Here is a 144,179-nt window from a genome sequence, read left to right on the forward strand (position 1 = left end):
TGAGATGGGTCTCCTGAATACAGCACACTGATGGGTCTTGACTCTTTATCCAGTTGGTCAGCCTGTGTCTTTTAATTGGGGCATTTAGTCCATTTACATTTAAGGTTCATATTGTTATGTGTAAATTTGATCCTGTCATTAGGATGTTAGCTGGTTATTTTGCCCATTAATTGATGCAGTTTTTTCATAGCATCAATAGTCTTTACCATTTGGCATGTTTTTTGCAGTGGCTGGTACTGGTTGTTCAGGCCTTGTGGTGATAAAATCTCTCAGCATTTGCTTGTCTGTAAAGTATTTTATTTCTCCTTCACTTATGAAGCGTAGTTTGGCTGGGTATGAGATTCTGAGTTGAAAATTCTTCTCTTTAGGAATGTTGAATATTGACTCCCACTCTCTTCTGGCTTGCAGGGTTTCTGTGGAGAGACCTGCAGTTAGTCTGATGGACTTCCCTTTAGACCTTTCTCTCTGGCTGCCCTTAATATTTTTTTCTTCATTTCAACCTTGGTGAATCTGACAATTATGTGTCTTGAGGTTGCTCTTCTCAAGAAGTATCTTTGTGTTTCCTGATTTTGAATGTTGGCCTGCCTTGCTAGGTTAGGGAAATTCTCCTGGATAATATCCTGCAGAGCATTTTCTAACTTGGTTCCATTGTCCCCATCACTTTCCAGTACACCAATCAACCATATATTTGGTCTTTTCATGTAGTCCCATATTTCTTGGAGGCTTTGTTCATTCCTTTTCACTCTTTTTTCTCTAATCTTGTCTTCTTAACTTATTTCATTAATTTAGTCTTCAATCACTGATATCCTTTCTTCCACTTGATCGAATTGGCTATTGAAGCTTGTTCATGAGTCACAAAGTTCTTGTGCTGTGGTTTTCAGCTCCATCAGGTCATTTAAGGTCTTCTTTACACTGTTAATTCTAGTTAGCAATTCATCTAACATTTTTTCAAGGTTTTTAGTTTCCTTGTGATGGGTTCGAACATGCTCGTTTAGCTCGGAGAAGTTTGATATTAATGACCTTCTGAAGCCTACTTCTGTCAACTCATCAAAGTCATTCTCTGTCCAGCTTTGTTCCATTGCTGGTGAGGAGCTGCAATCCTTTGGAGGAGAAGAGGCGCTCCGTTTTTTGGAATTTTCAGCTTTTCTGCTCTGATTTCTCCCCATCTTTGTGGTTTTATCTACCTTTGATCTTTGATTTTGGTGACCTACAGATGGGGTTTTGGTGTGGATGTCCTTTTTGTTGATGTTGATGCTATTCCTTTCTGTTTGTTTGTTTTCCTTCTAACAGTCAGACCCCTGAGCTGCAGGTCTGTTGGAGTTTGCTGGATATCCACTCCAGACCCTGTTTGCCTGGATATCACCAGTGGAGGCTATAGAACAGTAAATATTGCTGCCTGATCCTTCCTCTGGAAGCTTTGTCCCAGAGGGACACCCGCCTGTTTGAGGTGTCTCTTGGCCCCTACTGGGAGGTGTTTCCCAGTCAGGCTACACAGGGGTCAGGGACCCACTTGAGGAGGCAGTCTGTCTGTTCTCAGAGCTTGAATGCCATGCTGAGAGAACCACTGCTCTCTTCAGAGCTGTCAGGGACATTTAAGTCTGCAGAAACTGCTGCTTTTTGTTCTACTATGCCCTGCTCCCAGAGGTGGAATCTATAAAGACCGTAGGCCTTGCTGAGCTGTGCTGGGCTCTGCCCAGTTCATGCTTCCAGGCCACTTTGTTTACAATGTGAGTTACTCAAGCTTCAGCAATGGCAGATGCCCCTACCCCTGTCAAGCTGTAGCATTGCAGGTAGATCTCAGACTGCTGTGCTATCAGTGAGCAAGCCTCCATTGGCATGGGACCCACTGAACCAGGCATGGGAGGGTATCTCCTGGTCTGCTGGTTGCTAAGACTGTGGGAAAAGTGCAGTATTTGGTCAGGAGTATACTGTTTCTCAAGGTACGGTCTGTCATGGCTTCCCTTGGCCGGGAAAGGGAAATCCCCCCCACCCCTTGCACTTCCCAAGTGAGGCATGCCCCGTCCTGCTTCGGCTCACCCTCCGTGGGCTGCACCCACTGTCCAACCAGTCCCAATGCGATGAACCAGGTACCTCAGTTGGAAACGCAGAAATCACCCTCCTTCTGCGTTGATCTCGCTGGGAGCTGCAGACCAGAGCTGTTGCTATTCAGCCATCTTGGAAGGGACCCTTGAGAATTTCAAAATAAGTCTTTTGGAATCCTTACAATGAGAATAAATTGATTACCAGCTGATCAATACAATAGCCTTTTTTAACTTATTAAAAATTAATATCTTTGTGTTAAAAACAAACGTTTTCACTTCCTCTGTCAGTAAATAGCATCATCATCTGTCTAGTGGCCTAAACCAGAGAATCACTTTCCATTTTCTTTATCTTCAACTCATACTGGAGTGTGAGGTTCTGTTGGTTATACCTCCTGGTTATCATTTGGCATTCTTTCTTTCCAATCATGCTGCCTCAGCCTTAGTTCAGAATTATAATATCTGGCCTACTCTGTAGCTGATAGGTCAGTGTGTATACCTGGTAGATATTGTTCTAAACTGCATATATGATCTCAGTGACATCAATGATACAAGTTCACTTAGAGAATAAAGACTAATATTTTCCTTATGATCTGGAAGACCTTTTATATTATGAGCTCTGTCCATTCCCCAGCCCTACTTCCTATCATTCTCATATGACAACATACACTAGAGTTCAATGCACTTTTCATGCCATTTTGGAGAAGTGAAATTTTTTTGAGGTTTCATTTTTGACTCATGAGTTAATAGATGTGTGTTGTCTACTTTTCAGATATTCAGTGATTTTCCAGCTACCTTTCTGTTACTGATTTCTAGTTTAATTCATTGAGTCCTGAGAACATACTTTGCATGGCTTTTATTCTTTTAAATTTGTCAGTGTATGCTTTATGGCCCAGAATGTGGTTTGTTTTGATGCATGTTTCATGTATACCTGAAAACAATGTGTATTTTGACATTGGAAGGAGTATTCTATGAATGTCAAGTAGATCACATTGATAGTGCTATTCAGGTCATCTATATCTTTACTGATTTTCTGCCTGCTTGCTCTATCAATTACTGACAGAGATATGTTGAAGTCTCCAGCTGGAAGAGTAGATTCATCTATTTCTTTTTGCAGTTTTATCTGGTTTTGCTTCTTGTGTTTTTATGCTTTTTTGAAAAGTGCATACACAGGCTTATGTCTTTTTGGAGAATTGATCCCTTAATCATTCTGTACTGTCTCTATTCTGATAATTTTCTTTGTTTCAATGTCTGATTTGTCTGAAAGTAATACAGTTACCCCGAATTTCTTTGGATTGGAGTTAGCATGATATATTTTTCTTCATATCTGTACTTTGAACCCATCTGAATCACTATATTTAAGATATTTCTTATGTTTCTTATAGACAACATGCAGTTGAATCTCAGTTTTTATTTAATCCAATCTGACAATATCTATACCTTATTTTATTAGTTTTAGAGACTTTATTAACTTTTAGAGACATTATTAACTACATTTCACAGTTTATTGTAGGGTCCAATTTTGGGTTGTACATTCTATGAGTTTTGACAAATACATAATGTCGTATATCCACCATCATAGTATCATACAGAATAATTTCAGTGCCCTAAATATCCCCTGTGTTTCATCTATTTGTCTCTCCCCTCTTTCTCCTGTCCATAATGGAACTCCTGACTACTTCCAATCCTTTTATTGTCTCTATAGTTTTGCCTTTTATACAATATCATATAGTTGGAATTATACAGGGTGCAGGCTTTTCAAACTAACATCTTTTACTTAGCAATATGCACTTAAAGTCCTTCTTAAGTTCTTTAAGTTTTTTCATAGCTTGCTAACACATTTATTTTTATCAGCAAATGATATTAAATTTTGTGAATGTACCAGAAGTGTGTAATTGAAATTTGATGTAAAGAAACACATCTTTATTACTTTCGATTTTGGTTAATTATGAATAAAACTGTTATAAACATTTGTATGCAGATTTTTTTTTTAGATCTTTGTTGATTGCTTTCATCATCGTTTTATAGTTTTCATAATACAGATCTTATTGTTAGCTTTATAAATAAGTATTTAATTTTTTTGATGGGTGCTGATGTAAATGCTGTTTTTCATGTCAAATTTCACTTGTTCACTGCTAGTATGCAGGAAAGCAATTGAATTTTGTTTATTAATCTCATTGTCCGGCACCCTTGCTATCATTGCTTATTGGTTCCAGGAAATTTTATTGTTGTTAATTCATTTAGATTTTCTACATAGTCAGTCATGTATCCTAATCTGTACATCTTATTTCCTTTTCTTTTCTTATTGTGTTAGTTAGGATTTCCAGTAAAATGATGAATAAGAATTGTGAGAGGGGATATTCTTGCCTTATTCCCAGTCTTAAAGGGAATGTGCCAGTTTGTCACTATTGGGTGTTATAATAGATGTAGGTTTAAAAAACAAATTTTTAGAACAAGTTGTGGAAGTTCAGCTCCATTTCTAGTTTGTTGGGAGTTTTTATCACGGATAGGAGTGGAATTTTACACATGCTTTTTTCTGCATCTGTTGATGTGATCACATGGTTTTATTCTTTTGTGTGTTGATATGATGAATTATATTTATTTTTTAAATGTTTAAACGCTGTTGAATCAGCCTTATATGCCTGGAGTAGAACATGCAAGATTGTGGCATATAATTCTTTTTGTACATTGTTGAGTTTAATTTGCTAATATTTTATTGAGAAGTTTTGCATCAATATTCATGAAACATTTAAAAATATTTAGTGGCTGCCTTGGAGTTTACAAATATGCAGCTTTAAAAACCTATAGCCTAGGCTGGGCGCATTGGCTCAAGCCTGTAATCCCAGCACTTTGGGAGGCCGAGACAGGCGGATCACGAGGTCAGAAGATCGAGACCATCCTGGCTAACACGGTGAAACCCCGTCTCTACTAAAAATACAAAAAACTAGCTGGGCGAGGTGGAAGGCACCTGTAGTCCCAGCTGCTCAGGAGGCTGAGGCAGGAGAATGGCATGAACCCGGGAGGCGGAGCTTGCAGTGAGCTGAGATCCGGCCACTGCACTCCAGCCTGGGCGACAGAACGAGACTCTATCTCAAAAACAAAAAACAAAAAACAAAAAAAAAAAAACTGTAGCCTAATCCACTTTCAAATAACACTGTACAACTTCACATGTTGTGTAGATACTTTATAAGAAAGTATTCCCAGTTCTTCCTTTCAGTTCCTGTGAACTTGCTGCAATTCGTTTCACCTATCCATATGCTATAATGACCCAATACATTGTTGCTATTATCGCTTTTAACAAACAGTTATCTTTTAGGTCAATTAATAATTAAAAATTTTGTTACATTCATTTATTCTATTCCAAGCTCCTGATCTACATTATTTATGTCCTGCCTAAAGAACGTCTTTTAAAATTTCTTGCAGGGCAGGTCTGCTGTGTATGAATTCCCTTAATGCATGTTTGTCTGAGAAAGGGTTTTTCTCTCTCTCTCTTTTTTTTTTTTAATTCTACTTTATGTTCTAGGGTACATATGCACAATGTGCAAGTTTGTTACATATGTATACATGTGCCATGTTGGTGTGCTGCACCCATTAACTCGTCATTTACATTAGGTATATCTCCTAATGCTATCCTTCCCCCCTACCCCCTCCCCACAATAGGCCCTGTAGGCCCCAGTGTGTGATGTTCCCCTTCCCGAGTCCAAGTGATCTCATTGTTCAATTCCCACCTATGAGTGAGAACAAGCGGTGTTTGATTTTCTGTTCTTGCAATAGTTTGCTGAGAATGATGGTTTCCAGCTGCATCCATGTCCCTACAAAGGACACAAACTCATCCTTTTTTATGGCTGCATAGTATTCCATGCTGTATATGTGCCACATTTTCTTAATCCAGTCTATCACTGATGGACATTTGGGTTGATTCCAAGTCTTTGCAATCTCTCTCTTATATTACCCATGTGGTCTTGCATTTTCATTTTTTCCACTAGTTTCCTTAACCCTTTAATAACAGTTATTTTAAATTCCTTTCTGATAATTCCAACATCTAAGTGAAATCTGATTCTAGTTCTGATTATTAATTTGTCTATTCAGATTGTGTTTTTCTTGCCTTTTGCCATGTCTTGCAATTTTTTTTGGTTGAAATGTTGACATGTACCAGACTATAGGAGCTGAGGTAAACGAGCCGTCAGTATGAGAGTTTATGCTAACCTGGCTAAGAATTGGTCTGGGTTTAATGTTTGTTGTAGGTGTAGGTGCCAGGGGTTTTGATTTCTCTTGTGTTCTCATTTTTATCTCGACTTGACTTTGGTTTCCCTAACTACTCTCCCTCAGAGAAAATCCATGTCTTACTACTCTTTCAGCTGCAACCCATTATTATTATTCTGGGTCCCTGTTGAATAGTACAGTGTTGGGGAAGAGAAATGTTCTATAATCTTCTGGTTATATCTCAGTATTTAGTGGGCCTCGAGACTGTAACCTTCACAAGTGATTTTCAAAGAGTACAGCACCCCAACCCCATCTTCTATCCCTCTACTTCTTTTCCTGCCAGAAACATTTCTTATCTATTTACTTGAAGCTCTGACCCCTGTTGAGTGATTTTTCCCTTAGGTGAGACAGGAGAATGGAAGGGGCTGAATTAGGAGGAATTCCCTCCTCTCATCCTGGATAAAATTCGGGCAAAGCATTTTTAACCTGGAGAACAGGTCTTGATTATGGACTTGTAGAGTAGACTCTGGGCTTATTTCACAACTATTCTCTTCTTTGCCCACCCTCCAACCCACCAGAGCCACAGGAAATTTTACTGGATATTTACTATGAGAAGCTAGTGGGATTCCTGAAAATAAAGCCCATGAAAGTATAAAGATTCCCTCAAGACTGCAGTACCAAGATTTTCACTCCAAAGCTAGTCCACATTCAGCTTCCTGTAATTCATCAAAATTACTATTTTAGTCTTCCTACCAGGTTATGGCTCCAGTGGCTGCTTCCTCAGGTGAGCAAATCTCACCTCTGACTCTCTGGATTCCCCTGTGTCTCCAGATTTGAGGGTGATGATTTGATCTAAGGCCTGAGATTTCTGATGGGTCTAAGAAAAGTCACTGATTTTCAGTTTTCCCAGTTTTTTTTTTTTTTTTTTCTTTTCTGTTATAAGAATGGAAGCAATTAGTTTAAAGCTCTTTACATGTTGAAATCTGATGTCCTGTCATGCCATTTCTACCATTGTGCCTTTGGATATATTTTCTACCTCATCCTATAATGCCATTTCCAAATTACCCTTTAGAACTCACCTCAAGGCTGGGCGTGGTGGCTCATGTCTGTAATCCCAGAACTTTTGGGGGCCGAGGCAGGTGGATCACCTGAGGTCAGGAGTTCGAGACCAGCCTGACCAACATGGCGAAACCCTATCTCTACTAAAAATACAAAATTAACCGGGCATGGTTGTGTGTGCCTGTAATCCCAGCTACTCAGGAGGCTGAGGTAGGAGAATCACTTGAACATAGCAGGTGGAGTTTGCAGTGAGGCGAGATCGCACCACTGTACTCCAGCCTGGGCGACAAAAGCAAACTCCGTCTCAAAAAACAAGCAAGCAAACAAACAAAAAAACTCACCTCAAATATCACCTCAAACAATGGAATATCTTCTATTTGTCTGCCTGCCCTGCAGTCTAAAAAGGTCAATTTTGCTTTCCTGTAGCTTTCAAAATATCTAAAATACTATATTTACTATACTACTTTTTTACTTCTATATATACTTGTATCTTTCCTTGTGACCTGTGTATTTAATTCACCTCTGTGTTTCAAGTGTTTAGGAAACATGCCAATACCCAATGTACTTTCAACAAATAGTTTTTAATAGATAAATTGATAATTACAAGTTATAAGACTTAATTTTGTAAGAATGGAACCAGCCTCTTCATGATTTTTGGTCTAATTAACCATAACCAATATTGTATGAACAAACTTTATTCACTTGGCTATCTGTTTTCCTTTCAGCTTAAACCTTATAGCTATGTAGATAACTGCTGTAGGTTATTGCAAATACTTGCCATAAGGACAACTAAACTTATGTTCCTGCTGTTTCTCCCACCTTAGGTGATAGTCAGCTGTGATTGAAAAATATTGTAAAATGGAAGATTTGATCAACACAAGTAGCTTTGAAAAAGACATGGTATACATTTGTATACACTTACATTGTATACAAATACATTTGTATTTGAAATATGACATTTAATTTTAATATAATTTATAATGAAAGCTGTTTATATTTTATGGTTTTATGTAAGGCTCATTTTAAAATTTATATACATTTCTCCTTAAGTGTAATAAGGGTTCTTTGTGGTAAGGGCTGTATTTTATCCAATCATTCTCTAAAGCACAAAGTAGAGTGACAGGAGGATATTAGACACTTAATGAGTCACTGTATACATGGACATTATCAATTAGCTTAATGTTTGAAATAAATTATTTCTGCTCTTTTTTGAATAGTTGCATAAAAATATTGCTGTAAATGCTAAAATTTAAAACTCTGTTAGATGTCTTTATGTTATGTAGAGAATCTCCTCTGTCCTGCTAATAACTAGCTCTAAGTAGAATGTCAGTTTCTGAACTTGTATTCCAGGAATGTCATCCAGTAACATGAGAGTATGGCATGCTTTATTGTAAAACACTGTGGGTGGATTCCCCATATACATATCTTCTTCTGTATTAAACTTCTTAATTTTTCACAGACAAAAACAGTGCTTTTAGCGTATCTGCCGAAAGTTGACAATTTGAATTATTTATGGATGGTTTAGATCCTGGGGCAATTTCCTGTTTGAATATTTCATGTAATTGACTGTAAATATGAAAGTAGAGAGAATGTTGGGTTGATTTTTCTCAGTCTGAAACAAATCTGCACCTTCCAATTATACAGCTTCCCTTAGGAATATCATGAAAATGAATGGGTTGGATTGCTTCATACAGTGACTGGGCAGTTGAATAATATTTTAAATTTGTATTATTTTTCATGTTTTAATGTCTGATTTTGTTTAGTTCATTTCTAATCTCCAACACTCAGAATTATCTGTCACTCACTCATCTCTATCCAGGAAATTAGCAAGATTGATAACACAGGAAAGATTCATCAATAGTAGAAAGAACTTCCTTCGAGCAACATTTATGATTGACATTTCGGAAACAAGATTATATCAATATGTAAGTCATAATGTTAGAAAATTTTCTGGCAATGAACGATCAAAATAATACAAAGACAAGATACAAATAACCCTGAAGAGGTGAAAAAGCTTATTTGAACATAGAAAACCAAAAGACTAATTTAGGAAGCCTTCAAATCTCCTCTACTTTTGGGTCATAGTGTCAGGCAATACCTCTAATAATAGTAGCAGTTATTTCATTTGAGTGCAGGTGTACTTCCAGTTGTAACCACAGTTGTTTCTTACTCATGACAGTCCAAGTTCACATCCTCTTTCACTTTTTTGGAGGCAGTGCAAGTGAGGGATGTCTTAAGCAGAGTAGAAAACTAAAGCATTATAGTATTTTTGTTTGTTTGTTTTTTAAGTCATAGCCATAGAGTTCTTTACCTGAGTCCCAGGGACCCTCAAGGACCCCAAAAATAGATCAATATTTTAATATAATTGGTTTCCTTTGCCATTTTACTGTCTTATTTATTTAAAAACATTTTTCTGAGATAGGGTCTATAGACTTCTTCAGACTGCCAAAGAGGTTCATTACATACGGAAAAAAAAGCTGTTAGCATATATTAGCGACAAAATTAAAAATCTGTTTTGAATGTCGTGGAAGCAAATAATGTATTAACGTATTTTTCAAATAGAATTGACTAAGCTAATTGTCTACTTTTATCCTGTCAATGCAGTCTTATTTTGTAATGCTCTAGTAGAATATTCAGAAAGCTCCATCAGTAAGAAGCCTTCCATTTACAGGTTACAAGACCACCAATGGAGGCATTTCTGGCATTGTCAATTCTTTTCTAAGTGGGTAATTTGTGGTCAACTATTCCTGAGACTAAGTACCTACCACCACACCAAAATTATGTGTTTGTTTTAAATTGTTGATTGACTTGTCATAGACATATTTGAATCTCCTATTTTAGTGGTCAGTGTAATCACAAACAGATGTTGCAGAGGCAGCTGTTGATAGAGGAACCTATAAAACTCGGGAATATGACACACATTTAACATAAGTTTAGGAAATAGAAGTGGACCTTTTTCATTGTAATATTTCTCCTACTTACCCGTCATTCCCACACATTTCTTTTAGGTAAATTATTTTAGAACTCTGCTAACAGGCAAATCATTTCTTCCAGGGCTAGGCGAATTCATTACTTAACATCACCCTTTGATCATAGCAGTTCGTCTGATTAGCCCTTTTCCTTTAGAAAATTTTTTGTAATCCCAGCACTTTGGGAGGCCGAGGCGGGCGGATCACGAGGTCAGGAGATCGAGACCATCCTGGCTAACACGGTGAAACCCCGTCTCTACTAAAAAAATACAAAAAACTAGCCGGGCGAGGTGGCGGGCGCCTGTAGTCCCAGCTACTCGGGAGGCTGAGGCAGGAGAATGGCGTGAACCCGGGAGGCGGAGCTTGCAGTGAGCTGAGATCCGGCCACTGCACTCCAGCCTGGGCGACAGAACGAGACTCCGTCTCAAAAAAAAAAAAAAAAAAAAAAAAAAAAGAAAATTGGTTTTCAAACTTTGGGCCATCATTTAGTTATAGATTATGAAATCAGTTTAATAAACCATACACAGTATTTCTTTTTACATAGAAGTGCATAAATGGAACATATCAAGTCTATCATATATATTAATGATAAATATTGTTTTTGAAAATGTGTGGGATTTTGTGGTGTATATATGTGTGTGGGGGGTGGAAGGTAGAGTCATATGTATATTTACTACATTGCAATATAAAATGTATTTCTTATTGCAGGCTATTGTCAAATAAGACTTAAATTGATTGCTCTGAAAGTTTTGGAAATGACAAGTAAATTAGTATGGAACTGAGGGAGAGTCAAAAAAATGTTGACTTAGTGTATAGGAAGCTGGGGACATTAGCATCTAATGATTGGCAAAAGTGGTATTGAATATTATCCCTAGTGTTAAATACAATCATTATACTTGATGTTTCTTGACTTGAGTGCTTACCGTCAGCCTGGCTATGTTATAAGAAATGTCCATGGGCTAATGCACTTAACGTTCCCAATGATACTTTTTATGTTATGTAGGTAGTATTGCTATTTCTATTTTACTAATGAGAGAAGAAAGGTACAGATATGCTTAGCAACTCGGCCAACATCTTTTAGCTTAGTGAGTGGCAAATTTGGGAATCAAACCTAGGTTCTCCAACTATGAAGCTTATGCTCTTAACACTATAGTAAATTGCTTCCTGTCTTAAAGGAGATTGAAACATTAAAAAGAAAAGCAAGAATTGACTGCTCCAAATTTATTTTTAGAAAGGACTGTATATAAAACCATCCTCCCCTAAAATAAGTTCCAGACAATACAAGATCAGGGCTTTCAGTACCTAGCCTATTCAATTTTGTAAATGAGTTTTTTTGTGGGTTTTAAAACTAGCTAAAAGGTTAATGAGCTTGATAGAATAGGCTTGTAGACTTGTGAAAGAGCTGTACTGGCTGGCCAGAGAACTGCAAATTTAGCTCCTGTCAAGTTGACATATATTGTACAACTCCGATCTCCTTATGTATTGAATTTTTAAATGACAATACGATTTCAGCACATTTACTCAAATGCTTTTAACTTTCTTCACAAAGGCCACAAACTCTCTGGAAATACAAACAACACTAAAATCACCGTTTCAAATTTCAGGCAGCTGAAAAGGATTCTGCTGCTGATACAGCAACCTGAAGTGAAGAGGAAGCGGTTCAGTTTAATATTTTCCTTAGTATATACCAATACAAACTACGCGTCTATCAACTTTAATGATATATTCCTTGGGGATTGCTAACTAGCAGTCAAGGCAAACCAAGGTGAAGTGACTGGGAGATTTCAGAGCTGATATCTTCAGCCTTGTGGGAGCTCATCTTGTCCATCTCTTGGACATGTGCTCTCTGCATATCAGAAAATACTGTTGATCACATCAGAGCGTTTGTGAATCCAGTGATTTTTCCTTCACCAAATGTTCTACTCTTTTTAGATCTTTGTCAGTGGTGTCACAGTTGAGTGAGCAATTTCTGGCTCCCTGAATTTCCCTTGAGGGCTAAACTGTCAACATCTATGTTCATCATGGAAACCTTAAACTACAGAAAAATAATCTGATTTTAATCATGATTTTATATGTAAAATGGAGCCTCTTTAGAACTTGTAGCTTTCTCAATTTGCCCCTTTGTGAGTTTACTTAATATAATTTGCTAAATGATTGTCAGTCCCCACAATGAAATTTGTATTTTGTTTTGCTTCCTCTCCTCTTCCTTTCCTCTCCTCCTTCCTTCTTTCCTTTCACTTTCATCCCCTCTTTCTTCCTTTTTTTTCAGTATTTTATCCCTTTCAACATTTACTGAAATACTGCTATGTGCTGGACACTGTGGGTGTGACTAGGCATACAGAAACATCCCTTGCCTGTGAGGGGCACACATTGTCCTCTTGCTATTCATTCTAATCGTGAAATATGAAACTTTCTTGTATCATTTTTTTCCAACACCAGTCTTGCCCATATTCTGTCTCCTGTTCTCCCCATGGGCATGGCTGATTTATGCCAAAGTGCTGGGTGCACCTGGTTGGGTTTATCCTGTCTGATACCACTGGAAATAACAAATAGCTAGATTAGGACTTTCCTTTTGCTTCAGAGCAATGAAATCAGATCCAAGTTTAATGGAAGATATAATGAAAAAGAGAGGGAGGGGCTTGGGATTCAGTCCTGTAGGGTGATGCTGAGGAGGCAACATTTCTACTTTTTAACCTATTGTGGTCACTGGTTGGCTGCCCAGTTACCTGAGATTGTAAGTGTCCTAGCAGGAGTAAAAGCGTTGGGTGTATATTTTAAAAATTACGTGTGACTAGTTATGTTGTCCCTTATCATTAGTCGCTCTTATTGCTCTTGTGGTCCATTTTCTATATGGTCATTTAAAATCATCTTTCTAACATAAAAATCTGATTATGCTGTTCCACTATTGTGATGGTTAATACTGAGTGTCAACTTGATTGGATTGAAGGATGCAATATATTGGTCCTGGGTGTGTCTGTGAGGGTGTTGTCAAAGGAGATTAACATTTTAGTCAGTGGGCTGGGAAAGGCAGACCCACCCTTAATCTGGATAGGCAACACCTAATCAGCTGCCAGTGAATATAAAGCAGGCAGAAGAGCATGAAAAAGCTAGACTGGCTTAGCCTCCCAGCCTACATCTTTCGCCTGTGCTGGAAGCTTCATGCCCTCGAACATCAGACTCTAAGTTCTTCAACTTTGGGACTTGGATTGGCTTCCTTTCTCCTCAACTTGCAGGCAGCCTATTGTGGGACTTTGTGATTGTGTGAATGAATACTTCTTAATAAACTCCATATCGATATAGATATATATCCTAATATATATATCTATCCTATTAGTTCTGTCCCTGTAGAGAACCCTGATACAGATTTTGGTACCAGGAGTGGTTCTAGAGAAACAGAATATTAAAGATGGAGTTCTTTCATTGGTTTGGGAGTTTCTGGAGTTGGCTGCTTAATATGATTAGACCTCAAAATGCTAAGGATTCTACTTCTAATAGTATAGAGAACACTGATAGTCCTTGGCCTGAACTGTCTAGAGAGTTAATAAATGCATTTGACATTCCTGATTCACCACTTGTGAGAAGCAAGCAGTTTGGTGACTCTGTACACAGTAACTTTGACCATATGTGGAGAACCAAGGAACAAGATGAAGCTGGTTGGTTGGTTGCTCCTAAGTTCACAAGACAAAGTGATGAAAGAAAATGATCAACTCACAGATTCTAACTCCCAGCTTCAGAAACAGATACTGAGCCTCAAATCTTCTAAGATTGCTCTGAGTCAGAGTCTTATCTCCCGTAAAGAAAGAGCTGAAATTGTGGAAAATCAGATACAAGTTTGTATCATGCAAGTGGCTGACCTGCAATGAAAGGTCCATGTGTAGCCTCGCCAGTTGTCTACTGTTAAAGTGAGGGCATTGATTGGAAAAGAATGGGACCCTGCAACTTGGAATGAGGATATGTGGGAGGACCCTGTTGAAGCTGGGGACACTGAGCTTGTAAACTCTGATGAACCATTCTTGCCTGAAGAAACAGCTTCCACATCCCCAGCAGTGGCAACATCCCCTCCCTGAAGAATGCTGCCATCAGCCTTTCCATCTTTGAGAACATAAGCCCTGTATTGCCTGAGGCAATAGTGATGTCCTCTCCTGAGGCAGTTGCCAGGCAAGATAATGTTGATTCTCCTCGGGAACTGCCCCCAACACCCCTATTTGCTTCTAGATCTATAACTAGACTAAAGTACCAGCAGGCTTCCAGAGGTGAAGTTCAGAGTATAACCCATGAGGAGGTGCCCTACACCCGAAAATAACTACTTGAGTTCTGTAATTTATATAAACAGAAATCTGAACATCAGGCATGGGAATGGATATTAAGGGTGTGGGTTAATGGTGGAAGGGATATAGAGTTGGATCAGACTGAGCTGATTTATTTGGGCTCACTAAGTAGGGATTCTGCATTTAATGTTGCAGCTCAGGGAGTTGGAAAAGGTTCTAATAGTTTATTTGCTTGATTAGCTGAAATATGGATTAAAAGATGGCCCACTGTGAGCAAGCTGGAAATGACTGATCTCCCTTGTTTTAATGTAGAGGAAGGGATCCAAAGGCTTAGGGAGATTGGGATGGTGGAGTGGATTAGTCACTTTAGACCTACTCATCCCAGCTGGGAAGGTCCAGAAAATATACGCCCGACCAATGCTATGTGAAATAGATTTGTGAGGGCAGCACCTGCACCTTTGAAGAGCCCTGTAATTACTCTTCTCTGTATATCAGATCTAACAGTGGGAACTGCAGTCACTTAACTATAAAATTTAAATACAATGGGAATAATTGGATTGCAAGGAGGTAGGGGCCAAGTGGTGGCACTGAACTGTCAAAAGCAAGGTGGTCATAGCTTCCGTAATGGACAGCAGAGGCAATGCAGCAATCAGAATAGTCTGACTCATGCAGAGCTCTGGCATTGGCTAATTAATCACAGTGTTCCTAGAAGTGAAATTGATGGGAAGCCTACTGCATTCCTACTTAATTTATATTAGAAGAAAACTTTCAGGTTGAATGGACAAAAGACTAATTTGAATTATAAAAAACAGAATCATGGCCCTTCAATCAATTTCCAGACTTGAGCCAGTTTCCAGACCCAGAACCCCTAGAATGAAGGGGAGGCTGGATCTCCTTTAGGAAGGGTTCCACTACACTATCAACAATTTATGCTGTTAATCTTTCTCCCATACTTCCCCAAGGAGACTGCTGGCCTTTTTACCAGGGTAACTGCATTGGGGAAAGGGAAATGATCAGACATGTCAGGGACTACTGGACACTCACTCAGAGCTGACGTTGATTCCAGGGGACCCAAAACATCATTCTTGTTCTCCAGTTAAAGTAGAGGCTTATGGAGGTCAGGTAATTAATGGAGTTTTAGCTCAGGTATGCCTTACAGTGGGACCAGGGGGTTCCTGGGCTCATCCTGTGGTCATTTCCCCAGTGCCAGAATACATAATTGGCATAGACTTACTTAGCAGCTGGCAGAACCCTCACATTGGCTTCCTGACTGGTAGGGTAGGGGCTCTCATGGTGGGAAAGGGCGAATGGAAGCCATTAAAACTGCCTCTACCTCGAAAAATAATAACTCAAAAACAATACTGCATCCCTGGAGGGACTGCGGAGATTAGTGCCACCATCAAGGACTTGAAAGACGCAGGGGTGGTGATTCCCACCACATCTGCATTCAACTCTCCTATTTGGCCTGTGCAGAAAACAGATAGATCTTGAAGAATGACAGTGGATCATCATAAGCTTAACCAAGTGGTGACTCCAGTTGCAGCTCCTGTACCAGGTGTGGTTTCATTGCTTGAGCAAATTAACGCATCTCCTGGTACCTGGTATGCAGCCATTGACTTGGAAAATGCCTTTCTCTCCATTCCTGTCCATAAGGCCCACCAGAAGCCTTCAGCTGGCAAAGCCAGCAATATACCTTTACTCTCCTACCTCAGGAGTATATCAGCTCTCAGGCTTTGTGTCATAATCTTATTTGGAGAGAACTTAATTGCTTTTCGCTTCCACAAGATATCACAGTGGTCCATTACATTGATGACATTATGCTGATTGGATCCAGTGAGCAAGAAGTAGCAAACACACTGGACTTATTGGTGAGACATTTGTGTGTCAGAGAATGGGAGATAAATCTGACTAAAATTAAGGGAACTTCTACCTCAGAAAAATTTCTAGGTGTCCAATGGTGTGGGGCCTGTCAAGATATTCCTTTTAAGGTAAAGGGTAAGTTGCTACATTTGGACCCTCCTACAACCAAGAAAGAGGCACAACGCCTAGTGGGTCTGTTTGGATTTTGGAGACAACACATTCTTCATTTAGGTATGTTACTTCAGCCCGTTTATTCAGTGACCCAAAATGCTTCCAGTGGGGTCCAGAAGAGAAGAAGTCTCTGCAACAGGTCCTGGCTGCTGTGCAAGCTGATCTGCCACTTGGGCCATATGACCCAGCAGATCCAATGGTGCTTGAGGTGTTGGTGGCAGATAGGGATGCTGTTTGGAGCTTTTGGCAGACTCCCATAGGTGAATCACAGTGGAGGCTGCTAGGATTTTGGAGCAAGGCCCTGACATCTTCTGCAGATAACTACTCTCCTTTTGAGAGATAGCTCTTTGTCTGGTAATGGGCTTTGGTGGAAACTGAACATTTGACTACGGGTCATCAAGTTGCCGTGCAACCTGAATTGCCTATTATGAACTGGGTGCTTTCTGACCCATCTAGCCATAAAGTGGGATATGCACAGCAGCATTCCATCATCAAGTGGAAGTGGTATATACATGATCGGGCTCAAGCAGGTCCTGAAGGCACAAGGAAGTTACACCACACTTGCCACCCTTCCTTCTCTCCCCCAGCCTGCACCGATGGACTCATAGGGAGTTCCCTAGGATTAGTTGACAGAGGAAGAGAAGACTAGGGTCTGGTTCACAGATGGTTCTGCAGGATATGCAGACACCACCCAAAAGTGGGTAGCTGTAACACTACAGCCTCTTTTTAGGATATCCCTGAAGGACAGCAGTGAAGGGAAATTTTCCCAGTGTGCAGAACTTTGAGCAGTGCCCCTTTCTGTGCACTTTGCACAGAAGGACAATTGGCCAATGTGTGATTATGTACTGATTCATGGCTGTATCAAATGGTTTTGGCTGGATGATCAGGGACTTGGAAGAAGCATGACTGGAAAATTGGTGACAAATTTGGGGAAAAGGTATGTGGATGGACCTCTCTGAATTGTCAAAATCTGTGAAGATATTTGTATCCCATGTAAGTGCTCACAAATGGGTGACCTCAGCAGAGGAGGATTTTAATAATCAAGTGGATAGGATGACCCATTCTGTAAACACCACTCAGCCTCTTTCCCCAGCCACCCTTGTCATAGCCCAGTGGGCTCATGAACAAAGTGGCCATGATAGCAAGGACGGAGGTTACATATGGGCTCAGCAACATGGACTTCCACTCATCAAGGACGAACTGGCTACAGCCACTACTGAGTGTCCAATTTGCCAGCAGCAGAGACCAACACTGAGCCCCTTATATGGCACAATTCCTCAGGGTGATCAGCCAGCTACCTGGTGGCAGGTTGATTATATTGGACCTCTTTCGTCATGGAAAGGGCTAAGGTTTGTTCTCACCGGAATAGACACTTACTGTGGATATGGGTTTGTCTATCCTGTATGCAATGCTTATGCCAAGACTACCATCTATGGACTTATGGAATGCCTTTTTCACTGTCGTGGTATTCCACACAGCATTGCTTCTGACCAAGGCACTCACTTTATGGCTAAAGAATTGTGGCAGTGGGCTCATGCTTATGAAATTCGCTGGTCTTAGCCATGTTTCCTATCATCTGGAAGCAGCTGGATTGATAGAATGGTAGAATGGCCTTTTGAAGTCACAATTACAATGCCAACTAGGTGACAATACTTTGCAGGGCTGGGGCAAAGTTCTCCAAAAGACCATGTATGCTCTGAATCAGCGTCGAATATATGGTACTGTTTCTCCCATAGCCAGGATTCATGGGTCCAGGAATCAAGGAGAGGAAGTGGAAGTGGCACCACTTACCATCACCCGTAGTGATCCACTAGCAAAATTTTTGCTACCTGTTCCTGCAACATTACATTCTGCTGGCCTAAAATATTAGTTCCAGAGGGAGGAATGCTGCCAGGAGACACAACTTCCATTATACTGGAAGTTAAGATTGCCACCTGGACACTTTGGGCTCCTCCTAGCTTTTAAGTCAACAGGCTAAGAAGGAAGTTACAGTGTTGGCTGGGGTGATTGACCCAGACTATCAAAATGAAATCAGTCTAGTACTCCATAACAGAGGTAAGGAAGAATATGCGTGGAATACAGGAGATACATTAGGGTATCTCTTATTATTACCATGCACTGTGATGAAGGTAAATGGGAAACTACAACAGCCCAATCCAGGCAGGACTACAAATGGCCTAGACCCTTCAGGAATGAAGGTTTGGGTCACTCCAACAGGAAAACAACCACAACCTGCCAAGGTGCTTGCTGAAGGCAAAGGGAATACAGAATGGGTAGTAGAAGAAGGTAGTCATCAATACCAGCTACGACCATATGACCAGTTGCAGAAACGAGGACTGTAATTGTCATGAGGGTTTCCTCCTTCTTTTATTAGAAACATGTTTGTGCATGTATACACTTGTACCAAGAAAATATCTTAATTTAATTTCCTTTTTCCTTTATCATGTGACATAAGATTTATTGACTTCATATCAGCATTTAAGTATTGTTAACTTTATGTAATAGCATTTGGGTTGGGGATTGGTGCAATTCTGGTTGTACGAAGGATAGTTGTATTATGTTAGATACAATTATGACCTTATTATTGTCTTTATTTAAAGATTATGTATGACCTCAGGAGATGTGTATGGGTTCAAGTTGACAAGGGGTGAAGTTGTGGTGGTTAATCCTGAGTGTCAACTTCATTGGTTTGAAGGATGCAATGTATTGATCCTGGATGTGTCTGTGAGGGTGTTGCCAAATGAGATTAACATTTGAGTCAGTGGGCTGGGGAAAGGAGACCCACCCTTAATCTGGGTGGGCACCATCTAATCAGTTGCCAGTATGGCCAGAATAAAAAGCAGGTAGAAAAGTGTGAAAAGGCTAGACTGGCTTAGCCTCCCAGTCTCAATTTTTCTCCCATGCTGGATGCTTCCTGCCCTCAAACATCAGACTCCAAGTTCTTCAGCTTTAGGACTTGAATTGGCTTCCTTGCTCCTCAGCTTGAAGATGACCTATTGTGGGACCTTGTGATTATGTGAGTTAATATTACATAATAAACTCCCCTTTATATATCTATCTATCTTGTTAGTTCTGTCTCTCTAGAGAATCCTGAATAATACAACTGTTTAAAACCTTCTTGTGGCATCTGATTGTCTAAATGTAAAGGGCAAAGTTTGCCAGCTTGGTATATTAGGCCACCCATATTGTTACCCTCACAACTTCTCCAGTCTTATATCTTGCTTATTTTCCCCCTTTTCTCATCACATTTTGAATCTATTTATGATTCCATAAAGGTCTCATGTGAATTCATACTTTTATTCCTTTGCACACCTGTTTTCTCTACCTGGAATTCCACTTTTCTCCTCCATTATTTATTCCCTGGAGAAAGCCAATCAGTTCATGAAACTGATGACTTGGCATTATCTCCTCTGAAGATCTTCCCTGAATCTCCAAATTAGAATGAATCATTCATTTTCTATCCTTCTTCTAAATCTTGTATGTATTTCTATTATTGCCTTTCTATATTGCCAGATTATCAATTGTGTATACATTTGTTTTTCTTCTTATACTGAGTTCCTTAAAGGTAAATATCATGTTTATTATGCTTCTATTTCCAGTTGCCTCACCAAATTCTTGAACCATAATAATTAATAAATATTTGCAATTTAGCAATTAATTAATATGGATTTATATATTCTTTCTGTTCAGTTTGTTTATTTTGTTCTAGGAAATGCTTTATTCTCCAAGGAACCTTAATAATATGTTTCATATGCTCCCGTCCTGTGCTAAGTTATCTGTATTCCCTAGGACCCCAATTTGAACTTTAATTTGTATGCTTCCTGGTAGATAGCTTAATGTAAAAATTAGTGTTCTCACTTAACAAATCAAGCGATGTTGGAGTGAAATTTAATTAGGTCAGTGAGCTAATAGTCTACTTTTTATAGAATATCCACATCTTTCAGACATTCCTTCTTATTTACCAAGCTAAGAGTTTTAAATTAACGAAGAAAAAGTCAATGATCAATGTACTTGTTTATGATATTTTCTATTGCTGCTTTGATAACTCAGGAAGTGTTTTTATATGTAAAACCACATTTCATTTTCAAAACTACCCTGTGAATAAAATAGGGCAAATTTTACTTATAGAATTTCTAGTTAAGGAAAAGGTTGCATTCTGGCAGTTAGTTGAGATCTGGGAAAGGCTGGCTGGTCAGTTAGACACATGGTGGCATTTTTTTGCTGGGGAGAATTCTCTACATGTCAGGCTTTAGGTTAAGAATTCTGGTGTTCCCATAAATGAAGAGGAGTATCAAAGTCTCACAGGCAGTCTCACATTTATTAGTTTTTCAATATCTGATCATTGAATCTAGAAGGAATTTTTGAAGTTTAAATAAAAATAAAGTACTACCAGAACAGGGCACTCATATTCTCTAGTTAGTCCACTATCTTTTTGTAGACAAACCTACAGGAGCTTCACAATTACAATCAGAAGGTAGCTTGAAGGGCATTGTTGGATTCAGACAGGCAAAGTATAAATGCCTGCTTCACCCATTTCTTCACAAATAAAGCTGCCATTAGGACAAGAGAGGTGACATCCCTGAAAACTGGCCTACATGATCACGTGATCACTCCACTGTTGATTTCTCCTGTACTGATCATTTTTCAGTTTTATTTTTCAAGGCTATTTTGTTGTTGTTGTTGACAATCTGTATCAGTAAGGGTTTAGCCAGGATATTAGAGGTATTCTGTATATTTTAATAGAAGGATGTTTAAAACAGGGGATTGATTACATAAATGATCACAGAATAGAGAACTGAAGTAGGATACTGAAGTTTCTCAGAGATTAGCACTAGCAGGAAGCAGCTACAACTTCTAGTGTTAGGAGAACACTTGTTTCCAGAATCAGGAAACAAGGGCTATCCTGTGAGAGCCAGAAAGTGTGTTGGGTTTGGCTGTTGGGAGCTGTTACAGAGGGGATCTGTTTATTAAGGAGCCATGGAAGAGATATAGTCATTGCAGAACGATACCACTGGAGGCAAAGAGAATGGAAGAAATACTTTGCCCTCTCCTCTCTTACTTTCAAATAGCCCTCCAGTGCTTCCCAATAACTGGAAGTACTTGGGATCCAGATATCAGAGACGAATCTGAGATGAAACTAGCATTGGCCAGACATTTTCTTTCTTTAGACATGTTCAAAGGTTACATTTCATTAGCAGGCACTTTACATAATTGACTCTATTTAGTATTCTGAACTCTGCAAGTTTGATCAGACTGATAGACCTATCACATTTTAGGGCTTCTATCAAATGAAATTTAAAGGAAATATATGCAAGATTATGGGTCTGTTTCCTTCTCTAGAATGCATGTTCCAGGCCTTGAATAAACACTTTCTCTTTGTTGTTGTTGTTAAGTGTGTGCATAAGTTTGGATCCAAGGAACACCGTGTTTCTAAAATTGACATCTTGTTCATGATAACAGAACGTGGAGCCTTTATTCAAGTTGTGAGAAGAAATCAGAGGAGTATTAGTGGGAGGGCATTTTTTAGTTGTATGAAAAATATAGTTTGTGTGTGTGTGTGTACGCTTTTCTTTTATGTTTTAGTGGGAAGTCAAAAGGATAGCTCATTTATATCTTATTTTTATTTATTTATTTTTTTGAGACAGAGTCCCACTCTGTCGCCCAGTCTGGAGTGCAGTGGCACAATCTTGGCTCACTGCAACCTCTGCCTCCCAGATTAAAGTGGTTCTCCTGCTTCAGCCTCCTGAGTAACTGGGATTACAGGCGCCCGCCACCACGCCCAACTAATTTTTGTATTTTTAGTAGAGATGTGGTTTCACCATGTTGGCAAGGCTGGTCTCAAACTCCTGATCTCAGGTGATCCACCCACCTTGGCCTCTCAAAGGGCTGGGATTACAGGCATGAGCCACTGCGCCTGGCCTTATTTTTGAGGAAAGAAATATCAGTATGCGGGGTGCGGTGGCTCAAGCCTGTAATCCCAGCACTTTGGGAGGCCGAGACGGGCAGATCACGAGGTCAGGAGATTGAGACCATCCTGGCTAACACAGTGAAACCCCGTCTCTACTAAAAAATACAAAAAACTAGCTGGGCGTGGTGGCGGGCGCCTGTAGTCCCAGCTACTCGGGAGGCTGAGGCAGGAGAATGGCGTAAACCCGGGAGGCAGAGCTTGCAGTGAGCTGAGATCCGGCCACTGCACTCCAGCCTGGGCGACAGAGCGAGACTCCGTCTCAAAAAAAAAAAAAAGAAATATCAGTATGCCTTTTCTGATACCTTGTCATTATACTTTGTGGAAAGAAGGATAGAATATTTTAAATTAGAATTGTCCATAATATCCTGGATGTATATAATCACTTTACTTAGAAGGTGAAAGGACTTTGAAGATTGTGTACCAGAGCTTGTGGGAGAGACAAAGGAAGAAACACAGACCCTTGGAACGAGAATCTCTATGGTCAACAGATTGGCTCCTGTGTTTTATAGCCCTCTGTGAGATAAAGTGCTTTTGCCAAAATGTAAATGTACTGGGTCATTAAGAATATCATTTAGTTTGGCTAATATTTTGTATGTAGCAAGACTTTCCCCTGGAAGGAAGCAGCATGAGACTTTCAGTTTAGGGTAAGCTCTTATGTAACGTCATCTCAAGCTATGGGAGGAAGCCAGGGAAGAGCAGCATCTCTGGAGCCAAGGGAAGGCTTGCCTTTTCCCATTTCAGTGAGCTGTAATTGAATGGCTTTTTGTATTTGCGTTGTTAAAACTGTGATCCTTTTGCTTCATTTATTGGTTCTGTTTTCTGTCATAGCTAGAGGACTTCTGTAAGTCCTCTTCCACCTCCAACCTAGGCCAAAATCCACAATTCCTTTAATAATTCCTCCATAATGCTTGGTTTTCAGATCCTTCCTCTTCTTCATCACCATCATTAGAAAGTATAATATTTTAGTAAGGTTGAAATCAAAATGATGAACATATGCCTCTTATAGATTAGCCAGTGCAGAGAATCTGGGACTGTTTTTTTCCTGTACACAGTGCCTCTGTACCACAGTCTGTGGTTTTTTATTTGTTGGTGATCATGTCTCAACTCTTAATGATGTTAAATGTACAGTTAACAAAAACTTCATCCTTTTGTATTTTCTTCACATGAACTAGGCTTAATTTAGATCTTCATCATACGGTGCATTTGTGAGCACTTATTCATTTACCCTTGTTTATAAATGTCACAAAAATTGTGGCAATTATTATTTAGAAAATAAGCTTCTATGTATTTCTGGAAAAGGTTATTTAGCTTTACTGAAATCTCAACTTTCCTTTGTGTAAAATATAAATTATAATATCCATTTTACAAAATGTTTTGAAGAGGAAATAATCTGTGGTTAATAATAATTTCATTTCACAAATTCCCACATGCAATAAATATCTACTATAATTGTTTAATCTGAAATCTGTGTTGCTATTCATTGTGCTACTGAGAAATAAAACAGTCATTCTTGAGGTTTGTGGAACTCAAAGAAGACGTGGGAAATTATTATAAATTTGGAGAATACAGAGCTCTACTTGGAATGGCTAGACAGATGTGGGAATGATAGTTTAGGTAATTCAATAGGAAGTGAGAGCAGGTATAAAAGGTGTTAGGCTACAGTGCCAAGGTAGGTTTGACGACTAGAAATTATTCTAATGTGCTGGAAATATCAAATGTGCATCAGAAGAAATAAGAAAAGTAAGATAGGAATTGAATCATTTTTAGAACTATTTACTCAGACTGTGCAGGGCTTGAAGTGCTAGGCTGAGAAGGTGGATTCTAGTCTGTTTGCAATTAAAGGCTTTAGAGACATTAAATTATTTCAAGGAAGAAGTTACTATGGTTATCTGTATATTTTAATGAAACATAAAGGTCACTAGAACAAGCTTGTGTGAGTATGCCTGGGAGGGCCCATTAGGGCACATTACAGTGTGTTAGGCATTACAGTGAAGTTAGGCAGCCCCATTAGGGCACGTTACAGTGGTCCAGGCAAGTGATACAGAACGCCCACACTAGAGAGGTGATGAAGAGGGCATAAATGGTAAAGTGCTCTGCATTAAAATATGTGTCTTCATCATTAGTATCTATTTCTCCTACTTCAGGAAATTGCTGACTAGAAAACCTTAGGGCTATCCTAAAGGTTCAGAGCTGTGCATTTACTACCTCCTACCAATATTTCTCTCTAACCTAGATCAGTAACGTTTTCTGACATAGTGAATGCAGCTATTAGAAAAAGTTAAATTATAATCAGAGTGTAGTGGGAATTAAGAAAGTAATCTCAACTTAGAATAAAGATAAAGCTGTATTTGGAACATACTCATTTTTTAAATAATCATTTTGTGCTTTTCTAATTTAATACTAAGTAGCTAGATAAGGTTAAATAAGTATAAATGACATTTATGTATGTTATAATTAAAGATGGCTAAATAATATAATTGGTTCTCATTAAGCTTTGAGAGAAACAGAATATAGGTAAAGTAAATGAAGCAAGAATTTAAATTATGTCCTATGGCTTCTGGTATTAAAACTGATAGAAGCCACAAAAATGTTTGTACAATATGACATTAATTAATGTTTATAGCTTTTAAAATCATATCCAAAACTTAAAAAAAAAAAGACCTTCCATGTTGATATGGTTTGGCTGTTGTCCACTCAAATCTCATTTTTGAATTGTACCTCCTATAATCCCCATGTGTAATGGGAGGAACCTCATGAGAGGTAATTGAATCATGGGGGCTGGTTTTTCCTGTGCTGTTCTCGTGATATTGAATAAGTCACACAAGATCTGATGGTTTTATAAAGGGCAGTTCCTCTGTACACGCTCTCTTGCCTACTGCCATGTAAGATGTAACTTTGCTCCTCCTTCACTTTCCACCATGATTGTGAGGCCTACCCAGCTATGTGGAACTGTGAGTCCATTAAACCTTTTTCCTTTATAAACTACCCAGTCTCAGTTATGTCTTTATTAGCAGCGTGGGAACAGACTAGTACATGTGTGTTATGTGTTTTATAGCTTAAAAAACACACCCATGGCTTTTCTCTTTTGATATGCAGAATGATTCTGCCAGGAAGGCACTTATTATTTTGCCAAACAGAAACTTTGAAGAAGTTAGTGAATTTCACAGCTATTTACCAAGTTGGTAAATAACAACCACCAGAATTTGACATTTTTTTCTCATTCTTTTTGTGATATTTTGTGTACTATGCCATACTACCTAAGTTATTATATTGGTCAAGATAGACTAAATTTCAGTGACTCAGAACAAAGAACCTTTATTTTTTATTTAATTTGCTCACATTTGTCCATTGAATGCTACCTAGGGGCTCTGCTTTGTGTTTTTTCAATTCAGAATACTGTATCAATAGAGGAGCACTGCTCTGTGGCAGGACCAGTCATCATGGCAGAGGGAAAAAGAACATGGCAAAGCCTATTTAGACCTTTAAAGCTTCTGCCTTCAGTGACATACAATACTAATGCCTCCATGTCATTGATCAAAGTACATCAAACAGCTACATCTAGTTCAGGTGAACAGGGGTATACAATCCTTCTATTTGTCCAAAGAGAGAGACAGACAAATGAAATATTTGTGAACTTCTGAAATTACAGTTGTTAAAAGTCAAAGCTGAAAAATTAATAAAAATTTAGGGAATTAACATGTTGGTATTTTAAAAAATGCTTACTCTTTATTCAAAGCTTATATATGAAGTATTTCTGTGTATATTTTTTAACGAGCACAATTTCTTGGCAACTCAGTATGGGCATTGCCAAAGTGAAAACTATGTAAGGCTGAACCTCGGAGATGTTCTGTGTAAGTTTTGAAACACTACATAGCTAACACTACATACCTGCTTCATTCTTGGAGAGCCACAGTGTACATTAGCATTTAAAGCACAACTGGGGAAAAATATTACTAAAGAAGCAAAAGGCTAAAAAAATTATATTCCATAAATGGGATGTGATGTTATGTAGTTATTAAATATATATTTTTGAAGAGTTGTCATTGCATTGAAAAATGTTTCTGATTTAAGTCTAAAGTCAATGAAGCCTGATAAATTTCAAAAAGACTACTAAATCCAGTGAAGTTCTAAACTCATTTGAAGGCAACACTTCAAGTATATGTGCACAGTACTCACTGGTATCCTGAAAGCATGGTCCTTTTGGAAAATACTGCTTTGAATTGTTCTTTAATGTCTGCCTTTTCCTTAATATGTCAGCAAGTCCATTCAGAGTTATGTTTTCCTGAGTTTTAGGTGTCAAAGATTAACCTTTTAGGAACTCAGATCCCTCATTTGTAAAATGGGTTTAATAGTTCCTGTGAGGTTTAAAGAAACAATATGTGTAAAGTTCCCACCAGTAGGCATTTAGTTTTGATATTTCTTTCTGCTTTTTCTTTTCTTTTATTTTCTTTTTTTGAGATAGAGTCTCGTTCTGTCACCCAGACTGGAGTGTAGTGGTGCAATCTTGGCTCACTGTAATCTCTGCCTCCTGGGTTCAAGTGATTCTCCTGCCTCACCTTCCCAAGCAGCTGGGACCACAGACTCATGCCACCATGCCCGGCTATTTTTTTTTTTTTTAGTGGAGATGGGGTTTCACCATGTTGGCCAGGCTGGTCTCGAACTCCTGACCTCAGGTGATCCGCCCACCTTGGCCTCACAGAGTGCTGGGATTATAGGCGTGAGCCACCGCACCCAGCCCCTTTCTCTTTTCCACTTACGTATTTGGAAAATTAAATAATATAAAATGATTTTTCGTGTTTATTTAATGAAAATAGCCTGTGTTTCTTAAAGCTAGCCATCAAAACAGTGATAGAATAAGCTGCTACACAGTTTAATTTTGCTTACTACTTGTAGGGAACATTAGAAGCAGAGAACACTGAGCCAACAGACTGTGGAAGTCATGATTCCAGGTATTAGCATGTGTCAAAGAGAGTGAAAGCTAAAGGACTTTTGTCAGCAAAGCTGATGGCCACTTTCTATAATGAAGGCACATTTCCTAAATGGACCTTGAGCAGTTCCCAGAGCAGGCAATCAGAAACATCCAAATTTAACATCGCATTTAGGTTTGCTCCATGCTAGCCTATCTTTCTGGTAACAAGAAAGGAAAATTATTTGTCAGCATAAGGACTGCTTGTTAAAACTCATTTTTAAGTGGATTTCCCTTTAGGACATGTATAATGAAGAAGAGGCTTTTTTTGGGTCTCTGTGAACATTGACCCAAATATTTATAAGAAAGTCAGCCTCCTCAATGGATGCAATGAAGCAAAGTCAAAATAATACAAATAAGTAGAAGATGATGAAAATGTTAGAAAGCAAAAGCTTTTGTGTTGTACAGTTTCCCAGGATGGGGGAATAGGGCTGTAAAACTCTCCTACTCTGGAATCAACTGTGTGTTTCCAGGTTTGGCCCAGATGCAGTTTATTCTGAGATAGAAGAAAGAATGCCTGTTTTCTATTTATGTCATACCTGGGCCATTGAGACCAGGAGGAAGAAGGCTGGTCATGAAACCCATTTAAGGATAGCATTAATCTGCAAACCTGATCCAGGGAGTTCAAATTTAATCTTCTCTTATGCAGTAAATCTTTGATAGTTTGTAAAACTTCCTCACCTTTATGTAGGATAATGTGAAAATGTGGTATGTGGGGGGATTGGCAAGAAAAATTGTTTCTTTTCGAAGCACCCTACTCTTGATTGTCTGTGGACCAGTAGACATAGGGATCTTTTTCTGGCTTTTTGATTTTGTCCATAAATTATCATCAGCAATGGACTTCTATCTGTTTCCACATAAAAGCTTTCTCCTAGCTAGAAATTAGGCATCTTCATCAGTTCTACCAAGTTCAGGGGTGATTTTCAAATGCTAATTATAGGCCTGTTCCCCGGAGCTGAAGGTTCATAGAACCAAATATAGAGTAGACATTATTTCCACTCTGTGTAAAATTGATGAAGAGCATATCATAATATTAATAGCTACAAATGACTAGAAAATGTGAACCTTGTTCTAACATGAAACCCTCCAAGATTAGCACAGAAAGCATAAACCAAGAAATTTAGCATGTGACTTGGTGACCTACAAATTATTGTCCACTCATTTATTGTTTCATTTATTCTGCCATTCATCAGACATGTGCTAAGACCATACCGTGTATGGTCCCAGTACACAGTAGAACACATAGGAGACAGGCTTACTGCAAAATCCACACATTTCGGGACAGGCCGACTTGGATCCACAACCTGAGTAATTCTTATTTTTTTAACCACTCTATGCCTTAGGTTTTCTACATATAAAAGGAAGAAATTAATATGGTGACATGGTTTTATTAGTGAGTTTATTAGTAACATAATATAATTAAAACCATCTAGCTAACAGTAGTATCACACAATACTTGTTAAATCTCTTTGCTTTATAATCAGTCTTTCCTTATAATTCTGAAAATGATGCTGTTATGGCATGGTTCCTGACCTTGAACAACTGAGACCGATGCTAGTCAAAAATACAGACAGCTGTTATTCTGCTCTCTACTTCTATGAGATCAACATTTTTAGATTCCACATATGGTTAGGGAGATTCTGGTCAAAAGATGTGCAATTCTTATTAGAAGGAAAAAATTCAAGAAATATTGTACAAGTTGACAGTAGTTAATAACAACATATTATATTCTTGAAAAATGTTAAGAGAGTAGATCTGAAATGTTCCCACCACAAAATGATAGCTTTGTGAGGTAATATATGCATTAGCTAGATTTAGCTATTCTACTGTATATTACAAAATATCACACTGTACATGATATATACATACAATTTTATCTGCCTGTTTATAAATTATTTTAGAAACTTCATAATACCAACTATAATAAAATGCAGAAAGCCTTTCAAATAGATTACCAGAGGTATTTACTATGAGAACACAAGGATACATGTGTTATATATGATGGTAGTAAACATATCTGTCTCATATAGTTTTAGAATCCCAATGCTTATCAAAGTTTCTGGCACTTAGTGTTTCTTAGTAAATATTACATATATGAGTGAGCCTGCAAGAGGTTGAGATCTACGGCTACATCGTTCCCAATGAGAGAGAAATGATATCTTATAAAAAAGGTGTTGAGGCTGGGAATCTAGGACACAGATTCTGATACCTAGATTCATGTGCAGAAAGTTTGTTAGAGTGGTCTAGGCATTAGCAGGCACAGGGAAAGAAAAGAAGGCAGGATTTGGCAGAGAGAAAAGTTGAGTTGTGAAACATTCATGATGGAAAAATTTGGCCAAATCCACTGGAGCACAGAAGGTAAAATGGATTTTCAGCTTTCCCGAGGACCCTTGCATTGACCAGATATGTAGGCTACCCTTGGGAAGTGGGTACCTTTAGCTGAGGGAAATTCCTGAACAGGGATAACACCTGAGGGCTTGCTAGACGGGCTTCTGAGCCACACAGAAAATGTGCCTTTATTACTGAAATAGTATCTGTGGTTGCAATGCTGTGTCTACTATAGTTCATTCTTCTTCTCCACAAAATATGGTAAGAGCTACTCTAGGATATTGGTATTCCTCTTTTCCTGTAAAAATTATAAAAAGAAGTTTATTGGAATAACTACAGAATCCGTTCCTGCAGCTTAACTTCATAAGTGATATCCTGAAATAATTACCTAAGTGGGTAAATAATTACCTACGCAAATAAGGGAATAGCTCTGCACTTCTAACTGCTTCCAATTTTAGTTCTGGAAAAAAGAAGCTCCAGAGGCAAGGAAATAATAAGGTCCTGGAGAACCTATTGGAGAAAGGGGGAAAAAAACCCAGCAAACAAAATGTAAGTAAATTCGTCAGAATTGTTTGCCACTTGCCTTCATCTACAGTACTCTAGTGCTATGAATCCAATAAAGAGGAGAGGTTCAGGGAGAATGGCATAGTTGAGTGAGGTGACAGAGTATGGTCATGTACCAGCACAATTAGAATGAGAGAATTTAGGTGCCATAACGGTTCCAAAGATTACTTAATCCAACTATTTCTTTTTATACAAGGACAATCAGGCTCAGTGCTGGAACCAGGGACTAGGGCTTTCAATTACTAGCCCAATCTCCATTTCAGTTTCTTATTTTCTTTTTCTTTTTTTTTTTTTTTTGAGACGGAGTCTCGCTCTAGCCCGGGCTGGAGTGCAGTGGCCGGATCTCAGCTCACTGCAAGCTCCGCTTCCCGGGTTTACGCCATTCTCCCGCCTCAGCCTCCCAGGTAGCTGGGACTACAGGCGCCTGCCACCTCGCCCGGCTAGTTTTTTGTATTTTTTAGTAGAAACGGGGTTTCACCGTGTTAGCCAGGATGGTCTCGATCTCCTGACCTCGTGATCCGCCCGTCTCGGCCTCCCAAAGTGCTGGGATTACAGGCTTGAGCCACCGCGCCCGGCCAGTTTCTTATTTTCATGCCTTAGGTGACTTCTTTTTCTTGTCCAAAACCTGGAAAAGAGAGAACTGTTAAATTCTTGGAAAGTTGACTGTGAAATTCATGTTGCAATCAATTTAAGGTTTGGATATTTTTTTCCCTGCATGCACATTAATACCAGACCACAAGGAACTGTGAGATATGATCTGCAGTCATAAATCAAACTGGAAATATTGAGCAAAGGCAGTTTGTGTAGTGAAAATGAATGTATTGGTGGTGCTAAGTACTGACAAAAAGCTCTTTGTCCCCCACCCCCCTTTCCTGCTGAAGCTGAACACTAAAGCATAATAAAAAGTGACCCTTTGAAGCCAGGAATGTTAGCCTTCCCAAACTTGATAAGAATATTTAATTTCTTTATCACCATGCTGAGTTTAAAGAAAGTATAATTCAGACATTAAGAGACCAGGTAAATGACTCCAGAGCTCTTTCTGTTTCTTCGTTACCTGCTAGGATTTTTGGCATAGCATCAAACAGCACTGTACATCCCATCCCAGACACCTGTCTAGGGAATGGACGTTATAAAGAGGCTGCCTTCTGTTCTAATTAGCTGACTGATAAATGAAGACTATCTGGCAATGCCATCTTCATTCTCACACTAAAATTACAGTGTGAACATGCAAAGATAGGCATATGGAGCATACATTTGTATGTTTTTGCAGATCCAGATTCCACTCCTGCTTCTTCTAATATTAGAACTGAATTTCCCTTTGGGGAAATAATATCTTCTCCATTATGTATAGTCTGGGAGATGCTTTCCATTGATGCATTCTGTACAATCCTAGCAAAATGGTAGATGCATAACTCAGGCTTAGCCAAAACTCTCTCCAAGATTTTAATCTTTGGTGTCACGACATAGGACAAAAAAATGAATGGAGTTGATGCATCTAAGAGACTGCCTTATTCTAGCACAAAATCTTCCAATAGAGAGCTCTGTAGTCATAGAAATATTGTATACCTGTGCTGCCTAACGTGGTAGCCACTAGCCACATGTGACTACTGAGAACATGAAATAGAGCTAATGTAACTAAGGAAGTGAATTTTTAATTGTATTTATTCCAGTTAATTAAAGTTAAAGTTGAAATAGCCACAGTTTGATATTGGTTCCTGCTCTGGACAGCACAGCTCTAGCAGAGCTCTCTGAAGAAATCATGCGCTGGCACACGCTACATGGATGTCCGGGGATGCTCTGTTTTTCTTTTTCTTTTTTTTTTTCTCTTCCTGAACCTAGTTCTAGCTATTTCTTTGATTCTGCTAGCTACCGTAACTCAATTTGTTACAATAATTTCCTCCTTTTCCTAGTAGCTACAGTTAATTTTGTTTGACTCTAAATAAAGAACTTGAGAAAACCCATTACTGTAGTCATGTATCAACAATATGTTAAGTATCTATATATGTCAAGGAATATATATGGTAGTCTCTGGGGATAAAACACACATGTATAAGTAAATATCATCCTTACCATTCAGGAGCTGAGACTAATGAAGAAGACAGTAATATAAACAGTTAGTGATAATGCAGTGAGATCAATTAGAACTTTGCAAAGAATTTTAGGATCACAGAGAAGTTTCATTAATACAGTGCTGTAGATTGAATAGTGGTCTCCAAAAAGATATGTCCACCAGTACATGTGACTGTGACCTTATGTGAAAATAGTCTTTGCTGATGGAATTAAGAATATACAGATGATATTACCTTAGACTTTGGGTGGAACTTAGATCCAGTGCTGACTGTTCTTATCAAAGGCACCCAGAAGAACAATACAAAGAGAAGAGGGGATGATCTGTAAAGATGGAGAAAGAGATTGGTCTTATGCTGTCATAATCCAAGTAATGCCAGAAGTCACCAAAAGATGGAAGGGGGGAAAATGTGTTCTCCCCTAGAGACTTTGGGGGAATCATGGCCTGCTGATGCTTTACTTTCAGATTTCTGGCCTCCAGAATTGTAAGGTAATAATTTTGTTTTTAATCAAGAAGTTTATGGTAATTTGTTATGGCAACCTTAGAAATCTAACATAGATAGCAAGATGTTCTAGTCCAGCTCTAGTATTAGAACCCTGCCTCAAACCCAGACATCTGTGTTGTCCTCTGGATAGCTGGCCTAGATTCTGTCTGTTCTTTCAGGGATGCTAGACTGTCCTCCTTCTACCTTCAGCTGTTAAGTAGGGTTCTGTTGCAACATGGGCTGCATCTATCTTATCTTTGGGTATTATCCATTCAACTATAAGCTCCACGAGGGAAGGGATCTTTGTTTAGTTTTTTCCCCACAGTATTTTCAGCACCTAGAAGAGTACACAGCATACACTAAGTTTTAAATAAATATTTAGTTGAATGTATGACTAAATAAATACATAAATGAAGATTATTTCTGCTAAATCTTTCCTTTTGACATTGCCAAACTCCTCTTTCTCCAGCCACATATACTTTTGATATTAGTAATAATCTTGGTAATAATAAAATTCACTCTTCTTCCTGAGTGAATCATATTTAGATTGCTGGTTACTATTTACCTAGAGGGGGCACAGTCATCACATTGACTTGGTCACTCTTACTCCAAATCCAGATGGTTCCTAGATTCTACCACCCCTCTTACCAATTGAAGTATTCTGAAAAGAGTAAGGAAAAAGGCATTTTTGGATTGCATTGAAATAATGACATCTTTGTGAAAACTCAGGATTTTTTTTTGCTATGTTTAAACAGATTGCTTTGATCAATATATTGTCAAACTAACGCCAAATTCATCTTAGGCTTTCTACAGCCTCAAGCATAATCTCAGATTTAAGTTATATCATGCTTTATGCATCGTGTCACAAAATTCATACATTAAATTCCGTACACTCTATTTTAGGAGGAGGTCTTTGGATTCCTATTAGGTCTTTTTGACACTTCTTTAACATATTCTTTTAGAAAGTTTGATTGTCTTTCTTTTTCTCAGCTATAAGGGATTTATGTAACAAGTTGCAATGACTGCTAGAGGTAACAATAAATATCACAGCCTGATATGGAGAGAAGAGGGAGTTACAAAATAAATACACACACAAAAGACAATGCATAACAGAGAGAATCCATTCGAGGAAGGCATAAATTGTTTGACATCCCTCAGTGATCTACAATACATTGTGCTAGTACCATAATTATTAGGGATATATGAATTAAAATCACCGTGAGATATCACCTCACTTGTACCTGTTAGGATGGCAGTCATCAAAAAGTCAAAAGATAACAAATGATGAGAATGTGAATAAAAGGAAACCCTTATACATTGTTGGTGGGAATGTAAATTGGTATAGTCATACATAAAATAATAGGGTGTTTCCTCAAAAAAAAATAGAACTGTGATATAACCCAGCAATCCCACTTCTGGATATTAATCCAAAGGATATGAAATCAGTATGTCAAATGGATATCTGCCTTTCCATGTTCATTGCAGCATTATTAAAAATATGGATATGGATGTGGAATCAACCTAAATGTCTCTCAACAGAAGAATATATTTTAAAATGTGGTACATATATACACAACAGAATACTATTTAGCCTCATAAAAGAAGAAAAACATGTCATTTTTGATGGATGAACTTGAAAGACATCATAGTAAGTGAAATAACCTGGGCACAGAAACAAATGCAGCATGATCTCACTTACATATGTAATCCAAAAAAGTCAATCTTATAAAAGTAGAGAGTAGAGTGGTAGTTAGCAGAGGCTAGTAGGGTAGGGGAATTAAGATGTTGGTCAAATGATACAAAATTTCAGTTAGAAAGGAATAATACATTCAAGAGATCTATTGTACATGTTGGAAACTACAGTTGATGAAAATATATTGTATACCTGATAATAGATAATAGTGTTTTCACCATAAAAATAAGTATGTGAAATAAAACATTTGCCAATTAGCTTGACTTGGCCATTCCACAATGTATACATATATGAAAACATCATGTTGTACACCCTAAATAAATGCAACATTTGTCAATTTAAGGAAAAGGTAATGCACAAAATTTTAGTTAGAAGGAATGAGTTCAAGTGATCTATTTTATAACATGGTGACTACAGGTATATATTGTATTCTTGAAAAGTGCTGAGAGTAGATTTTAGATGTTCTTGCCACAGAAACAACTTTCTGATGTAATGCGTTGCAAAGATTTAGACATTCTACAATGTGTATGTATGTGCAGGTATGTGTGTATAAACATGTTATAGACAATATATACAATTGTTTCTGTCCAATAAAACAAAAAGGTATGGAGGAGTTAAAAAGAAGAATGCCACCAACTCATTAGTTAAAGACAAAATAGTACTTGAAATGGCAAATCTGACTTACGTGGTTGATTCCCTTAAGTGTTCATGCTGGAATAGAATGGGAAGCTTCAACAGCTCCATGACCATCAGCAGGCCTTCCAGGTGTGAAGACTGACAGTTCTGAAGAAGTCAGATTATCATATCACACAAGTATATACTGTGATAGGAGGTCACTATGGGTACACGGGATTATCTCCAACATGATAGATTGATGGGTCTTATTGTGCAGTGCACATTCTCTCTCTCTCTCTCTCTCTCTCTCTCTCTCTCTCTCTCTCTCTCTCTCTCCTCTCTCTCTCTCTCTCTCTCCTCTCTCTCTCTCTCTCTCTCTCTCTCTCTCTCTCTCTCTCTCTCTCTCTCTCATTCACACATGCCCAGAAACATTTAGACTCCTGTCTTTGGGCCATGATGTTTCCAAAGTAAAATACCCCTCTTTATCCTAGCGCAAAGACAGACAGTTTAAGGTTGAATTCTGAAATCATCTGTCCTTGGTTTTGCCCCTTTGGCTCTAATTGTACCTATAGGAACTGTCCTAACTTCTTTCCCTCTCTAGGTCATCCTCTCTTCTATTGAATTCCAGGTATTATTTATAGTCATTCTTTTTAAATACTATGATCTCTCTGAGTCCCATCTAGAAATAAAAGCTCTGATAGCATTGATAATAATTTACCTGAAACATATTTAGTGTCTGCTGAGCACAGTGGCTCATACCTGTAATCCAGCACTTTGGGAGGCTGAGGCAAGAGGATTACCCAGGGCTAGGAGTTCAAGACCAGCCTGGGCAACAAAGAAAGGCTCCCCTGTCTCTACAAAAAATAAATAATAATAATAATAATAATAAGCCAGGCATTGTGTCGAGTGCCTGTAGTCCTAGTTTTTCAGGAGGTTGAGGCAGGAGGATCCCCTGAGCCCAGGACTTCAAGACTGGAGTGAGCTATGATCGTGCCACTATACCCCAGTCAACCAATAGAGGGAGACCCTATCTCTAAAATAAATAAATAAAAAACATATTTAGTCTCTACTCTATAATAACACCCCAAGTATTATTATTTTATAACTAACCATAGATTTATCCCATTAAAGGAACCTCCAACAGCAAGGGGGAAAGTTGAACTTTTGACAAAGATGGAGGATTAAGCCTTAAGGAATTTCATATCATCCAACTGGCTAATAAGAAAACAGAGGTTTGGGGGTTAAGATTGAGGTCTGAGTCTTTAGATGTATTGGATCAGCTAATATTTATGAAGCAAGAACCATGTGTCAGATACTGATACATATCTTAATAATATTGTTTAATCACAGGCGTAATAACTATTGCTACATTACATAATTGCCAACTACCTGCCAGAAGATTTTTGCTCATTTATTGATGTTGCTCAAAGCCATGCAGTCAGTAAGTGCTGAAGATAAGATTTGATCTTCATTTCATTTAGCTCTGTAGTCTGTGTTCTAGTATTTCTTACTCAGTGCTGCCTGACCAAATAGGGTAATTTGGTCTTCCCTTAATTTGTACTTCACACACTATCTCTTTTTGAATTTAGATTATCAAGAATTACACTAAAACTGATTATGTGGATAATAAAAACATTTGACTTTTTAAAAGTGACCTCTTCACTGTACAAATGCTCTTGGGAGGCTTTAAATGTTTATTGGAGTAAAGTACAAGAGGATGTGATTTGAGCCAGGCCCTGGGACAATAGGATGCAGTCGAAGTGCCTAGGAGTGTGTGCATGTGAGAAAGTGGTTGGCTTAATAATGGAAGAAAGAGTCATTGCAAAGAAAGATGAGAGATTCAAGGCAAATCTTTGGTACTTTATAACTTATAGCACTATTTCTCTCCTGCCTTGTGTCTTATCAGAAATATTCCACCAAGAAAACTTGCAGATTCTTGTTCTGGGTTTACTGTAAGCTCTGCCTTTACATTTTCTTTATTCTTTTAACTTTCCTGGTTTCTATGCCTCCTTTAATCAGCTTAGTTGTCTGAGCCTAATGTTTTCATTTTTCTTGCAGTCTTGGAGGCATCCTGCTCAAAACTTTACAAATGGCAATTTTTGAGAGAATAAAATTTTTTGAAGTTAAACTCTTCCAGGGGAAGTATTTTCACAGTGTCTATTTAAAGTGAATAGGCAGTTAATTATCCTAATTATTGTCATGGTGACTGGGGGTAGAGAGAAGATATATGCCACAGAAGATGTTGACCTGGTGAAATGCAGAAGCAAATGGGCAAGGGTCCAAGGGTAGGACCTGGAAGGTTGGTGTTAGCACTAGTGTCAGTTTTATTGAAATCATACCTGGAAAGGGAACAGAATCATGTCTAAAATCTGGTAGCGTTAATTGCATGGAAAACGTGTGGAGCTGGGAAAATAAGAATGAGAACATCTTATTATGTTCTCATTTCACTTTCGGGTAAGTTCTCTTCTGCTAGTTAAAGATTTCAAATATTAAATATTTCTATTCTAAACTATCTTATGTTTCTGGCATTGTTCTAGGCAGTATAGGTGGGATAGTGCTATGGAAGATTTTGAAATAACATCAGGTTTTCTTTAGTGGCACAATTCTCCCCTCATTGGCATTCTCTCCTTATAATAACTTCAAGTGTTTTGATTTTATTGGGTTTCTCTAAACTTTTCTAAGTTACTACTAATAGGAAATTATGTAAACATACCTTTTAAAAGTATTTGTGATTTTAAATGACTCTGCAAGACCAAATGGATCAGTGGGAAGGCTCTAAGCTTTGGAATGAGATAGACATGGGTTTTTGTCTCTGCTTTACTACTTAATATACCGATACTTTTAAATAAGTAATTAATTTTCTCTGATCCTGCTACGGTCTGACTGTTTTTGTCTTTCCAAAATTTATACATTGAAACCTCATTACCAATGTCATGGTATTAGAAGGAGGAACCTTTGGGATTTGATTAGACTTGTGGGCAGAATCCTTATGAATGAAATCAGTGCCTTTATAAAGGAGGCCCTAGAGAGCTACCTTGCCCTTCTACCATGTGAGGACGCAGAGAGAAGGCACCCTCAACGAATCCAAAAGCTGGCTTTCATCAGATACTGAATCTGCCTGGATGTTGGACTTCCTAGGCTCCCGAACTCTGAGACGTAAATTTCTGTTATCTGTAAGCTACCCAGGCTGTGGTATTTTGCGATAGCAGTCTGAATGGAATAAGACAGATCCTAAGCATCTGCACCTGTAAAGTGGAGATAAATACCTTATGGGATGATGTGAATTGTGAAGATTAAATGAAATAATGTATGTACTACACAGAATGCAGAGCACCAAGGGCTCCATAAATAACCTTTGCTGTTGTGCTCTTCTATTTGAATCACTCAAAACAGAGATCCGAATATATTAAAATCACAATCATTTTTTCACATTAATATTCAATGCTTGAATCTCAGGACACAATTTCTGTCCCTGTAGCTAGTAGAGATGGTTGCAAATTTGGCTCAAAGGGAAGAGTAGGCAAAGAGAGAAAAGTAGAAGGATCTTTTTGAGATGCTTACTATAAAATCACGTGTGTCCTTAAGTTTCACTTTGGGGTAAGCTCTCTGCTGCTAGTTAAAGATTTTAAAAATAGAATATTTCCTTTAAATATTATCTTAAAGTTTATCTTGGCAGAGAAAAAACTGGCAACCTCTCGGCATTTTTAATTTTGAAAGCTAAAACTCATGTACTGTACCTAAATTTCAAAATTTAACTCATATTATACCTAAGATGTTTAGGGAGACTGTAGTTTATCAATAACATTATTTTTCTCTCAATAATGATCTATAGTTTATTTGGAAGGAGACTTTTAAGTCATTTCCTGTTTCACATTCATCTATTTTTACAATTTATACAGTCCTTCCAGGTTTTGCTCAGTGTTTCTAGGAAAGAAAGCCTTTCAGATTTTAGTTTGTTCTTACAAGCTTCTTTCCAAGATGGTGGCTGAATATTTGGGAGTAAAATAGTACATGAAATCATGGAGGAAGGTAAGACTTGGAGAACTTGGGAATAATACTGTCTGGTTTCTTCAGTCTTACTCACAATGTCCTCTTTCCTTCCTGGTTGCAGCTTGTCCATCTGGTATCCATGGGTGGAGGGTATAGCTGAAGCTCTTCCATCTCTTCCAAAGCCCACTGACTCAGTTTCACTTCAGTTAAAATTTTGTCTATAAACCCCTCTTAGATCTGGCTGCAGTTCCCTTTCAGCTAAGTGCCAGAAGTTTGAGCCATCTTACCCAAAGACATGTTGGATCACCCTTGGGATCTCTTTTGCAGGTTCCTTAAAGAGACTCTCAGCAATTTATAGACTCTCAGCATAGCATGATCATGATCTGCAGGCTCATGATCATGGACCTCAATGCTGTCTAGTGACTGGCCATCCTGACCCACCAGATTGGCTTTTCTCAGCTGTGTCTGTGAAGCTTTCTTTTTGTATAATTTCAGAAGAAGAGTGGGTATCCTTGGTGCCACTGCAACTTGCATCATGATGCTCCTTGTCTGGGCTAAAGTCTGCAGAAAGGAAATTGGGACCTATGCCTCGATTTTCTCTCCTGCCTTTCTTTCTCTTTCTTCCTCCCACATCCCCGAGGACTCAATTGTGCAGGCTTTTCCTTACATCAAATCTAAACCTCAATCATATTACTGAAACTAAATGATGAGGAATATTTCATCTACTTTACAGGGAGGAGTCCATAATCTGTGTCTTCCTACTTTATCCCTTGATTTCTTAAATGATAACTAAAGGAATGCAGAAATTCTGTTTTCAAAGAAATCTAATTTTCTTGCCTCTTGGCATGCCAAATAAGTCAAGTACTGCCTCTGTATTGCTTGAGAACAATATAATTCATTTAAGTGGAAGGATGAAATGTAGCCATGATAAAAAAGGGCTGCTAAGATGCATTTATAATAGACTTGTAAAAAATTATTTCAATTACCTGTGACTTTATTTTGAAAATCCAATGGCTCTTCCATTTTGTGCAAATTAATTTTGAAAAATTAACCAATCACATATTATATTGGTATATTAATTTTTTACCGTTAATGCGTAATCCATGTGGAACAAGCATTGTAATGAGAAATGTGTCTTTAGCATAGTATCTGTTATGTAGTAGGCCTTGATTAAATATTTGTTGAGAGAATTAATTTATGATAACTTACACTCAAGTTTATATTGGCAAACTACTTTAATGATATATGAAGAGGAAACATTGTAAAACATAGCAACCGCTTTGATAAAAGTTTCCAGAGATTTTCGAACTTTATCTAACAATCTTTTACTATTGGACATTTTTTCATAGCTTCTTTATTTTATCTTTTTTGTCTCCCCATTACTTCTGTTTGGTGGGAGTAACATGCTTTTGGCAGTTACAATAGAATTTGGTGCCTTTTCATTTTCTTTTCACTTAAGCTATTAAACTTTTTCCTGTTTTTGAGTCTTGTTCTGGGATATCTTTTGTTTTCAACCTGCTTCAAGTCTGAATGCAAATAACTGTGCAACCTGACTGCAAGTGTAATGCAGATATCCGCATTATATGAGCAAATCTTGCCCATTACTAACAGAGGCTACACAAGAATTATCTGTACATTACAATCTGCTGCAGCTTCAAAATATCCCAAAGCAAAAATAAGGCAAGTTTGTAGAGTCTAAGTTATAAAAATAAAAAATACCACCACCTGTGAGCACCAAAAATGCTCTTTCTAACACTATTTCTCTTATTGGTTCAAATATCTTTCTTCGAAATTGTATTACTCATTTCAGCCTGAGTTCATATGTGTTAAGTATTCTAAATAACAAAATTAAGTTAGTTTTTCTTGACTCATCAAAATAATTAAACCAGTGTATAGTTACCCTGGCTGTCTAATTTAAACAAATGAAAGAACGAATTAAGTCATTTATTTATTCCATAAATTGTTATTTAATGCCTAATATTTGCCACATAGTTCTCTAGGTAGAAGAGATACAAAAATGAACAAAACAACCAGCAAGCAGTCTCTGCCCTTATGGAGCATGTATTATACTGGAGACAGGCACACATTAAACAAACAAGTGTGTTATATACAATCAAATTATTAAATATTTACTGAATATACCCACATCCCAATATTTGCAAAATACAATGAGACTTACAAATTAACATATCCAGTCTTTTCTATTGAAACTTGAAGTCTCCCTTAAGAGCTAAATTTGGGAGGGCGGAGCAAGATGGCCGAATAGGAACAGCTCCAGTCTCCAACTCCCAGCGCGAGCGACACAGAAGACCGGTGATTTCTGCGTTTTCAACTGAGGTACTGGGGTCATCTCTCTAGGGAGTGCCGGACAATCGGTGCTGGTCAGCTGCTGCAGGGCGAGGCATCGCCTCACCTGGAAGCGCAAGGGGGAAGGGAATCCCTTTTCCTAGCCAGGGGAACTGAGACACACAACACCTGGAAAATCGGGTAACTCCCACCCCAATACTGCGCTTTAAGGAAACAGGCACACCAGGAGAATATATCCCACACCTGGCCGGGAGGGTCCCACGCCCACGGAGCCTCCCTCACTGCTAACACAGCCCTCTGCGGCGATCTATCCGCAAGGCAGCAGCGAGGCTGGGGGAGGGGCGCCCGCCATTGCTGAGGCTTAAGTAGGTAAACAAAGCCGCTGGGAAGCTCGAACTGGGTGGAGCTCACAGCAGCTCAAGGAAGCCTGCCTGTCTCTGTAGACTCTACCTCTGCGGACAGCGCACAGCTGCAGTCCAACAGGGGAAAGAGCGGGGGCCAGTGCAGATGCGAACGACTCTGTCTGACAGCTTTGGGGAGAGCCGTGGATGGATCTCCTAACGTGGAGGTTGAGATCTGAGAACGGACAGACTGCCTGCTCAGGTGGGTCCCTGACCCCTGAGTAGCCTAGATGGGAGTCATCCCCCACTAGGGGCAGTCTGACACCCCACACCTCACAGGGTGGAGTCACCCCTGAGAGGAAACTTCCAAAGAAAGAATCAGACAGGTACACTCACTGTTCAGCAATATTCTATCTTCGGCAACCTCTGCTGCTGATACGCAGGCAAACAGGGTCTGGAGTGGACCTCAAGCAATCTCCAACAGACCAACAGACAGTCCTTCTGACTGTCAGACGGAAAACTATCAAACAGGAAGGACACCTATACCAAAACCCCATCAGTACGTCACCATCATCAAAGACCAGAGACAGATAAAACCACAAAGATGGGGAAGAAGCAGGGCAGAAAAGCTGGAAATTCAAAAAATAAGAGCGCATCTCCCCCTGCAAAGGAGCGCAGCCCATCGCCAGCAACGGATCAAAGCTGGTCAGAGAATGACTTTGACGAGATGAGAGAAGAAGGCTTCAGTCCATCAAACCTCTCAGAGCTAAAGGAGGAATTACGTACCCAGCGCAAAGAAACTAAAAGTCTTGAAAAAAAAGTGGAAGAATTGACAGCTAGACTAATTAATGCAGGGAGGATCATAAACGAAATGACAGAGATGAAAACCATGACACGAGAAATACGTGACAAATGCACAAGCTTCAGTAACCAACCCGATCAACTGGAAGAAAGAGTATCAGCGATTGAGGATCAAATGAATGAAATGAAGCGAGAAGAGAAACCAAAAGAAAAAAGAAGAAAAAGAAATGAACAAAGCCTGCAAGAAGGATGGGATTATGTAAAAAGACCAAATCTACGTCTGATTGGGGTGCCTGAAAGTGAGGGGGAAAATGGAACCAAGTTGGAAAACACTGTTCAGGATATCATCCAGGAGAACTTCCCCAACCTAGTAGGGCAGGCCAACATTCAAATTCAGGAAATACAGAGAACACAACAAAGATACTCCTCCAGAAGAGCAACTCCAAGACACATAATTGCCAGATTCACCAAAGTTGAAATGAAGGAAAAAATCTTAAGGGCAGCCAGAGAGAAAGGTCGGGTTACCCACAAAGGGAAGCCCATCAGAATAACAGCAGATCTCTCGGCAGAAACTCTACAAGCCAGAAGAGAGTGGGGGCCAATATTCAACGTTCTTAAAGAAAAGAATTTTAAACCCAGAATTTCATATCCAGCCAAACTAAGCTTCATCAGTGAAGGAGAAATAAAATCCTTTACAGATAAGCAAATGCTTAGAGATTTTGTCACCACCAGACCTGCCTTACAAGAGACCCTGAAGGAAGCCCTAAACATGGAAAGGAGCAACCGGTACCAGCCATTGCAAAAACATGCCAAAATGTAAAGACCATCGAGGCTAGGAAGAAACTGCATCAACTAACGAGCAAAATAACCAGTTAATATCATAATGACAGGATCAAGTTCACACATAACAATATTAACCTTAAATGTCAATGGACTAAATGCTCCAATTAAAAGACACAGACTGGCAAACTGGATAAAGAGTCAAGACCCATGAGTCTGCTGTATTCAGGAGACCCATCTCACATGCAGAGACATACATAGGCTCAAAATAAAGAGATGGAGGAAGATCTACCAAGCAAATGGAGAACAAAAAAAAGCAGGAGTTGCAATCCTAGTCTCTGATCAAACAGACTTTAAACCATCAAAGATCAAAAGAGACAAAGAAGGCCATTACATAATGATAAAGGGATCAATTCAACAGGAAGAGCTAACTCTCCTAAATATCTATGCACCCAATACAGGAGCACCCAGATTCATAAAGCAAGTCCTTAGAGACCTACAAAGAGACTTAGACTCCCATACAATAATAATGGGAGACTTCAACACTCCACTGTCAACATTAGACAGATCAACGAGACAGAAAGTTAACAAGGATATCCAGGAATTGAACTCATCTCTGCACCAAGTAGACCTAAAAGACATCTATAGAACTCTCCACCCCAAATCAACAGAATATACATTCTTCTCAGCACCACATCGCACTTATTCAAAAATTGACCACATAATTGGAAGTAAAGCACTCCTCAGCAAATGTACAAGAACAGAAATTATAACAAACTGCTGCTATAAAGACACATGCACACGTATGTTTATTGCGGCACTATTCACAATAGCAAAGACTTGGAATCAACCCAAATGTCCATCTGTGACAGACTGGATTAAGAAAATGTGGCACATATACACCATGGAATACTATGCGCCATCAAAAAGGATGAGTTTGCGTCCTTTGTAGGGACATGGATGCAGCTGGAAACCATCATTCTTAGCAAACTATCACAAGAAGAGAAAACCAAACACCGCATGTTCTCACTCATAGGTGGGAACTGAACAATGAGATCACATGGACTCGGGAAGGGGAACATCACACACTGGGGCCTATCATGGGGAGGGGGGAGGAGGGAGGGATTGCATTGGGGAGTTATACATGATATAAACGTCATGCACATGTACCCTAGAACTTAAAGTATAATAAAAAATAAATAAATAAATAAATAAATAAAAAAATAAAAATAAAAGAGCTAAATTTGAAACTATTTTTTTTTTTTGCCATTTTTTTTTTATTATTATACTTTAAGTTCTAGGGTACATGTGCATAACGTGCAGGTTTGTTACATATGTATTCTTGTGCCATGTTGGTGTGCTGCACGCATCAACTCGTCAGCACCCATCAATTCGTCATTTATATCAGGTATAACTCCCAATGCAATCCCTCCCCCCTCCCCCCGCCATGATAGGCCCCGATGTGTGATGTTCCCCTTCCCGAGTCCAAGTGATCTCATTGTTCAGTTCCCACCTATGAGTGAGAACATGCGGTGTTTGGCTTTCTGTTCTTGCGATAGTTTGCTAAGAATGATGGTTTCCAGCTGCATCCATGTCCCTACAATGACGCAAACTCATCCTTTTTTATGACTGCATAATATTCCATGGTGTATATGTGCCACATTTTCTTAATCCAGTCTGTCACAGATGGACATTTGGGTTGATTCCAAGTCTTTGCTCTTGTGAATAGTGCCGCAATAAACATACGTGTGCATGTGTCTTTATAGCAGCATTATTTATAATCCTTTGGGTATATACCCAGTAGTGGGATGGCTGGGTCATATGGTACATCTAGTTCTAGATCCTTGAGGAATCGCCATACTGTTTTCCATAATGGTTGAACTAGTTTACAATCCCACCAACAGAGTAAAAGTGTTCCTATTTCTCCACATCCTCTCCAACACCTGTTGTTTCCTGACTTTTTAATTATTGCCATTCTAACTGGTGGGAGATGGTATCTCATTGTGGTTTTGATTTGCATCTCTCTGATGGCCAGTGATGATGAGCATTTTTTCATGTGTCTGTTGGCTGTATGAATGTCTTCTTTTGAGAAATGTCTGTTCATATCCTTTGCCCACTTTTTGATGGGGTTGTTTGTTTTTTTCTTGTATATTTGTTTGAGTTCTTTGTAGATTCTGGATATTAGCCCTTTGTCAGATGAGTAGGTTGCAAACATTTTCTCCCATTCTGTAGGTTGCCTGCTCACTCTGATGGTAGTTTTTTTGCTGTGCAGAAGCTCTTTAGTTTAATTAGATCCCATTTGTCAATTTTGGCTTTTGTTGCCATTGCTTTTGGTGTTTTAGACATGAAGTCCTTGCCCATGCCTATGTCCTGAATGGTACTACCTAGGTTTTTCTAGGGTTTTTATGGTATTAGGTCTAACATTTAAGTCTCTAATCCATCTTGAATTAATTTTCGTATGAGGAGTAAGGAAAGGATCCAGTTTCAGCTTTCTACTTATGGCTAGCCAATTTTCCCAGCACCATTTATTAAATAGGGACTCCTTTCCCCATTTCTTGTTTCTCTCAGGTTTGTCAAAGATCAGATGGCTGTAGATGTGTGGTATTATTTCTAAGGACTCTGTTCTGTTCCATTGGTCTATATCTCTGTTTTGGTACCAGTACCATGCTGTTTTGGTTACGGTAGCCTTGTAGTATAGTTTGAAGTCAGGTAGCGTGATGCCTCCAGCTTTGTTCTTATGACTTAGGATTGTCTTGGCAATGCGGGCTCATTTTTGGTTCCATATGAACTTCAAAGCAGTTTTTTCCAATTCTGTGAAGAAAGTCATTGGTAGCTTGATGGGGATGGCATTGAATCTATAAATAACCTTGGGCAGTATGGCCATTTTCACGATATTGATTCTTCCTATCCATGAGCATGGTATGTTCTTCCATTTGTTAGTGTCCTCTTTGATTTCACTGAGCAGTGGTTTGTAGTTCTCCTTGAAGAGGTCCTTTACATCCCTTGTAAGTTGGATTCCTAGGTATTTTATTCTCTTTGAAGCAATTGTGAATGGAAGTTCATTCCTGATTTGGCTCTCTGCTTGTCTGTTACTGGTGTATAAGAATGCTTGTGATTTTTGCACATTAATTGTGTATCCTGAGACTTTGCTGAAGTTGCTTATCAGCAAGAGGAGATTTTGGGCTGAGACAATGGGGTTTTCTAAATATACAATCATGTCATCTGCAAACAGGGACAATTTGACTTCTTCTTTTCCTAACTGGATACCCTGGATTTCTTTCTCTTGCCTGATTGCCCTAGCCAGAACTTCCAAGACTATGTTGAATAGGAGTGGTGAGAGAGGGCATCCCTGTCTTGTGCCAGTTTTCAAAGGGAATTTTTCCAGTTTTTGCCCATTCAGTATGATACTGGCTGTGGGTTTGTCATGAATAGCTCTTATCATTTTGAGGTACGTTCCATCAATACCGAATTTATTGAGCGTTTTCAGCATGAAGGGCTGTTGAATTTTTTCAAAGGCCTTTTCTGCATCTATTGAGATAATCATGTGGTTCTTGCCTTTGGTTCTGTTTATATGCTGGATTACATTTATTGATTTGCGAATGTTGAACCAGCCTTGCATCCCAGGGATGAAGCCCACTTGATCATGGTGGATAAGCTTTTTGATGTGCTGCTGAATCCGGTTTGCCAGTATTTTATTGAGGATTTTTGCATCGATGTTCATCAGGGATATTGGTCTAAAATTCTCTTTTTTTGTTGTGTCTCTGCCAGGCTTTGGTATCAGGATGATGTTGGCCTCATAAAACGAGTTAGGAAGGATTCCCTCTTTTTCAATTGATTGGAATAGTTTCAGAAGGAATGGTACCAGCTCCTCCTTGTATTTCTGGTAGAATTCAGCTGTGAATCCATCTGTTCCTGGACTTTTTTTGGTTGGTAGGCTACTAATTATTGCCTCAATTTCAGAGCCTGCTATTGGTCTATTCAGGGATTCCACTTCTTCCTGGTTTAGTCTTGGAAAAGTGTAAGTGTCCAGAAAATTATCCATTTCTTCTAGATTTTCTAGTTGATTTGCATAGAGGTGTTTTCAGTATTCTCTGATGGTAGTTTGTATTTCTGTGGGGTCCGTGGTGATATCCCCTTTATCAGTTTTTATTGCGTCTATTTGATTCTTCTCTCTTTTCTTCTTTATTAGTCTTGCTAGCGGTCTGTCAATTTTGTTGATCTTTTCAAAAAACCAACTCCTGGATTCATTGATTTTTTGGAGGGTTTTTTGTGTCTCTATCTCCTTCAGTTCTGCTCTGATCTTAGTTATTTCTTCTCTTCTGCAAGCTTTTGAATGTGTTTGCTCTTGCCTCTCTAGTTCTTTTAATTGTGATGTTAGGGTGTCAAATTTAGATCGTTCCAGCTTTCTCTTGTGGGCATTTAGTGCAATAAATTTCCCTCTACACACTGCTTTAAATGTGTCCCAGAGATTCTGGTATGTTGTATCTTCGTTCTCATTGGTTTCAAAGAACATCTTTATTTCTGCCTTCATTTTGTTATGTACCCAGTAGCCATTCAGGAGCAGGTTGTTCAGTTTCCATGTAGTTGAGCGGTTTTGATTGAGTTTCTTAGTCCTGAGTTCTAGTTTGATTGCACTGTGGTCTGAGAGACAGTTTGTTATAATTTCTGTTCTTTTACATTTGCTAAGGAGTGCTTTACTTCCAATTATGTCGTCAATTTTGGAATAAGTGTGATATGGTGCTGAGAAGAATGTATATTCTGTTGATTTCGGGTAGAGAGTTCTATAGATGTCTATTAGGTCCGCTTGGTGCAGAGATGAGTTCAATTCCTGGATATCCTTGTTAACTTTCTGTCTCGTTGATCTGTCTAATGTTGACAGTGGAGTGTTGAAGTCTCCCATGATTATTTTATGGGAGTCTAAGTCTCTTTGTAAGTCTCTAAGGACTTGCTTTATGAATTTGGGTGTTCCTGTATTGGGTGCCTATATATTTAGGAGAGTTAGCTCTTCCTGTTGAATTGATCCCTTTACCATTATGTAATGGACTTCTTTGTCTCTTTTGATTTTTGATGGTTTAAAGTCTATTTTATCAGAGACTAAGATTGCAACCCCTGCTTTTTTTTGTTCTCCATTTGCTTGGTAGATCTTCCTCCATCCCTTTATTTTGAGCCTATGTATGTCTCTGCATGTGAGATGGGTCTCCTGAATACAGCAAACTGATGCATCTTGACTCTGTATCCAGTTTGCCATTCTGTGTCTTTTAATTGGAGCATTTAGTCCATTAACATTTAAGTTTAATATTGTGATATGTGAACTTGATCCTGCCATTATGATATTGACTGGTTACTTTGCTCGTTAGTTGATGCAGTTTCTTTCTAGCCTCGATGGTCTTTACATTGTGGCATGTTTTTGCAATGGCTGGTACCTGTTGTTCTTTTCCATGTTTAGGGCTTCCTTCAGGGTCTCTTGTAAGGCAGGCCTGGTGGTGACATAATCTCTAAGCATTTGCTTATCTGTAAAGGATTTTATTTCTCCTTCACTGATGAAACTTAGTTTGGCTGGATATGAAATTCTGGGTTTAAAATTCTTTTCTTTAAGAACGTTGAATATTGGCCCCCACTCTCTTCTGGCTTGTAGAGTTTCTGCTGAGAGATCTGCTGTTAGTGTGATGGGCTTCCCTTTTTGGGTAACCTGACCTTTCTCTCTGGCTGCCCTTAAGATTTTTTCCTTCATTTCAACTTTGGTGAATCTGGCAATTATGTGTCTTGGAGTTGCTCTTCTGGAGGAGTATCTTTGTTGTGTTCTCTGTATTTCCTGAATTTGAATGTTGGCCTGCCCTACTAGGTTGGGAAAGTTCTCCTGGATGATATCCTGAACAGTGTTTTCCAACTTGGTTCCATTTTCCCCCTCACTTTCAGGCACCCCAATCAGACGTAGATTTGGTCTTTTTACATAATCCCATACTTCTTGCAGGCTTTGTTCATTTCTTTTTCTTCTTTTTTCTTTTGGTTTCTCTTCTCGCTTCATTTCATTCATTTGATCCTCAATCGCTGATACTCTTTCTTCCAGTTGATCGGGTTGGTTACTGAAGCTTGTGGATTTGTCACGTATTTCTCGTGTCATGGTTTTCATTTCTGTCATTTCATTTATGACCTTCTCTGCATTAATTATTCTAGCTATCAATTCTTCCACTCTTTTTTCAAGATTTTTAGTTTCTTTGCGCTGGGTACGTAATTCCTCCTTTAGCTCTGAGAGGTTTGATGGACTGAAGCCTTCTTCTCTCATTTCGTCAAAGTCATTCTCTGACCAGCTTTGATCCGTTGCTGGCGATGGGCTGCGCTCCTTTGCAGGGGGAGATGCGCTCTTATTTCTTGAATTTCCAGCTTTTCTGTCCTGCTTTTTCCCCATCTTCCTGGTTTTATCTGCCTCTGGTCTTTGATGATGGTGACGTACTGATGGGGTTTTGGTGTGGGTGTCCTTCTGTTTGTTAGTTTTCCTTCTAATAGTCAGGACCCTCATCTGTAGGTCTGTTGGAGATTGCTTGAGGTCCACTCCAGACGCTGTTTGCCTGGGTATCAGCAGCAGAGTTTGCAGAAGATAGAATATTGCTGAACAGCGAGTGTACCTGTCTGATTCTTACTTTGGAAGCTTCCTCTCAGGGGTGTACTCCACCCTGTGAGGTGTGGGGTGTCAGACTGCCCCTAGTGGGGGATGTCTCCCAGTTAGGCTACTCAGGGGTCAGGGACCCACTTGAGTAGGCAGTCTGTCTGTTCTCAGATCTCAACCTCCGTGTTGGGAGATCCACTGCTCTCTTCAAAGCTGTCAGACAGAGTCGTTCGCATCTGCACAGGCCTCTGCTGCTTCCCCTTTTGTTGTTTAGCTGTGCCCTGTCCCCAGAGGTGGAGTCTACAGAGACAGGCAGGTTTCCTTGAGCTGCTGTGAGCTCCACCCAGTTCGAGCTTCCCAGCGGCTTTGTTTACCTACTTAAGCCTCAGCAATGGTGGTCGCCCCTCCCCCAGCCCCGCTGCTGCCTTGCGGTTAGATCACAGACTGCTGTGTTAGCAATGAGGGAGGCTCCGTGGCCGTGGGGCCCTCCCAGCCAGGTGTGGGTATAATCTCCTGCTGTGCCCATTTGCTTAAAGCACAGTATTGGGATGGGAATTACCCGATTTTCCAAGTGTTGTGTGTCTCAGTTCCCCTGGCTAGGAAAAGGGATTCCCTTCCCCCTTGCGCTTCCCATGTGAGGCAATGCCTCGCCCTGCTTCAGCTCTCGCTGGTCGGGCTGCAGCAGCTGACCAGCACCAATTGTCCGGCACTCCCCAGTGAGATGACCCCAGTACCTCAGTTGAAAATGCAGAAATCACTGGTCTTCTGTGTTGCTCACGCTGGGAGTTGGAGACTGGAGCTGTTCCTATTCAGCCATCTTGCTCCGCCCCTAAATTTGAAACTATTAAAGAACTAAGACAATTTGTAACATTTGTGAAAAATATATAGCTATATGAAACAATAGCATAGTCACGTGAATATTTAATAATTATAATTATAGTGAATATTATAATGCCACCTTAATTTATCACAACTATTCACATTATTTGGCCATTTGTGTTAACACAAGCTCAATAAGGTTGGTGGGACACACGTGATTATTCCTGTTTGTAGGAAGACTCTGAGACACAGAGGGGTAAAGCAACTTGCTTGTGTTTCATGATTTATAATTAAGAGCTTGAAGCAAGGTGCTGGACTCATACTCAGTATTTAGGGAAGATAAAAGAAGAAAATGTGTACCAAAAGGACTGGCAGTGACACTGCACAGCTGGAAAGTAGCAGAATACTAAAAGAGGTCTCAAGATCTCTTCTCACATCAAATCACATTATTCTTTTTTAAGAAATATCATTCCCATTACGTACTCTTCAAGTTTTATGGAGCAGTTTTTCACTCATCCAAAGCGGAACTATTTTTGGAGGGCAGCTTTCTATTTCTGCAAATCTGATTTATCTTTGAAACTTATTTTCTGCCTCTCTTAGTTTTTATCCTACCTTCAACCTATTATGTCTAAAACAAGCTCATTGTCTTTCTTCAAGAATATGTTATTTAAGGGTATGTTTATAGACATCATTATTCTCCCGATTGCTGAGGCTGAAAACTTGGTAACCATCCTTGTCATCTCTCTCTTTTATATTTTCCATTTGCCAAGAGCAGCTGGTCACCATCTTTTGCATTTGCTAGTTGATTTCCATTCCCACTGCTCCAAGGCTAAAGCGGAATCTCATTACTTTATGTGTGGATAACTTTAATAATATCATAGTTAATTTTATCCACCCTTTTAGTTCATCATACAAAGTCAGACATCTGTTTTATTCTACGTAAAATTATTGTCAACCAAAAGTGATAAAGGATAAGGAAAGGCTGTCAATGTGTCAATGGAATTTTTAATTGCATTTTACATTTGACATAAGAACAGGTGTTTCATTTTTCTTGTTCAATACTTTATCCCCAAGTTCTGAAACAATGTTGTGATGGACAGACAAGATTGCTGTCTTGTATCATTATACTTATACTTGTTTGGCCAAGTGATCCCTGACTCATGGTATTTCAATGTCCTCCCCTTGATTGTGGATAGGACCTATGACTTGCTTCTAACCAACAGAAGATGGGCAAGGTGATGGAATGTTATTTCCATGACTACATTATGGAAGGTTTTCACTTTAATCTTGCTAGCCGACTCTCTACTGACTCTCCCATGCTGGCTGTAGTGAAACAAGCTGCCTTATGAAGAGACCCACAGGGTAAGAAAATAGTAGTGATCACTGACTGACAGCCAGCAAGTTGTCAAGGATTTCACCTGACAGCTTACAAAGAAAGATGTGAACCCTGCTCAAGGCCACATGAACTTCCAAGTAGATCCTCCCTCAGTCAAGCCTTAGATGAGATTCCAGTTCTGGTCAGTGCTTTGAATGCAGTCTTGGGAGAGACACTGAAGCAGAGGACTGAATTAAGCCATGCTGGGATTACTGATCCACAGAAATTGTGAGATAATAAATGTGTGTGGCTTAAAGCTGATAAGTCTTTGGTTATTTTTTACTAAGTAATAGATAATGCATACACCTTGCATTTATTTGGTGGTGAATAAATATTTGTCAATTGAATAAGTGAATGGAATATTCTCTTTGTAGTTTTACAGGTTAACATTATACATATGCATTTAAAATATGTTCTAAAAAAGAAAAACAACACATAACACTTAAGAAAGCTAAATTTATTTTAAGACCCAAATCTTCAGTCTAAAGAAGTTTTCTCTAGTGTTGAGTAGTTTTATGGCAAATGAGGTAGTATCAGTTTTTGCTTTTGAGTTTTGGTTGTTGTTTGATGGCTGAAATATCTAACATCATTTAAAGTGTTTAATTAAATGTGTGATCTAGACTTTCACACAATGGTTAATTAAGCCTATGTCTGTAGACATAAACTGAACACTCCTTTTATTTTCTCAAAGACTTTGAAGTTTCAAAGTGATTTTTTGCCATAATTCTTGAGGAGGATGCTTAATTAAATTTGTATTGTTTTCAAATATCCTTCCTACCAGCAGCACATTTTACCATAGTGCTGAACATGAAGAGAGAATATACATTATACATTGAAATGTTGCAAATATACATTAAATATTAAATTCTATAGATGTTACCTCACTTGCAAAGACTAATGTCAGAAGAGTAACCTTAATGTTTCGTATCTCCTATCAGATATTTAAAAATCATAATTATCTTAGGAAGAAAAAAGTTTCAATAAGCTTAACATCTATGATATATGATGGCATATGAGGAACACATACTTTTTATTATAAATTTTAAAAGAAAAACATCAGGAGGCAATATGATAACCAACATGGAAGTGGTAGTTATTGTGTTTGCATAAGCTATTCCTGAAAATTTTGAAATTGATTTAAATGTTTACTCCTATGATAGTCAATTTCTTGGTTGCTTCTTTATTTAACCTAACTCATTTTCAGACCATCTCACTCCACCAGAAACCTCATCTTTCCATTTTACCATTATAGTGATTGAGTTTAGAACTGATCACATCAAACAGAAAACAATCTTGAATTAATTAAGTATGCCTTAATATTTAAAAAGAAATAAATGGATGAGAGTATATTTAACCACAGACGTCGCTAAAAAAGTAATTCCCAGTGGAAACCCTAATTTTGGAACATAATTTTTAAAAAAGTTGGACAGTATGGTATATTTAACAGAATAAAAATGGAAAATTTAAAGCTCTATGTGGGTAACCACTTTAAAGGAGAACACATAAAACAAATAAAAATTAGAAATTCAAATTTCAATCCAAGAAGTTGTTGGAGTTCTTTTTATCCTGTTTGATCAAATAAGGCAGAGATGATACTTGGGGAGAGTTCCTGTTTAAAAAAAATTAGCCTCAACTGCAGTATATTGTAGATAGTGTGAATCATATTGTCAACAAAGGGAATTGCATTTGATACCTAGTGACTAGGATGAATTTCAGGAATTAAAAGGATGTTTAGAAACTGGGACAGTTAGAGGAGAGATATAAGAATCTAGGTCATCCCTAGTTGTTAGTCTTTGCTATCTTTACTGAGACATTGGGTGAGTTTCTAAGTCAATCTCTGTGTTTATCATTTTAAAATTGTTATTTTAATATTAAGAAATATTTTTAAATGATTTAGAAATTTAGAATAAATAATATTCATTGGAAAGAACATCAGCTGGGCGTGGTGGCTCAGCCTGTAATCCCAGCACTTTGGGAGGCTGAGGTGGGTGGATCACCTGGGATCAGAAGTTCAAGACCAGCCTGACCAACATGGTGAAACCCCATCTCTACTAAAAATACAAAAATTAGCTGAGCATGGCGGCGCATGTCTGTAGTCCCAGCTACTTGGGAGGCTGAGGTGGGAGGATCACTTGAACCCAGGAGTCGGAGGTTACAGTGAGCTGAGATCATGCCACTGCATTCCATCCTGGGTGAGAGAGACTCTATCTCAAAAGGAAAAGAAAAAAAAAAGGAAGACCATCTAACATACCTGTATTCCCAGCCCAGCCTTGATCTCAACTCTAAGATAAATCGTGGAAACATATGAATTTTAGTTTGTAGTTTAAATGATTAGACAGGCTGAGATCTCATAAAAATCCTTGGGAAAACTAGGCTAGAGGATGTATCAATTTCTAGTAGAATCATAATATATATAGAAATGCTTCTTCAATATAATTCCTTTGTACAGTGCTGAAAAAGTTTCCAAATGTTCATGATTAAATGAAAGAAATAAAAATGTAATCATTTATTTTTTTTTTCACAAGGCCAAATTTATTAAAGGAATAGACTTCATTCTGTAATTATGTCCATCTTAAGTACTAGATGCTATGTGATCTGTACCACATGAGATAATTAATGTTTCTACACAGCAATATACAAAGTTTGGAATTCTAGGTCTGTTTAAACAAAAAATCTAAAAATCTTGGCACTTTAGCTCTGTTACTTCACTGGGCATCTCTTAGGAGTATCAGCCTTATCCTGCTGTTGTCGGATCTCTGAGATTGGTGGGAGTGGCCTTTGACAAGTCTTGGGCATGGAAGAGCAACAATTTTATAAATATAACAAGTTCTAGCATGCTTCTGTGGTTGCCACTGCCCAGACTGATTATTAAGCAGTTTCTTGCCTTTCTGTTCCCAATGTTAGTTCAGCTGGGACCTCTCATTTCTTAACAAATTTGATTTCTTAGCTCCTGGATAAAATAATATTCATAGTCTTTTTTTTAGCAAATTACATTTATTTACTTAGAGTTTGTTCATTCTCAGCTGGTCTACATTTGTTGAAGATCTCTCACTATACTTTCAAGTGAAACCGGATACTTCCTTACAAAACACATCTACCCAACCTCAATAAAAGCATACTTACTAGTTTTGTGATTTGTTTTCAAAGGTGTTACATTATTATTGCCTTTTATATAAAAAGATAAATCCAGATATAGAATATTGCCTTTGAGTTGCTTTGTTAGTAGAGGGAATGAGTTGAAATGAACTATGGAATTATAGAACTAGAAAGGATTTAGATTGCTCAATCAAATCCCTTTGTTTGTTTAGATAGAAAAACTTCTGGTGGCCCAAATTAATGTGGTAAAAGAATCAGAGTGGCATAAACACCAATACCCAAATTAGAGCCCAAATTCTCCTGTTGCTTAATCTTTAGCCTTTTCTATGCTCTTACCCAACATTCTCGTGACTGTGCTTATTACCTTTACTATGACTCATTAAAAAAAATACACATTGGAGTACGTCTTACTTTGTTAGGCATCCCTGGGTACAAAGATATATATCATCTATATTTATATCTATATCTTGATATGTGTGTGTGTGTGTGTGTGTGTGTGTAATGATTCCTCCTCTCAAACAGAAACATACTGAGATCCATGCAAGGGAGACTTCCTGCCTGGGCCCTACTCTTTACATGGCACTGGTTTGGATTTCCTCCAGCCATTCTCATCTCCACAGAAACCTGAACATCACTTTTTGACCATTTGCTTGTTAACTGGAAGTCTTGAATTTTCTTCCTTAACTTAGGGCCTGTATGAACTTCTTCACTGAATATGTCTTCCTGAGTGTAGAGTCCACCTTTCGTATAAAGAACCCCAAATTGAGGGATGATTAAGAAGTAGTTGATAGTGAATATTGTGGGTGGAGCTTGGCTGAGTAGGCTGGAGATTCTACATGCATGCATGCTAAGAATCTCACTCTGTGAAACAGTACTGTGGGTGTGAAGAGAATGTAGCAAGCAAGGATCTAGGGGCTGGATATCTCTCATGGTACCATTTTCAAGCAGAGTGAGAAAATCAAGAATTATAAACTTGTACCTGAATTAGCTGGGCATTAAAACATACATTCACCAAGGCAAAAGGGTGGAATTGACTGCACAAAATAGTTTGCCAGTTCAATTTATAAATTTTAAATATTGAGAAATATAGTATGAGGTTCAATTTGTCCTCTTATATTGAGCCCACAAGGATTAGGAGAGGGATGTTCTCCTGGAGATTTGTCTTTGGTTATAAAACTTGCACAAATTCAATTTCATCTTCTTGATTGAAGTTGTGTCTATGACTTTCATATTATTAGGAGAATTTAAAAGGATAGCCTCTTTCAGACTTTTGAGAAATCATAGAGTTGTTTGGTACCTCTGGAAATGCCCCCAGGCAATTCAGTGGGAATATTCCTCTTCTAAAATGATAAACAGGTCTAAAGGAATTATAATAATAATCTGATTGGAAAAACAACAATAAAATACAGGTTATGTTAGTCTTAATCTATGTGCTAAAAATCATGCCCAGAATCTAATTATAGGGTGGCAAAGCTACGAAGGAATACTGAGTTCACAGGATCAACAAGTCTCATGTATTTAATTCAAAGCCCTGACTATAATAAATAAGGATCCTCAAAACTGAATTGGAGACATTTGTAAAAGCAAGCTTGAGATTCTGTAATACCCAAATTCTCCTGAACACTCAAGGCCATTATATATAGTCCCTTTGCTATAGATCAGCCTGCACTTGCCTGGAAACCCTGTTTGACCTCAACCCTGAAAAGTATGACATGTATTCCTTTTGACATTTGCTCCTACAAATCCTCATTCATTTTTGGACAATTTCCAGGGATAAGTTTATCAGTATAGGCTTAGCAGAGAAATAAGTTTCCTATTCTTTGAGAAAGCATCATATCAATCAAATGAATGCCATGATCTAGCTATATGCATTGTCAGGAACCCAAAGAACCGGTGTATAAGTAAATCTTGAAGGTGTTAGACCTAGGAAGCATCTTATTAGACTGGACAATAATCTTTATCGATGGTCCTAACCCATCAGTCAGAGCTCAATGTCCTGGCAAGCAAGTGACCCTAATGGTTTGCTGTGACAAATTTTGAAGCTTAGGTATGACGATTATCTAAAATAAATTAGGTATAGAACTCAGGCAAATATAAGAGGTTTCAGAGAGGTGAGAAAATCCAAATAAACTTCCTTGGAAAGATCAGAAAATCCACTAGCTGACGGGCTTCTCCGAAGCTTCTAAAGAGCACACTTTCTCCTGCAAGGTAATAGGGAACACACTGGTCAGCAGTCGGGAGAGAGGCAGTAGCGTATTTGAGAAGATTGAATTTGGTTATTATCTGCAGGTCAGGAGGGTGGGAAATCATGTCATCAAACTAGATTCCTTAGTATGAATGGGGATGATGGATTATAGGAATTCAGAAACCAGGTGGTAGCACTCCCTTGTCACATGTAAGGGAAATGGAATTACCATAATTGGCATCAAGGCCAGAATGGCAATCAGGATGCCTGAGCCATAGGAATCTGTGAAACAAGCTAAGAGATTATGATAGTTTTAAGGGTGAGCTAGAAAACCACTAAAGTTTATTATTATTATTTTTAATAAAAAATAATGAAACCGGGCATGGTAGCTCACGCCTGTAATCCCAGCACTTTGGGAGGCCGAGGCAGGTGGATCACCTGAGGTCAGGAATTCGAGACCAGCCTGGCCAATGTGGTGAAACCACATCTCTACTAAAAATAAAAAAATTAGCTAGGCATGGTGGCGGGCACCTGTAATCCCAGCTACTTGGGAGGCTGAAGCAGGAGAATCACTTGAACCTGGGAGGCGGAGGTTGTGGTAAGCCAAGATCACACCATTGCACTCCAACCTAGGTGACAAGAGTGAAACTCCGTGTCAAAATAATAATAATAATAATAATAATAATAATAATACGGTGATATCAGCCACTGAAATGAAATATCATGTCCTGCCAGTTTCTAGATTTAAATCAGTTTGCTAACCCAGCGTCCAGAAGTTGAAGGAGACTCTAAGTCCTCAGCATCATCACAAATATATGTGGTAAATATTCCCTTGTTTTGTTCCCAAAGGGATCTATGACTTTTGCCAGATTACAGTGCCCTGGGAAAGAGGTTTACCCAGACATTTAAAAACAGTTCACTACAGCATCTAAGCTGATACTGATGCCTGGATATCTAGAACAGTGTTGTGGTCCTCTATTGTAGAAGTTTATGGTGGATAAGTTGAAGTAGTGAATACCATAGCTTGTTTCACTAACCCTTCTGCTGAAAGTTTTTGCAGACACTGTGTTTCTGTGATTTATACTTTACTCTTTTGGAGGAGTGAGGGCACAAAAATTTCACAAAAAAAATGGAGAATCATTTTGCAATGTAGGAGTTGGACAAAATGGGAGGTCACAAATGAATCTGAGCGGTGCAAAGTGTTTTCTGCATGAGACCTATTCTAAATGCTACTTCAACTGTTTTTGGCTTCATCTGCCCTTGGTTCATGGCCACTTATTTTACTCTGACTGCTGTCATATTAACTTTATATGATAGCACCTTGTCTCATGCTTGCATTCTGCATGTCTTGCCTCTCCAACTGTGGTTTGCTGGTTGCCACTGAGGTGTTAAATGCCATAGGATTCACTTGCCACCTATGCATGTGCAGGGTGGAATTGGAAGTGAAATCTGGTGCATAAATTCTTAATCCTTCTTTACCTAGACAGACTCACATAAAATTGACTAGTAAATATGCCCTCTCTGATATCAATCTGATATCAAGCAAAATTAGTTGTGCTGGATTTCAAACAGTGGCTCGCTCAATAATGTTTCTCTTCTCTTTGCTCTCAGTTCTTTAATGCCTTACTCTCCATTTCCTTTCCTCTTGCTTCCCCAGGATTTCTTTCAGCAGTAAAGTAATACTATACAAATTTCTACCCTAAGCTCTGTGTCTAGAAAAATTAAGCTAATATAATACCACTTGTCTCAAACATATATATATTTATTTATATGTATATGTATATATATACTCCTCTTTCACTGGTCTTTCTTTTCTTATCTGAATGGGGAATTTCTGATCATTCAACATGGTCAGTAAAGCTTGATTTGCCAAGGCAAAATTGATCATTTTCTCTCTTTTGTTACTCCTGATTTCCTAGTCTATATGCCTATCTTGTATTTACCACAATGTTTTATAATGATACATATTACTGACTAAACCATGAGCTTTTTGAAGGCCATGTCTTATGCTTATTTGAATTGTAAATATTTGAATTGCCTCTGAGACATTATACATAATCAAAAATGTTTAATGGAATGAGTTAATGACATAATTAAAATTTATTTATTTTAAATTATTTCAAATTTTATTTTAGATTCAGGGTGTACATGTGCAAGTTTGTTCCATGGATATATTGTGTGATGCTGAGGTTTGGGATGTGAGTGATACTGTCACTCAGATATTCAACATAGTACCCAAATGTCAGTTTTTATTTTATTTTATTTTATTTTATTTTTTTATTATACTTTAAGTTCTAGGGTACATGTGCATGACGTTTATATCATGTATAACTCCCCAGTGCAATCCCTCCCTCCTCCCCCCTCCCCATGATAGGCCCCAGTGTGTGATGTTCCCCTTCCCGAGTCCAAGTGATCTCATTGTTCAGTTCCCACCTATGAGTGAGAACATGCGGTGTTTGGTTTTCTCTTCTTGTGATAGTTTGCTAAGAATGATGGATTCCAGCTGCATCCATGTCCCTACAAAGGACACAAACTCATCCTTTTTTATGGCTGCATAGTATTCCATGGTGTATATGTGCCACATTTTCTTAATCCAGTCTGTCACAGATGGACATTTGGGTTGATTCCAAGTCTTTGCTATTGTGAATAGTGCCGCAATAAACATACGTGTGCATGTGTCTTTGTAGTAGAGTAATTTATAATCTTTTGGGTATATACCCAGTAGTGGGATGGCTGGGTCATATGGTACATCTAGTTCTAGATCCTTGAGGAATCGCCATACTGTTTTCCATAATGGTTGATGTCAGTTTTTTAACCCTTGCTCCCAGCCCTCCCTCTCTTCTAGTAGTCCCCAGATTCTATTGTTGCCTTTTTTACATCCATAAGCATCCAGTATTTAGTTCTCAATTATAAGTAAGAATATGTGGTATTTGGCTTTCTGTTCCTGCGTTAATTAATTTAGGGTAATAGCCTCTGACTGCATCCATGTTGATGCAAAGGGTATCTTTTTTTTATAGTTGAATAGTATTCCATGGTGTATATGTGCCACATTTTCATTTTTCAGTCTATTGTTGATAAGCCCCTCGGTGGATTCCATCTGTTTGCTCTTGTGAATAGTGCTGTGATGAATATACTAGTGCATGTGTCTTTTAAGTAGAACATTTTATTTTCTTTTGAATAGATACCTAGTAATGCGGTTGCTGGGTCGAATGCTAGTTCTCTTTTAAGTTTCTTGAGAAATCTACAAATTGTTTTCCACAGTGGTTGAACTAAGTTATATCCCCACCAACAGTATATAAGCATTCCCTTTTCTTCAGAGACTCACCAGCATTTGTAGTTTTCTGACTTTTATTATTATTATATTTGAGACACAGTTTGCTCTGTCACCTGGCCAGGCTAGAGTGCAGTGGCATGATCTTGGCTCACTGCAGCCTCCACCTCCTGGGTTCAAGTGATTCTCCTGCCTCAGCCTCCTGAGTAGCTGGGACTACAGTTGTGCACTACCACACCCAGCTAATTTTTGTATTTTTAATAGAGATGGGGTTTCACCATGTTGGCCTGGCTGGTCTTGAACCCCTGACCTCAGGTGATCTGCTAGCCTTGGCTTCCCAAAGTGCTAGGATTACAGGTGTGAGCCACTGCACCTGGCCTTGACTTTTTAATAATAGCCATTCTGACTGGTGTGAGATGGTATCTCATTATGGTTTTGATTTGTATTTCTCCGATAATTAATAATGAGCATTTATTCATGTTTGTTGGCCACATGTATGTCTTCTTTTGAAAAGTATGTATTCATGTCCTTGCCTATTTTTAATGAGGTTATTTATTTCTATTCATTGAATTAAGTTCCTCAGATTCTGGATATTAGGCCTTTGTCATATGCATATTTTACAAATATTTTCTCCCATTCTGCAGGTTATTTATTTACTCTGTAAGGCTGGTCTAGTGGTAACAAATTCCCTTAGTACTTGCTTGTCTGGAAAATATTTTATTTTTCCTTGCTTATGAAGCTTAATTTGGCAGGTTATGATATTCTTGTAATTTCTTTTTTTTAAAGAATGCTGAAGAAATGTCTCCAGTCTCACCTGCCTTGTAAGAATTTTGCTGAAAATTCTGCTGTTAGCCTAATAAGGTTCCTTTTGTATGGTATCTGCCCTTTTCTCTCTGCCGGTAAGATTTTTTTCTTTAGCATTGACCTTGGACAATCTGATGACTACATGCTTTGATGAGGTTCATTTTCTATAGCATCTCACAGATGTTCCCTGGATTTCTTGTATCTGAATGCCTACCTCTCTAGCAAGATCAGAAAAATTTTCTGAAATTATTTCCTTAAATATGTTTTCCAGATTGTTTACTTTTTCTCTTTGTGTCTTAGAAATGCCAATAACTAGGAGGATTATGTTTTACCTAATCCCATATTTCTTAAAAACTTCATTTTTTTTTTTTTTTTTTTTTTTTTAAGATGGATTCTCACACTGTCACCCAGGCTGGAGTGCAGTGGTGTGATCTTGGCTCACTACAACCTCCACCTCCCACGTTCAAGCAATTCTCCTGCCTTAGCCTCCCTAGTAGTTGGGATTACAGGCACCCACCACCACGTGCAGCTAATTTTTTGTATTTTTGGTAGTGATGGGGTTTCACCATGTTGGCCAGACTGGTCTCGAACTCCTGACCTCATGATTCATCCTCCTTGGCCTCCCAAAGTGCTGGGATTACAGGCATGAGCCACTGTGCCCAGCCCATTAACTTTTTAAGATTCTTTTTTCCTTGTCTTTGTCTGAATTAGTTTGAAAGACTAGTCTCTAAGCTCTGACATTCTTTCTGCTGCTTGGTTCAATCTGTTGATAAAGCTTTCAATTATATTTTGAAATTGGTTTTCAATTCCAGAAGCTCTGATTGATTTATTTTAAGATGTTTATCTCTTCCCTTATTTCCTGGATTGGTTGAGAAGTTTCTTTTTGTTGATTTTCAATGTTTTTTTAGATCTTCTTGAGCTTCCTTTCAACCCATGCTTTGAATTCTTTATCTGTTATTTCTGAGCTTCCATTTTGGCTAGAAGCCATTGCTGGAGAGCTAGTGTGATACTTTGGTGGTACTGCTATTATACATTTTGTGTTGTATGTATTATAATACATTCTGATTTTTCATGGTGGCAGGATTCTTTCACTGGTTTCTTCTCATTTGGAAATGCTGAAACTTCTAAATTTTTCTAACTATTTTCATCTGGGTAGGATTTTTTCTCCCCTATAATATTGTTTGTTTATTTTTATTTCGATTTCCCCCCTTTCCCCTCCCTAGGTTATGTGACTATAGAGAATGTTGGGTATGGTCTTTTGGCTTTGCTTCCATAGCCCTCTGCACTTCTTTTGGTAGGTTTTACATGGGTTTTGTGGTTTGACCTACAAGCCAATAGATGGCACATATAGGTAAGAACTGGATGGAGCTAACATGGTTGGGTATATACTTGATCCTTATTTATCAGGAGAAGTTTTCTGTTGTCTCAGACAATGGGCTGATCTGTGGCATGCACAGTGGTTTCAGCTCCCTGCTTAGCCCCAGGGAGTTGGAGGCAAGATGGACAGAGCCAGACCAGGCAGGCCCACCTTCAGGTCTCCTGATGACAGGCACAAACATCAGTGCCATGGGAAAATCCAGTGGCTGGCCACCAAGCATCCAGAGGTGAGCTTAGGCATGGAGCTGGGAGACCTCCTCAGCTCAAAGTTCTCTGCATAGGCAGAGGGCAGTCTAAACCACTAATCCAGGAGAGCAGTTGCTCCAGATGACTAAAAATATTCCTGAGTGTGGAGTGCAGAGTTCTTTGCTGTAGGAAATAAGGTGGTTCAGCCTTCTGATCCAGGTGAGCTGGTGGTCTAACTGCAAGGAGATCTGCCTAGGCATTGAGTGGAGAAGGCTCCACTGTACCACAATCTCTGGACATGGAATAGAAAGGGCCCTGCTGCATTGTGATCTCTGTGCAGAAAGGATGAAGCAGTTCAGAATGCCAAGCTGGGTGCGCAGGTGCTCCAACTACCTGGAGATCTGCCTGGCTGTGAAATGGAGAGGGGTCCCTGCACCATGATCTCTGCATAGAAGGGTGGGGCAGGTCAGGCTGCTGATTGAGTGCTCTGGATGCCTGGAGATATACCTGAGCATAAAGTGGAGAGGACCATACTGCACCACAATCTATGCCCAGGTAGGGCAGAGCAGCTCTGGTTGCTGATCCAGGAGAGAAGTTGTTCTGAATGCTTGGAGGTTTTCCTAGATACAAAGTGAAAAGGGCCTCACTGAACCAAGATCTCTGCACAGGAAGGGTAGGGCAGGTCAGGCTGCTAATCCATATGGATAAGTGCTTTGAATTCCTGTAGTTCTGCCTGGGGTGGATCAGAGTGATCCCTGCTGCACCACTTTCTCAGGGGATCAGGCTGGAGTACCCAGGAATGACACATGCAAACTGGTTCCAGGTCACCAAGCTGGCCTTAACTGCAAGCCTTACCTACCAGAAGAAAGTGCAGCTGTAGCAGCTCTCCTTCTGCCCCAGAGCAGTCCCAATGCCTATTTCTCAGGTGCTTTCCACAATCCTGGCTTTGGAGGTAACTACCCTGCTCAGAACAAATGCTCCAATCTCTAGTATGAGTTGGAAATGCTTGCATGGCTACACTGGTGGTTCCCCAAAGAAGGACTGACTTTGTATACATTCCGATTAAAAATGGCATCCTGCTCTCAGTTCTAGGTCTGGGAAAATGCCTCTCATTTATCCTGGTGTCTTTTCCTCTCAGTGCCTCCAAACCTTTCCCTATGTTAGCTCCAGGTCTTGAGAGAAATGAAGTACTCTCCCTTTGCCTGGGTTGCTTGGATTCCCAGTAGATAGATGAGTCACAGAAGGAAGGTACCTGCATCTTTTATGTACTGGAGCTTCACTCATTTTTATCAGCCAGATTCTGTCACAGAGGCTGTTGGGCCACATTTTCCTCCTTGGGATCTGGATGTACTTCACGATTTCAGTGAAATCCTGTTTTCCTTCTTAAATTAAAGCACAGAGAGTTGATCTGTATGCACTATCTTGCTGCTTCCAAGTGGCAGAGGCGTACTAAAATCCCTTACTCTGCTATCTTGGGGGAAAAAAGAAAATTGAAATGAACTAAAATTTAATATTATGACTAAGTTGTAATTTAGTAGTCTGTGTGAAAGCAGAAAGAAGTCTAAGAAGTCATATACTACACAAGTACTTATTAGGTACTTACATGTAATAATTGTGTAAACATATATATAATATTTTATTTGCCTGTACATTTTATCTATCTAGCTGTATCTTAACTACCTATGTCTCTATTTTCAGTAATATCCCTTTGAGGATGAGGAAGATAATAGACAAGAGCCACTAATAAAGCAGTAGAAGTTGAAGTTACTTGTTCAAAGTCAAAACACACTATATTCTTTGGAGAAATGATTTTTATTACTACAGTTAGGAAGAGAGCCTGGATTGCTCCTTTGTTTTGGTCCAGTGTGTTTTGGTTCTGGCAGAGATTTTGTTGTTATAATGGTCTCATTGCAGTACTTAAACTACAAATAGCAGGTGTAAGAAATAACATCATTTTCTCGAGGAATTGCGATGACAATAAAAAAAAAATTGATGTGCAGTTGAAATACTTGGAGTTTCATATCAATACTGAATTCCTGAGCACACATTAATTTATTCACCAATCTGTCTCTAACATACCACTCTGCTTCAACCTCCATAATTGCCTAATACAATTATTATTGTTGTAATTTATAGGTGTCACCTCTTATTTGTATGCCATTAAGTGCTTTGCTGTCCAAACTTAGTCATTACATAATTTCCATCTCCACCCCATAACTGAGGGAAATGCCCATTTATATCCAGAGCTTAATAACTTATGCTACTTATCATATAGTTTTATCTCCTTCAATTTTGTCTCTCAGGATTTTCCTCCAAAAATCACCAAAAAAAAAAAAAAAAAAATCACTAGATCCTGAGACTCAAAATTTGTAAGAACTTGCTACACTGGTGATTCCCCAAAGAAGGACTGACTTTGTATACATTCAGATTAAAAATGGCATCCTGCTCTCAGTTTTTGGTCTTGGAAAATGCCTCTAGATTTTCCTGGTGTCTTTTCCTCTCAGTGCCTCCAAACCTTTCCCAAAACTTTGGTTTCTGTATTCTAGAAAACAGTGATCACTTAATTATAAAAGTTCAGAAATTATACAATAACAATATGGCATCTAGTCAAAAATATATTATTAGCATCTAATTATTCTCTATTGAATTTTCTGACCTGAATGTATTACTTATGGATGAGAATAGAGGAAAAAATGACTTGTTTGTTCAATACACCCTTTTATGATGTATCCAAGCTACTTAATTTAGTGCTTACTTTTTTTGAGTACTGCACTTTGAGATAATGCATCCTACAAAATACCTTGTTTGTCCAGAACACTTATTTGGAATGAATTAAAGCTCTTGAAGGTGCTACTGTTTTCTTGCTTTATCATGCCTTTAGGAGATTTCTTAGTTCCTGTCAAGGTACCCAATACTCCTTGTTAAAGGTTGATGTAAAATGCCACAAAACAATTCTAGGGGAGTGTGGGAAGTCTTCATAATGTCAAAGAGATGTATTTATTTATAATGAAACTGTAGTTATTTACTTTAGATTTTAAGCTCATTTGTCACTTATAATTTTCTGTTCAATCATGCCACTTTAAACAAAGGAAATAAAAATAGAGATAATCGATACCCTTTATTAATATAATTTAAAAAGAAGTCATGTATGTTTGGTAAAACAAATCTCAAAGTCATATATCAAATCCTACAGAGGTTTTGTCTACATATTCCCTGCTTTAAATGCTGAAACAATAACACAATTGTTGGCAGTTAACAAGATATTTTTTTTTGTAGAAATCTACTTACTAAATATGACCTAACCTTGTCCTATTTTTCATGCTTTTTTTTTAATCTACAGAGGTACAAGGCTTTTGTGAGTTTCTAAAACAAATCAGGCCCCCTAAGTATATGAGCAAGCAATGAAGAAAGCTTTAGAAGTGGCCGACTTGCTTGTGAGCTGCTCATACTGATCATCATTGTTCTTAGATTCAAATCCGTGGGAAAATAAGACTAGTGGGAAAATAAGAGGATGAACACATGAGGGTTAACTTGGTAAATTTCAGCAGTGAAACAGGAGAAGGAACACACATCCTTAATGAGACATTCAATACCAAACCTAAGATTAAACATATGTCTAATCTCACCTTATCTTTGGTATTGAATATCTCCCCTATTTCACAGATAAGATGACACGAATTCAAAAACAGAAAGATTTAGCTAGCTTATTCATTCACATTCCTTACCCTTCTTTTTTATATATTCTTCTGGACTTCCTGTTTTTCCATTTGTTTCCTTCTACTGAAATCAGAGTTCCGACATTGGCACTATTGACATTTGGATGGGTTGGTTCTTTACTGGGTGAATGGAGGCTGGGCTGTCTTGTGCATTGTAGCTGCTTAGCAGTATCCCTGATTTTTGTTCACTACATTTCATACACATGACTATCCTGTACCCTAATTACCGCAACTGAAAGTGTTTCTAGACATTAGCAAATATTCCCTGGGATGTAAAATTACCCCTAGTTAAGAACCACTGTACTAAAAGGAAAAGAAACTGTATTAAATTAGGTGATGCTGTCTTCTTTTCTTAGATCGCAGTTGCTTAACACAATAAAATAGTTTTTTTCTTACATTATAGGAAAATGTACATATTTTTGGTCAGATGGTCTAGCATAATATGATGAAGAAATTCAAGCTTTTTACATCTTACAGATCTATCTTCTTTGAGGAGCTTCAAGTCCTCTCCATTCGTCCTGAAGATGAGAAAAGAGACCAGAAAAAACACTTTCAATTTTTAAATTACTTGGGATAGGAATAGATATATACATTTTAGTTTTTATCTTCCATTAAGAAAAATATTAATTAGTCTCACATAGATGTACATAAACTGAGAAGTCTAGTTCATAGACAGGCAGCCATTTCAAAGCAATTATCACACCTGAAGAGAAGCAGCAAAAGTCTTTGGGGGCAGAGATGAGGTACCACTTAGCCTTCTTTGCTGCATAGACTTGAAGTAGTTTATACTTCTTTATGTGCCTCCTCAGTTTGGGATGCTGATAGAGGTTTGGAAGAGGAACCAAACCAAGGTACCACTGGACAGAGAATATCTTAAAATATTTAGCCTGAAGAGAAAAAAAAATCAGAAACCTATAGACATTATAGTTCTATAATTGGAATGATTATAAACATATAATTTTGAGTCTTTCAAAATATATGCCACATATTTTAGAAGATTGAGAGGCTTCATAAGAATCTTGTAAACCCACATGATTGTGGAGATGCCAATTAGGCTATTTAAAATGAATTTTCTTTCTGATGTCGGGACTATGAAGGCCTTGATGACAATGTGATAAAACTTGAAATACAAGGAAGATGGTCTTTTGAAAGCTAGAACATTTTCTCCTTAGGAGTAACCAGCAATGTAGGTCTTGATTTTTGAAAACTGTCTGCCTCAGTGAGGTCACTGTTACAAGGGTCTCCAGAGAGCTATCCATGGTTCTGATATTTTATTCCCAACTTTTCTGTAATGAAGGGCCAATGTCTTTATTCTTGACCCAGTAATTGCCTCGAACATTGTCCTCCTGACTTTAACTACCCTTTACACTACTGTTCACTGGACCAAAATCCATCTGTGAAGGCATCATTACACCTTAAACAATTTCCAACTTAATTTCTATTAAATTCATGCCTGCTGCCTGAGTTAATAAGTACCTAGTTTAATCTTCACATGCCCTGGATATGCCCCAGAACTACATTCTGCTTTCTAACTGTATTAGTTATACATCACCAAAAGATACATATATTGTCCATATAGCTGATGTTTAGGGAAGTACTTTCACAAAGAATCAATAATTATTGTACACGTTAAACTAATTTTTATGGGTTGTTACTGTTAAAATATTAGAGAGTAACTTAGAGATAAATCGAAGTTCAAAATCTAAATTAGTGACAGTATGATATATTATTGATATGGTTTAGCTCTGTGTTCCCACCCAAATCTCATCTTGAATTGTAATCCCCAGATTCTCCACGTGACAAGGGAGGAAGCTGGTGGGAGATGATTGGATCAAGGAGGCAGTTTCCCCCATGCTGTTCTTGTAATATTGAGTGAGTTCTCATGAGATCTGATGTTTTATTTTAAAATTATTATTTTACTTTAAGTTCTGTGATACATGTGCCAAACGTGCAGGTTTGTTATGTGCCACGGTGGTTTGCTGCACCTATCAACCCATTATCTAGGTTTTAAGCCCCACATGCATTGGGTATTTGTCCTAATGCTCTCCCTTGCCTTGACCCAGGTGTGTGATGTACTGCTCCCTGTGTACATGTGTTCTCATTGTTTAACTCCTACTTATGAGTGAAAACAAGTGGTGTTTGGTTTTCTGTTCCTATGTTAGTTTGCAGAGGATGATGGTTGTATAAGTGTTTGATGGTTCCTCTTTCACATGCTCTCTCTGGCCTACAGCCACATAAGACATGCCTGCTTCCCCTTCTGCCATGATTGTAAGTTTCCTGAGGCCTCCCAGGCCATGCCATACTGTGAGTCAATTAATCCTCTTTCCTTTAAAATTACCCCATCTCAGGCAGTTCTTTACAGCAGTGCGAGAATAAGCTAATACAATTACAAAAATAATGATTTAGCTGTAAATTTATACTTTTGTTAATTGTTTAAGTTTCTCATCTTTTTCAGTAATCCCAATGATTATATGAAAAAGGTGAAGTGCTTTAAATGCTGAAACAATAACACATGTGATGGCAGTGAACAAAAAATGTTTATTGAAGTAATCTGATTACCAAATATGACCTAACCTTGTATATCTACATATACATGATGTATACATAATATGTGTATACATATATATGTATATATGTAGCAGGTAATGAAATTATAAGTGCTATCTTGATACTCATTATCTCACATGATTCCATGTAATGTGCATGTTTCACTCTGGCAGTAAGGAAAGAAAGGATAAGAGATCAGTTTTGGTATTATGTTTTGATTATTTTCTTCAGTGACCTTTTAGCATATAAAGCATAATTCTTATGCCAAGCACACAAAACACGTTACCTGAACTAAGAAGAACTGTATTTTCTCAGGGTTGACTTCTATGAAAGAGTAAGTTTTAACAGCCCAGGGCACAAATAAACCAGCTTGAGGAATATTGATCAGGCAGGCTTGCAGCATTTGAGCTGACCGGAAAGTGTACTTTTGCTACTCAGTTGGAATCAAATTCAGAATCAAGAAATCTAGAGAAATTTCTTAAAAATATAAAGCAAAACACACCTGAAGTGTAAGGAGCTCTAATTTTTGTAAGAATTAAGTTAAGTCAGGGATTCTCAAGGGAAGGAAATATTTATATACTGCCATGAGAATGGTATACCTAAGACCCTTTATTTTCCTTGCATCTGGGTTGACCTTTTTCCAGATAATAAGATAACAATGTACTTGATTTATATATGTTTTATTTAATAGGAAGTAAATCTGAATATTTTAATTTGTGTTACATTGGCCTAATAATATAGTACACTATTAAACATTGCAACATGTAAAATCATATGCATAATTCCCTTGCTAGATTCTCCATAGAAATAAAAAGAAACTGATAAATATAGCAAGATTTCTATACTTAATGAGACATTCCTTTTTATGTAGTTAAGACCCATGTCATTTAACCATGGGAAGGGAAAAGTACAACCTAAGTGGTATGAACAAAACATATTCATTAGCAATTTTTAAAATGTTGACCTTTTCTATACTAAATATTGTTGATCATGGATACAAATTTGTAAACATTTCAGCCCATTTTTCAGTAGTTTGAACAGTAGATATAGCTTAAAATTAAAAATAATTCCCAAGCACTAGGATAATCAGTCTAGTTTTGACAGTAATCCTAGATTATTGATTATATGATTTAAGCTTTGCAGACTGCTTTCATTTTACCCGTACACACATCTGGCAATTTTGTTGTTTACCTAGCATATAGCTGATCTTCAAAGGCCTAAGGAAAAAATCATTTTAAAGAATGACGTTGCTCACTTCTTAAAATCAAGTAATATGTGGCCATATTCTTCCCTATATGCCTGTATTCTTTCTTAAATGTTTCCTAACACCATGTTTTACAAACTTTAAGTACATGCAAATCATGTATGCATCTTGTTAAAATGTAGAATCTGGATAGCAGGTCTGGAGTAGAGCTTGATATTCTGTGTTTCTGGCAAGCTGCCTCCCAGGTGATGCTGATGGTGCTGGTCTGCAGACCACATTTCTAGTAGTGAGGGATTAGTCTGCAATGCAGTCATGGTGAAATATTTAACCTTCTTATTTTAGGACCTCCATTTTCACAATAGAAATGCAATAGGGACAAGTGACATATCATGATTAAGAGTATGGGTCTTGTGTCAGGTGACCTGAATTTGACTTCCAGTTTTCTCCTTTCATTTTTTCTTGACTAAACTGGTAAACCTTTCTACACCTCAGTTTTCCATTTTATAAAAGTGGATAATATCTGGTTCTGCATCATGGAGTTGTTGTGCGGATTATATAGGATGATGCTTATAAAGTTTCTAGCCTACTGACTGGCAGAAATGTAGTTAAGTACTGTAAAATATTAGGTATTATTATTTATATTTACAATCTCTGAAGTTGAAGGGGCTTCTAAAAATTATGTAGTGTGACACTTTATTATTAAAGCTTGTAATATTGAGACATGTAAGATAAACTAAGTTTCTTTGAATCACTCAGCAAATGTTTGTTAATAGCCTGGATGGTAGCATATTAGAGGTAAGATCTGAGAGAAAATCTGGAGGGATAAATACAAGTGAAAGAAAGTTATTTATTTGTACAAAAACAAATTAAACTGAAACAAACCAAGTATATGCCTTCTTATTTAACAGATATTTATATTTTTAAAAATACATTTCTATTCTTCCAAACATCAAGTTATTTGTGATATTTCAATTTATAATACCACTTATATAATTTTAGAGACATTTTTAGAAGAGAAAATCTTCAAGTGAAAATAGAAATTTCTGACATAACTCTGCAAAGAATAATTGCTTGGCAGATAACATCACATTCCTTTATACTTAAATGCTTCTTGTTCATCTCGAATTGTGTGTCTATCACTGTCTGGCCCTGAAATCAAGAGACAGGCATTTTAATTCGATCTCTGTGACTCACTGATTGTGGCTTCTCAAGTAAGTTACTTAATCTATCTCTGAATCAGTTTTATCAACTACAAAATATACGTTTTTTTTTCCTCCAATCATTAGATATATTCCTGGGTATTGATAAAAATGTGTTGTTGAATATTATCAGTATGAGTTCACAATAACACATCTTCAGCAATTGATTAAGGCTATCAGTAGCTTAAGCACTTTGTGTAGGGAATCCTATGTCAGTGACTTCTGCAATGTTAGAAGGTAAGGACTCATATCTTTGTGTTAAAAAGACTGAGAAATTGAGTAACAGCTGTCAATGTTACGCAAGCTACATTATTAACTATACATGTGTATGCCCCTGTATTTTCTTAAAAAAAAAAAAGAAAAAAGAACATCACACCATTGTAAAATATTAAGTTTATTTCCAGCTGAACTTTTGAAAATAAGTTTTAATTTTATTAGGGTGCATATGCAAATTGTCTATGAGGCTTTATAACTATTTTCTTGTAACTTGAGTTGGAATTATTTTTCCGTTATTTTATGCCTCTATGGCTTTTTTTCTTTCTTACAAAATGGCATCCAAATGCAGATATATTAATAGAAAAAATATGGTCTTAGTAAAGTGGATTCTTAACTTTTTGTCAGAGATGGATTAATGGTTACCGACTCAGATATGTCTCCACAGGAAGTACATTTCAAAGCTCTAGATTGTAAGGTTTTCGATGTCCCCGAAGATTTTCTTCCTAATCAAGATAAAGATTTATCTAACAAACGTACATTTCCTTTGAAATTGACGAAGTATTAAGAAATATGATTTTTTTTTAGTTCCCTCAAGTAGAGGCTACCAAAACTGCTTGGGCAGCTTCTCCTTATTTCTTTCTAGAGCTTCTGCATATAAACTTCATTTACCTATTGAGAATACTATTATTTCAGCATTTTTCTTGTGCCCGTTGCTGATTGTCCCCGAAGCCCCATCCCTTTAACTGCCATCTGCCCCTCTGTGGGTCATTCAGGAACACCAGATAGAGCTAGTGCTTATATTTATAACTTTGGCCCAACATAATAGTTGATGCAAGTGTAAAGAATATTTTAAGAAGAAACTTGAGCATGTGGAATAGAAAGCACAATATCTCTCTAAGTCTATTCCTACAAGAATGCTATCAATTTAAATTAACACTTTTAGTCAAAGCAAAGGACTAAAAGGTATTCTGGCCTCCTTAATTAAACTCTTTTCTTAATTTAGAAAGCTTTGAGTTTTAAATATTTTGTGTGAAGTGTGTCAAGTAAAAATGTCAGAATTGTCCAAGTCTATGTAAAAGTCTGTGAGAAGGAATGTTCGGTAGTCTTCTTTGTTTACAAATGTTTCTCCTAGCACATCAGCAGTCTGCCTGGCCCCCAGATAACATTTTGAAATATGTCTTAGCCAAATCTCAAACCAAACAGTTAATTATAAGAATAGTATTTTCTTAATATTCTTATAAATAAATGTAGGTTCTGTATGTTGTTTAAAACTGGAGTTGTCTGAAAAATATTTAGCAGACATAAAAGTAAAAGAAAAATGAAGCCCATTTCAGGAAGTATTAATTAAAATTGGCTTTGTAATAACCATGGAATTCACTTTCTTGCTTGATGGAGACACAGAACTTTTGATTTGAGTCATAGGGACAATCTAGGATGTGAGGGAGTACACAAAGTATGCACCCAAAATGTAATAAACTTAGAAATAAAAGATATCTACTGACAAATCACTTTTATTTGACACGTCAGTGGTGAACATTGAGCTCTGACAGATTTGAAGTTAGCATGTGAATGTGAAAAATATCATTTTGGTAAGTGAGTAGGGAAACATTGTTTTGTCACACAATGATGAACTATTGAAGAAAGCAACCATTCTACCAGAATACTTGCTTTCTTTGATGTATATGTATTCAACGGGGCAGAGCTTGACAGCTGTTTTGTTTAGGAAAAAACACCATTAATACTGAAATTCTTAATGTATAGTTGAAACTGGCTTTTAGAGTGAAACATGGGCCCAATTCGAGCTAATATATGTACAAAGACCCTGTAGCTCTCATTGCCAGACTACTTTACATAGTCTATAGGAATAGCTGTGTGATTTGACTCTATTCTGGGAGCTGGCTTTGATCAGAAATAATTTCTGTCACATAAACAATATTTTGATAAGCTTCCTATAATCCATCTTTGTAATATGGTGATAGTTCATCCCCTTGGAATTATCAGTAGGATGATTGGGTCCTGAAGATCTGCTCAATTAGTGTTTCCTTTTATGAGGCACTCTATCCCTTGGAAAGCAGGGGCATTTACTACTCAATGCAGAACCTGAGACAAAGCATTACAAATCATAACTTATAATAACAAATGCTAATGTTAAGATATTGCAATTCATCCTTCAAGGGGCTATTTTTCAAAGATGGCCTTTTTTTTAAGGCTTTGGTTTTTCTCCTTAGCAAAGTGAAGGCCTCTTCCCCATATTGGGCTCTAACATCCTCCAGGGTGGAGCACTGACAGGAGACAGTCGGAAAAAGCCATGTGACTACCCTGGTCTGAGGGGCTATTTGCCTTGTAGCTTTTAAAAGCAAGGTCAGAGTTTCTGTCACTCTTTTCACAGTTGGACTCCAACTTGAGATTCACAGAACAAATCACAGGAGGCAACCACAACCAAGTCTTACACTCTATGTACAGGCCTGTCAGTGTCTACATTTTACCTTCTCTCAATACATAGTGGGGGAAATAGTTGCTCCTAAATGAGTTCATAAAAATTCAAAGGCAGTTGACAGAAAAGATAGTTTGTCAAAAGAAGGAAAATTTGTGATAAGAGTTCATTTGCAAAACGAAAAAAAAACCTAGGCTTTCACTTTCCAGGAAAATTTGTGAAGTGCTGGTTTCTTTGACTGATACATCATACCTTAAGTGAAATTGAGGAATTGAAGCAATTCTCTAAACATTATAGGCAAAGCCATCAATCAGGGTTTTACCTCATACACAGAAATAAACTGTCTTATTTTTTTTTGTGTGTATAGATAATTTAATGTTTGCCTTTTGAATAATTAATGTGAAAACTCCTATTTTAACTCACTTCGGGTTTTGGTTTGCATCTGTCACATTTGTGGAAGTGCTCTATAACAAGTGGAAAGTGATTTTTGCTCACTTTTTCTTGTACTCTCTGTATAAGTCAAATTCAAAGGAATATATTTTTTAGCAAGTAACCAGAGACACTCTGAAAACCGAAAAGATGAAATCACTGCTAAAGACTGAGGGAGTCAAGGGGTGTTACTCTGAGAATCTGCAGCTCCCAGGGCAGACATTAGGGCTGTCCTAACTGGTCCACTTACCATCCCCTCCAAAACTGCAAGCCTCCTGTCTGCCAGGCCAGAGAGAAAGACAAGATGAGTAAAGGAGAAGGTTACACAAACACATAAGAGGGTAAAGAGCATCAAAATCATAATGTGATAGGCGTGCAATGGAATTTGAAGTCCACTGGTTCAGTATTTCTTAAAGCATTATCTGAGGCCTGCCTGGAAGAATTACCACTCCTCTCCACTGAATCAGGCCCCACGCAGTTGTAGGCTTAGGGTAAAAGCACACCAGGGAATTTTAAAATATACGTTAATATTTGTAAATCACTGATACGAATCCAGCGTTTCTTTAAAAACCACTGATTTAATTTGGTCGCATCATCATCTATATCATAATGGATAGGGTTTATTGATAATTTAGTTTTTGCAGGGCACTGTACTTTGTAAGATTTATCTTCTTTAACTTTTGCAACCATCTGTAAATTAGAGTCACATACGCCATTGTAAGTAAAAGGAAATATGCACAGAAAACAGAGGAACTTTTCCAAGGTTACAGCAATTAGTTAGGGACAGAATCAGAATTACATCTGTCTTCTGACTCTAGAGTCTTCACTCTTGAATGCTATGTAGATTAAAAAATATGCTTTCTGTAGAGACTCTCAAGTAGGGTGAATAAACAGGAAATGTTAAAAAGTGCCATTAACTTGAATACCTGAAAGATAGTCTGGGAAGCTTAATCTCATCTAGTCTGTTGTATTAACAGAAATGTTGGAGTTAGTCATGAGTTAGAAGAAAGGAACATGGGGACATGAAACATAACATAAGACCCTCCTATATTCTCTAAAAATTTCCTAAGGAACTTGGAATCTGCATTGGCAAATGTCAAGTGAAGAATAGTAAAGAGTCTTTCTATTAGTGATTGGGAAAGATAATTTTAGTTCCAAATTTAGAATTTGCATTTTCTTAATATTATTTCCATTCACTTTGTTAGGTTCCACTCTGTTTGCTGAAAGTACCTGGTGTAATACTACATCACAGGGTTAGAGTTAAAAAATTTTTTGCATTAGGCCATAAAATAATCCTACTGCCCTGAGATGATTAGTGTGCAGCAGATCCAGCACAAAATCGTTCAAATATTTCATAGGAGTAATAGCTTAATATGAGCATAGTTTTTATTTAACTCTTCCTATAGATATGCCCTCTGTTTGAGGACCTTATGCTTTTATAATATATTTGACATCATCAGTACATGTTTATTATAGGACTTTGTGATAAGTCCTTTGTGTCATTCCAGGGCTTTTGCAGCTAAGTCTTGTTGAGTGCCAAGGAAACTAGTTGTAAAATTGAATCTTACAGCTGTTAATGTTCCTGTTCACTGAAAAAGTGCATTCTGTTAGCATGAGTCACATAGCATACTCTATGAAAGGGTTTCATGATCATAAACATTTCAGAAATTCCATATAATACTCCACTCCTTGCAAATTTACAATGCATACTTTTAGTGTATTGCAAGTTAGGAGAAATTCTTTGTGAAATTAACTTTATCTTTGCTAAAACCAGAATTTCACAAGTTTATTTGACATAGAACTCTTTTCTGCACCTATTTCATACTATACTGTGGAATTAATATTCAGTTAAATATTGGATGGGAAAAACTGTATTGTGTTTTAATACAATAATAAAGTATTTGTTGGAGTATAATACTACCTCCTTCCTCTCTTTCCTGTCCTGCAATTTATTATAAAATGTCATCTTTCTAGCTTTTCAGATTTATCATGATGTCTTGATAGACAAGAAGCCTCCTTAGGTCCTGCAGAAGCAATGATAAGACTGCATTTTAGAGAATATTTTATTTAGGGAATGTGTAAATGTAGCATTTAAAAATATAAACAATTTGCAAGATCATCATGAAATGATACCAAAATACGTTTAGTATATGCTTTGTTAGTAAATGCTATATTAAACAGTGGCCTGTGCTGGAATGAATTACAGTCATAAGTCATAAGAAAGACCTGGTTTTGAACCATAGCTCTCCACAATCTTATTTTCTGCCCTGGGACAATTTCTCTGACCTCCTCATTTGTAAAATGTGGTTGAAAATGCCTAACTTATAGGTATGTGAAGAGGGTGTGGATGTATTCTATGAAAAACACCTTGAGAGAAAAAATTATAGAAGTGAAAATATAAAAAGACAATGAGGCCAGCTGATATTTTACTTACTATAAGCACATTCTTCTTTTATGTGTGTATAAAACATGTTTTATTATATTAAAGATATAAGTTGTTTCTACACACTACTAAACACCCTGATGAAAAATTAAAACAAAATTAACCAATCACTGCTAATTATATAAACAACCAGATGTTTGACATTGAATAGATAAACATCTGGTTCATTAATTTAGTTTTCTACTTTTCATATGCAAGTTTGGATGATGCCAATTGGTGTATATTTCTGTAAAAAAATTTTCTTTTCCAAAGTAACAGGTATGTGACTGGCACAAAACAAATAAGGTATGGAGCAGGGAAAACATTCTAATTTTAGGTTAATTTTAATCTCAGAATTAATATTTACTCTTCAATTTCATACCCCATTCAATTACTTGAACAATAAATTTTAACTTTATGATATACCAAGTCCTGCATCAGACAATATGGATTTAAAAATAAACAAACAAAATAATCCGGCATAGAGATAGATCATATTGGAAAGAAAACAAATGCTTGTAACGATGAAAATTTAGCATTAGCATTGAAGTAGCATTAGGGTGCCATAGGCATACAACAAGTAGGCTCCTTTGCCCTCTTCTAGCTAGAGGAATTGGGTAGGAGAAAAAATGGGAAAATTTCCAAGATGAAGATGATTTTTAGTTGAGTGACATTGATAAATAGGTGTAAGCTGAATGGAGGAGAAGGTGGTGGGCATTCAGGGAGCTCATGAATTTGCCTCTGGAGCTTTAGATCTACATGTAGGTTGTTTGAAAGATGAGACAAAGAAGGCAAAATTCTAACTAGCTTTCTCTTATAGTCAGTGGGAGTGATGTGCTGCTGCTCAGGATGTGAGGGGAGGAGTGTGGAGGATGGATTATTTAGAGAGATAGGTAACCAGTAAGAAGAATATAATATTTGTCTGATTATAAAATTCGTACTTTAGAAGAGGACCGGTTATAGACATACAAATGAGCTAAAAGCAATCTGACTTGGTGCTACTAGAAGTGGGGAGTGAAGAAGAGTCAAGTTTGCAGATGTCTTTCAGTTTCTGCTGACTGAAAGTATTGGCCTCTCTATGTAATATAGGAAAGGATAAACAAACAACTGTGTGGATAAATACGGTAAATCTGGATTTTGACATCTATGTGAGGTATAAAAGGGAGATAACTAGAATGGCTCAAAAATAAGTGGTCTGGGTTGAAAAACAGATTTTGCAGATGTTGAAATTCAATCAAGAAGAAGAAGAAATACTGCAAACATTATAAACACTGAATTGAAATTTAATCTATAGGTTTATTTAAACAATAGCCCAGAACACCAATATGGTGGGCATCTATTTTGAAATTGATTCATTATGGATTTAATAAACTAATGCCTTTGGATGATCAAAAAATTGAAAATACTTTGTTATTTATGCTCTGGTGGAATCTGTGAGCAGTGATGCCAGTGCTCTTTTATGTTGATCATAGCTAGAACTACATGATTTTGTGGGTTACTTTCTACAAGACCATTTCATTCTAATTGGAAGACTAAAGATGTGAGAGGTATTATGTGCCCTAGAGTCTGTATATTTAAAGCAAACTATTTTTAATTCAATATTTTTTTATCTATGAGTCCAAATAGCAGAAATAAATGTAAGTGCCTCTAAAACTATCGAATAATTCTATGATACATGGATTTGGAAATAGTATTACTTACTTTGTGATAGAAATATTTTGGGTAAGAATCCCAAATATTGAAGTTGTCCTTATTATCGACAATGTCTCAACTCATCCTGTGGTGTCTATAACTAATAGTAATACTAATAGGCCCTGTTAGGTGGAACCAGATATTGATCCCCATCATCAGGCTTAGATTCCATGACTCACTGTCATTTTACTTGATTTATAGAGCCAAGAAGATTTTAGTTTTGGCTAGTGCTTGAGATGGAACACTAATATACACCTTTGAATTCAAGATGAAGCTAAACTTCTGAAGAGGTCAGGGCTTTGCAACCCTCCACAGCCAGATCTAAGATATACTCAGAGCTTGAAGACTGGCTGTCAAAAATAACTCAATTGAAACAAAGAAAAAACAATAAAGAAGAATGACCAAAACTTCTCAGAAATATGGGGTTATATGTAAAAAGATCAAATCTATGACTAATTGGCCTTCCTAAAGGAGGGAGAGAAACCACACAACTTGGAAAGCATATTTCAAGATATTGTCCATGAAAATTTCCCCAACCTTGCTGGAGAGGCCAACATTAAAATTTGGGAAATACAGAGAACTTCTGCAAAATACTACACAAGAAAACCATCCCCAGTACACATAGTCATTAGATTCTCCAAAGGTTGAAATGTAAGAAAAAATGTTAAAGACAGCTAAAAAGAAGAGGCAGGTCACTAATAAAGGGAACCCCATCTGGCTAACTGCAAAACTGTCAGCAGAAACTCTACAGGCTAGAAGGGATTGAGGACTGATATTCATCATTCTTTAAGCAAAGGTATCTTCAGTCAATAATTTTATATCCAGCCAAAATAAGCTTCGTAAGTGAAGGATAAATAAGATCCTTTTCAGGGAAGCAAATACTAAGGGAATTCATTAACACCAGACCTACCTTACGAGAAGTCCTGAAGGAAGTCCTAAGTGTGGAAAGGAAAGACCACTATTGGCCACTACAAAAATAGACTTAAGCAGATAAAACCACAAAGATGGGGAACAAGCAGGGCAGAAAAGCTGGAAATTCAAAAAATAAGAGTGCATCTCCCCCTCCAAAGGAAAGCAGCTCATTGCCAGCAACGGATCAAAGCTGGACGGAGAATGACTTTGATGAGTTGAGAGAAGAAGGCTTCAGTCCATCAGACTTCTCAGAGCTAAAGGAGGAATGACATGCCCAGCACAAAGAAACTAAAAATCTTGAAAAAAGAATGGAAGAATGGATAACTAGAATAATCAATGCAGAGAAGACCATAAACGAACTGACAGAGATAAAAACCATGACAGGAGAAATACGTGACAAATACCCAAGCTTCAGTAACCAACTCGATCAACTGGAAGAAAGAGTGTCAGCGATTGAGGATCAAATGAATGAAATGAAGTGAGAAGAGAAGTCTAAAGAAAAAAGAGGAAAAAGAAATGAACAAAGCCTTCAAGAAGTATGAGATTATGTGAAAAGACCAAATCTACATCTGATTGGGGTGCCTGAAAGTGAGGGGGAAAATGGAACCAAGTTGGAAAACACTCTTCAGGATATGATCCAGGAGAACTTCCTCAACCTAGAAAGGCAGGCCAACATTCAAATTCAGGAAATAGAGAGAATGCCACAAACATACTCATCGAGAAGAGCAACTCCAAGACACATAATTGCCAGATTCACCAAAGCTGAAATGAAGGAAAAATTGTTAAGGGCAGCCATAGAGAAAGTCGGCTTACCCACAAAGGGAAGCCCATCAGACTAACAACAGATCTCTTGGCAGAAATTCTACAAGCCAGAAGAGAGTGTGGGGCAATATTCAACATTCTTAAAGAAAAGAATTTCAAACCCAGAATCTTATATCCAGCCAAACTAATTTTCATAAGTGAAGGAGAAATAAAATCCTTTACAGATAAGCAAATGCTTAGAGATTATGTCACCACCAGGCCGGCCTTACAAGAGACCCTGAAGGAACCACTAAACATGGAAAGGAACAACCAGTACCAGCCATTGCAAAAACATGCCAAAATGTAAAGACTATCGAGGCTAGGAAGAAACTGCATCAACTAACGAGCAAAATAACCAGTTAATATCATAATGACAGGATCAAGTTCACACATAACAATATTAACCTTAAATGTAAATGGACTAAATGATTCAATTAAAAGACACAGACTGGCAAACTGGATACAGAGTCAAGACTCATCAGTTTGCTGTATACAGGAGACCCATCTCACATGCAGAGACATACATAGGCTCAAAATAAAGGGATGGAAGAAGATCTACCAAGCAAATGGAGAACAGAAAGAAGCAGGGGTTACAATCCTCGTCTCTGATAAAACAGACTTTAAACCATCAAAGATCAAAAGAGACAAAGAAGGCCATTACATAATGGTAAAGGGATCAATTCAACAGGAAGAGCTAACTATCCTAAATATATATGCACCCAATACAGGAGCACCCAGATTCATAAAGCAAGTCCTTAGAGACTTACAAAGAGACTTAGACTCCCATACAATAATAATGGGAGACTTCAATACCCCACTGTCAACTTTAGACAGATCGATGAGGCAGAAAGTTAACAAGGATATCCAGGAATTGAACTCATCTCTGCACCAAGCAGACCTAATAGACATCTACGGAACTCTCCACCCCAAATCAACAGAATATACATTCTTCTCAGCACCACATCACACTTATTCCAAAATTGACCACATAATTGGAAGTAAAGCACTCCTCAGCAAATGTACAAGAACAGAAATGATAACAAACTGTCTCTCAGATCACAGTGCAATCAAACTAGAACTCAGAACTAAGAAACTCAATCAAAACCGCTCAACTATATGGAAACTGAACAACCTACTCCTGAATGACTACTGGGTACAGAACGAAATGAAGGCAGAAATAAAGATGTTCTTTGAAACCAATGAGAACAAAGATACAACATACCAGAATCTCTGGGACACATTTAAAGCAGTGTGTAGAGGGAAATTTATAGCACTAAATGCCCACAAGAGAAAGCTGGAAAGATCTAAAATGGACACGCTAACATCACAATTAAAAGAACTAGAGAAGCAAGAGTAAACACATTCAAAAGCTAGCAGAAGACAAGAAATAACTAAGATCAGAGCAGAACTGAAGGAGATAGAGACACAAAAAGTCCTCCGAAAAATCAATGAATCCAGGAGTTGGTTTTTTGAAAAGATCAACAAAATGGATAGACTGCTAGCAAGAGTAATAAAGAGGAAAAGAGAGAAGAATCAAATAGACGCAATAAAAAATGATAAAGGGGATATCACCACCGACCCCACAGAAATACAAACTACCATCAGAGAATACTATAAACACCTCTACGCAAATCAACTAGAAAATCTAGAAGAAATGGATAATTTCCTGGACACTTACACTCTTCCAAGACTAAACCAGGAAGAAGCTGAATTCCTGAATAGACCAATAGCAGGCTCTGAAATTGAGACAATAATTAATAGCCTACCAACCAAAAAAAGTCCAGGAGCAGATGGATTCACAGCTGAATTCCACCAGAGGTACAAGGAGGAGCTGGTACCATTCCTTCTGAAACTATTCCAATCAATAGAAAAAGAGGGAATCCTCCCTAACTGATTTTATGAGGCCAACATCATCCTGATACCAAAGCCTGGCAGAGACACAATAAAAAAAGAGAATTTTAGACCAATATCCCTGATGAACATCGATGCAAAAATCCTCAATAAAATACTGGCAAACCGAATCCAGCAGCACATCAAAAAGCTTATCCACCATGATTAAGTGGGCTTCATCCCTGGGCTGGTTCAACATACGCAAAACAATAAACGTAATCGAGCATATAAACAGAACCAAAGACAAGAACCACATGATTATCTCAATAGATGCAGAAAAGGCCTTTGACAAAATTCAACAGCCCTTCATGCTAAAAACGCTCAATAAATTCGGTATTGATGGAATGTATCTCAAAATAATAAGAGCTATTTATGACAAACCCACAACCAATATCATACTGAATGGGCAAAAACTGGAAACATTCCCTTTTAAAACTGGCACAAGACTGGTATGCCCTCTCTCACCACTCCTATTCAACATAGTGTTGGAAGTTCTGGCTAGGGCAATCAGGCAAGAGAAAGCAATCAAGGGTATTCAGTTAGGAAAAGAAGAAGTCAAGTTGTCCCTGTTTGCAGATGACATGATTGTATATTTAGAAAACCCCATTGTCTCAGCCCAAAATCTCCTTAGGCTGATAAGCAACTGCAGCAAAGTCTCAGGATACAAAATCAATGTGCAAAACTCACAAGCATTCTTATACACCAGTAACAGACAAACATAGAGCCAAATCATGAATGAACTTCCATTCACAATAGCTTCAAAGAGAATAAAATACCTAGGAATCCAACTTACAAGGGATGTAAAGGACCTCTTCAAGGAGAACTACAAACCACTGCTCAGTGAAATAAAAGAGGACACAAACAAATGGAATAGCATACCATGCTCATGGATAGGAAGAATCAATATCTTGAAAATGGCCATACTGCCCAAGGTAATTTATAGATTCAATGCCATCCCCATCAAGCTACCAATGAGTTTCTTCACAGAATTGGAAAAAACTGCTTTAAAGTTCATATGGAACCAAAAAAGAGCCCGCATTGCCAAGACAATCCTAAGTCAAAAGAACAAAGCTGGAGGCATCACGCTACCTGACTTCAAACTATACTACAAGGCTACAGTAACCAAAACAGCATGGTACTTGTACCAAAACAGAGAAATTGACCAGTGGAACAGGACAGAGTCCTCAGAAATAATACCACACATCTACAGCCATCTGATCTTTGACAAACCTGAGAAAAACAAGAAATGGGGAAAGGATTCCCTATTTAATAAATGGTGCTGGGAAAATTGGCTAGCCATAAGTAGAAAGCTGAAAATGGATCTTTTCGTTACTCCTTATATGAAAATTAATTCAAGATGGATTAGAGACTTTAATGTTAGACCTAATACCATAAAAATCCTAGAAGAAAACCTAGGTAATACCATTCAGGACTACCATAAAAACCCTAGAATAAAACCTAGGTAATACCATTCAGGACATAGGCATGGGCAAGGACTTCATGTCTAAAACACCAAAAGCAACGGCAACAAAAGCCAAAATTGACAAATGGGATCTAATTAAACTGAAGAGCTTCTGCACAGCAAAAGAAACTACCATCAGAGTGAACAGGCAACCTACAGAATGGGAGAAAATTTTTGCAATCTACTCATCTGACAAAAGACTAATATCCAGAACCTACAAAGAACTCAACCAAATTTACAAGAAAAAAACAACCCCATCAAAAAGTGGGGAAAGGATATGAACAGACATTTCTCAAAAGAAGACATGCATACAGCCAACAGACACATGAAAAAATGCTCATCATCACTGGCCATCAGAGAAATGTAAATCAAAATCACAATGAGATACCATCTCACAGCAGTTGGAATGGCGATTATTAAAAAGTCAGGAAACAACAGGTGCTGGAGAGGATGTGGAGAAACAGGAACACTTTTACACTGTTGGTGGGATTGTAAACTAGTTCAACCATTATGGAAAACAGTATGGCGATTCCTCAAGGATCTAGAACTAGATGTACCATATGACCCAGTCATGCCATTACTGGGTATATACCCAAAGGATTATAAATCATGCTGCTATAAAGACACATGCACACGTATGTTTATTGCTGCACTGTTCACGATAGCAAAGACTTGGAATCAACCCAAATGTCCATCAGTGACAGACTGGATTAAGAAAACGTGGCACATATACACCATGGAATACTATGCAGCCATAAGAAACGATGAGTTCTTGTCCTTTGTAGAGACATGGATGCAGCTGGAAACCATCATTCTCAGCAAACTATTGCAAGAACAGAAAACCAAACACCGCATGTTCTCACTCATAGGTGGGAACTGAACAATGAGATCACTTGGACTCTGGAAGGGGAACATCTCACACTGGGGCCTATTATGGGGAGGAGGGAGAGGAGAGGGATTGCATTGGGAGTTATACCTGATGTAAAGGGTAAGTTTATGGGTGCTGACAAGTTGATGGGTGCAGCACACCAACATGGCACAAGTATACATACGTAACAAACCTGCACGTTATGCACATGTACCCTAGAACTTATAATAATAATAATAATAATAATAATAATAATAATACACTTACGTACATAACCACTACAAAGCAACCACAGAAACAAGTCTGCATAATAACCAGCTATTAACATGGTGAGAGGATCAAATCTGTACATATTAATATTAACATTGAATGTAAATGGGCTAAGTGTACTAATTAAAAGGCACAGAGGAGCAAGTTGGATAGAAGCAAAAGCCAACAGTGTGCTGTCTTTTAGAGACCCATCTCACATGCAATGACACTCATAGGCTCAAGTAAGGGAATGGAGAAAAATCTACCAAGCAAATGGAGAACATAACATTCAGGGGTTACCATTCTAATTTCAGACAAAACAGATCTTAAACCAACAAAGATGAAAACAGACAAAGAAGGGCATTATATAATGGTAAAGGGCACAACTGAACAAGAGGACTTAACCATTCTAAATATATATGCACCCAAGACAGGAGCAACAGATTCATTTTGAAAATCCTTAGAGATCTACAAAGGGATTTAACCACACAATAATAGTGGGAGACTTCAACACTACTGACATTATCAGACAGATCACTGAGGAAGGAAACTAACAAAGATATTTGGGACCTGAACTCAATATTTGACCAATCGGAACTAACAGATATCTACAGAACTCTCCAACCAAAAACAACAGAATATACATTACTTTCATCTGCTATCATGCCTACTGAAACTATAAAGCCCTCAATAAACGAAATAATATCATTTTCCTTTTTCATGTTGGTAAAGCAATAAACAGACAATAGTTATAGTCATTTATTGAGGGCTAATAGTATGTTTTAACATCTGATAAGACTAGTTTACTGTCATTGCTCTCATTTTTCTTCTCTAAATTATTTTCTGTATAACTTTCTATTAATACATAAAATTCATACTAAATGCTTTTGTATGGATTTGCAAAGAGAAAATTTCTCATATATATACTATCATTATAATACCAAGTTAAAAATAATTTCTAAGTATTTTTTAAATATCTAGTCCATATTGAAATATCCTAGATTACACTCCAGTATTCAGTCTACATATCGCATTTTGCTGTTATGCCCCTAAAATCTCTTTAAATCTTGAAGAATTCCTCTGACCACACCTACACTCACACATTCACACAGAATATTTTTTCATGACACAATCTAGTGTAGAGAAGGGGGTCAGTCGTTCTTTAGAATATTTTGCATTCTCACCGGGTCCTATTGTGGGGAGGGAGTAGGGGGAAGGGATAGCGTTAGGAGATATACCTAATGTAAATGATGAGTTAATGGGTGCAACACACCAGCATGACATATGTATACATATGTAACAAACCTGCATGTTGTGCACATGTACCCTAGAACTTAAAGTATAATAAAAAAATAAAACTGAGAGGTTAACTATAAAAAAAGAGAATATTTTACTTTCTGTATTTGCCTTCTTTTTTTCTAGATGTCCTTGTATATTTATTTTACATATCAGCTTGTATAGATAAAATTTTCTGTTTCCATCTGTGATGGAGTAACAAGAACTGGATTCATTAACCGACCTTGAAACAATTAATAACTTTTACTAAATATGTGAAACAACAGATTTCTGATGTTGACCAACAAGCAGCACAGAACAGTAATCCTTGAGACGGGAGACACAAAGTGAGCCCTAGATTTGCTCCTTTATTTCCTGGAGTGAATTTGCAGGTCGAATGTAGCTCAGGATAGGCGTATCCAAACAGAGTGTAGCAGTATGTCTGAGGTGTGAAGACAGTATTAAAAGTTTGAGCAGTGGGAGCAAGATGACTGGAATTTGTGGAGCAGAATACAGACCACACACATAGAAAGACAGAGAGAGAGAGACATTTTTGAGAGACATTCAGAAGGACATTTTTGAGTCTTTGGCCCAGTTCAGATCAGTATATGTATGTAGTTTTTACTGCAAGTAAAAGATACCCGGAAAACTCCCAAACAAAATAAAAGGACACAACTGTAAATAACACAGGACAGACACAAAATCAAAAGCAAAAATAGAAAGTATCTGAGATGGAATGAAATTTAAAAAGAGACAAAATTCTTGGAGTACAGTTAATATAGTGCCTAAGGAAACTTACAGTATTAAACACTTTCGGTAGTACAGAAGAAGATGGGTGTCACATCAGTGACCTATGTATCCTTCTTAAGATGTTAGGATCAAAAAAGGCAATTTAAACTAAAACAACTAGGAGAAAGGAAATGAAGATAAAAGCAGAAAAAAATAAAATGGAAAAATAAAAAAGCAGAAAGAAAATCAGTGACATAGAAAGTTTATTTGAGGATATCAACAAATATAGTAAACCTTTAGCCAGACTGATCAGGGTAAAGGAGGGAAGATATGTTGCTGATACCAAGCTGAGAGAGGGAACAACACTAAAGATCCCATAGACTTAAAAAGGATAAAAATAGCAATTTAAAAACAAATTTATACCAACAATTTGAAAACTTAGATTAAATAGAGAAAGTTCCTGAAAGACACAATCTACAAAAATCTCACTCAAGAAGAAATAGATACCCCAAAAAGCCCTAGATCTATTAGAAGAATTGAATTTGAGTCAAAACATTTCCACACTGAAAATTTCCAGCCAAATACCTTCACTGATCAATTTCACCAAACACTAGAGGAAGAGACAACTGCAATTTTATACAAACATTTCCTGCAAATTCAAAGGTAAGAATATTTCCCAATTCTTTCTATGCAGCCAGTATTACCAGGAAAACAGAAACAATGACATTACAAAAAAGAATGCTACTGACCAACGTTCCTTGTAAACATAGACCCAAAACTTCTTAACAAAACTTAGCACGTCAAATCTAGTAATAAATGAAAATAATATACATTTATACATAATATAATATACATAATATACATAATAATATACGTAATATACTGGTTCAATACTAAAATATTATGCAATGTAAACCACCATATTTGCAGTCTAAATAAGAAAAACATCATGATACAGAAAAAATATTTGATAAAATGTAACACATCTTCATGATAGTAAATACTCTCAGTAAACTAGTGATAGGAACTTCCTTAAATTGACAAACTTTATCTATAAAATATCTGTACTAACATAATATTTAATGATGAAAGAACACACTTTTTTTCAGCAAGGATGAGGTATGAGGTAAGAATGTCTGTTCCTTCAATGTTTATCCCATACTGCATTGAAGGTCTCACCAAGTGCAAAAAGTTAAGAAAATAAAATATACATATTTGAAAAAGAAAGTAAAACTGTCTTTATTTGCAGATAACGTGATTAGCCACATATATAACCTAAGAAATCTACGAAAAGGATAAAAAATTAGTGAGTTCAGCAAGGGTACAAGACATAAGATCAATACACAAAAATTAACAGAAAAAGTAAAAGCTTATATTTCCATATAGTAGCAACAAACAGGCAGAAATGGGAATTTAAAGAGAATTCTATTTAAAATAGCTTCAAAAATACAAAAATTTTAGAGAAAATTTTGACAATATATGTTAAATACCTTTACATTAAAACTATAATATATTGCTAAGAGAAATTAAAGAGAATATAAATAAATTGAAATATGTATCAAGTTCTTGGATTGTAAGTTTTACAGTTGTTGAAATATCAGTCTTCCTAAACCAGTTCATAGTTTCAATGTAATCTCAACTAAAATCCCTGCAGGCTTTTGTTTGGGGAGGATGGCAGTACTTGCTAACTAGATTCTAAAATGTATATGGAAACACAAAGGAACCAGAATAGGCAAAAACGTTTGAAAAAGAAGAACACAGAGCACTTACATTATCTGACTTTCAGACTTATTATGAGGCTAGTATAATATGGATATTGTGTTTTTGCTTTAAAAATTGGCATTGGCCGGGTGCGGTGGCTCAAGCCTGTAATCCCAGCACTTTGGGAGGCCGAGACGGGTGGATCACGAGGTCAGGAGATCGAGACCATCCTGGCTAACACGGTGAAACCCCGTTTCTACTAAAAAATACAAAAAACTAGCCGGGCGAGGTGGCGGGCGCCTGTAGTCCCAGCTAGTAGGGAGGCTGAGGCAGGAGAATGGCGTAAACCCGGGAGGCAGAGCTTGCAGTGAGCCGAGATCCTGCCACTGCACTCCAGCCTGGGCGACAGAGCCAGACTCTGTCTCAAAAAAAAAAAAAAAAAAATTGGCACTAAGGCAAATATCTAGGTCAGTGCGACATAACAGAGATTCCAGGAGTAAACCCAAACATTAATAATAATTCATAATAAATGATCAATTGATTTTTCACAAGCATATTGAGGCAATTCCATGGGAAAGTGCTATTTTAACAAATTTTTGCAGGAAATATTGAATAACCGCAGGAAAAACAAAACGTCAACACATATTTTATTTCACATTTTTTAAAACCCCTCAAAATGGATCATAGATTTACTTGTATTTAAGAGCTAAAGGTCCCAGCACTTTGGGAGGCCGAGACGGGCGGATCACGAGGTCAGGAGATCGAGACCATCCTGGCTAACATGGTGAAACCCCGTCTCTACTAAAAAATACAAAAAACTAGCCGGGCGACATGGCGGGCGCCTGTAGTCCCAGCTGCTTGGGAGGCTGAGGCAGGAGAATGGCGTAAACCCAGGAGGCGGAGCTTGCAGTGAGCTGAGACCCGGCCACTGCACTCCAGCCTGGGCGGCAGAGCAAGACTCCGTCTCAGAAAAAAAAAAAAAAAAAAAAAAAAAAAAAAAAAAAAAAAAAAAGAGCTAAAGGTATAAAACTCCCAGATAAACATACAGGAGGAGTTGGCAAAGATTTATTAGCTACAATACCCAAAGCACAATTCATAGTAAATTAGACTTCATAAAATTAAAATATTTTGTTTTCGAAAACGCTCAAAATGAGAATGAAATTGTCAGCCACAGACTGGGGAGAAGATGTTTGCAAAACATATATCTAACAAATGACTGCTCTGTAAACTGTATTAGGAATTTCTACAACTTAATAAGAACACACAAAAATGGGCAGAAGATCAGAAGAGATTCCTTACTAAAGAACTGATAACAAATAAACACATGAAAAAATGCTCAACATCATTAGACATTTCGGGAAGTGCAAATGTAAATAACTTTGAAACGTCACTGCACACTTTCAAGAATGGTCAAAATTCCAAAGACTGATCATCTGTAGCAAGTGCTGTTGAGGATGTGATGTGAAATGGCTGGTACTCCCATACACTGTTTTAGATATGTAGAATGAATTGAAAATCTGTTCATCAGTCTCTTAAAAAGTTAAACATATATCTACCATGCAATCCAGTCATTACTTTCATAGGTATTACCCAAGAGAAATGAAAGTGTATGTTTACACCAAAAAGTTACACAGAAATGTGAATAGCAGCTCTATTTGCAGTAGCCAATAACTGGAAGTAATTAATATGTCTATCAATGGGTTAACAGATAAACAAATTATGATAAACTCATAAAATGGAATACTATGCAGCATTGAAAATGGATGACCTATTGATAGATTTTACACATATGAATCTCAAAATAATTGTGATAAAGTTAGACAAAAATAGTATAAACTGATATAGAACTCTAAAATATGCAAATAAATTTATAATAACAGAAATAAAAATAAATGACTTTCTGTGATTGGGGACAAGAAGAGATGAATTGCAAATGAATACGAAGACACTTTTGGAAAAAAGCATATCTTGATGGTAATGATGGTTTCATATGTATATGGATTTCGGAATTCATCCAATTGTGCAATTTAAATATTTGTAGTTTATTTCCCCTCAATTGTAGTTTAATAATGTGGAAAAAAATGGGCTTGTATGGTTTCAGAAGACGTATCTTTTGTTACAGTATTTGGAATTACAACACTAATAAATGAATTTAGGTAAAACTGACCTCTTTAGGATATTAAGTGTCCCTATCCCTGAGTATCTTACATATCTCTTTTATTGTTAATATTGAAGTATATTTTATATTTATCTCTCTATATATGCAGTTTGTGGCTATAAGTTTTATGTTCTTCTATATCACTTAATTCTCTTATTATAATAGTTTCTTTCTCCTGATTTTCCCTTGTAAAATGCCGTATCATCTGCAAATAGTGGTATTCTTAATGCCTCCTGTATAATTATTATACTTCTAATTCATTTATCTTGTCTAATTGAGTTGGTTAATTACTCTGCTGCAGTGTTGTAAGAGTGACAATAACGATCTTCCTTGCTCTTCTCTACCTTAATGGGAAATAACTCTGGCACCATTCTAGCTTTTGAGCTAATACACACAAACACATGTATGTATATGAGTTATATGTGAGTTATATATGAGTTAGTTATATATGAGATACTTATATGAGTTATTTAATTTTATTTTTGTATTTCTGTTTTTTTAAGCCGAGAATTATAATTGACCTTTAGAAATTACTTTTGACATTTTTTGAGGAGAAAATATAATTTTCTCTTTAGATCTAATAAATTAAAAAATGAGTTATATTAAAATATTTCTATATATTTACACATCCTTAAAGGCCTGGAATAAATCCTGTTTGCTCTCAATGGATTATTTCTTTTTTTTTTTTTTTTTTTTTTTTTTTGAGGCGGAGTCTTGCTCTGTCGCCCAGGCTGGAGTGCAGTGGCCGGATCTCAGCTCACTGCAAGCTCCGCCTCCCGGGTTCCCGCCATTCTCCTGCCTCAGCCTCCCGAGTAGCTGGGACTACAGGCGCCCGCCACTCGCCCGGCTAGTTTTTTGTATTTTTAGTAGAGACGGGGTTTCACTGTGTTCGCCAGGATGGTCTCGATCTCCTGACCTTGTGATCCGCCCGTCTCGGCCTCCCAAAGTGCTGGGATTACAGGCTTGAGCCACCGCGCCCTGCCGGATTATTTCTTAAATGTTTTGCTGTACTCATTTTTTCCAACACTTTAGGATTTTTGAAAAGAACTCAGAAAAACACATAAATAATTCTTAATATAGTTATATAACTCATTTAACTATATGTGTGTGTATATACGTTAGTTTAAAAGCCAGGATTATGTCAGAGGTATTCCTGGTCAAGTAGATAAGAGCAAGGAAGATCATTATATGGTTTGAGACATCACTATATAGTTTGTGTGTGTTTATGTGAGTGTGTATAATCATTCATTAAGCATACTTAATAGTTGCCTTTGTTTTTTTCCTACACTCTATATAATTTTAAATAATGTTTAAAATTATCTGCTTATCAAAAGTTTAGTAGAATTCTTTTGGAAAATTATTTGTATGTTTTTGTTTCTTATATTTTCCTGGAAATTTTCTGTACAAAGTACTCCCAAATTTAAAAAAAAAAGAAAGTCTTCTGTGTCTATAGTTATTTTCCCCTTGCCATTTCTTATTTTATGCATATATACTATTCTCCTTTTTGTCTTGAATTATTTCTGCTGAAATGTTCTCTCTTCACTTTTGGGGGGCCTGAAATTAAATTGTTAACAGTTCCTTTAAGAAAAGTCCATATGAACCTAATTTATTGACCTTATGCATGCTCAAAACTAATTGCGTACATTCTTTATGTTTGAATAAGAAGTAAATATAAAATGCTTCACTAACAGTCTATATCTTGAGTATCTTGAAGTTATATTATACTTTCTTCTGTTATGAAATGTTACTATGAAAAGATCAATACCACTCAAGTTATTTTTCCATTAGAAGATTTGATTTTCATTTTTAGGTAGGTGTTCTAGTCTGCTGTGTTGCTTTATTCTTCAGGGGCTCCAATTGTATCCATGTTGGATCTGTTTTAATTTTCTTAAATTTGCATAGATGAGGGGCCAGAAAGCATGTTCTGTAAAGGGTCAGATACTAAATAAAGGGCCAGATACTAAATCAGGTTTTCCAGGCCACATATGATCTTTGTCACCTGTACTCTTTTTTTTTAAATGAAAAAACACATTGAAAATAATAAATAAAAGTTATTTAGATGTAAGACCATACAAACAGAAGCTACAAGCTGAATTTAGCCCACAGGGTATAATTTGCTCACTCCTGATAGAAATAATTTTTTTCCTGTCTTTTCCTTCTTTCTTTTTTTTGCATCAGTTTCTCAAGTTTATCCACTATGACCCTTCTTGTGCTTTCTTTGATTCCAGCCTCCCGGTTAACTTTATGATTTAATCTTCATTCCTAAATATTTTTCCTCCATACCTTTTTTCAGTTTACAATTTCTGATTTCACCCCTTTAGTTGGCCATTTTCTCCTTTTGTTTGTTCATTTTCTTCTTGACTTCTTGTATTTTGGCGGTGTGTGTGTGTGTGCGTGTGTGTGTGTGTGTGTGTGTGTGTGTGTGTGTGTTTATAGCTGCAATTGCATTATGAAGGTTTGGTTTTGTTTGTTTTTCCTGCCGGTACTTTTACTTGCTTTCTGGCAACAATTTCCCGATGAGTTCATTTAACTGTAGAAAATTTTCACTATTTATCTTTATATGTAATAACAATTTTTGGTACAATTTCTTTCCCTGTTATTTGAGTGGAATGAGTTAGATTTTTCCTAAAACAATGCTCATGGTAGATTTGCATGTTGGACTGTTGGGGATAATTTTCACGGTTTTGCATCCCAATCTTTTCTTCTCTTTAAAGAAAAATAGGTTGTTTAATTAAAACATGACCCTGGTCTATAGCCATGTCTCTTCTCCTACACCATCCCCAGGACTCCTAGATCTATTATCTCATTGTCAACAATATTGCCTTCAACAGTTGTCCCTATACTTTTAGACATATGGTGATCTGCCATTTGTTATACCCCTGTGCAATTTTTGAGTCTTGTATCTCTGCCTTGGCACAATACAATGTTTTATCTTTTAAATTTGAGCCCTGTTTAATTTGGTTCATTTTTCTTATGTCTATCCATTTTTTCCCTTCCTGTATATTTTCTTCATCCTTTACTCTTCAAGGTGGGGACTTCTACTTCTGAAAATCTATCTTGGCTTATATTTGAGTTTTACTGTTGTTACCACTCCTCCAAACATCTTATTTTTCCCTGCTATGCCTTACTTGCCACACACCATTGCAACTTCTTGTGCTTTGCTCTATTTCACTTGATTGCATTTTGAAGTAATTAAATATAATGTAAAGCTTACAGAGTGTCTATCTCTACTAGCTTCAGTAAAAAAAAGGTAGTGTTATAAATTTTATATCCACATTCCCCATATTGTTTAGTGCTCAGTACAGGTGGGAATTTCAGGAACAAGATGCCACTATATTTTTACCCAAACTGGTAGTCTTTTTAAATTTGAATGTAAAGAAAATCTCTATTATGTTCATTTGGCTCAGATACTTCTGGTAAGCAAGGCTTTAATAACTTCTATTTCTGTAATTACAAATGTCCTACTTATTTTTTAGCATAGCATTTTAGTAACTACTATTTGGTATTCCCATATAAATAGTCTTCTTTCACATTACCTAAAATTATCTGTTTTTAAGACACCACAAATTATATGAAAGGTAAGAAATGTGATGGATCATTCAGTCATTCTATAAATGGTTTAGCACTTGTTTGTAAACTATAAAACATTCAGTTCAATAAAATATGAATTCAGATTATTGCCAGACAATGGAGACTAGTGCTATAACTGCTACTGTAATGATAGAAATTCACACACCAAAGAGTGCCAAATGTTGAGGTTACCACTTTCTTATTTCAAAACTCTTTACTCTAAATTAAAGTAGGAAAGCACTTTATAAATCTGTATAGGAGAAAAATAGTTTTTATTCTAGTCAACTGTGACTGCTTATCTAAACACACATTTGTGAGTTTACCACTTATTTTAACCAGCAATCTTCTCTAACATGTTAATCTAATCATACACTTTCTCCTGCAATGAAGTAAAGTGTCACACATCTGTGCAACTCTCTGGTCTTTCTGTCTCCATTCTTGCTCTTTTCAAATTTTCTTGTCCTCTAAAATAAGTCAAACTATGCCATATCTTGCTTTAAATCCTTCAGTGGCCTCCCATGGCAATAAACCTAAAATCAAAACTCCTTACAATATCTTACAAGGACTTACGTGATACATTGACCTGCCTGCTGCCTATAACTTTAGTCTTAGTTCTAAGATCTATTGGCTTCACTATGCTCCATCCACACTGTCATTCATTGTGTTCTTCCAGTATATCATACTCATTTGTGCTTCAAAAAACTTGAACGTGCTGATCCGTGTATGAAAGATCTTTGTCCATCCAGATATTTCTGTGCCTGTCTTCTTGTACTTAGTGGGATTCAGTTCAAATATAACCTCGAAAGAGTATTTTGTTTGCAGCCTTATGTAACAGTAACCTGTCCTACCACTACCCACATACCCTTTAATTTATTTTTCTATTTTTTATGTCACTTATTTCTATGTGTTTGTTTCCAAAGAATAGAGATAGGTCTTCATCATTTCTCTTTTCCCAGCACCTACAATATTTGGCACATGGTTGTTGTGTAATAAATGTAAATTGAATTGATACATCTAATTTTAATACCTCTCTATGTGCAAACCTCTTTTTATGGGTACAAACATTTGTGTGCTTTATATAGTTTTCATTTGGGGGCCCATATGTACTCAGAAATTTTACTGATGCAAAAGGGAATTCCTTCAGTTCATTTCTGAAATATATACCTACAGAAAATAACTTTTGAATTTCCAAGAAAGGAGGAAGTACAAACAGTATCCCACTTTGCTGTATCTAAATTATGAAATTTCCCTGAATTCATCACTGCACTGGAAGAGTAGCATTATATGTGTGTATATATGATGTTTATGTATAGGTATATACTGTGTAAATATATATGTATTTTATATATGTTTTATTCATTATAATAAATCATATAACTTTGTGATATTCTTACCAGGTAGCAAGGCCACATCTGACATAAATAGAAACTTTGAGTCAATTGCATGGCACATTTAATAAAATCAATTTCTATACTCTAGTATAATTTTGGACTCCAGCAAAGATGACATAATGGTACACACATAAATAATTTGGAGGATTGGTTAGTTTGCTTTTTATCCCATTCATGCTCTACTTCAAAGTTTATCTACATAATATCAACTGACTTTGTGTGACAGTTTCTGAAAATTAACTTTCTGTTCTTTTTCAAAGCAAGTCTTGCTAAGTTTATTTAAATGGAAGTCAATTTTAATAGAACAAAGTTATGTTCTCAGGATATAACTGTAAGAGACCAATTATAAGTGTCTGTTGAATTTTACTGATTCTGAAAACCATACATATAAACAAAAATATACATTTATTTATTATAAATGAGGGCAAAGTGTAGGGTGAGGGTGTGGAATTCATGGATGGAACGTCCAGGAGTTCTTTTAAAGGAGAGGCCCACTACTTGCTGCAATTATATTTAAAAATAAAATAAAATTTAAATATACTCATTCTGAATTTCAATAAATTAGATTTAAAATAATATAAATGTAGACTTGGATCTTTTTGTATTTTTTTTTTTTTTTTTTTTGAGACGGAGTCTCGCTCTGTCGCCCAGGCTGGAGTGCAGTGGCTCTATCTCGGCTCACTGCAAGCTCCGCCTCCCGGGTTCCCGCCATTCTCCTGCCTCAGCCTCCCGAGTAGCTGGGACCACAGGCGCCCGCCACCTCGCCCGGCTAGTTTTTTTTTTTGTATTTTCTAGTAGAGACGGGGTTTCACCGTGTTAGCCAGGATGGTCTCGATCTCCTGACCTTGTGATCCGCCCGTCTCGGCCTCCCAAAGTGCTGGGATTACAGGCTTGAGCCACCGCGCCCGGCCTTGTATTTTTTTTAATTACATTGGTATAATTAAGAAATACATGCAAGCAGAGAACAGAAAATTATATTCTTCAAATAGAATCTGACCTCTTCTATTTGCTTTTGCTTTATGTTCAAGTTCCTTCTTAGTTTTGTTTTCAAGAAGGAAAGTATATAATAATATAACAATTATCATAAAATCAGGTACATTCTCATTTGAATATAACCTCAAAGGTAAAATAAAGATAGGGATATTAACATTGAATTCATTTTGATCAGCACTAGAGGATGAGATTGGAGTTATAATACATACATGATATGACATGCTAATTTGAAGACATTATTGTTAATTTCTACATTGTCAGCATATATGAGAGATTGCAGTGATCATTTCCTTTATTTATGCCTCCATGCATCCACATCCATTGCCATGTGGTTTTGCAATTCCTCTAAAAACAGAGACAGTGCCTATTTTCCATACCTTGAATTCAGCAGGCTTTGTAACATCATTTGGTCCATAATTACAATCCTAGCATAGAAACAAACTCTGTATTTTTACTTGCCCATTATCGATCTCTTCTGTGACCATGATAAAATGGCAAGGATGATGAAAGACATGAAGAATAGTTGTATGTTGTCCCTGTTGCCTGAGACAAGGCCATTCCAGATAAGCCTACAGTCACCCCCAAGACAGGTAAACGAGTCAATCTGCTATCAACAGAGCTCTGTAACTACCAAGCAGCTGTTCGCAGACTCCTTAATCAGCCAAACTGGCACAAGCTGGGCCCAGCTGAAATCGACTGAACTCTGAGCTCAAGAAAAGTTATGTGTTGTATACCACTGAGACTTTTGTAGTTGTCTGCTACACTGTTCTATTTTTTAAACTTTTAATTTGAAATGATCATAAATTTTAAATTTATAAAAGAATTCCAAAGGTTGTATGGACATCCCCTACACTCTTCCATATACTTCTCTAAATGTTAACATCTCAAACAACCATGTTACATTGACCAAAACTAAGAAATTAGTATTGTCACAAGATTTTATTCAATTTTTCCACAATATTATTTTTCTGTTCAGGGCCAATTCAGGGTACCGCATTGCATTTATTGTCATTTATTGTTGTTTATTTAGCAGGTTTCCTCTTAGATGCAGTTAATAGCACAAGTGATAAATACTTGTCTTACACCGATTCAGTTTTCTCTCAATAATTTAGGATAAAGCAGTGCTTCTCAAACTTTATTGTTTATGTAAATTAACTGTGAATCTTGTTAAAATACAGATTCCGATTCAGCAAATGTGGTGGGACCAGGGACGCTTCGTTTCTAACAAGTCTCAGGTGATGCTAATATTATTGATTCGTGACCATACTTTGAGCAGCAAGGATCTAAGGTACAATAACTATAATCAGGTAGCCTGAATGCTAACTCCACATAGAGTGACAGACTTAACTTTCTAGCAAATTGGTCATGTGGGCAATGATTTGAGATGGAGATGGAGCTTCCTGGATGATACTCAAGGTCCTAGAACCAGCTCTTAGAAATAAATCACTACATCTAGTTCCTGCTCTCTTCCTGGCCTAAATTTAAATCAATCATAATGCCACCTTATTTATGTAATTATTGATGAGATCTGTTTTCTTCCCCCTAAACATCCTGATTTAGGTTCTTATAAGAATGATATCTCCTGCCAACTGTATGGAGAAAAAGTAAAGAAAAAGAAGAGGAAATAGCTTTGGGAATATATATAGACCTAAAATATAAATGGATCTTTCTTTAAAATTAATTATAATTTCTATTAACAAGGCCCACCTTTCTCCAGGAATTCAAAACACTTCATATAATAAAAGAGGTTTCTCCTAAATCAAATTGTATGTTTATAATTCAAATACAAATTTTAACATAAAATAAAAAGGGAACTTCATGTAAAAAATTTTAAAAGATGTTTAGAAGTTATAAAACCAGCCCATTGTGTTTTTCATTACACTAATATATCCTATTAAGTTAATGTGTGGCTGTGTGGTAGAGGTGAAGTCATAGCTACACTTAGCCTCTGAGATAAAAGAACAGAGCAGATGATCCCTCAAAATCTCATCTGCTACTGTAATGCAAAAGAAACTGGGTGGACATTGCAATAAGTTAGGTAGACTTTGATTCTGTACTTTCTGAGTGGGGCGACAAAACAAGGGGCTATCTCAAGTACCTCATCTCTTTCCTGAGCTCTAAAATAATATTACCGAGTAGAGGGATCACTTCTGTCACCCCTCCTGCTATGAAACTCCATGACACTTAATATCTGTACTGTAAATTGAATTTAATTAAGTCATTCATTCATTCAACAAGCACCTATACCTCTATGGCTTAAATGCATGAATCAATAATACAACCCCATTAAACATTTGAAAAGCATCATTTACTCTCTAAGCAATTTGTATACTTATAATGGCTTCACCTTCTCTCCTGTGGTGCTAAACAAAGCAAGTATATCTACAGACTATTCCAAGCTAACAAAGCTTCTTCCAATTCTCTTTGAGGTAAGTTATATCATCAATAACCTTATATATAGGTTCTTGCATTTCTTGCAACTTGCATGGGAAATGTTCAATTTTTTTGTGTGTATATAATGTTTTCAATATTATTCTTATTTCATAGTTTAAATAAGAATTTTGGGACTCTTTTTTCCATATTTGCTTACCCAAGCATTTGGGATTAGTATACACCATCAATATCGTTTGGCCTCGCTCAGAGAGCTCAAGTGACAATTTCATGTGACCTCTAAATGGTCAATTGGTCATTGATATGCTTATACCCATTTTGATTTTTCATTACATTTGTCTTTATGATCTGCAGAATAAAGCCTTGAGCTATTCTTTTTCCCAATTTTGCCCTACATAAGCCTGGAAAATTTGAATAAATGTGATTCACTCACTAAGTCTACCTAGAATGAGTTGCATTTCTTTTCTTATCAAATCTTGATCATGATTTGTGTTGAACTCACTATTAATAATGTGTCTGGGGATGCAAATGTTAAGCTGATATGCTATATAAACTCATTCCTCAGCCACAGGGTCACATTGACATAAATAAGTGTAGCAGCTCCACTGTTAGAAGTCAGGGCTCCAACATGGAAAGATGATAATAAAAGCTGTTTAAAATGAGGTCATGAAATATCAATTTAAAATGCTCTCTGTCAGATAGGTGACATTGTTTCTTCTTTCTGTCAGAGGGAAGCATATTGATAATATTCTCCATTTTCCACATATTTTTTTCCAATCTGAGAGTCAGCATCAAGGCTCATAAGGCATTTTTCTTAGATGTATTAATTTCACTCCTCAGCCCTTTGAAAAATGACAGCAGCCAACTTTCATTGCGAGCACTTATTCCAAAACATATTTTATCAGATTGGATCATGTTTTTGAATAAATAAGGCATTTTATGTATGTATTCCATGAAGCACAAAGTTTGATTTTTCTCCAGCAAGCTAAGGTCATAGTCTAAGACTCACCATGATTTCCCGAAGATACAGTTGAGAATTACCTGGACAATCAAGCAAATTACACTCTGAGGGTAGCTTTTGCACTGCTGATTATTACTAAGTCATCAAATGCATTCCTGTCTCTTCAGAACCGCAGAGCTTCTGTACCTATACAATATAGTAGCTATGACAGGTCTGATCTGATCAGAAGAAATGTCAGTAGTAAACAATACTTACTTAATATCTTGGCTTCAATAAAGAAGGCTTCTTAGAAATGGCTTAGCATAGTCTGGCTGGTTAGTTTGAAACGGTCAAAGAGGACTAAGAAGAACCTATGAAGACCCAACCACATAGTGAAAGTAATAATATAAGTGGAGAGGCTTTGTCTTGGAAACCCAGAGGCTTTTCCCCACTACTTAGCTTCCCTGTTTTTTTTTTTTTTGTTGTTGTTGTTGTTATCATTTTGTGCTTGGAGATCTTCTCTTTGTGGTTGTATGAAATAATGGTTAAGTTTGGGGGTCTGGAGAGAGGCAGTTTGGGATCAAATTCTGAGTCTATTGCTTACCAGCTGTGTACTCTGGGTAAGTTCATTACCTTTCTGCTTTAATTGATTCTTCAATACAGTAAACTAACTGAATCACAGGATTTTCTGATAGTTAAACAAATCAATTCATTTGAGGGCTGTCAGATACTATGCATGCAATGAATTTGTTAGCAATTTCTATGATTATATCCATCTTTTACAAATCACTATATCAACTTTTGCTAAATTTCTGAGGGGTATATGGATGTTAAATCTTACCTCTAATAATCAATTCGTTTGATGTTTCTTCAAGCATCAAGAAGTTGGAAGTGGGGGTGTTTTAGAGTGATCTACCTTTTTTGGTGCCCATGAGTTTTTAGCTCCCTACTCTGTGACATATCCTTAATGAGGTGATAGAACTATATATTAATATTTCATACAATTCTCACAGTATCCAGATGAATAAAAAAGTGACTCTTGCATATTTTCAGAGAAAGCATTGCCTCCATTAATTTTAGGCCACAATTAACGGGGAAGATCCTCCACGTAAGCATTTGAATTGGTTAGCATGAATACATATTTATATTCCCCTCAGTGATTCTCCCCATGATTACCATCTGTAGATTCTTTAGAGTTATCCCTCCTACTTCTCACTTTGTAACTGACTTCCTGCTGTTCTTAACTCAGGGGTGTTTAAGTCTCATATTTAAATGGTAAAACATTTGTGACAAACACCATGTGTCCGGAACTCTCATACCTGTCTCGGAGAGGCTTTGCAGGACCTGACAAGTGGCATGTCTGCACACTGGTGGTTCTGGCATGATCATTCATAATGATCCTCAAAGGAAGGATGAGCAATTTACATATCAAAAGTCCTATGTCAGGAATGTATATTACCTAAGAAGTTCACAAATATTAACTTTTAGATCAGGAAAATTCTTCAGGGACTACATCTCAGTGTTAAAGGCATATCTAGTAAAAACAAGTAATTGTTTTGTTTGACAGTGTCACCTCTCATATTTGAAGATGATACTGCTGACTCAGATTCATATCCAATTTAATCCTCATTACAACCCTGAGTAAGTATGAGGGTCCACATGTTATTATGGCTCATGTCCTGTCCACGAGGCCACATTGTCTTGTGCCCCAGTATCCCACATTGCATTTAATTTACATTTCATTTAAAAACTAATATTAACTTATAATAATCAATTATACTAAAACAAATATAATAAATACTGAAAACTCATCACATCACAATGTAGTAGTAATCCTACTACCTTATTCTACATATCCTATATGATCAAGGTGATTTCTGTTTCTCTTATATGTTTGGTGAAAATGTATAACAGGGTGCTATTATGTGCCTCCTCCAAAGCCCACAGTCAGGTTAATGGCTTGAAATTGGCCATAGCGAGCATCATCACATCACAGGAATCTGCAAATGCTGCACATTGAGCTTTGATTTATTGTTTTATTCATTGTCTAGATCAGAAGTTGGCAAAATTTCCTTTACCTATGTATCAAAAAAACTTTTTTTTTTTTTTTTTTTAACCAAAGCAGGAGGCTGTTGTGTGGCCCATGAGTCAAGGTTTGCCAACTTCTAGTCTAAACTTCAGAAAGTGATGTTGGACTGTTGCTAATACGTTTAAAATTAAAAGTGTGTTGTGTTTTTTATCTTTTTTTGATAGTACATTTTGAATAGTACAAACATTCAGAAATTATTGCAGGATTTCAAAACTATTTGCTATTCATCTTTACAGCAAAAAAAGTCACTCATCATTGACAAATGAGTGATGTTCTGACATATATATTCTTTGTTTCACTTTTATGTTACTTGCTGATGTAAATGAAAATATCATCCAACATTTAGGCTGGAACTACACTGTCAATTGCATTAGTAAGTTGACTACAGGCAGAAGAATTTGGCAAAAATCAACCAAAATTCTAAGAGAATCAACTGGTTATGTGGACTTGTATAATGTATTATTTAATGGTATCATTATTTATAAATTGTGTGCTACATATCCCTTATTCCAGTAAAGATTTTATGTACATGTATATGTACATGGATGCTTTTTTTTTTTTTTTCCTGAAGAGCCTGTTGTTAAACATTTATCAGTTCACCATTGAGGAAAAAAGGAATCATATGTGGGAGAAACTGGAAGTATCCATGGAAAGGGAGGAAGGTGGGCCAACCTCTAGAGCCCTCAGAAGGAAAGAAAAAGAGCACTTAGGAGAACATGGGTCTGGCTATTGCTTGGACAAGGACTTGGGATTTCTCTGGATTGAGGTGGGGGTGTTAAACAAAAAATTATTCATGACACTCATTAAAGATGGTAGGAAAGACTTATTCAAGAAGAGGGCAACTACAATGGAAGTTTTATAGCAGAGGAAAAGATGCTACTCAACTCTGAATATAAGGATAAGTGGTAGTTTATAACCAAGAAACAGGGTGGGAGTCAGTGGGTGGAAAATTGCTAAGGGGAAACATCAAAGCTAGAAGCATTCTTACTGAAGTCAGTCCAGAGTGGTAAAATATCAAGGGTGGGGAATAAGGAAGTTAATTGGATATAGTGGGCGATCACATACCAAGGGTGGGAGATTTTTTTCTAAACTGAAGATTCCTGCCAAAACTGGACTAAGCAAGCCAAAGACAGAGCCCAACATTGATACCTAATTAAAAACAGGACTCAGAGGAGCCCAAGTTTGTTCAAGGAGAAAGTCTTTGTCAGGAGATGGGACAATTGTGGTCTTAACAGACCAAGGTGATATTATTACTATAATGAGCACATCAAATGCAACACTGAGCTTGAGGTAACTTGTATGTTGAGTACAAGTTGAGATCTGGATATGGGTACTTTATCACAGTTTTCAACTTAGCTTCAATGCATAAAATACTCCAGACACCTAACAAACGACATAGATTTTGGAGAAAACCTGTCAGAAACTAATGTGGACTTCAAATAATTAAAGCAAACTTTTTCTCATTTACAGCGTGCATTGAAGATTGCTCTTTTACTTTTTTTCATTATGGTCTTCAGTGCTGGCTACTTCTATAGGCCCCTATTTGTTAGAACATGAATTTCTTTCTACAGCTTCAGTTAAAATGCAGTATAGCCATTTGTCAACATTGGTTATACAGTAGCTCTAGGCTATCTGCATGCTGGTGATCTACAAAGCATTCCACCTGGACGCAGATTTCATCCTGGGCCAGCTTTCTTGACTGTGATCAGTTTTCCATAATGGTGTACAGAATTGTGTGAGCTCAGGCAAAGCTAATTTATATAAGTATTACTTAAAGCCTAATTTTAGGAAATCATTCTGATTGCCTAAAGAAATGTTATCTATTCTCAAATAAAATATCAGTGATTTTTCATCTTAAATGATTGCTGTTTGGATGACTTATCTTCCATCTTCCTTTCCCAACTCTCTCAAAGTTTGTTTCCATTATAAGGATTACTCAGAATTGTCTATGCTGCTATTCAACGACTCATCACAATTGCTGGTGCTTTCCCAGTATCTGATTATCAATGATTACTTTGGTAAACAAAGCCTGTATATTGGTTCCTTTTCACATCTTGTGTAATTGCATCTCCAATTTCAAAATGAACCGTTTGATATTCTCCCTGCACAATTTTTCACCTCGTATGTTGTTGCTGGGAGGTGGCAATGGCAGCAGGTTAGCTCCTTGGGGATTTGGTAAGAGCTGTTCGAGAAGTGTAAATGGTATTTGTTTAGGATGAATAAAGGAAAGGGTGCTTCTGCAGTGTTGTTTGTAAGGAAAATAAAAATTTTCTGTAATAGAGCTCTAGTTCAATAAATGACTACATACAAATGAAACACTAGGAGTCATACAATAATTTTAAATAAAGTTTAAAAGGAGAAAAATAATGATATGATATTTTGTGAAAAATGATGGAGTTAAAATTGTATGGATACACAGATCCTAATTTTGTATATATATATTTTTATATATTTATATTTATATGTGGTATAGCAATAAAAAGATTGAAAACCATTACATAATTATTATTTTTTGTGGTATGATTATGGGTGATTTCGATTTTCTTCCCCAGTCTTTTCTGTCATTTTCAAATTTCTATAATGTCTATATTTTTCTTTTAATAGTCAGAATTTAAAATGTCATTATAAGGAAAAAATGTCAAAACCAAGTCACAATAATAACACCCCCTCTCCCATACATATATTTCATTTGCTGAAAATAAAAGGAAGTCTTCCTTAATTCCTCAAATTTCTTCATGTACTTATATGAAACCATGGATTCTTTATAGTACAGTAAACCATTTGTTCTAAGTCTTGAGAAACAGATGAAAAGGGGGAAAGAGTTAAAAATTATAAAATGTTTACAAGGCAAATGCTGTTGGACTAATTTAGCCCCTTACTCTATTTGTCATAAAATATCTGGAAAATTGTGGGAATTTTTGTTACCAACATGAGCTGTACTCATGCAACCTTAGCATTATGACTAAAATCTGGAAAAGAACAGGGCCCCAGGCATCACCATTAAGAACCAAATCTGTGTTCATCAACTACTTTTTTCATATTGAAATCATTTATGATTTTATTTTCATTTTTTTCTCACATATATCTCAAAAGTAACTTTTAGGCTTAGCTATAGCTTTCCTGCCCTGATTTTCTTTTTTCAAGGCCAGATTTTTCATTTTGAACATTTTTTTATCCTCATACCGTTCTGTTTTGGAGTTTTCTTGTTTTTATTTTGCCGAGGTGTTCTTCATTAATATGTTCACAAAAGGTCTAAGTAAATTATCCTAATCCTTAAGCATATACAAATATGTTATTTTGTCCTTACACTTGAATACAAGTTTTAAGATATATTTTCCAAAACTTTGAAGATGTGATTTTGTAGGTTTCTGTTGACTATATTACTGATAAAAGTTCTGATGCCAATTTGATTCTCATGAGCCAACAGATAAATTTTTATTTTTTTCTCCTGGGAAGCTGTTGACTTTTTCTCTTCTATTCAATTTTCTGAAACTTCACAATGATGTGCCTTGGAGTTGGATTCTTTTGTATTAATCCTATATTCAATCATTAGACTTGAGTTTTTATTCAACTCTAGGAATTGAACTTATTACTTCTTTATTATTCCTTCTCTTCCATTTTATCTGTATTTTCTGAAACTCATAATTGATGGGCCTTGAAAGTTCTGGCTGTAATCTCTTTGTGTTTCAGTTTTTCTCTCATATTTCGCTTTTTACGGGGTCTGCTTCTGCTTATTGTGAGGATGAGTGTTGCGTGGGGCTCCATGTGTTCCTGGGATTAGCTTTTCTTCCTAGTGTGAGAGTCTAAGGTCCTTCCAGAAGCTATATATTGCCTGTGGCCATTGCGCTACTTCTTTAGTTGCTAGTATTTCTACAATGTCTGAACTTCTGCTTCAGAGAACACTATTCGTAGCCTTGGAAGATACCAGTCTTTCTCTTCCTTCCATATTTTTAGACATTCCTCTTGTCTTTTAGCACCCGTACATACTGTGTGCCCCGCCAGAACAGACTATCCTCAGACTTTTAGGCAGCAGTTCCAGAGTCAGTCAGGGGGCAAACACTTCTCTCATCTGCTCTGGAGGTTGATGAAGAGTGAGCCCAATGAACTCAGTTGTGCTGAATGTAATTCTTCACCTTGTTATTGTGACCTCTGTTTCATGGATTTGTGGACTCCAGACCTGGAATTTCTCTAATACTTTATTGGGACTCCAGTGTTTTAGATCTTATTTTTTCCCTCTGCTTTTTTTTTTTTTTCTGTCAATCTTATCTCAATTGCTTTCTTTCTTTGAGGAATTTCTATTTTTTTTATTTTATTTTATTTTTTTTTGAGACAGAGTCTGGCTCTGTCGCCCAGGCTGGAGTGCAGTGGCCGGATCTCAGCTCACTGCAAGCTCCGCCTCCCGGGTTTACGCCATTCTCCTGCCTCAGCCTCCCGAGTAGCTGGGACTACAGGCGCCCGCCACCTCGCCCGGCTAGTTTTTTGTATTTTTTAGTAGAGATGGGGTTTCATTGTGTTAGCCAGGATGGTCTCGATCTCCTGACCTCGTGATCCGCCCGTCTCGGCCTCCCAAAGTGCTGGGATTACAGGCTTGAGCCACCGCGCCCGGCCTCTTTGAGGAGTTTCTAAAGTTTTAGAGCTATGAATGACATTTGATCTTGTTTCACTATGATGTTACAGGATCTTTTTTTCCCATAGATTTTGATTCCCATTTTAAAGAAATTTTAAGTTGGAAGGGATATAAATGTTTGCGCTCAGTTCAGTATTCAGACTCTAAAAATTCCAAGACAACTAGCTGCATGTTCAATGAGGTTTTCCTGCTTTACTGACTATTCTAAAGGCAGATACATAGTTGAAGATTTGCTCACAACACAATCATGGACAATTTCCAATCTTTCTCCATGGAACTTCCTTCTCAGATCAAATACAAAATTCAGTAGCTCTCCTGGGGTAAGCAGAGAAATATCCAAATTAAGTTAAAGTTTATGTTATGGTATGGAATCTGGCAATTCTTTTCCATAATATTTTACGCTTCATAGCTTACTTTACTCGCATACTTCCTGAATGGTAAAGTATTGCCAACTCTATTCTGTGGGTGAGTAATCTGAGACACAAAGTAACTAGACATCTTACATTCATAAGAAGTAGGAGAAGACTATAATTAGAAGCCACTTACCCTAATCTACTAGGTCAGTCACTCTTACTGCTTTTGTAGAGCAACACACGTGATAGATTACGCTCACATATTCATCACATTCCTAAGGGTTTCCTGAAGACTAAACACAGCCTCCACTCTGACTTTATCATTTAAAGATCCTATTGGAGTGCATGCCAGGGTATGTTAATTTTTGGATGAATATGAATTGCTGTATTTTAAAAAATCATAGTAAGCATTCATTGAGCACTCATTGTCAGGCAGGACTCTGGTGCCTTACTCATGTTACCAAGGCCGTCTTCACAACTATCTAATCAGGTAGGAGGGTATTATTTTCATCACTATTTTACAGATGAAGAAACTAAGGCCTGTGGAATAAATTTACCCAGCTGACTGTTTTTGCTTTTGCTTTTTTACTGCCATGAACAAATAATATATTTTACATTTTAAAATTAATTACATTGTAAATGGTTATAGAGGTACCAACATAATATCCTTTGCTTTAGCCCCACCCACAAAGGCTAAAACTTTTACGATCTGGCCATTTAGAAACATGTATTCCTGTTCCAGTGAATCTAACCATCAGGCTGTTATTCACACACGCTTGTATTTTTATTACTGGTTACAATTAGCTGTGGCATAGCCTGCTGCTTGTGGATTGAGATGTGTAATGGAGAAGTGCTGCGCTAAGACATATCATCAACTCTAGAGAATTAAAACAGGCCATCTATGTCTTTTATTGTTTCTCCTGTTCCTTTTCTCCTTTGCCATAAATAATCTCTTAAAAGGCTGTGTGTGTGTTTTAACTACTAAAATGAATTGATAAAATTTCTCACTCTGTCTTTAACTCGTTGTAAATGTACCCAGTTTTTCCTAAGGAGACAGCAAAAGGATTGAACAGAGATGAGACAGAGGAAATCTGGAAAAAAAAAAAAAAAATCAGCAGCTGCAATTCAGGAACCCAGCCATTGTTTCCGGAATCTATGTCAGCAGTTACTCTGGTGTCAGTGAGGCCCTGGAGACAGAGTAGGACATGCACCTAGCCTAAAATCTGAAACTGGCCTGCTACGTGGGCCTTTCTTGGCAGGTAGGTAGAAGCATACCAAATACCACATTACTAATCACAGGGGTGCTTGGTAAGCATTGAATTATGGCAAAGGAGTGGGTTTATTAAGAATATTTTAATCTGTGACATGTGCCACAGATACCATTTCCACAGAACTCTAATAGCCATTGGGTATGGCAGAGGCAGGGTACCTACACGATTAAATAAGTTCGAAAAATTTTTGGCTACACAGAGGTAACTTTCCTAAGTCAGAAAGACTCCTGAAACCCATAAAATGTTCATTGCCATTATCAGTCCATACGTGGAATACATAGCATATGGTGTTTTCCAAAGTTACTAGATAATGACCTTTTTTTTTTTTGCTTGATTGTTGGTTTTAATCAAATAACTTGTGCTCTAGGAAACACAGGGCAGGGCAAAACCAACACAGTGAAGTACCTTGTTCACACCAGAAGCTTTTTCTACCCAGTGAATCAGTAGCAACTGATTATAGTCAGAACACCATTCTTCCTTGATAATGCAGAATCATATTTACAAATCCCCATTCATCTATTTCTCTTCCCTATTTTAGATTCCATGCAAACTGCCAGCCTTCTGTGTGCATTTGACGATATTATTCTTTTTCATTCCAATATACTTTTTACAACTATAAAATTTTCAATTTGACAAAGCATTTTCATTGCTTTCCTCCTTTGTTTCACTGTATCGTGTGCACTTCAGAAGTTACTTTAATCAGCCAGTTCTCTGTAAATCACAATGTAAGATATTGACAGTTAATTCCAACAAAGGGGGTGACGTTCTGTTAACTTAGATCTCAGAGGCATTCTGTAAACCACTATTTAGGTTGGGAGATTTATAACACCTTTCAGGAAGGTATAAAACCTTTTGGCAACTGACCACCTTTTTCAGACACAATATAAATTATCACCCAACATAAATAGACAGCTCTTACCTTTGAAGTTCTATTTTGCATTTTACTCAAGGATTAACTGAAAATGATTTTGGTGGTTTTCTTTTCTTTCTTTCTTTTTAAAAAAATCTTCAGATAAAAGAAAGTTACTGAATTCGCTAAATAAAGATCAATCTCACCTGCCCTGACCACCTTTGACAATCCTGTCCTCACCTCTATGTGGCAGAAATCAGCTTTCCCTGTTTACAGCAAAACTACATAAAACGATGGCAATTTCCTTGTGCACATCAATTTTCCTTGTGGATGGGCAGCCTGTTGCAATAATGAGGTCTGTCAGCTCTTTGCAAAAGAACTGGAAAGTGGCCTTACTCATGTGAAAATCGAATAGCAACTTGTCACTCTCCCTTGGCAGCATAGCCCCAGACTGTCAATGTGGTGTCCTGTGTCACATTGTGGCAGTGGGCTAGGTCCCTGCCTGAAGGTATGCTGCTGATTAGGCCATTTTGCTCTTTCCTGCAGAATTCATGATCTATCCAGCCCTGTCCTCATGATTGACTTTTAGCAAATGAAGTTGCCAAGTCCTTGGTATTTCGGTCTGTTAGTAACTAGTACAAATTCTGGAATCATAATTCATGCAATAAAAACCAATTGATGAAAATAATCCAGGGATTGGTAATATAGTTAACTCTCCATATCCTGGTTTCACATCCAAGTATTTGACCAACTGCAGATCAAATATATTTGAGAAAAAAAATGATAAAAATAATATGAATTAAAAAATACACTATCATAACTATGGAGCATTTACATTGCCTTAGGTATTATAAGTAATCAAAAGATGATTTTAAAGTATACAGAAGGATATGTGTAGGTTATATGCAAAATGCTTGGCCATTTTATAGAAGAAACTTGAAGATCTGCAGATTTTGGTCCTGGAACCAATCTGCCTGGATACTGAGAGACAACTATTACCCATTATGTTTCTTCCTTGTCCCACAAAAGATGTGGTACCCTGTTGGACTGAAGTATTCTCCTGTCTCTATCATTCTACTTCTAGATTATACCTAATAAGAAGTAAGATTTTTTCCAAAGAAATTCAAAATAGTGTTCCAGAAAGTCATTCTCTCAGACATCAGATGTCAGCTAATTGATTTTTAAGCTTTTACTTTTCAGCTTCATTACGTTTTACACCTCAGTATATTTTTGTACTCTCACTTTTTGTAGAAAGAAGACATCAGATTTCCAGCTTTAGCAGGACTGTTTGGTATACCAATTCCTGTTAACACAGCTGTTAAATATTGAGATCATGCTGCATGTTAAATGAAATTGATTTTCAAAGTAAATTAAATCCCTGAATGAAAGTGGGTATATCTTTCCACAGGAAGAAAGAAATGTTAAGAGGGTTGCATGTATAAGCAGATCTTGGGAAAATGAGCTGAATTGTCAGCTCTATGGTGAATAGTTTGGAGGTTCCTCAAGAAACTAAAAATAGAACTACCATATGATTCAGCAACCCCAATGCTGGGTATATACCTAAAATATAAGAATTCAGTATATCGAAGATAAATCTGCACTCCCATGTGTTTTTTGTTTGTTTTTGTAGCACTGTTCATAATAGCCAACATTTGGGAGCAACCTAAGTGTTTACCAACAGATGAATGAATATGGAACAGTTGTATTATGATGCAATAATCTACCTGTCTCAAGAGCCTTGAAAGTAAACTACATCCAGTACAAGTCCAAAAATAAAACACAAAGATATAGATGTTTAAAATACAATGACGTTTGTCTGACAGCCAGTAGGACCATATAAATTGGTGTAGAGTCAATCGTACCTAGTCTCCTCATTCATTTCTTCAAACCAGGAGAGGAAAAATAAGTAATGCCTATGAAGTAATTATCACATTTTAATTAGCTGACTCTGGTTACAGCTAATGGATGGAGAGGATTTACATACAAGTTTTAAAATACTGAATGTTGTATGCTCTTGTTAACCCACATTATTTATCGTGTTCCTTAAAAAAGTAGGTTTTATCCTTATAGTCCCTAGTTCTCTCCTCTATCCCCAGTTCTCTTTTCTACTCTAGGATTCTATTCAGGTGGGTTTTAATTTTGTTACTTTTTTCATTAAATAAAAATGTTTTATTTTTTATTATTTTTTAAAATTCTTTTATTTCTATTATATTTCAACAGTTTTGGGGGAACAAGTAGTGTTTGCATGGAAAAGTTCTTGTGTTTATTTTTGAGATTTTGGTGCACCTGTCACCTGAGCAATGTACACTGTACCCAATGTGTACTCTTTTATCCATCTGCCCCCCTCCCAACCTTCCCCCTGAGTCTCCGAAGTCCATTATATCATTCTCATGCCTTTGCATCCTCATAGCTTAGTTTTCCATTCTTGTTGGGTTTTCCATTCCTGAGTAACTTCATCTAGAATAATGGTTTCCAACTCCATCCAGGTTTGCTGCGAATGCCATTATCTTTTTCCTTTCTGAGGCTGAGTAGTATTCCAATATATATATATATTATATATATATATATCTCCATCCCACATTTTCCTTACCCACTTGTTGGCTGATGGACATTTAGGCTGGTTTCATATTTTTGCAATTGTGAACTGTGCTGCTAGAGACATGCATGTGCAAGTGTCTTTTTCTTATATTGACTTCTTTTCCTCTGGGTAGAAACCCAATAGTGGGATTGCTGGATCAAATGGTAGTTCTACTTTTAGTTCTTTAAGGAATCTCCATACTGTTTTCCATAGTGGTTGGACTAGTTTACATTCCCACCACTAGTGTAAAAGTGCACTCTTTTCACCACATCCACACCAAAATGTGTTATTTTTTGAATTTTTAATTATGGCCATTTTTTTTCAGGAGTAGGGTGGTATTCCACTGTTGTTTTGATTTGCATTATCTGCATTTGTTAGGTTAAAAAAAATTACTCAGGGATTGACCCAAATGGATTATTTTTTTTTTTAGTAGAAAAAAACAAAGTAAGAAAAAGATTAAGTAGCATGAAAGAATAGACTCTCCTGACCCCCAATTTTCTGTTTTAATATGGCAATAATTCTAGTAATTATGTATCACATAGATTATACAGTATATCACAAACATATATTCTCATAAGCACAGAACAAAGGCTCCATTAGTTTTTTTGTTCTTTTCTCATTTTCCATTATATTGTGAAATAAAGACAAACCATTACTTAGCAAGTATTTGTCATGTGCTCACAGGGAAGTGTTAAGAAATTTAGAAGAGTTGTGAAAGTGGAATAGAAGACAGTGAGGGCTGTCATGTGACTTGTTACCAAATTTTTGAGAGATAAGACTTGGTAAGGTAAAATTAATTGCAAAAGCCTTCAATCCTTTCATGAGAAAAACTATATGAAAAGATTATTCTATGTAATTATAAATGCAAATAAACATAATAAAAGTTGAAGCAAGTTGAGGACTTGGGGTGGAATAATCAGAGCCAGGTAAAGTTAACTCAAGGGTCATTGAAGAGATAGACTTGCTGGTAGAAAGAAAAACGGAAAGGTTGGTATAATAACTTTTTCAGTAAGGAGAATGGTCTCAAGATTGGCAAATTGGCTGGGCGCGGTGGCTCACGCCTGTAATCCCAGTACGTTGGGAGGCCGAGGCGGGCGGATCACAAGGTCAGGAGATCGAGACCATCCTGGCTAACATGGTAAGACCCCGTCTCTACTAAAAAATACAAAAAATTGGCCAGGCGTGATGGCAGGCGCCTGTAGTCCCAGCTGCTCGGGAGGCTGAGGCAGGAGAATGGTGTGAACCCGGGAGGCGGAGCTTGCCATGAGCCGAGATGGTGCCACTGCATTCCAGCCTTCCAGCCTGGGCGACAGAGCAGTGAGACGCTGTCTCAAAAAAAAAAAAAAAAAAAAAAAAAAAGATTTGCAAGTTTATGCTTTGTGGGCTAAATCTGACAAGTGGTCAATTTTTGTATGACTGCCAGCTATAAATAGTTTTTACTTTTTGAAGCATTGTAAAAATCAAAGAAGAGTGTAATGTAAAGATAGTATGGCTCACATATTCTGAGCCATACTAAATGATTCACTGTTTATCTGAAATTTGAATTTAACTGTGCATCCTGTATTTTTAGTAGTTAACTTTGGCAACCCTATGTAAGGTCTACTGACACTGCCTGATGATATTCTTACTTGTTCCACGAATAGGTGGTACCTTCCTGCAGGCTCTGTGCAAATGCTTGGAATCAAACGAAGATTGACACTTGCTATTAATAGATATACACTTTTGGCCACATCACTTAAACTCTCTGAGCCTTCTGCTTTTATTGGTGTGAAACAATGAAATGCACTCCATGAAAGTAATGTCTGTCTTCTCTTGAAGAGCAGAATATTAGAACTACATGGGAGCTTAGTTATCTTTTACTGAATGCTTTATTTTACTGATTGTAAAGCAGGTCTAGACTTTACCAAAAACCCAGATTTCTACTGTGATGACATGACATTTTGTGAACTCTGGGTATCATACAGCACTGTTCAATGCTTTTCCCCTTCTATACTGCACTGTCTTCTTCCATCTTCAAAGGGCATAGGAAATAATGTACATTATATGTTTTATAAATTTAAATGTGCAAAATGTAAACTTACAGAATGATTATGTCTAGACTGATATCAGAACACTGGAATCATCTCTCTAATTATGCTGATTCACAATCATACTTGAGAAAAATGTTTGGGTACCAGCACCTTAAGACTCCAGAGTCTTAGTTATCTGGAATCTCTCTGGAAAGCACAACTGACAAATTAAAAGTAAAGTTACCAAAACAAGTTATCAATTCCACATCTGTTAAAATTTGGCCTCATGGGAAACCAATCAAAGCTGTCTGAGAAAAGTAAATATCCTTACCTGTTATCATTAAACCTGACTTTTGCATTTCACTACTGACAATTCAGTCTAGATGTACAACTTTTATATTGCTGTATGCCTTGCAGAAGACAGATTATTTATTGCAAGGCCAGCCACATCCTTGCCAACATTTACAACTGCTCTGTGACTGTGGCAGTGACAGCTGACGCCTCCTAGATACTTGAATATTTTCCCCCAGTTTTAATAAACAGATGGAGTGAGGGAAAATGAAGTGGAGTAATATTATAATTGAGGCAGTTAATACTAAAAAAAAAAAAAAAAGTAGATAAAGAAGAGGCTGAGTGAAGCATAGAAGGAGATAGCCAAAGGTAATGTATCAGATCCGAAGTCTAAGAACTCTTGAGAGGTCTCTCTTTAGAGAGGAAAGATTTGAACCTTTTGCTTGTTGTTCCTTTGTGCCATCACTATGGACTATACACTCATTTTCCTCATAATTGACTTATTTTGGCTCAATTGAGACTTTGGGAGATTCTAATCTTATATTGACATGTATAGCTTCCAGGTGATACAACTGGGTCACTGTTTTTTGAATGTATTTAAAATTTCCTCTTCACAAATAATTCAGTGGGAATTTGGCTTATTTTTATATTTCTAAGTGTTGTATTACATATGGAAATAAAATTTTAGTTGAATAAGTTATAATGAAAATATTTTAAGATATGTAAGGCTTTTAATCCAACAAATTATTTTGGAAATAAAAAAGATATTTCCTGCTATGTGCTTATTGTTTGCTTAACATTATATATGCCTTCCATAAATACCATGAATATATTCAGAGATTTAACACAGTCCACAAATTCTTCATTTTTATATAATTAAAAAAATTCCTCAATTCTCTCATATTATTTTGCATATAAGAAATTACTTGTAATCCCACATACGTCTAGAATCTAGTTTTCATCTGCATTGCCCTTTGGTGGTATCTAGTTCTGTAGAATTATCAAGTAAATTAAATATTGCTTTTCTTTACCCACTAACAGCAGCAAAAGAGTTACTGTCAATTAGTATATTATATATGTGGCTTCTTTTCTCAAATTAGCAAACCCAGTTGATACTGACTATTCAGAGTTAACTTTTTTTATCTTTTATTTTAGGTTCAGGGATATATGGGCAGGTTTGTTATATAGGTAAATTGTGTGTTGCAGGGGTTTGGTATATAGATTTGCTTTGTTACCCAGGTAATAAGCATAGTACCTGGTAGATAGTTTTTCCAACCTCACTCTCTTCCCACCCTCCACCCTCAAGTAGGTCCTGGTGTCTGTTGTACCCTACTTTGTGTTCGTATGTACTAAAAAATGTTTAGTTCCCACTTCTAAGTGAGAATATGCAGTTTTTTGTTTTGTGTTCCTATGTTATTAATAGTTTGCTTAGGATAATGGCCATCAGCTGCATCTATGTTGCTGTGAAGGACATGATCTTGTTCTTTTTTATGGCTGCATAATATTCCATTATGTATATGTTCCGAATTTTTTTTTTTTAACTCCAGTCTATTGTTGATGAGCATTTAGGGTGACTCTATGTCTTTGCTATTGTGAATACTGCTACAATGAACACATGCGTGCATGCATCTTTATGGTAGAATGATTTATATTCCTTTGGATATATACTCAATAATGGGATTGCTGGGTCGAATGGTAATTCTATTTGAAGTTCTTTGAGAAATTGCCAAGCTGCTTTCCACAGTGGCCGAACTAACTTACATTCCCACCAGTGTTGTGTAAGTGTTCCCTTTTATTCTACAATCTCACTAGCATCTAATATTTTTTGACTTTTTAATAATAGCCATTCTGGCTGCTGTGAGATGATATCTCATTGTGATTTTGATTTGCATTTTTCTAATGATTATAATGTTGAGAATTTTGTCATATGCTTTTTGGCTGTGTGCATGCCTTCTTTTGAAAAGTGTCTATCCTTGCTTTTTATTTCCTTTTAATGAGTTTGCTTGGTTTTTTCTTGTAAATTTATTTAAGTTCCTTATATATTCTGGGTCTTAATAGGATACTACAAAGTTACAGTAACCCAAACAGCATGGCATTGGTACAAAATCAGATACATAAACCATTGAAATAGAATAGAGGGCTCACAAATAATGTTGCAAACATACAATCATCTAATCTTCAACAAAATTGAGAAAAGCAACAGGGAAAGGATTCACTATTCAATAAATGGTGCTGGGATAACTGGCTAATCATATCCAGGAGATTGAAACCAGACCACTTCCTTATATCATATACAAAAATCAACTCAAGATGGATTAAAGACTTAACTGTAAAACCTAAAACAATAAAAACCCTGTAAGAGAACCTAGGAAATATCATTTTGGACATAGCACCTGGCAAAGATTTCAAAATGAAGACTCGAAAAGCAACTGCAACAAAAACAAAAGTTGGCAAATGGAACCTATTTAAACTGAAGAGTTTCTGTGGAGCAAAAGAAACCATCAACAGAGTAAATAAATATTCTACAGAATGAAAAAAATTTGCAACCTCTGTATCCAACTATGGTCTCATATCTGGAAAGGTTTACTTTTCTTAACCCAAGTATTTTATTAGAAAGAGGCTGTGCAGATGAGTGTTTTGGAATATATTCCTTGCCTCCTGCTCATGGCAGGAGTCTTCAAGCAGGACTACCCAGTCTATGAGTAATAAATATATTACAGTAAGTTTTCCTGTAGGGTTAGTTTAGTCCCTTAGAAGAAAAATAAGTGTGTTTGAAAACACAATTGGATAAAGACCACTTGTGTCTATGTGCATATAGTTGCATCTGTATATAAGAAGATACACACACACACACACACACACAAACACAAATCACTAGGCTTGCATCTGAAACAGAGCCATTGTATGACTGTTGGTTTGATTTTGTAGCTATAAATACCTATCGTATACTCATCACTGTACTGAGAACCATTATTTGAATTATTCCTTGATTAAACTAATTCTTCATCTTAAGTCTGATACCTTTGGAGGTTCTCTAACTTTTAAGTTGGTGGAGTAGGCTTATATTTAAAATATTGGTGCATTAGAAACTTGGGAAAGCATGCAGATTAGAAATTTGTTGGGAAGAGGAAAGATGTGTACTCATCGTTTAAATACAATGTGAATGGGACTACTGTTTTGGTGTTTTTAAATCTGTCACTCCCTCCTCCTTCTCTCCCCTCACGCATTTTGACCACTTTTTTTTTTTAACCTGGATTATTGCAAGATCATCCTAATTAAATGTCCTGTCTCCAGCCAGAGTCCATACCCCCCAAAATCAATAAAACAAGTAATAATTCCTTCTCATGTCTCTGAATAAGGTGATCAGCAAGTTGTCTTATGATTGATTATTCCCGGGATTTGTAAACATTATTCCCAGATACTTTTCAGAAGCAAAATGAACTTTTGCCTACAATCTAAAATTATTTAACAGAATCCCACAGAGAATTCTTGAGTTTCCTGGTGTACTGATCTTTAGATTGTATTCCACAAACCTCCAGAGCTGGGGTACTTGGAAGCTGATGTGACCATTTTAGGTGTTCATTTGAAACTGGCTATGACCTGAGGAGAAACTGGGCTTCTACGGACAGGAAATGGAATCACTTTTAGCACCAAGGTTGTAAAACTCTGCAGTATTGTGGTATTATAGATAATTGTGGTCTTATAGACACTATGTCTTTATTTTGTGGATAAAGAAACTAGGAGTCAATGCTGTTTAATGCAAGCCTTTAAAAGGGAGGGAATAAAGCATTATATAAGGATGACTAATGCAATGCAAGAGGAGTTATTTTGGCACAATGGTGATGTGTTTTTCCTTTGCAGTTTTGTAACAGTTTTCTAGCTATTAAATAACTATGTCAGAAAAGTTGCATTTGAATTGACTTTCAGAAGAACTTGAAATGGTTCATTATTTTTGTTGCATTTACAAAAGTGACCTCCAACTTCTGGCTTCAGTGAAGTGATTTCACCTGCAGTTATTTCCACTTGCACCACATCAGCGAAGTCATTCAGGTAGACTCTTAAAATTAGTCTAGTCTGCTTCTCTCTCACTCTCATATCACATTCCAATTCTGTTGTTAGTCTTCCTATGAGATTTTTCTTGTGTCTGTACCCTTCCCTTTATAATCACTGCACTCATGCTCAACAAGGTCCCAATCTTCTCTTGGCTGGACAGTGCAACAGGCTTCTTACTATCTTCTTGTCTTAGCTCTTCCTGCACTCCCATTTATTCCCCATATCACAGGCACAGTAATTTTTCTAAAATGCAAATGCAAGCACTTCACTCATCTCCATACAAGCCTCACTGTCTTCCCAGGCCTTAATGGTAAGTCTAAGCTCCCCAAAATGGTATGTAAGGCTCTACAGATTTCTAGTTGCAACTTTTACTATTTCCTTCCTTATACTGTTAGATTTAGAATTATTGAACTACATGTACAAGTACATGTACACGTACTTTCAAGATTCTGTCCTGTTTCTGTGCCTTTTCATAGGCTGCTCACTCTTCCAGAGACACTTTTCTCCAGTCTCTTTGTTTCACACCCCCATTGACCTTGGTAACTTCCGTTCATCTTTCAAAACTCTCTGTAGGTGTCACCTGCTTTGGGAAGTAATACATCAAACCCTCTTCTGTATTGAGGTACTATGTATCTTGGTGATTAAGAGGATGTGCTCTGGAGTCAGACAGCCTAGGATCAAATCCTAGAACCATATTTTTGTAACTGTGGTACCTTACACAAGCTGTTTTCTCTGTGCCTCAAGTAAGACTTCATATTTGAGTTAATAATAATAATGCCTCCCCATTGAGTAGTTATCTGGATATTTTTAAAAAAACTAATATAAGACTCAGCAATCCTATTAATGAGTATATATCCAAAGGAAATGAAATCAGTATGTTGAAGAGGCATCTGCGCCCCTATGTTTATTGCAGTGCTATTCATATTAACCAAGGTATGGAATCAACTTAAAAGCCCATCTACAGGTGAATAGATAAAAATATTTCACTCATACAGTGGAATACTATTGTATCATAAAACAGAATGAGAGCCTGTCATTTATAGCAAATGGATGAAGCTGGGGGACGTTATTTTAAGTGAAATAAGCCAGGCACAGAAAGACAAACACTGCATGATCTCATTGATATGTGGAATCTTGAAACATTGATTTTATAAAATTACAGTACAATAGTGATTATTAGAGGCTAAGGGTGGGGGTGGGTACAGGGGGGTTCCAGAGAAGTCAATCGATGAGTACAAAGTTACAGTTAGATGGAAAGAATAAGTTTGGTATTACTTGTTACACAGGAGGGTGACAATAGCAAATAACAATGTAGTGTATATTTCACTATAGCTAGAAGAGAAGATTTTTAATGTTACTACAAAGAAATGATAAATGTTTGAAGTGATGGCTTTGATAATTACACTCATTTAATCATTATACAATATATGCATGTATTGAAAAATCACACTGTACCCAGTAAGTACAATTATTGCATTTCATTGTAAATATGATAATTAATTAATAAAAAGGAAGAGTGCTTGTTATGCAGTAAGGTATCAATAACTATAACTACAGTTATTGTTACTACCTTGTGAATTCAATTATTACATATATTATTCATATATGTATTCATATTCAATTATTACATATATAGTTACCAGACTAAAATAGTCCGAATTATAATTATTTCTTTATACTCTAGTATCTCACAATAACATTTAAAAAAGATTTTGAGGGCAAAGGCAGGAATTTATTCATCTTTATATTTTCGAAAGCTACTATGAAGCCAGGAACCTAATACACACTGAGTGGAACCTAGTTGAATATGGGGTGATTTAAGGAAACAAAATATTATATAAAAATGAGGCAATATCATTTCACCATGAGAAAGAAAGTATAAGGAAAATTCATAGTTCAAGATGATTCAAGAAGAGTTAAAGGATACGGCAAGATGGCCAAATAGGAACAGCTCCAGTCTTCAGCTCCCAGTGCGAGCGACACAGAAGACAGGTGATTTCTGCATTTTCAACTGAGGTACTGGGTTCATCTCACTAGGGAGTGCCGGACAATCGGTGCTGGTCAGCTGCTGCAGCCCAACCAGCGAGAGCTGAAGCAGGGCAAGGCATCCCCTCACCTGGGAAGCGCAAGGGGGAAGGGAATCCCTTTTCCTAGCCAGGGAAACTGAGACACAAAACACCTGGAAAATCGGGTAACTCCCACCCCAATACTGTGCTTTACCAAGGGTCTTAGCAAACGGGCACACTAGGAGATTATATCCCACACCTGGCCGGGAGGGTTCCATGCCCACGGAGCCTCCCTCATTGCTAGCACAGCAGTCTGTGATCTAAGTGCAAGGCAGCAGGGAGGCTGAGGGAGGGGCGCCCGGAATTGCTGAGGCTTAAGTAGGTAAACAAAGCCACTGGGAAGCTCCAACTGGGTGGAGCTCACAGCAGCTCAAGGAGGCCTGCCTGTCTCTGTAGACTCCACCTCTGGGGACAGGGCACAGCTAAACAACAACAACAACAACAACAACAACAACAACAAAAGCAGCAGAAACCTCTGCAGACGCAAAGGACTCTGTCTGACAGCTTTGAAGAGAGCAGTGGATCTCCGAACATGGAGGCTGAGATCTGAGAACAGACAGACTGCCTGCTCAAGTGGGTCCCTGACCCCTGAGTAGCCTAAATGGGAGACATACCCCACTAGGGGCAGACCGACACCCCACACCTCACACGGTGGAGTACACCCCTGAGAGGAAGCTTCCAAAGCAAGAATCAGACAGGCACACTTGCTGTTCAGCAATGTTCTATCTTCTGCAGCCTCTGCTGCTGATACCCAGGCAAACAGGGTCTGGAGTGGACCTCAAGAAATCTCCAACAGACCTACAGCTGAGGGTCCTGACTATTAGAAGGAAAACAAACAAACAGAAGGACACCCACACCAAAACCCCATCAGTATGTCACCATCATCAAAGACCAGAGGCAGATAAAACCACAAAGATGGGGAAAAAGCAGGGCAGAAAAGCTGGAAATTCAAGAAATAAGAGCGCATCTCCCCCTCCAAAGGAATGCAGCTCATTGACAACAACGGATCAAAGCTGGACGGAGAATGACTTTGATAAGATGAGAGAAGAAGGCTTCAGTCCATCAAACTTCCAAGAGCTAAAGGAGGAATTACATAACCAACGCAAAGAAAGTAAAAATCTTGATAAAAAGACTGGAAGAATTGATAACTAGAATAATTAATGCAGAGAAGGCCATAAACAAACTGACAGAGATGAAAACCATGGCACGAGAAGTACGTGACAAATGCACAAGCTTCAGCAACTGACTCAATCAAATGGAAGAAAGAGTATCAGCGATTGAGGATCAAATGAAGGAAATGAAGTGAGAAGAGTAATCTAAAGAAAAAAGAAGAAAAAGAAATGAACAAAGCCTGCAAAAAGTATGGGATTATGTAAAAAGACCAAATCTACATCTGATTGGGATGCCTGAAGGTGAGGAAAGTGAGGGGAAAAATGGAACCAAGTTGGAAAACACTCTTCAGGATATCAGCCAGGAGAACTTCCCCAACCTAGTAGGGGAGGCCAACATTCAAATTCAGGAAATACAGAGAACGCCACAAAGATATTCCTTGAGAAGAGAAATTCCAAGACACATAATTGCCAGATTCACCAAAGTTGAAATGAAGGAAAAACTGTTAAGGGCAGCCAGAGAGAAAGGTCGGGTTACCCAAAAAGGGAAGCCCATCACGCTAACAGCAGATCTCTCGGCAGAAACTCTATAAGCCAGAAGAGAGTGGGGGCCAATAGTCAACATTCTTAAAGAAAAGAATTTTCAACCCAGAATTTCATATCCAGCCAAACTAAGTTTCATAAATGAAGGAGAAATAAAATCCTTTACAGATAAACAAATGCTTAGATATTTTGTCACCACCAGGCCTGCCTTACAAGAGACCCTGAAGGAAGCCCTAAACATGGAAAGGAACAACCGGTACCAGCCATTGCAAAAACATGCCAAAATGTAAAGACCATGGAGGCTAGGAAGAAACTGCATCAACTAACGAGCAAAATAAACAGTTAATATCATAATGGCAGGATCAAGTTCACACATGACAATATTAAACTTAAATGTAAATGGACTAAATGCTCCAATTAAAAGACACAGAATGGCAAACTGGATACAGAGTCAAGACCCATCAGTTTGCTGTATTCAGGAGACCCATCTCACATGCAGAGACATACATAGGCTCAAAATAAAGGGATGGAGGAAGATCTACCAAGCAAATGGAGAACAAAAAAAAAAAAGCAGGGGTTGCAATCCTAGTCTCTGATAAAAAAGACTTTAAACCATCAAAGATCAAAAGAGACAAAGAAGGCCATTATATATAATGGTAAAGTAATCAATTCAACAGGAAGAGCTAACTATCCTAAATATATATCCACCCAATACAGGAGCACCCAGATTCATAAAGAAAGTCCTTAGAGACTTACAAAGAGACTTAGACTCCCATACAATAATAATGGGAGACTTCAACACCCCACTGTCAACACTGGACAGATCAACGAGACAGAAAGTTAACAAGGATATCCAGGAATTGAACTCATCTCTGCACCAAGCAGACCTAATAGACATCTACAGAACTCTCCACCCCATATCAACAGAATATACATTCTTCTCAGCACCACATTGCACTTATTCCAAAACTGACCACATAATTGGAAGTAAAGCACTCCTCAGCAAATGTACAAGAACAGAAATTATAACAAACTGTCTCTGAGACCACAGTGCAATCAAACTAGAACTCAGGACTAAGAAACTCAATCAAAACCACTCAACTACATGGAAACTGAATAACCTGCTCCTGAATGACTACTGGGTACACAACGAAATGAAGGCAGAAATAAAGATGTTCTTTGAAACCAATGAGAACAAAGATACAATATACCAGAATCTCTGGGACACATTTAAAGCAGTGTGTAGAGGGAAATTTATAGCACTAAATGCCCACAAGAGAAAGCTGGAAAGATCTAAATTTGACACTCTAACATCACACTTCAAAGAACTAGAGAAGCAAGAGCAAACACATTCAAAAGCTAGCAGCAGGCAAGAAATAACTAAGATCAGAGCAGAACTGAAGGAGATAGAGATACAAAAACCCTCCAAAAAATCAATGAATCCAGGAGTTGGTTTTTTGAAAAGATCAACAAAATTGACAGACTGCTAGCTAGACTAATAAAGAAGAAAAGAGAGAAGAATCAAATAGACGCAATAAAAAATGATAAAGGGGATATCACCACCGACCCCACAGAAATACAAACTACCATCAGAGAATACTATAAACACCTCTACGCAAATCAACTAGAAAATCTAGAAGAAATGGATAATTTCAAGGACACTTACACTCTCCCAAGACTAAACCAGGAAGAAGTTGAATCCCTGAATAGACCAATAGCAGGCTCTGAAATTGAGGCAACAATTAATAGTCTACCAACCAAAAAAAGTCCAGGACCAGATGGATTCACAGCTGAATTCTACCAGAGGTACAAGGAGGAGCTGGTACCATTCCTTCTGAAACTATTCCAATCAATAGAAAAAGAGGGAATCCTTCCTAACTCATTTTATGAGGCCAACATCATCCTGATACCAAAGCCTGGCAGAGACACAGCAAAAAAAGAGAATTTTAGACCAATATCCCTGATGCACTTCGATGCAAAAATCCTCAATAAAATACTGGCAAACCGGATTCAGCAGCACATCAAAAGTTTATCCACCATGATCAAGTGGGCTGCATCCCTGGGATGCACGGGTGGTTTAACATACGCAAATCAATAAATGTAATCGAGCATATAAACAGAACCAAAGACAGAAACCACATGATTATCTCAAAGGATGCAGAAAAGGCCTTTGACAAAATTCAACAGCCCTTCATGCTAAAAACGCTCAATGAATTCGACATTGATGGAACGTATCTCAAAATAATAAGAACTATTTATGACAAACCCACAGCTAATATCGTACTGAATGGGAAAAAACTGGAAAAATTCCCTTTGAAAACTGGCACAAGACAGGGATGCCCTCTCTCACCACTCCTATTCAACATCGTGTTGGAAGTTCTGGCTAGGGCAATCAGGCAAGAGAAAGAAATCAAGGGTATTCAGTTAGGAAAAGAAGAAGTCAAATTGTCCCTGTTTGCAGATGACATGATTGTATATTTAGAAAACCCCATTGTCTCAGCCCAAAATCTCCTCTTGCTGATAAGAAACTTCAGCAAAGTCTCAGGATACACAATTAATGTGCAAAAATCACAAGCATTCTTATACACCAGTAACAGACAAAAGGAGAGCCAAATCGTGAATGAACTTCCATTCACAATTGCTTCAAAGAGAATAAAATACCTAGGAATCCAACTTACAAGGGATGTAAAGGACCTCTTCAAGGAGAACTACAAACCACTGCTCAGTGAAATAAAAGAGGACACTAACAAATGGAAGAACATACTGTGCTCATGGATAGGAAGAATCAATATCGTGAAAATGACCATACTGCCCAAGGTAGTTTATAGATTCAATGCCATCCCCATCAAGCTACCAATGACTTTCTTCACAAAACTGGAAAAAACTGCTTTAAAGTTCATATGGAACCAAAAAAGAGCCTGCATTGCCAAGACAATCCTACGTCAAAAGAACAAAGCTGGAGGCATCACGCTACCTGACTTCAAACTATACTACAAGGCTACAGTAACCAAAACAGCATGGTACTGCTACCAAAAGAGAGAAATTGACCAGTGGAACAGGACGCAGTCCTCAGAAATAATACCACACATCTACAGCCATCTGATCTTTGACAAACCTGAGAAAAACAAGAAATGGAGAAAGGATTTCCTATTTAATAAATGGTGCTGGGAAAATTGGCTAGCCATAAGTAGAAAGCTGAAACTGGATCTTTTTGTTCCTCCTTATATGAAAATTAATTCAAGATGGATTAGAGACTTAAATGTTAGACCTAATACCATAAAAACCCTAGAAGAAAACCTAGGTAATACCATTCAGGACATAGGCATGGGCAAGGACTTCATGTCTAAAACACCAAAAGCAACGGCAACAAAAGCCAAAATTGACAAATGGGATCTAATTAAACTGAAGAGCTTCTGCACAGCAAAAGAAACTACCATCAGAGTGAACAGGCAACCTACAGAATGGGAGAAAATTTTTGCAACCTACTCATCTGACAAAGGGCTAATATCCAGAATCTACAAAGAACTCAAACAAATCTACAAGAAAAAAACAACCCCATCAAAAAGTGGGGAAAGGATATGAACAGACATTTCTCAAAAGAAGACATTCGTACAGCCAACAGACACTTAAAAATATGCTCATCATCACTGGCCATCAGAGAAATACAAAACCACAATGAGATACCATCTCACACCAGTTAGAATGGCAATCATTAAAAAGTCGGGAAGCAACAGGTGCTAGAGAGGATGTGGAGAAATTGGAACACTTTTACACTGTTGGTGGGATTGTAAACTCGTTCAACCATTATGGAAAACACTATGGCGATTCCTCGAGGATCTAGAACTAGAAATACCATATGACCCAGCCATCCCATTACTGCGTATATACCCAAAGGATTATAAATCATGCTACTATAAAAACACATGCACACGTATGTTTATTTTGGCACTATTCACAGTAGCAAAGACTTGGAATCAACCCAAATGTCCATCAGTGACAGACTGGATTAAGAAAATGTGGCACATATACACCATGGAATACTATGCAGCCATAAAAAAGGATGAGTTTGTGTCCTTTGTAGGGACATGGATGCAGCTGGAAACCATCATTCTCAGCAAACTATCGCAAGAACAGAAAACCAAACACCGCATGTTCTCACTCATAGGTGGGAATTGAACAATGAGATCACTTGGACTCGGGAAGGGGAACATCACACACCAGGGCCTATCATGGGGAGGGGGGAGGGCGGAGGGATTGCCCTGGGAGTTATACCTGATGTAAATGATAAGTTGATGGGTGCTGACGAGTTGATGGGTGCAGCACACCAACATGGCACAAGTATACATATGTAACAAACCTGCACGTTATGCACATGTACCCTAGGACTTAAGGTATAATAATAATAATAATAAAAAAGAAGAGTTAACATTGACATTGTTTTACATTTTAAGAGTAAATTGTTTAGGCTAACATCAAAACATGATTATATTTGAGAGTTAATTGCCTGTCATGGTGGATAAACAGTGTTTCAATGGGAAGGTAAGTAAAAAAAAAAAAAGATACATTTTCTGTTGACTAACACACAAAGCCTGCCAACGCTTCCAAGGAGCTTTACCTGTTGAACATGAATACCCCACTGCACACTCAAATGCCTGGCTCCTACGTCTCTTCTGCCAGGACCATATTTCTGCTGTTATTGGTGCACTGGATCCGTTGCCCCATAAATTCACATATGTGAAGCCATGGGATCAGCCTGCAAAGGCCCTCACACCCTTTTAAGTTTCCACTCTCCCACCAGAACATCCACACTAAGTATGAACTTCTCAGAAGCTTTCAGGGTCCTGGTAATGACCTCAGACCCTAAATTCCCAGAACCTTTTCCCCCAACCATAAATTTAAGCTATACTTGAAGAGGGTTTGGGTGGTGGCAGGAACCACATCCAGAATTTCAAACACCTGAATTTAAAATAATCTTTTAAAGTTAATTTTTGCAAGCTAAGTACAGTCTAGCTTACTAAATCCATGGAGGCTGATAATTGAGGGTAAATTGTACATTTTTTCAGACTGTAAATGTTTACCTAGGTACATAAAAACCAGACACACACAGCTCCTTATTCAGATATATTTTTGGAAACTTAGTGCATTGTCCAAAAAACAACAAAAAAAAACTCCATAAAAATATTTAAATGAATGGTTTAACTAAATTCTGCTTGAGAAGCCATGAGGAGAATTTGGGGTAGGTTTTTAAATTAAATTAGCGCAATTATAGCCAGCAACCATGAAACAACAGAAGTCATGTTTGGCATAGCAAGCTGATACACATACCTCAATTCATAGTGCAGTGATCATTTTGAGACTAAAATTGTCAGATTCCGGGAGACAGAGAATACAGTCACATTCTAATTAAAGTAAAACTCTTTGTAAGTGCATTGAAGGAGGCATACAAGCAGAATGACTACATAGAAATTTCTTTTTTTTTTTTTTTTTTTTTTTTTTTTTTTTTTTTTTTTTTTTTTTTTTTTTGAGGCGGAGTCTCGCTCTGTGGCCCGGACTGGAGTGCAGTGGCCAGATCTCAGCTCACTGCAAGCTCCGCCTCCCGGGTTTACGCCATTCTCCTGCCTCAGCCTCCCGAGTAGCTGGGAATACAGGCGCCCGCCACCTCGCCCGGCTAGTTTTTTGTATTTTTAGTAGAGACGGGGTTTCACCGTGTTAGCCAGGATGGTCTCGATCTTCTGACCTCGTGATCCGCCCGTCTCGGCCTCCCAAAGTGCTGGGATTACAGGCTTGAGCCACCGCGCCCGGCCAGAAATTTCTAAAAATAAGCATTTATTAATTTACAAAACAGGCTGATTTTGGTGGAGTTATTTGATTTTTGTGAGAATCAAAGGCAAAGACTTTACTAATTATTAAAGTGATAATAGCAATAGTAATAATAATAACATCCTAACATTGTTTTAAATGTATATGCCTTTTTTCTTTAAATCCAAGATGAGTTGATGGTGTAGCTGTAATCTCATCATATTAAATTAGAAAAATGAAAAAAATAACCTGAAAGTTTTCTGTTTGCCTGTGGCACATTCCTGAATTTCATGCTGTTTTTGGACTCTGCTCCAGGGATAATGAGATATTATTTTGGGTGTGAAATGCTGTCCAATGCATTAGCTGTGACAGGATTGCACGGAGAGGTATTCAACTGACTGGGAGAAAATTTTGCAAACATAGTGAAACTTGTTTCAAAATAAATTACTGCAGTTTTCTGGCTCTGTAATGTCAAATTTCAATATAAATGTGAGGCAAATGCTATGAGTAGATTAAAAAAAAGAGATTCCTGTTGACAGTAAGTACAAGACAACGTATGATATTGGGGGTGCATACACCACATGGCTGGTTAATCTTCAAGGCTCATTTCATGTCAGGAAACAGAGCCAAGTGAGAACAGTCCCTTCCAAATTCAGACAACTACACAAAAGCCAACAATTCAATGCAGCATTATCTCATCAAGCAAAGCTGTTTTTTTTCCCAATCAATCATCTTGAATAAAATAAATTGATGTTCAATTAAAAAAAAATAAAAGAGTGGTAAAATTCAAGAAAGCTGCTGGCATGTTTAGTTTCTGCCATACCATTGCTTCCTCAGCATGAGCTGTTTTCAGGCACAAAACAGCAATTGACACTGATGAATGCTAATTACTCATCTTGAGCGTACTTTTTGGTTTATCTGGCCTTACCAATATGTACTATTGAAGTTAAACATTTGCTTGAGGACTCAATAATTTTTTCAGCTCATCTCTAACCCATGCTGTTTTACAGGCATGCTTACCCGAGTATAGGGAGGAAAAAGAATAAATGGGCTGTGGTTATATAAAGGCAGAAATGTACTTAAACCTTGAAAAGATTATAAGCTTCTTTAAGAGTTAATGCTTTTTCATGGGTTTATACCAGCACCACATTATCCATCTGCATGCAGAAACAGTGTGTTATTGTGCTGCACTCTATCACACTTTGCAGATGTAGTTTTTACAAACTGAAGGCTTATGGCACCTCCCTGTTGAGCAAGTCTATCGGCACCATTTTAACATAGTGGGTGCTCAGCTTGTGTCTCTGTGTCGTGTTTTGGTAATCATCACAATATCCCAATCTTTTTATTATTCATATATCCACGATGGTGATTTGTGATCGTAATCTTTGATTTTACTATTGCAATTGTTTTGGGGCACTGCAAATTGCACCCACATAAGATGGTGAACTGAATCGATAAATGTTATGTATGTGCTGAACACTCCACTGACTGGCCATTTTCCCATTGTTTTCGCTCTTCTCTGGCCTCCTTATTCCCTGAGACGCAGTATTGAAATTAGGCCAATTAATAGCCCTACAGTGGCCTTCATGTGGTTAAGTAAGAGTCACAGGTCTCTCACTTTAAATCAAAAACTAGAAATAATTAAGCTTAGTGAGGAAGGCTTTTCTAAAGCCAAGATAGGCCAAAAGCTAGGCCTCAAGATTACTGATGATGGTTGCTACACTAAACAACAATTTTCAGTGTAGATGAAACAGTCTTATGGTTGAAAAATAATCCATCTAGGACTTTCACAGGTAAAGAGGAGAAGTAAATGTCTGACTTCAAAGTGTCAAAGGACAGGCTGCCTCTCTTGTTAGGAGCTAATGCAACTGGTGACATTAAGTTGAAGCCAATTTTCATTTACCATTCGAAAAGTCATAGAGCCCTTAAGATTTATGCTAAATCTACTCCTCTTATGCTTTATAAATGGAACAACAAAGCTGGATGACAGCATATTTGTCTATATCATGTTTTACTAAAAATTTTAAGCCCACTGTTGAGATCCACTACTTATAAAAAAAAGACTCCTTTCAACATATTTATTGCTTGACAATACACCTAGTTACCCCAGAGCTCTGATGGAGACGTACAAGGAAGTTAATGTTGTTTTCATGCCTGCTAATGCAACATCCATTCTGTAGCCTATGAATCAAGAAGTAATTTTGACTTTCAAGTCTTATAATTTGAGAAATACATTTCATGAGGCTATAGCTGCCTTAGATAGTGATCCCTCTGACAGATCTGGGCAATGTAAATTGAAAACCTTCTGGAAAGGATTCACAATTATAGATGCCATTAAAAGCATTAGTGGTTCATGAGAGGAGGTCAAAATATAAAAATTAACAGGAGTATGGAAGATGATTTCAACCCTCATATATGACTTTCAGGGGTTTAAAACTTTAGTGGAGGAAGTAACTGAAAATGTGGTAGAAATAGCAAGGGATCTAGAATTAGAAGTGAGACCCAAAGAAGTGATTGAGTTTCTGGAACCTCAGAATGAGCAAAGAAAATGATATTTTAAGATAGAATCTACATCTGGTGAAGATGCTGTGAACATTGTTGAAATAACAACAAATATTATGAATATTATATAAACTTAGCTGATAAAGCAGCAGCAGGATTTCAGAGGACGGAGTCCAATTTTGAACAAGTTCTACCATGGATAAAATGCTATTAAACAGCGTAACATGCTACAGAGAAATCTTTCATGAAAGGAAGAGTCAATCAATGCAGCAAACTTTATTGTTTTCTTATATTAAGAAATTGCCACAGCCACCCTAACTTTCAGCAACCATCACCTTGATCAATTGGCAGCCATCCAAACTGAAGGAAGATCCTTCACCAGTCAAGAAGATTATAACTTGTTGAAGCCTCAGAAGATTGGTATTTTTTACCAATAAAGTATTTTTTTCATGAAAGTATGTCCATTGTTTTGTAGACATAATGCTATTATTGCACATGTAGTAGACTAATGTATAGTGCAAACGTAACTTATTTGTACTAGGAAACAAAAAATCATGTGACTCACTGCATTACGATATTTTCTTTATTGTGATACTTGCTTTATTGTGATATTTGCTTTATTTTGGTGATCTGTGGCTGAACCTATAGTATCTCTGAGATATGTCTGTCATTATTACAATAGGTAACACTGAAGCTATTATTATTATCCTTGTGGCTTAAAATGACAGTTCTCTGTGTTTAAAAACCATCATTGACTCTTCATTGCCCCTGAGTTAAGCATAAGATTTTCAGTTTAGGGATTAGGAGCTCCACAAATAATACAGTCCCATCCTCTCTCTCCAGCTTCATCTTATATTATTTCCCAGTCGCTCCTTGGACTCCTGCTAACTCCCATTCCCAACCATATTCTGGGCTTTTTAGTTTGTCATTCTTTACTTACGTTTTGCCCTTCCATTTTTACTTTCTTGACCTGCCCAACTCTTCATGAATGAACAATTTCATCCACTTTACTACCTATACAGTATATCCTTTCATACTTTTGTTAATGTCATTTACCTTATTCAGTTATAAAGTTGTTTGTATCTTTGCATCTGTCTAGTGTCCAACAAAGTTTGTCAGGCTGAAGTAAACAAACAGTTAACAAATCAAATTACAAAACATGTTTCTAAAAAAGTAAGCTATTTTCTACCCTTTACACGAGGATATATGGATATAAACTCATTTTTTGGTTTTTTGGTTTTAGACATATTTGCATAATGTAAATACTTAAATATGATTATAGCACACATATTGCTGTTATATACTTAAGCACATTCTCCTAGAACTTACATATTTGAAGTTCTTCTAAATTTTGTAACATATGATTAATTTTAATATTTTATCTCAATTTCCAGAGTATGCCTAATAGGGGACTGCTAAATCAGAACTATTTGACAGCCATAATGGGGATTTAGGACTGAGTGAGGAATTGTGACCCAGCAATTGCTAGCCATTTCCAAAAATGGCCATTTCAATCTGCATCAGTCTATAAACATGGCTTCTTCTCTACTATGGTCCATACCTTGTCTAGGTTGAAACTTTATAAGAAGTGTCATAGACAGGAATTTAAGGGTCATAGAAAGTTGTCAATTTGTTCTCTTATTAAGTAGTGTTTATTCCTTTTTCCTTAACATTTTCCTCACAAGATACAGTGGATCCCTGTTTCTGTGAGATCCTCAACTTAAACCTTGTTGAAGATCTAACTCTTAATTTTACCTTCTATGCAAATTTGATATGCTATATTCTTAACACAATTATGAAATCACAATTCTGTGTTTTATAGACTTTATCACTGGACTAATTTACATGATGCATTATAGGCCCCATTTAAGCTAAACCCATGAGTAGCTTAAAGGCACATGACAGTGAACAGTAAATATATGTGTTACAAATATCTGTATGCAAAATATCCTGGTCAATAGATGTGATTCAGGTAACAGATTCTGTGGAGGGACTTCAATGGATGGGAGAGAGTAAAGGTGCAGGAATTTACAAGTATGGGTTCCTCAAGAGAGATCACAACATTGACATACTAAGGAGATCTGGTTGGTGGCACAGCAGAAGTTGACGATATAATAGAAATGAGTCTTTTGCTCTCTTTCCTCCTGTTTTCTAGATGTTTCCAGAGAAATAAGTAACTGTCGTATTGAAAACTTGCAAACCCATTCTGTGTTCCTGAGATATCTTTGATATTTTATTATTAAACTTGGGCTATTCTTCATGTAAATGTTTTCATGGTAGTGGATCTTTACATGAATTAACTCACCTTCAAGGTGACTGAGAGCAATTAGTACATTCCCTCTCCTAGACACAGAAAAGACTTCTGTTTGTGATCACTTATTCCCATATGACTGGTTTACTTATTTGAACATTTGGACCTTACTGTTCTGAGAAAGAAACTACTCTGGAGAGAAGTGGGATGATGAATCAGTATTAGTTTCAAACTTGGCAATAAGCAAAGTAATAGCCTTTTCTGTCACTAGTATTTATTTAGAAAGTCACTTGGAGTTTTATAGCCAAGTGACTTTTCTGCCATACCTTCTGAAAGATTAAAAAAAGAGGAATTATGGTATGGGGTTCTTCCCCACAGAGACACTGCCTATTCCTTTGGGTGTACTAAACCTTAAAATGAGTTCTCACTCCTGCAGTCCAACAGCTCCCGAGACATTTCTAGCAATTTTCTGGGTGGCAGTTTATACTTATCAATGATTGCTATGAGAACTCAAAAGTGAGAAGAGCATAAAATTAGAGAAACAATAATTCTCTTCATTGCTAGACTGATCAATAACCTTAGGGACCATAGCTTCCTGTTTTTTCTTCTGAAACACACAGAAGATTTCAAAGAAAAAGATAATAAAACCAAAATGAAAACCATGGGAGTTGTAAAAGTTTTTCAGAATAGGAATAAATTACGCCATGACGTATGGAGGCAAAAGTGTAGAGACTGCTGACTTACAAGACACAGAAACAGTTTCAATGTGTTTAAACATGTCTCAAAAATTTAAAGGATCTCATTAAATAATGCTAGCTAACTTTCCTTCAAGTAGGTGTTATTGGTATTAAAAAAGTACCAAGATAGTTGCTAGGTGGCAAACTAGACTCTTGGCAGAACCTCACAGTACTGAAACACATTAGAGAATCTCCTGCTAAGTTTTACTGTCTGAGAAATTTAGTTTTGCCAGGGCACACAGTATGGCCACATTTAGGGAGGATGACAGAAGATAAAGTTAGAGGAAACTAACATCTAACTTTAGACTAACAAAAGGATTTACAAAAGGCAGTGAGCATTCCTTGTATAATAGATATTTACATTTACTCTCTAGGGCAATGTCTATACATGTCAGGGTGTTTGGGAAGCGAATTTAGTAATAAGAAGTTCTTTATGTCACCAGAGGTGATTTAAGACTAATTCACTTAATAAAACAACAGAATTTGATTAAAACTATTTCCATCCTTTCATAACTAGCACACGTATGGCAGGCATAGGAGTGTGCCAGGTTCAGACTTTCCCCTCCTTAGTCAATGTTAGGTGAATGGTGGTATAATCTTATTTTTTACTCTCCTTTTTCCCAGTGTCCTTGCGTGTGTCCAATCTTTTGTTAATATTAATGAGATTCTTCGGAAAGGTATATAATAAATAGAGGTCTTTCTTTCTCCCTCTGCCTCCCCTTATTCCCTCTTTCTCCCTTCCCTTCCCTTCCCTTCCCTCCATTCCCCTTCCATTTCTTCCTTCTTTCCATCCTCCTTTCCTCCCCACTTCCCTCCCTTCTCTCTCTCTTTCTCCAAAACCTGTACTTGGTTGTAATTTTCTGAAGAAACATTTTAAACATAAAATGAAAAATATATAACAGATACACATGCTATGTTCCTCTTCTAGCTTAAATAAATAATATTTATTTGCCGTTAAATGTGGATTTGAGGTTTATTCCCTTTGTCAGATTAAGGAAATTCTTTACTATCTCATTTGCTAATAGTTTTTCTACTGAATGAGTGAATCATATTTCCATTTTTGGTACTGGCAATGTTTGATGATGAGACATTGTTATTTTTTGCTCCGATAAATTTGATTTGCTCTTATTTAGGAATTTAGCTGCTGTTTCAAAAACTGTGTCTGATGTGTTTATTGTATTTCTTTGCATAATTTTGATTTTGAATTTTAAATTCATTATAGAATGAGTTGGATACCTTTGTGTTTTAGTCTTTGAAACAATTTGCATTGTCTAAATTTATCTGTTTTTAGAGATTTAGATTTGGTAAAGATTTTCTTGAAATTATGTGACCTGAGCTTTTTGAAGAGTTATGTGTGTATACGTGTGTGTGTGTTTGTACATGTCAGGGGGTCATAGGGGTGTTGGTGTGGGTGAATCATTTTGTAATAGGCTGGGGAAATGGGATTTTAGCTATTAATTCTATTTAATTAATAAACTATTTTATTTTTATTTTAAATTCTTCTAAGTCAATTTTAAAATCTCTTATGTATATTTAATTTTATCTAGGCTGTCAAATAATGTTATATTTATTTATATAACATTTTTGCGTTATTCTGTCTTAAAATCTTTACTCTCTTGGTAAGTCCAAGTTTTTAAACTATATAACGATTATTTGTAACATTACTCATTTTACTATAATATCTATATTAATATTAATAGTTTTAAAGAACTGATTTTTTATTTTATTAATCTTCTCTAGTATTTTTCTGTATTTTCATTGATTTCTGGTTTTACTTTTAGTATTTATATTTCTTTCTAGGTTTATTTTGTTAATTTCATTTTGACTTACTGAGTTGAAGCTTTGACTCATTTTAATATTTCTTATGTAATGAATGCCTTTAAGATTTTATATTATCTTTGATTAAGACTTTAGCCAGTTTGTTATGGGAAACTTACAATACTATCCAAGTCTTTGGGTTTAAATGTGTTACTGTTTTCATTGTAACATCCTAATTAATCTGAGTAGAAGTTTGTTTATATTTGTTTCTAAAATTTTTATAAGCATTTAAAAATTATCAATTTCTAATTTAATTTTATGGTAGTCATAAATAAAGTCTGACATTTATTCTTTAATATTTGTTATTGTTACGATCTTGAGCACTACAGACCAAGAAGATTTAAAGCTGTTTAGATAGTAAGTCCAGTGAAAATTCTGCTTTATAAAGGTTAATGTAATTTAGTTTCTGGTTCAACCCACAATGAAACATCTTTTCCCTTCTATTTAGAAAAAAAGTACTCTTCTAGTGTTTTTTCACTTGCAGTCACTTCAGGGTGGGATGTATAGATGTGATACAGCAAGTTATAGAGAAAAAGAGAAGGAGATTTAGCAACACGCAGCTTTGGTTTTAGTCTGATTCTGATACTATGATGTTGCACAAGTAATTTGAAATCTCAAAATTTGCTCTTTAATTTATCCATTTGGAGCTTATATATTTTTAAATACCATCCCCTACTGCTATAGAAGAGCATGCATTGCTCCATGCTCTGAAAGAAGTGTGTAGACAGATGATTGTACTAGGTGAGAAGGTAGGCCTGTTCGCTGCTTGGCCGTCTTTCCTAGTATAACATTATGGGGTTATCAGAAGTCAAAATGGCTACTTTCCTAGACCAGGTACAAACTTTCTGATAAAATTTGCTAGGAGAAAACTGAAAAAGGCAATTTTCTTTCCACATTGATATTCAGATGAATGATATGCAGACTTCAACTTTTTCTCTCTTGCTCTAATAAGACAGTTGGAAATGAGTGTGGTGATTTTTGTTTTCCACTACTGGTTGTCTAAAACACCGGACTTTGCAGGTTTTTAAGTCTCCCTTTTGGCAGCCATGAAATTAGCAACGATTGTCCATGTATAAAGAAGTCTCTTTATTGTCCATTAACTTTGGTTTTTATCAGCATCTATTGTTATTTTGGGGATACAGATTCCCTAGCCCCTGGTGGGGCACAGGCCTTTGAGTTCTGAATCTGAAATGCTGGGTGTCTTGTGGGAAGCTGGGGAGCCTCCAGGGCCTCCACAGTTCACTCCTGTCCCTGTGAGACAGCCTGTTACACGCTGGCATAGGCCAGGCAGCTCACAGCTGTGACTCATCTGCCCATGTGTTCCCTTAGGCTCTCCCAGAGTAGCTGCGGTGGGTGGAACAGTGCGTATTGAAAGTCTGGGCACATGTTACATATTTCTCAATACCACCTGACTGAGGGAACAAGGGCAAGTGTGGCAGAATATGCCACCCCAAAATATGCCACTTTGGCGTAAGGGTAACTTTCATCTAAAAGCGCTTGAAAAACAGCAAATGCATGAGAGGCGTCCTAATCTCCCCCTTTCTGAAAACAGGAGATTAAAAACTCCCTTGTGAAAGTTCCCTTCTTATACCATGAGGAGGTAAACACTCTTCAGTGGGGAGTCATAGCCCAGAGAATTTTGTACAAACAGACCTTGTCAGAATAATAATAATTATATATATATAAATTTTTTTTTTTTTTTTTTTTTTGAGACAGAGTCTCGCTCTGTCACCCAGGTTGGAGTGCAGTGAGTGGCGGGGTCTTGGCTCACTGCAACCTCCGCCTCCTGGGTTCATGCCATTCTCCTGCCTCAGATTCCCTAGTAGCTGGGACTACAGGCGCCCCCCACTACGCCTGGCTAATTTTTTTTATTTTTAGTAGAGACAGGGTTTCACCGAAAATAATTCTTATCATCTTTTAGCTTCCTCACACAATTTGGTTACTTTTTCATAATTGCCTGTTTTCAAACTAACATATTAGCATTTAGGTTTTGTCACTTTTTTGGGTCTTCATTTCCTTATTAGGGTTCCTGTGTCACATAAAATTTATATTAAATTTCTATACTTTTCTCTGGTTAATCAGACTTATGTTAATTTAATTATTAGGTTCTGTCTAAAACCCTAGGAGGGTAGAGGTAAAATTTTGTCTCCCTGACAAGGGAGACAAGTATTTTCTTTCCTTTTCCATGAATAGTCTTTTCCTGGGTTCTGGGGTGAGGGAGCAGATTTTTGTTATTTTTTTTTGATCTCACAAAAGTTTTATTTACGAAGTTTCCATATTTTTGTGGTTGTTTCCAATGGTTGTTTCAAGCTTTTGTAGAGGTTTTGCTTATCTCTGCAGATTTAGCATCAGTGGACATATATTAAGCTTGATAGCAACTTAAAAACAAAGAGACCACAAATGTTTGAACTATTTTCCAGGTGACATCCCTTAATAATGCAATATATTTAGAAATATGGTAACTGGAGGTTTTCATAATCGCTTTAGGTCTTCAAAATTTCTGTGAAATATAGAGAACAGAAATCAAGCAGTGTTCTTAAGATGAGGATTTGTCTATAGGTTTTGAAATAACTTTTAATTCTCAAGGAAATGTAATGGGAACAGCAGAATTGTGAGACCCGTGTAGAGGTCATGTTTGGACAAATATATCTTCATTTGTTAAATTGTATACATGTTTACAGCAAACCTGGCTTTCAGCAGCAGGCAGTGAATTCCTACTCAAATGTTTCCTTTGCACAATCATTCTTAACTTCCAAGTGAGCAAAAGGAAACTGCATATTTATTTAAAATTTGTTGTTTAGCTTATTGTGACTAGATACATACCCAACTATAATTTTTTAAGTCTGTGGATCATTAAAAACAAGGTTTTGCCAATTTTCTTAGAAATGTGAAAAAAATGGGAAATAGAGAAAGTAGTGAGCTATGAGAGATAGGATGGGGGAGGCAGAAGGGAAAAAGAAATGAGAGGTTGTTCTCTGTAGTTAATGCATTTGTCTTAAGAAATTTTTGAAGAAGGAAAAAACAGTGGCTTGCCTTAAGAACATGACAGGTGCCCAGATTTTATCTAATATTAAAAATCATGACGTGTGTCATATGGTTGTCAGGAATCTGAGACAATATTAACTTATTTCATGACAGTGCTCTGCCACTGCTGATTTTACGTTTAACACAGAGTCCATTTCTTCATCTCGCCTTAAGAGCCAGCCAATTCAAAATTTATTGATTTGGTGTCTATCAAATATGGTTTATCTTCTGAGTCTTTGCCTTACCTAATTGTTGACAGTCCTTGGAAGAGAGGATATTGTTAACCTTTGGAATGTGCATGAATGCATGGCGAGTGAGGGAAGAAAGGTTTAGCTTAGCCAGTTTGGTTGGAAAACTAGTGCCCATTGAGAGTTCTAGGTCATGGTGCTTCATCTGTAGCAAGAGTGGCCAGAAAGAGATCCTCTAAAAACGTCATATGCATCAGGAGATGAGAGAAGCAGTGATTACAATGCTGGAAAAAATGCCAAAACTGTTCTTTTTTATTTTTATTTTGTGTGTGTGTGTGTGTGTGTGTGTGTGTTTTGGGGGGTGTGATTGCAACCCTTGCATTTTGTAAAGAAAAGAAAGTGAAAATAATATGTTTAACAGAATTAACAGTCTCCTTGCTTCATGCATTTCAAATGCTAATATTTGAAAAATGTATCAAATGTGAAGTTATGAAAAATATAAAAGTTAAAATACCATTCAAATATACATTACTGGCCACTAGGTGACATCTCTGCACTCTGCTGTTTGCTGTAACTCCAATCCTCTACTGTCTGAGACGACTACAGTTACCCAGAGTGGAAGCCTCTTATGTGGCCACTCCAGTTGACCTTTGGTGTCTTCCTGTCATTTAGCAGTCCTGTATAGAGTTGGCATTACTATTGCCTCTGGCTGCTCATGTTGGAGGGGCCAATTTCAGCAATTTTGATTTCTTTCCTAGGTATCCACAGAGATATGGTCATGTCCCCACTCTCTCCTTTCCTTTCCCAGTTGAGACATGTGCTCGTGCTACAGGCTTTTCCAGCCAGGTCCTCCTTGACTGTCTGTGTGATGATGAAGTGTGGTTGGAGGGAAGGATAACAAAAAATTGGAGGAGACAGGGAACTGTAGGAGTTCAGTGACAAAGAATAACACAAACAACTTGCAGTGGGATGTCAGGAGTGGTGGCGGGGGAGGTAGTGGAAGAGAAGAGAAGTCTATTTGAGACAGGGGGATAAATGACCAACTAAACTGCTTACCAATGTCTCCAACATGTACATGATGACAGCAGAAGCACTGGTGTTTCTTTTTATTGCTTTTTTTTTTTTAAGAAATAGCAAGGTGAAAGGTGAAGGCCTTCAACCTTGGCTGCACATTGGGAAGCTTTAAAAATACTGAGTCTTGGGTCCCATCCGCCAAGAGATACTGATTTACTTGGTTAGGATTGTTGCTGTATCATCAAAAGTTTAAAACTCTTCCCGAGAAGCTCTCATATTCTACCAAAGTTGAGAACTACAGTTAAGTGAATACCAGGATTTGATTATAATCAGTAAATTATCTTTATTTCAATCAAAGAGAAAGAGGTTCGTCTTTAAGAGGCATTTTTAAGGTACCAGACACAGTGATGAATACTTATATTATTAACTTTTATTTTTAAAGTTATCATAGTAACACTGTGAAGTAGGGATAATCAACCCCTTCAACAGGTGAAGGAAGTGAGGCTTACAGAGAAGTAATTTGCCCAAGGTGACACAGTTTGTGGAGGTGAAACAACGAGCTGGGACTCAATCACAGGTCTATGTGATTTGTCTTTTTCCTTATCTTTCCTTTAAGACCCAGTTGGGGCCGGGCGCGGTGGCTCAAGCCTGTAATCCCAGCACTTTGGGAGGCCAAGACGGGCGGATCACGAGGTCAGGAGATCGAGACCATCCTGGCTAACACGGTGAAACCCCGTCTCTACTAAAAAAATACAAAAAACTAGCCGGGCGAGGTGGCGGGCGCCTGTAGTCCCAGCTACTCGGGAGGCTGAGGCAGGAGAATGGCGTGAACCCGGGAGGCGGAGCTTGAAGTGAGCTGAGGTCTGGCCACTGCACTCCAGTCCAGGCGACAGAGCGAGACTCCATCTCAAAAAAAAAAAAAAAAAAAAAAAGACCCAGTTGGGAATTATAGATAGGTATCATGGATTGCTTGAGGACCTAATGTTTTTCAGGCCTTATGTCTAGGAATAAGAAAAATAAATTCTATATTTTCTAATTACCATAACCCCCAAGATTGCCTAAAATTAGGAGCCAACAAATTATAACCCAGCATCTATTTTTTACACGACCTATGAAGAAATAATGCTTTTCATGTTTTTAAATGGTTGAAAAAATTAAGGAAGAATCTTTCATATCCTGTGAAAATGATATAAAATTATAAATTTGGTGATCACAAAGAAAGTCTTATTGAAACAAATTAATTTGTTTTTGTGTTGTCTATAGCTCCTTTCACATTATAATAGCAGGATTAATTTTGGCAGAGACCATTTTATGTCCAGCAAAACCTAAAATATTTACTATCTTTCCGTTTACAGAAAAAGTGTATTGACTTTTTCTCTATATGAAAACCTGATAGAGAAATAGAAATAAAAAAAAAAAATGATATATCCTGCAGAGAATTTCCTTTCACATTAAAAAATATTTAACAATACAAAACAATTTACAAGTTTCTTTTAAGGTATAAGATCCCCCAGTGACTTGAAATGTTGGTATGAAAATCATTAGATGATCACGGTTCCAGTCACTCCTTCTAAGAGATCAACTTTTTAAGATTCACATATGAGTGAGATCATGTAGTATTTGTTTTTCTGTGTCTGGTTTATTTTACTTAACATAATAACCTCTAGACTGATACTTGTTTTTGTAAATAACAGAATTTTGTTTTTAATGGCTGATTACTATTCCATTATGTACACATGCCACATTTTCTTTATTCATTATTCATCTATTGTTGGACACTTAGGTTGATTCCAAAAGTTATTATGTGTCAATTAGAAATTAGGTGACCCTGGGGGTCAGTGCTTAGAGAAATATAAAGCCATAGTACTATGAACCATTATTCACTGATTGCTCATAGGAAAATGTAAAGCCTTTGCAGATCACATCACTAACAACTGAATGTTTATTGTAGTAACTCCATTCATTTTTAGTTTTACTTGTAAATTAAGCAAATCACTGCATAGTTCTGTTTCTATTTTTGGCATCATATAGCTCTTACCAAAATTTCTATTTTCTTAAATATTGTTGTATACATTAAATATTTTCTGAAATGCATCATCAGTAATATGCTGTCTTTAATGGAGCAACTATATCAAGAGTTTCTCAACATGTCTTCCTTCAAGCACATGCATGAGAATCACAGAGTATGCTTGTTTTAAATAGAGATTCCTGGGTTATAGGCCAGACCAACTGATTCAGAATTTCTGATGGGGGGATTCAAGGTTTTGCCTTTCAACAAGCTCACCAGGTAAATCTCATACACCTTGTAGACTGATAATTTTATGCTACATCATGGGTGAGAATATTCACAACCATTCTAGGGGCATAAATTTGGAGGAGTATGCAAACAGGGTATAGAGACTCCTGCAGAGAAGTAGAGTTATATCAGGTCTATGTATCCTCATGCTGTGTGATTGGAAGCTAATATGAAAACAATATTGCTAATAAGAAGTAGAATCATCTAAGGCAGCAAAGAAATAATAGAGATGAGGAAACTCATTAAAATAATGGGAGCCAGGATGGAAAGCTGCTAGTTTTCGTCTGCTTTATGAGCATATGGTTGATCTTAAGGCCATCCGCCTTCCTGGCACCCCTTCTTCATTGTGGAAATAGTAAACTGTGCCCGGCATTTTTATTTGCTCCTCCAGATTCAACTGTCTCTCTCTCTACCTTTTCCGTTAGCCACCTGGGGAGGCTCAACTGTATTGACTACTACGAGAGACTCCTCTTCTCTCTGGCTTCTGGTGGGGTTTTCAGTGAAGTGCCTCAACAGAAAATGAGAGGTAGGGAGGAGAGTGGGACTCTCTAACTGTGAAGCTAACTGTATGTCATTAGACTGAAAGTCATTGCTCTACTCAAGGTGGCCTTTTCTACATAATGCTCCACTGTTAGGTTGTATTATACACTTTTCCCTTGTTCTTTTTGGTCTAAGGACAGTAATAGCTCTGTGGTTGCTAACCCCAGGTTAGCTACATTTGTGTGTGTGTGTGTGTGTGTGTGTGTTTTCCTAGAATCTTCTGACTTGTTTATAAATTTGAAACCATCCTTATGACATCTGTTTTCTGTTTGGACACTACTGAAACAGGAACCAAATGTTACATGTCAGAGTCCAAAAGGAGAGGAGGCATCATTTCCTCAGTGAGCAAAGTTTTATTTTACCAAATATGACAAGCTCCTTATTGTCTTGGAACCCTCTGACATTCTATTCCTTCTGCTCAAGACTCTGTTCCCATGATTTGTTTGTCTAGCTAATTCCTAGTCATTTTAGAATTTTTACTTCAAAAGCCACTTTCTCATAGATGTCTTAAGTGGCTCCTCCCAACTAAACCAGTTTCCTATTATAATTTCTCACAATATGCTGTTTCCTTTATTGTACTCATCCATATTATAAGTAATTTTTAAATTATACTTTAAATTCTAGGGTACATGTGCATAACATGCAGGTTTGTTACATATGTATACATGTGCCATGGTGGTGTGCTGCACACATTAACTTGTCATTTACATTAGGTATATCTCCTAATGTTAGCCCTCCCCCCTTCCCCCACCCCACAACAGGCCCCAGTGTGTGATGTTCCCCTTCCTGTATCCAAGTGTTCTCATTGTTCAGTTCCCACCTATGAGTGAGAACATGCGGCATTCGGTTTTCTGTCCTTTTGATAGTTTGCTGAGAATGATGGTTTCCAGCTTCATCCATGTCCCTACAAAGGACATGAACTCATCATTTTTTATGGCTGCATAGTATTCCATGGCATATATGTGACACACTTTCTTAATCCAGTCTATCATTGGTGGGCATTTGGGTTGGTTCCAAGTCTTTGCTATTGTGAATAATGCTGCAATAAACATACGTGCACATGTGTCTTTATAGCAGCATGATTTATAATCCTTTGGGTATATACCCAGTAATGGGATGGCTGGGTCAAATGGTATTTCTAGTTCTAGGTCCCTGAGGAATTGCCACACTGTCTTCCACAATGATTGAACTAGTTTACAGTCCCACCAACATTGTAAAAGTGTTCCTATTTCTCCACATCCTCTCCAGCACCTGTTGTTTCCTGACTTTTTAATAATCACCATTCCAACTGCTGTGAGATGGTATCTCATTGTGGTTTTGATTTGCATTTCTCTGATGGCCAGTGATGATGAGCATTTTTTCATGTGTCTGTTGGCTGCATAAATGTGTTCTTTTGAGAAGTATCTGTTCATATCCTTTACCCACTTTTTGATGGGGTTTTTTGATTTTTTTCTTATAAATTTGTTTAAGTTCTTTGTAGATTCTGGGTATTAGCCCTTTGACAGATAGGTAGACTGCAAAAATTTTCTCCCATTCTGTAGGTTGCCTATTCACTCTGATGGTAGTTTCTTTTGATGTGTAGAAGTTCTTTAGTTTAATTAGATCCCATTTGTCAATTTTGACTTTTGTTGCCATTGCTTTTGCTTTTTTAGACATGAAGTCTTTGCCCATGCCTATGTCCTGAATGATATTGCCTAGGTTTTCTTCTAGGGTTTTTATGGTTTTAGGTCTAACATTTAAGTCTTTAATCCATCTTGAATTAATGTTTGTATAAGGTGTAAGGAAGGATCC

This window comes from Trachypithecus francoisi, unplaced genomic scaffold, assembly GCF_009764315.1.
Source record: "Trachypithecus francoisi isolate TF-2019V2 unplaced genomic scaffold, Tfra_2.0 Lachesis_group17, whole genome shotgun sequence".
Taxonomy (NCBI): domain Eukaryota; kingdom Metazoa; phylum Chordata; class Mammalia; order Primates; family Cercopithecidae; genus Trachypithecus; species Trachypithecus francoisi.